Source organism: Ciconia boyciana, chromosome 5 (genome assembly GCF_034638445.1).
Source record: "Ciconia boyciana chromosome 5, ASM3463844v1, whole genome shotgun sequence".
NCBI lineage: Eukaryota > Metazoa > Chordata > Aves > Ciconiiformes > Ciconiidae > Ciconia > Ciconia boyciana.
Window position 1 is genome coordinate 638,187 of NC_132938.1, and position 111,969 is coordinate 750,155.

At 65.8% G+C, this 111,969-nt stretch overlaps 3 protein-coding genes across 8 annotated transcripts; all 3 read left to right on the top strand.

The window, feature by feature from the left end:
• Positions 1–2,866: 2,866 nt before the first annotated feature.
• On the top strand, positions 2,867–46,283 carry SIGLEC1 (sialic acid binding Ig like lectin 1). The gene is made up of 22 exons (XM_072862318.1): positions 2,867–3,338; positions 19,233–19,382; positions 20,141–20,497; positions 20,587–20,883; positions 21,376–21,639; positions 22,428–22,682; positions 23,228–23,527; positions 24,495–24,749; positions 25,507–25,809; positions 26,580–26,834; positions 27,617–27,916; positions 28,670–28,924; positions 30,346–30,648; positions 31,240–31,500; positions 32,649–32,954; positions 33,243–33,439; positions 33,863–34,106; positions 34,263–34,517; positions 34,950–35,358; positions 35,988–36,167; positions 36,255–36,327; positions 46,107–46,283. The coding sequence occupies exons 1-22, from the start codon at positions 2,867–2,869 to the stop codon at positions 46,281–46,283; spliced, it is 5,868 nt and encodes a 1,955-aa protein (XP_072718419.1).
• A 2,469-nt stretch (positions 46,284–48,752) lies between these two features.
• ATP6V1B1 (ATPase H+ transporting V1 subunit B1) lies at positions 48,753–102,447 on the top strand. Of its 6 annotated transcripts, none has more exons than XM_072861833.1 (16): positions 48,792–48,931; positions 49,380–49,649; positions 54,680–54,806; positions 88,111–88,166; positions 90,468–90,566; positions 92,005–92,098; positions 94,175–94,252; positions 94,360–94,499; positions 95,395–95,496; positions 95,733–95,830; positions 99,175–99,298; positions 100,149–100,299; positions 100,829–100,911; positions 101,145–101,249; positions 101,847–101,976; positions 102,100–102,411. In XM_072861833.1, the coding sequence occupies exons 2-16, from the start codon at positions 49,389–49,391 to the stop codon at positions 102,264–102,266; spliced, it is 1,815 nt and encodes a 604-aa protein (XP_072717934.1). In that variant the 5' UTR covers positions 48,792–48,931; positions 49,380–49,388; the 3' UTR covers positions 102,267–102,411. The 6 variants fall into 6 exon arrangements, with proteins under 6 accessions (XP_072717937.1, XP_072717934.1, XP_072717936.1 ...); XM_072861834.1 differs by lacking the exon at positions 48,792–48,931 and adding an exon at positions 49,106–49,189; XM_072861836.1 differs by lacking the exon at positions 49,380–49,649 and having other exon boundaries at positions 48,753–48,931.
• Positions 102,448–103,392: 945 nt separating this feature from the next.
• Positions 103,393–111,142, top strand: LOC140652043 (shootin-1-like). Its single transcript, XM_072862319.1, has 16 exons — positions 103,393–103,429; positions 104,917–104,987; positions 105,680–105,743; positions 106,027–106,121; positions 106,217–106,325; positions 107,040–107,137; positions 107,416–107,477; positions 107,722–107,866; positions 108,162–108,308; positions 108,721–108,874; positions 109,023–109,149; positions 109,521–109,570; positions 110,021–110,130; positions 110,295–110,354; positions 110,548–110,737; positions 111,000–111,142. Exons 1-16 carry the CDS (start codon positions 103,393–103,395, stop codon positions 111,140–111,142), a joined length of 1,662 nt encoding a protein of 553 aa, XP_072718420.1.
• The last annotated feature ends 827 nt before the right edge of the window (positions 111,143–111,969 follow it).

Genomic DNA, 111,969 nt, shown 5'->3' on the forward strand with positions numbered 1-111,969 from the left:
GGGGCTTCTGCTCCAGCCACCCCGGCAGAGGAGGCGGCGAGGGGCTGAGCAAGGAGGAGCTGTGGCCGATGCAGTCCGAGGGTCAAACCGCAGCAGGGAACGTGGTGCTGGTGGTCCCGGGAGGGCCACGGGGTGGTGGTGGGGGGGGATATCTGGCAGGTTGAGGCTGTCAGAGGGGCTTCTCCACCAAAACTGGGCTTTCCATGAGGTTGTGAGAGTGCCCTGCAAGGACGTGCTCAGGGGATCGCCCCTCCGGCGCTGGGAATTTGCGTCTCCTCCGGCAGGAACTCTGCCCAGGGCTTAGTTTGCATTTTTGGTGTCCGTTTGTCCCGTCTGCAGGTCAGACACCCCCCTCCGTGCTGCTCCGGGGCCAGGTGGGGGGGTAACCCCGGGTCTGCCACCCCGGAGCCCAGCCTGGCGGGGCCGTGCAGGGACGTCCCCTGCGTCCCCGTCCCCGGGGTCTGAGCTGCTGGGGTGGCCGCCCGCATCCCGCTGATGCACGGAGCTGTCGGCCTGAGCAGGAGGGAGCAGCGAGGCCCCGGGCTCTGGTGACTCGAGGGTTTCGTTCCCTGCCCCTTCGTGGCCGTGGGGTGGTCCGGGCAGTCGGTCCGGAGCCTGCGCAGACCCTCAGGCTCCGCGTGGCTGAAATCCTCCGTCTCAGCAAACCAAACGGACCGCAGATCTCACCGGGGGGGGTTGGCTGATGGCTGCCTTCATCCCCAAGCCATCAAGCCCCTGCCTGGGGTCCCGGCGAGGAAGGCGAGTGGGCTCAGCCCTCCCTGGCAGCCGGTAGCAGCACACCAAGGGGCAAGGTGTCCTCCAGCCCCCCGAGGGGTTTTCGTCCGGCCGTGCCTCTCCTCGTGCAGCGCTGAGACCCGGTCTCTGCACCCTGTGCCGGCCGGGCGCTGGCGAGGTTTTGGGGTACCCAGCGAGCCCGGCACCCTCACAATCCCGGCCGGTGGACGCAAGTGGATCCCTCCCTTCCCATGCACACGCGTGTGAGCAGGGCACGAGCCCGTGTCGAGCACAGCCGTGCAGAGCCCTTGTGTCCTCCAGCGCTGTCCCCATGCAGAGCCCGGGCAGGGATTGCTCTGCCTGCGCACGAAGCTGCCTGCGCACGAAGCTGCCTGCACCCGCAGCCCCTCCCAGGGACATGGGCTGAAGCCCCCGGCTCCGGGGGGCCCTGCCGCGCTGCCGGGCAGAGGGTCCCGGCAGCTCCCGGCACTCGCTCTGGCAGCTTGTGCAGGAGCAGCGTTTTTGAGGACTTTCCACCATTTCCGCCTCTGCAGGGGCTCACGGAAACGAGGAAAGGAAACAAGGTTGGGACGGCTTCAGGGCAGCCGAGCCGGGCAGGCGCACAGGCAGGGCACCGGGGCTGCGGCACGGCCTCGCCGAGCGTGGCACGGGGACGTCGGCTTCGCCGGGCACCGTGTCCCTGTGGCTCGGGCTGCCCCAGCTGTGGAGGGGCTCGGGGCAGCTGCGGGGCTGGGCTCCAGATGTGCGGGGAGCGGGAGAAAGCGTTGGTCCCCGCAAGCCTCTTGTGCCGGGAGCGGGCACGTCCGCGGGGCCGGGGATCCCCCGAATCCTGCAGGCAAAGCTGTTGGGTTTCCATGGCTGTTCGTGGGAGTCCTCCCCTTCCCGCTGCCATCGCTCGGCCGCGGCCGGGACACGGGAGCTGGCAGGATGTCCCTGGCACGGCTTGCCCTGGCGCCGGCTGCCGTGGCACTTGCAGCCAATGCGCGGTGCTGGCACGTCACGGCACTATCCCGGGGGTATCCCTGCCGGTCACAGCGGCATCGCCCCGGGACGGGGTGCACGGGGACAATGTCCACGGAGGCACAGGAGGAGCTCAACGCCGCAGTGCCCACTCCCACCCGTGCCTGCAGCCTGCATCCTCGCTGGGGAGAAGCCCCCGGGTCCTGACGCCCCTCACCCCCCACTGCCTGTGTGCTGGGACACCGGTGCCCCCAAACTGGGGAGAGACCCCGATGTGCCGGACGGCTGGGGAGGTGACACCCTCGCCCTGGCCAAGGCGAGAGCCGGGCGATGCTGTGTCCCTGCTGTCCCCGCGCCTCGGGCAGTGCCACGAAGCCCCACGGCCGCTTACCTCTGTGGGGGGGGACAGGTTGGGGACCCCTGGATCCAGCCACCGCCTTCTCGCTCCAGCTGTGCCGGCCGGGTGCTGGCTCCCACCGCCACCGGTGACGTCCTCCTGCCCGCGGCTGCCGGCGATGCCCAGCAGCTCCGGCCCTGGCCTGCCCGCACAGCCGGCCCTGCCGCGCAGCCCCCTGCTCTCGGGCTTCCTCTGGCTTCCCCGAGCGCCTTCCTCCCACTCCCACTCCCGGCCGGCGCCCAGCCCAGCCAGCGCCTCAAATTGCAATTCCAGCTGCAGATGTGGGAGCGGGAGGAGGAGGCAGGGCCAGCGCCGCCGGGAATGAAACCTAAACTCCCCGCTCAGCCCCCGGCTCGCCGCAGCCTCCCCGAGCCGGGGGACCGCGGGCTGCCGAGGGGGGACGGACCCCCGCGGGGGACGAGGCTCCCAAAACTGCCGGGGCTGGGGATGCTGGGGGGAGAGGGGAGAGGCATCGGGAATCCTCCACCTCTGCCAGCACTGTCACCCCGTTAATTTGTCTTTTCTCCGTCCCCACACGCGTTTCTCTCCCAGTTTTTGTCATTCTCTTCATCCTGGCTGACACATCAGATGTAGCCCCATGGCTCTCTGCGCCCGTCTTTACCTACCGCTGGCTCTCTGCCCATCCGTCTGTCCTGCCTGTCTGTCCATCTGTCCAGACATCCAGCCACCTCCTGAATACAGAGCCCCATTTCTCCCAGCCCCGCAGCCCCCCCGAGCCGTGCTGCTCTCCCGATGGGGATCCTGGCTCGGGCTGTGCCAGGGAAGCAATGCCGGGGCGTCCGAGAGCGGGAGGCAGGCGAGGGCTCCGTCCAGCGGCTCCCAAAGGTCTCCATGCCAAGAAGAAACCATCCATGGAGGACTCAAAAGCACAGGCAGATCATTGACATCTCTGAGATCATTGAGATCGTTGGGATAATTGGGATCACTGAGGTCATTAGGATCATTGGGATCGTTGAGATCATTGGGATCGTTGGGTTCGTTGGGATCATTGGGATCATTGAGGTCATTGGGATCATTGGGACTGTTGAGATCGTTGGGATCGTTGGGTTCGTTGAGATTGTTGGGATCATTGAGGTCATTGGGGTCATTGAGATCATTGGGATCATTGGGATCATTTGGCTCATTGAAATCGTTGGGGTCATTGGGATCATGCCTCGAGATCGAGAAGCCCCTGACCTGCAGATCGCTGCAGGCTGGAAGAGCGGTCTCGTTAAAAACCTGCAAAGGTGTATAAAATTAGCGCAGTACCTGTACATCGGATCCCAGAGGGATTATCTAGCAGGTCCCAAACTGTCATGGGGAGCTGCTGGAGTCGTACCGGGAGAAACCTTGGCATCATCGTTAGGACAGTCCCTGGGGGGACGAAGCTGTGGTGGCCCAGCCGAGGCAGGACCGCAAGCTGGATGCGATCGAAGGCTGGGCACGGAAAGCCCCGTGGCTGGGAACGGGCATCGGCCGGAGAGGCGGCAGCCTGGAGCAGGACGTGCCGGATGATCAGGGGACGCACGGGTGGGAGCAGAGGGGCCACCGCGGCAGAACCGTCCTGTGCCAGCGCCTGCCGCGCCGGGGGGGACGTCCAAACACCGAAGAGGGTCCGTCCCCCAGCACACCTATCGATGCAGACACGCGTCTGTCCGTCCCTGTACCCTGTGTCCCTCCTGCCCGCGCACACGCACACATTTATCTGCCCATCTGCTGCCTGCTCCCCCCCCCTCCTCCTCTTGCTGTAGCACTGCCTGAGCCACTGGTCCCAGTTTGGGAACTGGGAAGAGCTTAGAAGGTGTCTGGACGTGTGCTGGGCTGGGAGGGGGTTGCGCAGGCAGCTCCCGCAGGCAGGTCAGGCAGGAGGTGGGTAAAGTGCGGCGTTAGGGCTGGTCGCCGTGGGCTCCTGGGCGGGCTAATGCAGGCACCCGCATGTGTACGGGCACACGCACACACGTGCACGTACGTGCACGCACACGTCGCGCCCTGGTTCCTGCGCCGGCGGGACAGAAAAAGCCGCTTTCCACGGCATGCAGGGCAGCAGGTGCCCGGCTGTACTGGGGCTGTACTGGGACTGCACTGGGGCCGTACTGGGGCTGTACTGGGGCTGTACTGGGACTGCACTGGGGCCGTACTGGGGCTGTACTGGGGCTGTAACGGGGCTGTACTGGGGCCGTACTGGGGCTGTACTGGGGCTGTACTGGGACTGTAACGGGACTGTACTGGGGCCGTACTGGGGCTGTACTGGGGCCGTACTGGGGCTGTACTGGGACTGTAACGGGACTGTACTGGGGCCGTACTGGGGCTGTACTGGGACTGTAATGGGACTGTACTGGGGCCGTACTGGGGCTGTACTGGGGCCGTACTGGGGCTGTACTGGGGCTGTACTGGCACTGCACTGGGGCCGTACTGGGGCTGTACTGGGGCTGCACTGGGGCTGTAACGGGACTGTACTGGGGCTGTACTGGGGCTGTACTGGGGCCGTACTGGGGCCGTACTGGGGCCGTACGGGGGCTGTAACGGGACTGTACTGGGGCTGTACTGGGGCTGTACTGGGACTGTAACGGGACTGTACTGGGGCCGTACTGGGGCTGTAACGGGACTGTACTGGGGCTGTACTGGGGCTGTACTGGGGCTGTACTGGCGCTGCACTGGGGCCGTACTGGGGCTGTACTGGGGCTGTACTGGGGCTGTAACGGGACTGTACTGGGGCTGTACTGGGGCTGTACTGGGGCCGTACTGGGGCTGTACTGGGGCTGTAACGGGACTGTACTGGGGCTGTACTGGGGCTGTACTGGGGCCGTACTGGGGCTGTACTGGGGCTGTAACGGGACTGTACTGGGGCTGTACTGGGGCTGTACTGGGGCTGGTGGGGGGTCGAGGTGATGGAGCAGGGAGGTCTCCGTCCCCCCTGGAGCCCTGCCCTGCATCCCTGCCCCGGAGCCGGGGAAGCTTCTGGAGGGAGGGGAAGAGAGGGGCGGAGGGGGCTACGCCTGTGTTTTCGTCCCTGGCGCCTCGTCAAGCGATGAGGTAGCGCTTTCCGGTAATTGAGGCAAGGCCCATGGAAATGCCTCGGTGAGACAGGAAGCCCGGGAGGAGAACGGAGAACCGGAGCCGGGAAGCCAGCACCGGACCCCGGCCAGGACGCAAAGCCTGTGCTCGGCCAGGGGGGCAAAACAAACCCGGGGCCGGGCCAGGCTGGCGTCCCCCCCCCGCGCCAGCACCCCGTGCTGCTCCCGGCGCCGGTGCCCCCTCCCCGGGAGCCGGGGCGGCCGCCGGCCGGGCACAGCAGCCTGTCCCCCCCTGCCCAGTTCACCCAGTTTGCTCCTCCAAAGGCAGGCAGCGTCTCCCGGGACGAGCAAAGCAGAGAGCTGGTCCTTCCCGCGCCAGGACCTGCAGAGCGAGGAGGGCAATCTTCATCATCACCGTCGCCATCACCATCATCGCCCATCACCAGGCGTCCCGGCGTGGGGCTGGGGGAGCGGGATGGAGGGTCAGGCAGCGGGGCCGGTGCAAACGGGGGACAAAGGAAGGTGCCGCAACCAGACCGAGGTCTTTGCGACCTCGATGCCAAGGGGGTCTCACGGGGAAGGGGTGCTGTCGCCCGTGGCCCCCCTTCTCGCCGCGCCGGCACACGGGGAGCAGGGAGGGAGCACACCCAGCCTGGGAAGGGCCGGCTCGCTTCCTTCTCGCAGCACAGCCCGTGCTCGCAGCGGGCGGGACGGGCTCTGGCCGTGTGCTGCGGTGGCAGAGTGCTGCCCCGGGGGGGGCTTTTTGGGTTGGCGTTCCCCTCTCTGGCTTCCCACAGAAACCACGGGGAGGTGGAAAGCACCGGAGCGCGGGAACCATCTGTGGTCGTTGTGCACGTGGTTTGGGACAGGCTGTCAGCAAACAGCTGTCAGGAAACAGCCGGTGCCTCAGTTTCCCCATGCCGGAGGCTTCGGGGAGGGTTGCACTGGGCAAGGCGTGCAGGAACCTGGCTCTGACCAGCTGAGCCCCACAAAGCTGCCTGCGGCTGCCCCCCAAACGCCCCTCCCTGCTCGCCGGCGGCCACAGGGGCTGCTGAGCGTGGCTTGGGGTGCAGGTGGGGACGAGCCGCCTCGCAGCTCCGGTATTTTGTTGGGTGAGCAGACAGCCGCGTGCTGTCACCGCGTGCCTGGCTGCCGGGGCTGGTCCCGAAGCGGTAACGTCCCATCCGCCCTCCCCGCAAGCCCTGGGCGTTGGGTCTCAAGGAAATGGTGGGGGGCTGTGACCCCCCTGGCCGTGACCCACCTGGGTCCCCAGCACGGGGCCGATACTGGGAGTGGGGCAGCCCCACACGCACTCCCGCACACACACACACGTGCTTTTGCACGCACGCACGCACACACACACACGTGCTTTTGCACACACGCACGCGCTCTTGCACGCACACAAAGCGAACCACAGCCGCGCACGACCACCCTTTCCTGCCAAACATGCCCTGCACACGCGTGTGCGCATACGCACACGCTTGTGCACACGTGCCCCCCGACTTCCCCAGGAAACCGCGGCGGCACACAGCTCCTTCGCGGTGCTCACCGGACCTTTCATCTCCCCGGGCCCGGCATTGTCCCCTGGCCTGTGGCCATGCCAGCTTCCTTCCTGGCCTCTCCCCTTCCCCTGCCCGGCCCCGGCCGCCGGCACAGCCAAACGCCCAGTGGGGTCCCGCCGGCCGACCCAGCCGGACCCCCGGGTCCTCGTCCCAGCCCTGGGGTCCCCGCCATGATGGAGGAGAAGGAGGAGGAGGATGCTCGGGGATGCAGCGGGGCCGCGGGCGTGCGTGCGGTGGTGTGTCACACCCGCACGCCGCCTGTCCCAGCCCCGAGCCCCTCCGCCAGCCAGGTGTCTGGAAAGCATTAGCCGGCCGGGACGGTGCGTTAGCTGCTAAGGAGGAGAAGACGTGAACGCTGCTCCGGGCGCGGAGGCACGCACGCTGCGCTCCCCCCCGCTCCCCACGGCTCCTGCCACCAGTCAGCGAATATTTCCTATACTGGGTCAGCTGGAGTTCTCCGGGAAAGGAGAAATCAACCCGGCGAGAGGGCCCGGATGGGGGGCACAGGGCTGGGGGGAGGACAAGCGCAGCAGCTTTGCCTTGGGGACCTCTGCGCCGTCCCAGCCCGGGAGGGTCAGGACTCCCAGCTGTGCCCAGCTGTGCCCTTGCCTCTGCCTCCATCACTCTCTAGTGACGGTCCCCATCTCGGTGGCCCCCGTTTGCTGGTAAAGCCATCGTGGGGCTGTGCACTTGGGGCTGCCTGGCCCCCAGTCTCTCTGCTGGGCCCCCAGGGACCCCCATCAAGACCCCCCGTGGGCACTGGGAGCTGGTGGCCGCAGGCATGTGGGGACAAAGGAGCCAGGAACGGCTGCTGGACAGGAGGGCTGCAGCAGGGAGCTATTTCCCTGGGATTTTTGCCACCCCTCGGGGCTCTGGGGGCTTAAACCCAGAAAAATCCCATCACACAGTCGTGTGCATGGCAGAAACATTTCTCCCTCCCTGTCTCTGGGACCGGCACAGAGCCCCACCACGGCATCGCCCCACCACGGCATCGCCCCACCATAGCATCGCCCCACCACAGCATCGCCCCACCACGGCATCCCCCCACCACGGCATCGCCCCACCACAGCATCGCCCCACCACAGCATCCCCCCACCACAGCATCCCCCCACCACGGCATCGCCCCACCACGGCATCGCCCCACCACGGCATCGCCCCACCACAGCATCGCCCCACCATGGCATCCCCCCACCACAGCATCGCCCCACCACAGCATCGCCCCACCACGGCATCGCCCCACCACAGCATCGCCCCACCACAGCATCCCCCACCACGGCATCACCCCACCACGGCATCCCCCCACCACGGCATCGCCAGCCGAGCCGCCTGGCTGCACCGAGGTTTCCCTTCTCTCCGACGTCCTGGGGGAGACCCTGACCTCCCCCAGCCCACCCTGCGGATGGGTGCTGTGCTGTGCCCCACGACAGGGCTGGAGACCCAGGCAGAGCTGATGGCCGGTGCCAGGGCTGGCAGATGGGCGGCAGGAGGGTCTGCTCCTACCGCTGCTGCCTTTCCTTGGAGCACCCATGGGTGGTCGCCTGCCTCTTGAGGCCATCCCGGGTGGTCGCCTGCCTCTCCCACCCTCTGCCTGGGGCGGGCAGGGCACAGCAGGGACAGACCAAGGCATCCCGCACATCCCCAGCACTGCTGGGTGAGGCCAAAGGGATTTGGGATGCTCTGAATTCCCCCAGCTCACACCCAGGGCTCACACCCAGAAAACGGAGGATTTGAAACCAAAATGGACCTTTCCACCCTCCGGTGTCCCGGGGGACCCCCTGTCCCGGCCCTGCTTAGCACAGACCCAGCAGCCCTGGCAGCGTGGTGGGAAGGGGGGGGTTCTCGTGGGCCTCCAGCTCCGGAGACTGATGTTTCAGGTCCTGATAACCGTGAGCGGTGAAAAAAGGATGAGCAAAATGCAAAATGATGTAGCAAAGTGGCTGCAGCCAGGAACAAGGGAGCTGAGCGGCGTAGGAAGGATCTTTAGCCTCTTCGCCGCAATCTCGGCCGCTGTTAGTAATGCGATGCAGGCGAGAGCCGTGTCGGGGACATCGTCTTGACAGCGGCCGTCCCTGAGAGCTTTTAAACATGTCCTTCGCTTCAGGCTCGGCGTCCTCCCCCGTGTGCGGAGGGAGGGATGGCCGGGAGTGGGTCGGGAGCATCTCGTACCCCGCACGATGGCCGAGCGTGGCCCTGCCGGTTCGGCTTCAAGCACTGGGGCTGGAAGGGGCTTTGGGTGGGGGGAAAGGTGCCCAGATGGGGGGATCCCCATCTCCCAGCCCTGGGGTGTCCCGGGGCAGCTCCTGGCTGCCCTGGGGATGGGCAGCAGCGGGGCGAGGGCACCGTCACAGAAAACCCGTGTCGTGGGAGGATGCCTTAAAACTGTCCTGTGAAGCTGCTTTTTCTTAACTCCCCCTGCAAGCGTTCGGATTTTCAAGCCGACGTTTTCCTGCCAGCAGCTTTGGCAGAAATTGCTTTTTCCCTGCCAGAAAACTGAAGAGAAACCCCAAATCAGGGTGTTTCCATCCAAAGCTGCTGCTGTTGTTCTTCACAAAACCTCTCGTGAATGGGAAAGCCGTTTCTCGCCCCGTGGCAGCTCTCTTGCCCGGCACCGCTCCGTCCCTCGGCCGCCGGTGTCACCGACAGCAGGATCTCCTGGCAGCGAGGGGCTCATCCCGCAGAGCCCGAGCAGCTCCCGGGGGTCCGGGTGGGTGACGAGGGGACGGGAGGGAGGGACACTGGCACAGCCCCGGGGGAGACGGGTCCTGCTTGCTCGCCGGACAGCCGTGGCACGGCCAGCACGTCGTGGGCTGGCTCCTGAAAAGCGATGGCTAATGTTAAGATGGAAAGCCAACTGTGTTTTTCATCTTAAAAATGGGTGTAACGGGGGGGACTTGTGGAGCACGACCCAAGGAAAGAGAGCTGCGGCCTCGGCCGTCGGGGATTGCTCCCTGCTCCGGGAGAGAGGAGGGCAGGAGCAGAGCTGATGCTCGCTCCGTCGTTCCTGATCCTTCCCGGCTGCTGCCCGCTCGCTGCCCACCTCCCCAGCCCCGTGTCCCCGTGGGACCGGCTCCGTCTGTCCCCCGCTGCGTTACAGCCCTTCGGCGGCGCGGCGGCTCTCGTCCGCGGCAGACGAGAAAGCTTTTAGCCCAGGACATGGGGGCCGCAGGCACATTAGCAGAGCCGTCCCCCCTCCCGTGCCAGGGGCTTCGGCTCGCAGCAGCGAAACCCTGCCTGGGTTTGCAACCGGGAAAATGCTTTCAGCCCATCCCAGCATTGCTGCAGATGGGAGCGAGGGGGCATTTTGTTCATGCCAGGGGTGCCAGGGATCCTCTGGGCATGAGAAGGCAGCCCCGGAGCGTGGGAATGGCTGCCTGTGGCTGGCGGAGCTGTGGACCGAGGGTTTGATCCCTGTCCTCATGGCTGGCTCTGCCTGGCGCTCGTGTCTGCGTCTTTTGTGGAGCTGACCTGGCCCCCACGCCCGGGAAGGCGAAAGCAACCTCAGGATCGTGGCCGGGACGCGGCGAGGGTGGCCGGGCACCTCCGTGGCTTTGCACTGTCCTGGGGGATGCTCGAGCATCCGGGTGCTCTCATCTCATCTCATCTCATCTCCTCATGCTCGAGCATCCGCTCGGTCTGGAAGAGGGAGGTGAGGCGAGAGCTGAGCCGGACCTCGGCCACCCACTGTGGGAGGCTGCAGCAGCCTCGGCACAATCGGATTTCCTCCCCGTGGAGCTGGTGGTCCCCCAGGAGCATCCCCGGGGGGCTTGAAAGGCGGCTTCTGCCTCCACGGAGGAGCTCTGCAATGGGTTCCTCTCCCCGTCGCCAGCCCTGCGTACACAAACCCTGCAGCGCGGGGTAGCCGTGGGCTAGCCAGGCCCTCGGCGTGCCCGAGCCGGGGGAGGGCTGCGGCATTTCCTTTGCATACAGCCAGCACCCCCTGGGTCCCATCCAGCACCCCCGAGCTCGGACGAGACGGGTCCTGCCCGTGGGGCGCAGCGAGGCCGTAGCCGAGCCCGGACCTCAGAGCGCGAAGCTCCCGAGTCCCTTTGTCACAGCACGGCACCCGGTGGGGTGTTTAGAAGCCCCCCCGAATGCCGCTGTGCAGCCCGGGGCTGGCAGGACCCGGCGTGTCCCCAGGAGCGTGCCCGGGCCAGGATGCCATCGGAGCAGCCCGGCACACGCGCTGCCGGCAGGAGCACGGCCCCGAGTCAGGCCGGGGCTGTCACGGCTTCGGACCCGGGGGTCTTCAGTGCCCCAGGGAGAGGGGAGCACATAGGAAAAGCAAACCTTTGGGTTTAGGCTGAGCTGGGCTTTGGGTCCGGTCTCATCAGGACCGCTCGGGTGGGCTATGGCAGCGAGCGGGGTGGGGGTGATGCCACGGATAACCTGCAGTGCCCAGGGCGTCCCTCACCCGGCCTCGGGGCTGCGGCGGCTGGTGGCCCATCTCGCTGGCACGGCCTGGGCTGGCTCCACCGACGGCTGCGGGCGCAGGTCCCGGCAGCGCAGCACGAGCGTTGCCGTGTCATATCACATTACATTGTACTTGATTGCTCATTGTGTCACAGGAATAATTTAAGTCGCTTTTCTCATCTGGGACTGCAGAAAACCCTGTCTGGCTCTTGAACTAATGAAGCGTCTGGGATCAGTGACTCGAAATGCTTAAAACACTTCAGTCCAGCATTTCCTAAATTTCAAAGTCAGATTTGTGCATTTGAAATTGATTTTTCACTTGAAAGCTTACTTTGCTTCTACATATGTGAATGTTAAAATCTCCTGGAGATGTTGAATCCAAGCCAAAACATTTTCTTTGCATCAAGCAACAGCTCAGCCTGAAAATTCTGCTCTCACAAGCCCAGAAACCAGCAGTACCTTGCAGGGCGATCCCAAGCCAGGGCTTTTTGTTTTAGCTGGGTGCTCGTGCACACCCGGACTTCACAGGGGCCAGCCGGCCGGGCGATGCTCTGCCCATAGGCACGAGCAAAGGTTTGAACCGGTGGCACAACCCCGGTCCTCAGCCCCGCAGCATCCCCCCGCCCCGGCAGGTCTCTCCTGCCCTTCCTGCGCTGCCCCTCCGGCTGCTGCCCCCCGCCTCTGCCTGAGCCCCGCGGCCCCTTGTGCCCAGCTCTGCGCCCTGCCAGCAACACCCACCCCACCCCATCCCATCCCATCCCATCCCATCCCATCCCATCCCATCCCATCCCATCCCACCCCATCCCATCCCATCTCATTCCATCCCATCCCCAACCCATCTCATTCCATTGCATCCCATCCCATCTTTTTCCATCCCATCCCATCTTTTTCCATCCCATCCCATCCCATCCCATCCCATCCCATCCCCAACCCATCTCATTCCATTGCATCCCATCCCATCTTTTTCCACCCCATCCCATCCCATCCCATCCCATCCCAGGGGCCCCTAAACCAGCCCCTGAGTGAGGGGGGGCTCATTACCCCCCTGTGCTCTCTCCTGTCTTCCCGCACTGTTGGGGTCAGCACAAACCCCCCCCGATACGGGCTGGGGACACCAGCGGGGCTGGGCACCCCCCGGGACGGGCTGCCACGCCGTGGACCCCCTTACTGGCTTCCCCCCCCATCCCACCACAGTCCCCCATCCCCCCCCGGCTCTGCAGAGCCCAGCCCATGGCCAGAGCCCCGGGGGGAGCCCAGGGGCCGCCCGGGTGCACCGGGGGCCTCGCACCTACCCCGCTGCCAAAGAAAATATTTACCCAGCGCCGAAATGAGCCGGGCCGGGTTCCCAGGGCTGGGTGACCCTTGGCGGCCCACCAGCGCTGGGGACGGGGTGTCGGGGGGGGGTGACGTGGGCGGCCGGCTCTCGCTGTAAGCCCGAACCGGCTCCGTGGGGCCGGAGGGGAAGACGTAAATACCTGCCAGCCCCCCGCCTCGGCATCCCCCAGCACGTTCCCCATAGGGGGGATCCATACGTGCCCGGCTCTGCGGGGTTCCCCGGGCGGCTGCGGGGTGTGCTGCTGCCAGGGGTGTCTGCGCTCGGGGTGGGGGGGCTCGGAGAGGTGAGGGAGGTCCCCAACATCTCTCTGACTCCAAGCAAGGGGACAGGGGTCCCGGGGGCTGCCCCACCGCCCCCAGCGCAGCCCCAGCAGGGACTCAGCCCCCCGGAGTCCCCCCAGCCGGAACGGTGCTGCGCCGGCCCCCCACGCTTCCCCCCCAGGCTCCCCTCCCAAAGAAAAATAGTCTCTGTTGACTCAGGTGCCAGCGCTGAGCGCGGTGACGCCGGGGCTTGGCCGCAGTTTTATAGCCTGTCTCCCAGCGGAGCGGCTATTTATTTTATTTGTCCTTTTCTTTCAGCCTTTCACCCCAGGAAGGTTAAGGTGAGGCTTCGGGGGGGGGGGGGCTGCAGGGAGATTTGGCCCCATCGTCCCGTGCCGCCTCCTCTCCCGTCTGCTTCCTCCAGCGACATCCCGCCGACAGAAAGCCACAAAGCAAATTTTGCAGGGGGAAGCGGGATTTTGCTGCCGTTCCCACAGCGGAGCTGGTTTGGGGTACCCTCAGCCAGCGGGGACTGCGGCGAGAGGGGGGTCCCCGGGCCCCCGGCACATCCCTGATTTATGCTCGCTCTTGCCATGCATATTTTCCTCTCCTCTCCCTCCTGACAGCCCACACCTCAAATTCCTGGGATGCCCCCAGGCAGCCCCTTATCAGCCCGGTATGCTGGCCAGCCCACATTCCTCCTGGGCAAGGAGCAAGCTGCCTCCCACATCTCCCCCTTGGTTTTTGCTGAGTCCTGGCCCCTGTCCCTCCACCAGCCCTGGAAAGCGTAGCCGGACACACGGTGCGCTCGGAGCCACGCCAGCAGATATCACGAGGGGAAACCCCACGGGAGGGCTTTGCCCCCACGAAGACGCTCGTCCCAGGCTGCGGCGACGGCCACCCTTCCCTCCCTGGGCGCGAGGCATGGGTTTCCTTGGCACGTTGCGCACTTTCACTGATTTCCCTGATTTTCTTCATTTGTTTCGGCTTCCCCAGAAGGTTCCCCTTTGCAGATGGCCACTGCCCTGGGGGAACGTGTCTCGGGACCTGGAAAGGGGAACTGGCCGGGGCTCTGCCCTAGACGCTGCCCGCTGCCCGCAGGAAGGCTGGGGGCAGAGGGCCGCAGAGGCAGGCAGCCTCTGCGTGGCTGGCACCCTGCGAGCGGCTGATCCGGCGGGGACAGCGAGCTCTGCTGCTGCCCACGTCACGGATTTGGGGAAGCCCGCGGGTCCCTGCGGCTTGGCTGGCAAGGGGGGGCGCAAGCTGCGAGCGGGTGGGGATGCCGAGCGGGCGCGGGAGCCACCAGCCAACACTTCGCTTGGGACGTGTCTGCCGAGCTCCTGAGCTCCTGCAAGGCTTGGGGAGGTGGGGACAAGGTGGGCTGTTGACCCCGAGGACGTGCCCACAGGGTGGGACGAGGCTCCGCAGGGGCTAACCCAGCCTGGTTGTTCTGGAGGTGGGTGCCGGTTTCCAGGGGCTCTTTGAAAGGGACTTGACAGCACCCATCGTCTCGGGCACTGGCAAGCCTGGGCTGGGTCTGTCCACCACGCTCGAGGAGAGCTCCCAGGCTCTGCTCGCAAGCCCGACCTGACTCCGTCCTTCCCGAGACCCCCGGGGAGAAGCCCACTCCGTCCCGGCAGGAGCAGGCTCCGCTCGGGCAGAGCTCGCTGCGTTGCGGAGCCGGGCCGGCTGCTCTAGCCCGAACCTTGCACCTTTGGGCTCCCGCTGCTGCCCACCACGGGACACGTTTGCACCAGGGCTGCAGAGAGAGTCCCTGGAGAGCGAAGGGTGACATCCAGGCCCTGCAGCACCCAAAATCTCGAGCGGGGACAGCAGCACCCAGCGCTGTGCTGTGCAAGGGCACAGAGGAGATGGCGTCCGCTCCGCAAAAGCGGTGCAGGGGGATCGAAAGGGAAGCAGAGGCTCAGGAAGCTGATGCAGAACAAGGGCTGGACCTGGGTCAAGCTGCCTCCGGCTTTCCTGCCTCGGGGCCAGATGGCCGCTCTGGCTCTTTGCAGACGCCCTGGCACCAGCCAGCCTGGGCCCAGATGCCATATGGCCGCATTTGCTTAAGTCAGGGTTTCTTCGCTCGGTGCTGCGTCAGGAAACGCAGCTCAGCAGCTTCTTGAACCCAGCTGGAGATGCGCGGGGTCCCTGCCGCAGGGCGTGCAGGCTTGGCACAGCATCCCCACACCGGCAACCTGGCTCCCTGCTCACTGGCAGGGTCTGGGACCGGTTTTCCGGCAGCACTGCTTGGTGGCGGGCGGCACAGCCTGAGGGGCTTGCCGGGGCGGCTGTGGGCAACTGCCGCTCCTGCCCTGCTGGCTCAGCACCCGACCCAGCTGAGTCAAGCCTGGCACGGAGCGGCTGGGGAGGGGACGTTGGGGCGCTGCGCAGCAGCACGAGGTCCGGGAGGGCGGTTTCCCATGCTCCCGGTCCATGTACACAAGGTCGAGCGTTGACCCTGAGCCATCAGATTGGAGTGCCAGCTCTACCCAGTGCACAGACGGGCTCGTGCCACGGCACCGGGTCCCTTTCCTTCAGATACAGGCACCCGCAGCAGAGGCCGGATCTCGATCCTGCCCCGACCCAGCCAAAGATCAGCTCAGCCCCTGCCTGACGGTCACGCTGCAGCGCCAGGCCTGGGACAGCCACGCTGCCGGGACGGTTTGCTCCTGGTTGCTCCTCGTGCAGGTCCCCCCTGGCCCCTCCAGAGCCTCCTCCCAAAATCCCAAGCCGATGGTGCCCCATCCTCAGTGCAAACCCTTCGGGCTTGGCCCGGCGGCCCCAGCAGCCTCTGCATCGCCCCGTGCCTTGGCACGGCCTCGGTGCCGGGCTGGGAACCCCTTTTGGGAGGGCTGGCAGAGTCCTCGCCTCGCTCTGGGCACGCCGCAGTGAAAACCCGCAACCTAACGGCGAGAATAAAGTCTCCGGGTGGCCGGTGGCCCCAGGGAGGACTTGGGCAGACGGCACGCCGGCGGCGGCGGCAGCATCCCCACGGGGCATTGCTGTCCCCGCGGGCACCTGCGCCGCCAGCACGGGGTCTCCCCCCTAAACCCAGAGACCCTCTGGGTGTGCTGGGCGGGGGGGTGGCTGCCCGTGGGGTACCACCCTGCCCTGGCTCTGGCACGTGCCCCGAGGGGCTCTGGGGATGCCAGGAGAGCGATGCTGGTTGGGCTGCAGTGGTGCAAAGAAAATGCAGCCGAGGACCCTCATAGCCTGGGGTGCTGCAGAAACCTCCTGTGGGGACCACCACGGCCCCTGTCCCAAAACAGCCCCGAATTAGTAAAAGGCAAGAAATAGCTGACGATGACAGCCACTTCCCAAAAGCAGCGGCAGGCACAAAGCCCTAAACGGGGAAGTGATGCAGTTTTGGGCTCCTCACCCCCCGCACCAGATAAATAGCTCTCCCCACGTGGCGAGGGGCAGGCGCCGTCCACGGACGTTGTGGCTCAGGACCCCGCACGGGCACAGGCACTGCCGGGTAATGCCGCTGCTCCCTGGGGATACTGGTGGAGGTGCTGGGACGGGGACACCCGGGGCAGAGACTGGTCCTGGGGTTCACGCCGCGGGGCTGGGACGAGGCGCCTGCGTGATGCCGTGCGGGGCTGGCAGGGTGGCGCGGGCTGCTCACGGGCACCTCGCCGTGGGGTGGATGGCTGCGGAGATGAAGGCAGCTGGCGGTGAGAGCATCTCCGTGGGGCTGAGCCTCGTCTGTCTTCTGCTGGGGTCAGGGAAGTTGCCCAGACAGCTCTGGGTCCCGGGTCCAGGCTCGGGGCTGGGTTTGGAGCCAGGGATGCACCCGACCTCGGGGGGGGGCTCGGTGCAAGCCCCTGGGCGGCAGAGATTGGCAAAGCCACGACGGCGGCGGCAGCGAGAGGGTGGTGCGGGACCCGTGCGCGGGCTGCTCTCCTGGCCTCTGGGACCGGGTGGGATCAGTGCCAGGGTGAATGCAGAGCCGGCAGTGGCGGAGGCAGGGCTGGGGTACCGGGCTGTCCCCCTCCCTCCCTGCTGCCAGCGCTGCCCTCCTTGGGTCTCGCAGGCAGAGGGACGGGACGGGCAGCAGGGAGGTGGGCTGCTCTGGGGACAAGTGCAGGGAGTTCCCTTCCACCCCTCGTCCCGGGGGGACGCTGCCCGACCGCCCCGCAGTCCCCATCTCTGCTGCTCTCTCTGCCCTGGGACACGGTGGAGGCTGAAGGGACCAACGCCAGAAGTTTCCCCTCTTCGTGCTCAGCCCCGGTTGCCGCATTTCTATGCCGACAGGTGATTTTTACCAAAGCTTGAAGAAGTTAGGCATCTCCCTTGCACTTGCTGGCACACACAGGAGCCCTCGCGGGGATTTTGCTGGCTGTCCCGCAGATGGGCCGGTGGCAGCTGAGGCTGAGCGGGACTGTGGGTGCGGAGGAGACCGTTACAGGCTCCTTCACCGGGTAATTGCATCTTTCCCCCCTGTTTTCCAGTGCATGACATCTAAATGTTCTTGCCTAGTTAGTATTAGGTGATAATGCACAACATGTTCTGCTCTGGCGTGTGCAATGTGGCTGGCCCAGACCACCGCCGCGTTGTGCACGTGCACACACACACACACACAGAGGCTATTACAAATGTTTTTGCCGAGAACTCTTTACAAATGTTTTAATTTTGTTGAGCTAACAAGCACCAGGGCCCCACCATGGGCTGCCACGTTCCCCAGGCGCAGCACGGGGTGGGTGGGTGGCGGGGAGCTGGGGTCCCCATCCTGCGCCGAGGGTCCCCTCGAGGCCACACCACCCAGAAACCGAAACCGGGAGAAGCGCGGCAGAAGAAACGAAACTCGGCGTCGGGGTGAGCGGGGGGGCTGGGGAGCGGACCCCGGCGCTGAGCCGGCGTTTCCTTCCTCCTTCCTCCTTCCTTCGCCCCGAGCCCAGCGGCCCCCGCCGATCCCGCTGCTATTTCTGGCCCCCGCGCAGTCCCCGGCTGCCCCCAGCCCCTGGGCAGCCCTCCAGCCCCGCCGTGCTGGGGGGCCGGGGCGCTGGGACCCCCTCCCAGGGTGCTGGCGGGGCCGGGCCATTTGCTCTTGGTGCTTTGGTTTGGCCAGGGAAAAAAATCCCCGGGGAAACTAAAGCTCTCACGAGTGCTTTGGAGTCTAAAATACCCTCCCTAAACCAAATTAGCAGCAAGGAAATTCAAAGCATGTGGGGGGGGAAAAAAAAGGTGTCAGCAAAGTAGCAAATCACTGAAGGAGGAAGAGGTTGGCTCAGGGAGTAAAGAGCTGCCTCGTTCAATACCGAAAGATCGCTAAAGATCTAAACGGAAATCAAGCAGTTAATTGGTTTCCATGATAACGAAAAAAAACGCAGAAAAAAAAAATCCGGTTTATCACAGAATAATTTTTTTAAAATTAAAAAAATAATTTCATCAGTTTGCTTAGGTCTAGAGCTGCAAAAAGCCATTAAACCGACTAAAACTGATAAATCCCTACTTAAAACCATCCCACCTGAATGTACAACACCAAAAATCAGAGGCAGACCCCAGAGCGGGCACCGGCCGTGCCGGGCTCGGCGCTGTGGCCACGCTCCTCCTCACCGCAACTGCTCTTATTGAAACCAAAACTGCGGAGTCTAAAAATCCTTCGGTCCCACCTCCGGGACCTGATCCCCTGCCCTCTGCAGCCCGCGGTTCGGTTGCTCCCACGGGGCACCGGTACCTTTGTCTCCAGCGTTTCGGCAGCCGGGATGCCGTGCATCCCGCGGAGCTGCGGTATGGGGACAGCTTTAACACAAGCCCGACCATGTCCCTCTGTCCTCCGTCCCCACGTCTGTGCCGCCCCACAGATCCTCAGGTGCTCCGGAGCTTGGCTGGCGGCCGTGAGGAGGTCGCTGGGATTTCTGGCTTAATGGGGATTTCCCCAAGAGTGCTTCTTTAGAAGTATCTCTCCTCTTTATTTCAGGTATCCGCTTGCTTCCTTATGCCCTCATGTTTATTTTCATAAATAATGAAAATTAACATTATTTATGAAAATAAACCCAGACTCCCGTAACCGGCATTTGCACAACCCCATCCCACACCCTACGCACATTTTCCATGTCAGTATCATATTATTCTTCTTCACTTGCTCCCCGCGTTGCACGGATGCAACGGGCACGTGAATAAGCTCCCTAAACCTCGTCACCTCACTGCAAAACCCGGACTAACTCCTTAAACCCCCACGTGAGTTCAGTGGGGCCGGGGGTCCCCCTCACCCCACACCATCCCTCTCCCAACCCGGCCCGTTGGAGACCGTGCTGCTGCCGCCGGCAGCGCCGTGCATCCAGAGCGATGCCGGCGTCGCTGCAAGCAGGATTCCTCCTGCATGGATCAATAATGTGCTTTGCTGGTGGGAGACCGAAGCGAATGAGCTGGGATCGAGGTTTTCCCATTCAGTGCGGAAGGAATTGCCTTTGGCCGGCACCGGGGTGGGCTCCGGCAGCCCAGGGCGGGGGCGTACGGTGGGAAAAGCTGGACCGTGCTGACGCACAACGTGTTTCAAGGCCTTTGGCCGCCTCTTCTTGTCGTCAGGGTCCCCTCTGCTGAACGCCGACCTCGACGACCGGCCACCTCCCACCCTCGCGGCGTCAGCCTCTGCCCCAGGGAGCCCCAGCCGTGCCCGGGGTGCTGCCATGCGCCTGCCCCCGTGCCTCGTCCTCCTGGCCAGCCTTGTCCCGCCAGGTACGGTGCCACCAAGACACCCGCTGCCTCCTGCCCCGCCGCGGCCCCGCCGGCACGGTCCGGCTCCCTGCAGGGGCCGGTTGCCTGGATTTACACCAGGAAGGGTGGGAGCGGGAGCGCTGCATCGAGCCGTGCACTGTGCCCGAGGGACAGGCAGGACAGGCTCTGGGGACGCCGCGGCGGGTCCTGGCTCTCCCGCAGGCCACGGCACAGCAGATGCTCCGGGAAGGTTTGCCGGCACGTGCCGCGTGGCTCTGCGCTCCCGCATGGCCGCTCTGCCCGTGCCCCCTCCTCCCGACGTGGTAGCCGTGGGCAGGGACGGGGCTGGGCTCTGGGACGGGGTGGGATGGGGTGGGCACGAGAGAAAGGACAAGGAGACAGAGAGGCGAGGAAACAAGCTTTTGGAGGGCCAGGAGGGCAAATTTTTCCTTTTTTACTAGTTTTTTAGGTCTTTGCTTTTCAAATCTGGCTGGTGCCTTGGGCTGTCCGAAAGGACCACCCACACCTCCCCTTTTTCTACGTCAAAATCTTCCCCCCGGGCTGTTTTGTCTCACCTCTCCGTTCTCCTCTCCCACCTCCCCCCCACCCCCAGACCCTCCCTGCCTGCCGCGACCCCCCTGCCTGTTCAGGCAGCTCAGGAGATGCGACGCAGCCCCGGTGGGTGCCGGGAGGGGAGCAGGGGGCTGCAGCCCACGGCAGCCCCCAACATGGCTCAACCGCCTGACCCCCCCCTTCCCGCTGCCTCCCCTCCGACACAGCCCTCGGCTCGTGGGGGGTCGCCTACCCCGAGGTCCTGCAGGGCGTCAGGGACTCCTGCGTGGTGGTTCCCTGCACGCTGAGCTACCCCGACGACGTGGAGGCCAGCGACGGCATCGTGGCCATTTGGTACAAGGACTACGACGACCAGAAGAGGCTGGTGTACCACTCGGCAGCCCAGGAGGTGGACGATCACTTCAGGGGCCGTGCTCAGCTCCTGGGGGACCCCGCTGCTCGCAACTGCACCCTGTTGCTGCGGGGGGTGACGCCGGAGGACAGCGGGCCCTACAGGTTCCGCTTTGAGATCATCAACGGCGACCGGTGGTCAGCGGCGCAGGATGTGACGCTGAGGGTTTCGGGTGGGTACAGCGGTGAGACCCCCCCTCACCCCTCGCCAGCTCCCTGCCCGCCCCATGCAGACATCCCACCCTCTGCTCTCCATCCCCAGACGACCTCAAGCACCCGAGCGTTGCCGCCAACGAGGAGCAAATCGAGGGGCAAACGTCCATCTTGAAGTGCTCCACACCCTACGTCTGCCCGCTGGGCGACGTCGCCCTGCACTGGGAGGGCTACAACCCCCAGGTCTCGACCGTGTCCGGCCAGGTCCAGCTGAACACGAGCAAGGTCGGCCACCACCTGACCCTCACCACCTCCTTCTCCTGGAAGGACCACTCCAAGAAGCTGCTCTGCGAAGTTTCTTACGGCTCCAAGAAGGCGACCGGGGAGGTCGTCCTGCGGGTGAGACGTACGTGGGGCGGCTCTGCACGGGGGTGGCTGAGCGGGGCGGGGGGACGGGGTCCCCTCTGCCCTGGCCGCACCGCCCAGGTCCCCCTCCTGCCACCCACCATGCCTCCCCTTCCGCCTCCCTCCTGGTGCCCTTTGCAAAAAGCCGGAGCAGAGTTTGCTTCCTCCTCCCTCTCCGGTTCCCCCACGGCTCTCCATGGCCAGAGCCGGCGTCAGTCCCACAAACGCTGCTGAAATGCCACCTCCAGCTCCGTGGCACGTCCTGGCACCCACCGTCTGCTGCCGGTGTGGGTGCTTTGCCCCCTCTCCCAGCTCTCCTCTGAGCAGAGATGCCCTCCCAGTGCCAGACCCAGCTCCCGTGCTTGGGGGAGAGCTTTGCTCCTTTCCCCACACCAGACCCTCACGTATAAACAGCCGGACGGGCTACGGCAGAGTCCCGCGGGTCCTGCCCAGCCTCACTGCTGCCCGCCGTGTCCGTCTGTCCTCCCCGCAGACTCCCCTAAGGACACCCAAGTGTCGGTCAGACCCTCGGCGCAGAACATCCGCGTGGGCGACACGGTCTCCCTCATCTGCGAGGTGAGCAGCAGCTACCCCCCGGTCTCAGCGTACCGCTGGTACAAGGACAGGGTGGCCATGGGCAGCGAGCAGATCCTGACCCTCCGGGACGTTCGCCGCGAGGACCACGGGCAGTACCACTGTGAAGCCGAGAACGCCGTCGGGGCTGGCGTGGCGCCTGCCATGACGCTCTACATCTTCTGTAAGTGGCAGGGGAGCTCGCTGGTGGCCACGGTGGCCCTCGGGGTGGAGGGGACGTTGCTGGAGGAGGAGCGGGGACGCAGGAGTGGGAGGGAGTTTACCCAGTGAGTCCGGACTGGCACCGAGGTGGCCGGTGCTGGCTGGAGGACCAGGAGCTGGGGAGTTGGTGACGGAGGACTGTGATGCTTCCATCGTGCCATGCCCGCGTCCGCCGTCCTTCGCGGCACAGGGCTGTGGCGAGCCCCAAAGACAGGGCAGGGAGGGATTTCCAGCCAAGCCCGGGCAGCGGAGCCGGCTGCGAGGCTTCTCTGCCGCTGCTGGGAAGGAGATTGTCAGAGCTCGTGGGGAGTCGGAGCCAGGGTGGTCTGTGGGGAGAGGGGAGCCGGGACCCTCCATCAGATCCTGCCGTAGAGACAAGCCCCAGACCGCCGCATCGCCCAGGAGCCTGCCACGGGGAGCATCTCCCCCCGGCCTGGAGCAGATGGGGCCGGGCTGCTCCCCCCAAAGCCCCCCGTGCAAACCGTGCGAGGCGAAGGACGCTGCTGCACCCACCATGAGTTTTACCCCTGGGGTTTTGCATTAAAGCCAGGACTTGGACCCCCAGCTGGCGAGGTGCCGGTGGCGGGGAAGGACCCCAAATGCCTCCCGCCCCCATCGCTGTCCCTGGGGGGCAGAGGGGCTCCCGCCCGTCCCCAGACTCTGTCCCACACCGCAGGGGCAGGGGGTCTGCGGCCGGGGGCTGCTCTCCTGCCTCCAAGGCCATCCTGAACGCGCTCCCGTCTCCGTCAGCTGCACAGATCTCGGTGAGCCCCGCGGCCGAGGTGCAGGAAGGGACGGCCACCACCTTGTCCTGCGACGTCCCTGGCAGGGAGGGCCAGGACCTCAACTACACCTGGTACAAGAACAACGTCTGGCTCAAGGAGGGCACGGCACACACCCTCATCTTCCACCATCTGTCAGCCAGCGACGCCGGCTATTACTCCTGCAAGGTGACAAATGAGTGGGGCAGTGACACGTCCCAGGCCATCAGCCTGACCGTGACATGTGAGTGCCCACGGCTCCTGCCAGGGGACAGGGGGGTCCCGGCCGGACAAGGGTCCCTTTGTGCCAGGGGCTGAGCAAACCCCCCGAGTCAAAACGAAGTCTCTGCCCCAAACATCTTGGGTCCAGTTAAAAGGGGGGTTTCAGCCTTTCTGAGTAGAAGTTGCTATAAATGCAACAATTTCTGGTCACGAGCCGGATTTGAAGGCACCGGGAAGCGGTATTTGCTGCAGCAGGGACCCGTCCGTTCATTGCAGCATCTCCCACTCCTGCACTAATCTGTTACACCCCATAAACTGCTGGGAGGTTACTGACCGAGGAGCCAGCTATGATAATAACAGCTCAGGAGCTTTTGCAAGTCAGGGGAAAAATAAAATAGCCCTGGGTTTGGCTTTGACATTTCTGTGAGTAAATATATCCCGCTTACGTAAGGGGGAAAGCAGCTTGGAGGAACGGCTGTGCGGGTCGGGGCTGGACGTGCCCCACGTGCGGGTAGCGGCCGCACTGCCGGGACCTCCCGAGCTGCAGCATCCTCTCCGCTCCCACAGACCCCCCCCGGACCCCCACCATCACGCTCTTCCAGGAGACGCAGGGCGGCTGGCTGGCCATCATCCACTGCGCCGTGGACAGCCACCCCCCGGCCACCATGGCCCTTTACCGCGACGGCGTCTTGCTGGCGGCCAGCGGGTCGCAGGCAGCCCCGCGCCAGCGGCTCGGCGTCACCGCCTCCCGCAACACCCTGCGGCTGGAGATCCGTGGTGCGGGGCCCCAGGACAGCGGGGAGTACCGCTGCACGGCCAGCAACGCCTACGGCAACGCCAGCGCCGCCAAGCCCTTCCTCGCCCGTGGTGAGTCCCGCCGCTCCCGGTGCAAGGGGGCTGCCGAGCTCCTGGCCCCGGGTCTTGGGTGCCGACGAAGCCCCGGGGCTGTTGGGGCTGTCTCTGCGGGGCTGGGGGGTCCACGCAGCCCTGAGAGCTGGAGGGACCCGCGTGGCACCGTGGGGACATCGGTGTCTCGGGGACCGCGCGGTGCCGGTGCCCTCCCTGCAGCCCTTCCCCGCCTCGGGGGGTGGAAGCTGCTTGCAGAGCTGGAGGTGCTCCTGAGTTTTGTTTTTCAAAATGCTGCAAAATCTGTAGCAGTTTGTCCAAACTCTTTCTTCCCTGTTCCCGCAAGCCCCCAGCGGTGCACAGCATCCGGGCACACAGCGGGGACCGGCTCCTCCTGCTCCATCCCCTCTGCACCCCGCGGCTCCCCCAGCCTTGAGGGTTTGGGGTGACAGAGGCAGCAGCCATGGAAAAGGAGGAGAGGAAAGCCCCCCAAAACCACGTCCAAGAGGAGCCTCCCTTAGCATGCCAAAAGAAACCAAAATAGACCTCAGGGTCCGATTCCAGAGAAAATAAAGCTGAGTTTGGGTGCCACGGTAGGTAGCTGGGGTCCATTTCAAGTTGGCCAAGATGCCTCCAGCCCAGCCCGTCACTACCAGTGGCGGAGGGGACCGGGCCTGCCCTGGGAGCAATTCACCCAGCCCAACACGGGTGCTCGGTGGCCCCGTTTGTCTCCGCTGGTGGCAGAAAGCCGGGGCAAAGAGCTCGGGTGGAGACATCCCAGCTGATGTCCAGTGTCCCCAGGGAATGTCACCCACCCAAGACGCAGCTACCGACGCCACGGGCTCCTGTGAGGGAGGGGCTGCTCAGGTCCTGCCTTAGAGGGAAGCCGAGCGCGGGGCTTCGGCCGGACGGAGCCAGGGGAAGGGCGTAGATTTGCGGCGGAGGTTTCGCCTCCCTCGCTGACGTCCCTCTCCCATCCCTCCTTCAGCTACAGAGGTCCTGATCCAGCCCTCGGCGGAGGTGCGGGAAGGGGCTGCCGTCACCCTGACCTGCCTGGGGGCTCGGGGCGCAGCGGAGGAGACCCTCTACACCTGGTACAGGAACGGCAAGTGGCTGCAGGAGAGCTCGGCCCCGACGCTGCGCTTCCCCTCCGTCCGCGGCGAGGACGCGGGCGCTTTCCAGTGCGGGGTCCGGAGCAGCAACGGCAGCGACGTGTCGGCGGCCGTCCCGCTGCGGGTGCTCTGTAAGTGCTGCCGGGGGTCTCCCCCTGCTAACGCTCAGGCCAGCGAGGGGGGTCCCGGGTCTGGGATGGGTGGCTCTGCTGGGAAGCCCCTCTGCTGTTCCCACCCTGACGTTCCCCCGTCACCGCCGAACACGGCCAAGGAGCTCTTGGGCAGAAATGTGGAGAGGGCGGAAAATTCCCTTTTGCGGGTAAATCTGTGAATTTGGGGGAGGAGAAATTCAGAGCATCCCAAAATTCCCAAGAACCAAAGAGTTTTAAAATGTCCCGTGAAATTAAACTCAACTTCTCAGAACAATAGATGATCCCTGTGAAAAATATATTCCGGTTGGATTTTGCCTTCCAAATATTTTCTGTGCTGTAAAATAAAAATCTTCCCTGATACCAAACCAGGAAAAATTCCATGAGGAAGTTTCAGTCCTGACCCAACGGCATTTGTCCGTAGTCCTGGCAGGAAATGTGCCTCACAACCGGACCCCAGATGCCCGAACCACGGGGGTCTCTGCAGATCTGCCCCAGGGTTTGGGGTAGGGCTGGACCCGGAGCTCAAGCCAGGTGACAACAGGGGTGCCAGCAGAAGTGGCACGTCCCTTGCAGAGAGCCGGCAGATGTGGGACCCTGGGGTCTGGCAGCTGGAGGGTCGCGGGATGCCCAAAAGCTGCTCAGGTGGTACTGGAAAGCAGCAGCCCCTTGGGTTCTCGGGGTTCTCCCGACCTCGGGGATCCATAATATTCTGACCAGAGATGTTTTAACCCTGCAGTCCCGCCGAGGCAGCCGGTGATGAGCTCCTTCCTGGAGACCCAGGGCGGGCGCCTGGGCGTCATCCAGTGCACCGTCGAGAGTGACCCAGAGGCCAGCCTGACCCTATGGAGAGGAGAAGACCTAATAGCCTGCAGAGGGGGCTGCCCCACAGCCCCCAACCCCAGGGTCCGCACCACCTTCTCCTACAACGGCCTGAGGGTGGAGATCCGGGACGTGGTGCTGGAGGACGAGGGGACGTACGTGTGCCGGGCTGGCAACCCGCAGGGCAACGCCAGCGCGGCCATGGACTTCAGGGCTGAGAGTGAGTGCGGTGGAGGAGCGGCGGGCAGGATAGAGCCAGATGCCACGCGTCTGGGAGAATCCTGGGAGAGGGGAGGGTGGGAAGGGAATGCCAGGGAAGGAGACAAGCTCAGGAGATCAAGGGCGATGGTGGCAGAGGGACAGAACGAGCAGAAATGCCCGGGAAATCCAGGGTACGGAACAGCGTCTGTCTCGAAAGAGCTGCCACGTGCACGTCGCCTGGTGCTAGGGAGGAGCGTGAGCGGGGTTAAAGTGGGGGCTGCTACAGGAGGGGGGTGCCGGCCCCTCCGACCCCCCCAGCCCCTCCTGGTGGGTTTGGAGGGTTGGTTCCCCCATGGCCATAGCGAGGGCTCCAGCTCCTGGTGGGGATCCACTGCTGAACCCTGCCTGTGCGGGACTGGGGATGCCGAGCAAAACGCTGCTGAGGGGGTTCCCAGGGGCCCCCTCCTGCCGGCACATCCCCCCTCGGCTGGCGGGGCCGGGGGCGGCCGGTACCCCGCCGCCGGGCTGCCGCAGGGAGCTGCTCCGGCTCAGAGCTGTCCCTGTCGCGGCGTTGCAGGACGAGCCGGCATCGTTGCAGGACGAGCCGGCATCGTTGCAGGATGAGCCGGCATTTGCCTTCTCCTGGAACAGCCGCAAAGTCACTTGCCAGCCGGCTGGCCTCGGCGGGGGGGTCGTTCACCGTAACGGTGCCGAGGCGGTGCTGGCTAGCCGTCCCGGCTGAGTTCATGCCGCAGCCTGTTTGCCCCCTGCCTCTGCCCCTGCCCGTAGCTGCCAGCATCGCTGTGGCTCCGTCCTCCCACGTGCTGGAAGGCCACGCCGCCAACCTGACCTGCCATCTGAGCAGTGACTCCCCGGCTCTGCCCAACTTCACCTGGTACCGAAACGGGCAGTGGCTCGCCGAGGGCTCGGCCGCCTCCCTGCTCTTTCGGCAAGTGGCCAGCACGGACGCGGGTCTCTACCACTGCACGGCCACCACCGAGGGCAGCAGCCGGAGCTCCCCCGCCGTCTCCCTGGACGTGCTGTGTACGTACGGGCTGCCCGGGGACACTCAGTTTATTATTTTATCCGGGTTTGTGGCTTATGTCGGCGCAAGCGTGCCCAGCTCTGCTCACACTTGTAGCTGTGCCCGGGGTCTGGGCAGAGCTGATGTGGGTGCACGCGCGGATCTTTGAGTACATAGACATGGCCCGGGGCTTCTTCCCGTGGGCGTCCGTCCTTCGGTGCCGCCGTCTGCGGCATCTTTACTTTCATGCACTTAACACGTGCACGGGCGTGCGTGGGATCCCGCAGGTCTAAAGCCTGTATGGGTTTGAGGGCCGCTCTGTGGTATAGCACACCCCGGAAAGCCCATGAGGGTGCAGCCGTGCGTGGGGACAGTGTGGTCGCCCTGGGGATGGTGTGGTCCCCTGCGTCCGGCAGAGTCCTGGCTGGCAGAGACCTTCCCTTCCCTTCCCTTCCCTTCCCTTCCCTTCCCTTCCCTTCCCTTCCCTTCCCTTCCCTTCCCTTCCCTTCCCTTCCCTTCCCTTCCCTTCCCTTCCCTTCCCTTCCCTTCCCTTCCCTTCCCTTCCCTTCCCTTCCCTTCCCTTCCCTTCCCTTCCCTTCCCTTCCCTTCCTTCCTTCCCTTCCCTTCCCTTCCCTTCCTCCCTCCCTCCCTCCCTCCCCTCCCCTCCTCCCTTCCCTTCCCTTCCCTTCGGAAGGCGACGCAGCTTTTCCCTCTCTTTCTGGGAGGCCCCGGGCAGTCCCCGCTTTCCGGGAGATCTCGTAGCTGCCATGGCTGCACAACGGCCATTCTCTGCCCTGCGCAGACCCCCCGCGGGACCCTCGGCTGACGGCATTCCTGGAGACGGAGAGAGGCCGCCTGGCCATCTTCCGCTGCTTGGTGGAGAGCAACCCTCCCGCCCGGCTGGCCCTGCACCGGGGCGAGGAGCTGGTGGCCACCAGCGACGCGGGGAGCAGCCCCAGCCCGAGGGTCAGCGTCTCGGCCGCCCCCAACACCCTCAGGGTGGAGATCCGGGAGGTGACACCAGCGGACGAAGGCAGCTACCGCTGCACCGCCACCAACGCGCACGGCGCCGCGGCCCACCGCCTCTACTTCCGCGTGCAGAGTGAGTACCGCGTGCCGTCTGGCTCGTGCCCGTGCCGCGCAGCATCGTGGCAGCGCTGGAGGGGCATCGGGTGGGGGCCGGGAGGGAGGTGACACGAAATGTGACCTTTTCCACGTGGTTGTGCCTGCGTGCCACTGTCTGACGGGACGAGCGCACGTTCCGGTGCTGTCCCGCGGTGACAGCGGGGCAGAGAAATGTCACTGAGCATCGTGGGCTATGGCCGGGCGACCCAAAGCGACTGAGCTGTGGTGGCCGGGTGTGATCCTGCTCCCGGGCCACAGCGAGGACGTCACTTTGTGCTACGCCATGTCGGACAGAAGCCGGCGCAGGGCAGTGGCCGGCACCGGCTGTTTTGCGGTGTGGTTTGTTCAGCCGCTCCTTCACCCGCCTCCCCAGCAGCTCGCCAGCGGGTGGGATGGGGTGGCCCCATCCCTGCTGGGGGGGGTCCCTGTGCAGGGGCTCGGCTGTGACGAGCTGGGACCCGGTGGTCTGCCCTGGGGGGCTTGGCATCGGTGCCTAACCAGCACCCAGCCCCTCTCACCGCTGCACCCAGACCCTGGAGCGAGGCAGCACCCGAGTTACCCAGGGGTTAGCGGGAATCCTGAACTGAATTAATTTGTTGGGTTGGGATCCGGCCCTCGGACTGATAGATCCACGCGTGTCTCCGGGGAGGTGAGGTTGCTCAGGGGCCGGCAGTGCTGGGCTCTGCCGCGGTGCTCTCTAAGCTGCCGGCATCGTCTCGCCGTGCTCCAGCTGCCCGAGTCCTCGTCTCGCCGTCCGCGGAGGTGCGGGAAGGAGACGACGTCTCCCTGACGTGCCAAGTGGCGGGAGAGCCGCAGGACGGCACCGTCTACTCCTGGTACAAGAACAGCGAACGGCTCCAGGAGAGCCCCGACAACTTCCTCGCCCTGCCCGGCATCGCCAGCGCTGCCGCCGGCTCCTACCACTGCCGAGCCCGCGGCCCCTCGGGGACCAGCGTCTCCCCAGCTGTCGCCCTGCGCGTCGCCTGTGAGTGGGACCCTGGAATCGAGGCGAGGGGGAGCAGGGTGCTGGGGATGGGATGGTGCTGGGGGTGGGATGGTGCTGGGGTGGGATGGTGCCATGGGTGGGATGGTGCCATGGGTGGGATGGTGCTGGGTGGGATGTGCCATGAGTGGGATGGTGCCAGATGGTGCTGATGGTGCCGTGGTGCTGGGATGGTGCCGTGTGGATGGTGCTGGGGTGGGATGGTGGTGGGATGGTGCTGGGGTGGGATGGTGCTGGTGATGGTGGATGGTGCCATGGGTGGGATGGTGCCGAGGGTGGGATGGTGCTGGGGTGGGATGGTGCCGAGGGTGGGATGGTGCTGGGTGGGATGGTGATGGTGGGTGGGATGGTGCCGAGGGTGGGATGGTGCCGGGGGTGGGATGGTGCTGGGGTGGGATGGTGCCAGGGGTGGGATGGTGCCATGGGTGGGATGGTGCCATGGGTCGGATGGTGCTGGGGGGTGGGATGGTGCCGTGGGTGGGATGGTGCCGAGGGTGGGATGGTGCCATGGGTGGGATGGTGCTGGGGGGTGGGATGGTGCCGGGGGTGGGATGGTGCCGAGGGTGGGATGGTGCCAGGGGTGGGATGGTGCTGGGGTGGGATGGTGCCTGGGTGGGATGGTGCTGGGGTGGGATGGTGCCTGGGTGGGATGGTGCTGGGGTGGGATGGTGCCAGGGGTGGGATGGTGCTGGGGTGGGATGGTGCCGTGGGTGGGATGGTGCCGTGGGTGGGATGGTGCCTGGGTGGGATGGTGCCAGGGGTGGGATGCTGAGCAAGGCCACTCGGCCGCGCAGGGCTATGGCTGCCACGTAGCGGGCACCTTGCACAGCGCTGGCTGCTGGCGCTGTCCCCAAATGCTGCGTGTCCCACGCACAGGACTTGCATGCTTTGTAAGAAAACATCCTCCACCCTTAGAAAATGCCAAAGTGTTAGAAGTAGAAAGCTTATGGGAGCATATTTCCCCGATAAACACCTAGTCTGAATAAAACCCACCCTGGTCGGTCACGTCCCCTTTCAAGCAGAACTTTCCGATGAGAAGTGGTGTGGCCACCCCACGTCTCACCTGCCTGCCGTGTCGCATAAAAAGGGGGAAAAAAGAAATGCAATAACAAATATTTTGGTTCTGTTAAAACAACATCTTTCAATCGAACATCTGAAATGACCCAAATTTTTCAAGTCTTCAGTTAGGAGAAATGTTGGAAATGGGATGGAGGGGAAAATCTGGGAGGGAGAAAGTCTGGGTTACGCTTTCGCTGCAAGTGTGGGCTGCTGCTGCCGCGGCGCTGGCTGAGAGGTGCCGGAGCCGCTGCAAACACCCTGGGGTGTCGGAGGAGCCCGGGGAGGGCGATGCCACCCAGGACCCCGGGTTTGCTCACCCTGCGTGTAACGCCTGGCCTGGGCAGATCCTCCGCGGGTGCCGGTGCTGACGTCCTTCCTGGAGACCCCCGAGGGACAGCGGGGTGTCCTGCAGTGCACGGTGGACAGCAGCCCGCGGGCAGAGCTGGCTCTCTTCAAGGACCAGGCGCTGGTGGCCTCCACGGCACCGCCGCAGCCCGCCGCCCCGCCGCGGCTCAGCGTCGCCTCGGCCTTCAACACGCTGCGGGTCAGCATCCGCCCCGTGCTGCTGGAGGATGAGGGGGAGTACGTGTGCTCCGCCAGCAACGCCTACGGCAACGCCAGCGCGGCGGTGAACTTCACGGGAGGCAGTGAGTGCGGGGCTGGCGTTGCCGCCGGGGACGGGCAGGGTGCAGGCAGGGGATGGGATGGAGCCGTGCGAGCAGCCGGGGGAGTGACGGAGGTGACGAGGCGGAGGCGAACGCTACTGGAGGACGCTTGTGGGGAAGGGAGGGCAGAGAGAAGCTGGAATAGGATGGACAGCACAGAAACAGAGAAGAAACGGAGGAAGGCGCGTGTTTACGGAGACGGAGGGCTATGCCAGAGGTGTTCCCGCAGAGCTGCGTGTGTCCCCCCGCACACTGCGGCTCCTCTCGGAGGTGATGCAAAGGGCTGGCTTTGCCGTAGCCATCCACGACGCCGTCCTGGCCGTGCTCGCGGAGCCGGCGTCACCCCGGGCTGTCTTACGGCAGCCGCAGGAGCAGAGGGGTTAGCAGGGAGGGGGCTGCGGCATCTTCATCGCTTCTTGTCTGGAATGACGGGAAAAGAGCCCCAAGCTGACGTCCCGGGCGAGACCAGCTCTCCCACCAAGCAGCCCACCGCCCTCCCGCCCAGCCGTCCCTCCGTCGCCTCCTGCCCACCCCGCTCTGCCGGAGCATCACCTCCTTCCCCTTCCACCGCAGCCGCCAGGGTCTGGATCTCCCCTTCCCCGGACGTCCGGGAAGGCGACTTCGTCAACCTGACCTGTGCGGTGGAGAGCGAGAGCGGCGGCGGGGACGTGCTGAGCTACACCTGGTACAAGAACAAGGTCTGGTTCAGCAGCGGCCCGGCCCCGTCCCTCGCCTTCCCCAGCGTCGCTGCCGCCGACGCCGCCTCCTACCGCTGCGCGGTGCGGACCCCGGCGCGGACCCGCAGCTCTGCCCCCGCCACCCTCAACGTCCTCTGTGAGTTCCCATGGGCAGGGGGCTTCACGCCGCAGGGGGAGGTCCCCGGTGCCCGCCCAGGGCAGGGACCCGGCCGCGCTGCAGGGAGGTCCCTCGGGTGTCACTTGGCCCTTGGCCGGTCCCCTTGGCTGGGAACCCTCCTGGGGGCATGTTCTGGAGGGGGTGGGGGGCCTGCCTTAATTTTGGGGTCTCAAAAAAACCTTAGCTTTTGTCCCAGGTCTTAACCAAGCCAAGCTTTACACCCTGGTCCCGGGGCAGACCTGGCCAAACAGCCCCACGTCGTCTGCAGAAGATTTCCCCGAAGTTTGTCCAAGCCCCCCAAGTTGGTCCTTATGCTTTGTACCAAAGTGAAAGAGAAAAATCTTTGGCTTTCAGGAAACGTTGCAGCATTTATTTTTTTTTTTCCCCCTGATTTGGAAAATGAAAACCAGACTTCGTTTAAAAAAAAGACGTGCAAAGAAAAATGTAGTTGCAAGTCAGAATGTAAGATTTTTTTTTTCCTTTTTATTAGAAAAAGGCGGCTTTAAGTTATAAATCTGCTGTGAGGAGGGAGAAGCACTCCTGGAAATGTCCTGCAGAGAGCCTGAGACTCCGGCAACAAATCTGCTGCTTCTCTCCCTCCTCCTGATTTGGGATGGGGAATGCCGGATGGATGCTGCTAAAAATATCCTGGCATTATGGGCCCGAGTTGCACCCACAGTCGTGCTGCCCTCGCACAAGCCTTGCTGTTGAGGTTTGCCATGCCCCGATGTGCGATAGCTGGTTTTTGAGGCCGGGGCGCGAGCGGAGCACCGAGCCGGGACGGGCCACGCGCCGAGCCACGCTCCCACGCCCGGCCGGCACGGCCGGAGCTGCCGCGAGCAACTCGCAAATGAGCTGCAGGTTAGAAATGAGCTCAGCGCATGACCCCGCGCCGTGTTTTAGGGGTCGGTTTGGTTCAAGGAGAGCGCGGATGATGAGGAAAGAGGCGGCGCGGCCCGAGCAGGTGCCGTGTCGCCGGCAGCGGAGCCTGGCAGCAGAGCATCACCGCCCCGGCTCACAGCCCAGCCGAGACCGTGAGAGCAGCCGGCCCGGCTGGGGATGCTCCGACTCTCTGGATGCTGCTTATCCTACAATCCGCCTCTTTCCCCCTCCTTTCCTTCCCGCAGACCCCCCCAGGAACCTGCAGATGAAGGCTTTCGTGGAGAGCGGCGAGGGGACGGCAGTCATCCTCCTCTGCTCCGTGGAGAGCAACCCCCTGTCCGAGATCACCCTGCTCAAGGAGGGGAAGCCGGTGGCCTCCGGCCCCGCCGCGGGACGTGACCACCCCGGGCAGAGCGGCCACATCTCCCCCGCTCCCAACGCGCTGAGGCTGGAGCTCCGGGAGGCCTCCGAGGAAGACGAGGGCGAGTACGAGTGCCGGGCACGCAGCCTTCTGGGCAGCACCCGTGGGTCCCTGTCCCTCCGTGTGCAGGGTGAGTCCGGCTTCGCCGTGGGCGGGGGGACAAGGGGCTAGGGGACCCCTGAGCGGGTTGGGGTGGGCTTCGAGGGGTATGGCCCAAATAAGTGTTGCAGAGCATCGGGGGGGTCAGGAAGGGCTGGTAGGGGGGCAGAGAGGTGCTGCCGCCCGCTCGGGTGGGCACCCACCCCACGCACGCACCCCGCTGAAGGGGGACGGTGGCTTCGGAGCTGGGAATGGCTCGTCCAAGCGAGGAGGGCAAGCCTTGTGCCGACGAAGGCCAGCTCCGCTCCGTTCTCTCTAGCCGTCAGGGTGGTGGTGCGACCCTCGGCCGAGGTGCTGGAGGGGACCGACGTGACGCTGACCTGCCGGGACACGGGCACCCACCCGGGCACCCTCTACGCCTGGTACAAGAACGGGCGGTGGCTGGCGGAGGGGCTCGACGCCTCTCTCGTCCTCCCCGCTGCCCGCCGCACGGACGCGGGGGTCTACGCCTGCCAGGCGGGGAGGGGGCTGCGCGGCCGCCGGGCCCCCCCCGCCGCCCTGCGGGTCCTCTGTGAGTGAGGGGCAGCTGCATGGGGGGGGACACACACGACACAGGGGACACCGGGTCCTACAGGCAAAGGGAGCCCAGGGCCGCCCGGGAGGGATGGCGCGGTGGCAGTGCCGCGGTTGGGAAGACGGTCTGTGTCGCCATCTGGTGACATCCCGCCACCCTGGCCCGGGGGGGGTCCTCAAGTGCTGCCGGGTCTCGCATCGTGCTCCATCCCCTGCTTCAGCCAGCAGCAAAGCTGTCCCCCCCCCCCCCGAACCCCACTGGCCGGTCCCCTGCCACCATCCCGGGGGAACGCCGTCCTTGTCGTCGTAGATGCACCCCGGGAGCCATCCTTTATCTCCCTGGTGGAGCCCCGGGGGGGGCGGCAGGCCATCCTGCTCTGCACCGTCGACAGCTTCCCGCCCTCCGACATCGCCCTGCACCGGGGTCCCGGCCACGCGGCCCTGGCCTCCACGCGGGGCACGGCCGACCCGCGCTTCACCGTCCAGGCGGCCCCCAACTCCCTGCGGGTGGAGATGGGGGGGCTGGAGCCGCAGGACGCCGGGCTCTACGTCTGCTCGGCCAACAACAGCTACGGCACCGCGTCCTCGTCCCTGCGCCTGGATGGGGGAGGTGAGGGTGGCCCCGAGCCACGGCCGCGGCGAGCCCCGTGTCAGGGTCCTCCCGTGGCAGCGTGGCTTTCGGGAGGCTTTCGGGGGGGGGCGTGGGGACGGCGTTGTCCTGTGCAATCCCCCCTCCTGACTTCCCGGCCTTCCTCCTCCTCCTCAGGGGTCACACTCACCGTTGAGCCCTCGCCAGAAGTCCCCGAAGGCACCACAGCCACCATGACCTGCTCGGCCGTCCCTTGGGTGGGGGAAGAGGCCAACTACACCTGGTACAAGAACAGCCGGTGGCTGCAAGAGGGACCGGCCGGCTCCCTCGTCCTCGCCCGCGTCTCCAGTGCCGACACCGGCTCCTACCGCTGCCGGGCGAGCGGGACACGGGGCAGTGCCGCCTCGGCCCCGCTCAGCCTCAGCGTGCTCTGTGAGTGTCCCCCGGCCCCGCGGGGACAGGCCACCGGGCGGTATGGGCATCCAGCCCAGCATCACACGTGTCCCATCCACGCGGTCCTGCTACGGCAAGGGGGCCTTCCTCCTCTTCTTCCTCCTCCTCTCCCGGCCCTGCTCCTCTCCCTTTGGGACCGGGGAAGAAGACATCGGGGTTTTGTCTAGCAGTGGCTGCAGACGCCCCTCGAAAGTCAGATTTGGAGTCAACGCGCTCCGGGCTGGGGGGATGCTCCGGCTTGCGGGGGGAGGAAGCGAAGGGCTGGAGAGGGTGAGAAACCACCAGCCCCGGGCTGGAGCGGGTCCAGACTGGAGGAGGGATGCGTCAAGCAGCCTTTGGCGAGCGTCCGGGCCAGCGTGGGAGGGGGTCCCACGCCACGGTCCCACCACCAGCCCCATCTTCCCCACGCAGACCCCCCCCGGGACGTATCCGTCAGCACCTTCCTGGAGAACCGCAACGGGCGGGTGGGCATCGTGCTGTGCACGGCCGACAGCCACCCGGCTTCCACCATCGCCCTGTACCGCCGCGGCCGGCTCCTGGCCTCCAGCCTGGCCCCAGCCACCGCGCTGGGGGTCCGTGCCTCCCCCTCCCACAACGCCCTCCGGCTGGAGCTCGGGGCCGTGGGGCCGGAGGACTCGGGCCAGTACACCTGCGTGGCCGGCAACTCCCTGGGCAACGCCACGGCCGGCGCCTACTTCGACGTGCGCAGTGAGTGGGGCTGCCCCCCCCGGGGGGCTGTGGGGCTCGGCGGGGAATTGTGCCGGAAAGCTGATGATTTCGGGGCAGTAGGGATGACCGGCAGAAGTGGGTTGAATCGGCTGTGAGTTTTTAGGTGGATGGGAAAAGAGGGAGCGTTTTACTGCGAGAATCGGGTATTTCCTTCCGAGGAGCTTTTCTCCCGAAGCATCCCAGGTTGGTTTTTTTTATGAAAGGGCTAAAAAAAGCCCATGGAAACAGAAAATGGAGTTGAATGTTGCAGAATGATCAAAAAAAAGTGAGGAGGAATTGGCTTGGGTTCGACAAACGGCAAAACAGGATGCTGCTGCTTGTCGCTGTGCCGGGGGACTCCCCCTGCCCTGCCCACTCCCTGCCCAGCCCCGGGTGCTGGCAGGGGACAGGACACCGTCCAGCACAGGGTGACATGGGCAAGGACAGCCACGAGTGTCCCCGCGTGGTCCCACTGGGGACCCAGCGTGGTGTCGTGCCACCCTGTGACCCCCCACAGTGTGTCCTCGACCCACTGACTGGCCGTCCCCAGCCCCAGGGACATGGCAGTTGTGCCGAGGGGTGTCACCTGCCCACAGCCGGCTGTCACAGCCACCTCCTTAGGGTCCCCTTCACCCCTCACGGGGCACCCCAAGGCCTGGGGGGGGTCCCACGTAGACTGACCCACCAGGACCAGGCTGCGGCTGCAGCCACGGAGGTCACCCCCCCCCCCCCCCCCCGGAGCTCCCCGAACCCCTCCGATCTTGCCGAGCCGGCAGCCCCGGCACCGGCGGGGATCTGCCCTGGCCCCCCTCTGCCCACAGCTCTCACCCACCTCCTGGCCTTCACCATCCTGGCCGGGCTGCTCATGGCTGCCATCTGCGTGGCCGCCCTGGCCCTCCTGGCTGTGAAGCTGTGGCCCAGGTAATGTCCCCGGGGCTGGGATGGGGACGGGGGGGACAGGGACCGTGGTGGTGACCGGGGGTGGCAGCTCCCTCTCCTCCCTTCCAGGATGAGGAAGTTTTGGGGCTGGTCCGGTGCCGAGGTCACCTTCGAGCTGAGGAGCAAACAGGAGCAGGCGCAGGTAGGGACCTCGGTGGGGCCAGCTTTGAGGACCCCCCACCCTGAGCTCCCGTGGGGTGTCCATGGGGTGTCCGTGGGGTGTCCGTGGGGTGTCCGTGGGGTGTCTGTGATGTGTCCGTGGGGTGTCCGTGGGGTGTCCGTGGGGTGTCTGTGGTGTGTCCGTGGGGTGTCCGTGGGGTGCGCCGTGCTGAAGACCATCTCAGTGCTGCCCCGGCGTGGGGCTGGGGGATGCGGGTCCAGGCTCACACACCAGCCAGGATCTGGCCCATCCAGGCTGTTACGTGCAGCCACTGCAGCCTTGGCCGTCGTTGCTGGAGCAGGGAAAGGGCAGGAGGGGCAGAGCCTCCCGAGGACCGGAATTACCCCTTGCAGGCTCATCCCAGAGGGGCTTCACAGCACACGCGGGTGCCGACCCCTCTGGGCGATGCTCTGGGTGCTCCCCTGGCCCCGCGGGCTCCACCACGGGCAGGGTTTCTCCAACCTTTTCCAGGTGGATGGAGCTTCTTAAGCCGGTGGCTCTTTGGCCCAGGAGCAACTGTAGCAGCCGATGCTGGAAGCGCACAGCCCCGACTTGGCTGGATCCATCCCCTCCCAGCCTCCTCTCCCCCTCTCCCGCCCTGCCGTGCCCCTCGTCCCTCCCCGCCATGGATGTTGTTCTCACGCCGGGCACGGTCTGTGCTCGCCGCCGCGCGTGGTGCGCCGCGCGTGCCAGGCACCGGCAAGCTGTGACGGCTCAGAGCTGCTCTCTGGCAGCAAAACCCCAGAAGAAAAAAAAAAAATCTCTCCCGGTGGTGGTGCAAGACGGGGGGCAGCCCCTCCATCGCCACCCTCCCTCCTGTCCCCCCACCAAAGCCACCACCCCAGGGGGCTGCCCACCAGGGTGCTACGCAGCCCCCGCGTGCTGGGGCCTCCCCGTGTGCTATTCCCATCTGGAAATAAAACCCGCAGCAACGCACAGCCGGCGTCTGTTGGGATGAGCTGGGAAGGGGGGTTATTGCCCTGCTTTGGGAAGGGTGGGGAGCAAGGAGGGAACCAGGCAGCTCGGGGCTGGGCAGGGTCGGTTCACCCGGGGACTCCCCCACGTTGGCGTGCGATTCCTTCCCTGCTCTCTCCTCCGCTTTTCCACCCAAAGCCGGTCTGTGCCCACTGCGGAGCAATGGCTTGGGCTGCGGACGGGGCGGCGGGGCAGGTGGGAGATCGGGGACGTGATGCTCGGAGACAGCCCACGGTCACAGCACCCCGTTTTCCTGCCATCTGTCTTGTCAGCCCGTCGGACAGGAGGGCAGAGGTGTCCCCGGGCCAAACGTGTCCCCTCGGTGCCCGGGAAGAAGCGGGGGACGAGGAGGAGCCCTGTTCTGTTGGCTCCGTGCTGCCGGAGGGGAGCTGGGGGCCTCGGGAGGGCTTCGCTTGCCGAAGTCACGGCCCGCAGCGAGGAAAGCGGCTGCTGGGCCATGTCCCCTCCGGGACCCGCTGCCGTTAGATGTCACCCTGCGGCCGCCTCGCCGCCGGACAGGGGCTCGGCCGTGGGTGTGCAGCTCTGGAGCACGGAGCTGGAGCTTCCCGAGCACGGCTCAGGGGCTCGGGGACGACGTCCCCCCTCTTATCAGCCTGGCTCGCAGCTCCCGTTCATGCGCCGAAGCAAGGTGCTGCCGTTCCCGCAGGCTGTGGGGACACAGCCAGCACCCGCCCCCCAACACCCTCCTGCTTTTGCCTGTGTCCCACCCCCCCTCCAGCTCTCTGTGCTCAAACTGCCCCATCTACCAGCCATATTTCTAGCTAATTTCCCTCTTTCTCAGCTCTCAGGATCGCACAGACCCTCACCCTCCTCGGATGCATCCTCCCGGTGCTGCGGCTCGCAGTGCCGTGGCTCCCGGTGCCGTGGCTCACAAGGGGTGAGCGGGGCCGGCCGGGCAGGATGGTCCCACGGGTGGGGGGCTGACGGCACAGCAGCACGCCAGGGAGGGACTTTCACCAGCAGACGTGCAATATCCCCCTGTGCCTGTGCCCAGAGTGAGAGCAGGGCCCCACTCAGGCTGTCCCCGTCCCCATCCCTGTCCCCATCCCCGTCCCCATCCCTGTCCCCATCCCATCCCTGTCCCCATCCCCGTCCCCATCCCTGTCCCTGTCCCCATCTCTGTCCCCATCCCATCCCTGTCCCCATTCCCATCCCTGTCCTCATCCCCGTCCCCATGCCCATCCCTGTTCCTGTCCCCATCCCTGTCCCCTTCCCCATCCCTGTCCCCATCCCCGTCCCCATGCCCATCCCTGTCCCTGTCCCCATCCCCGTCCCCATCCCTGTCCCTGTCCCCATCCCTGTCCCCGTCCCCATCCCTGTCCCCATCCCATCCCTGTCCCCATCCCCATCCCTGTCCCCATCCCTGTCCCCATCCCCGTCCCCATCCCCATCCCTGTCCCTGTCCCCATCCCTGTCCCCATCCCCATCCCTGTCCCCATCCCATCCCTGTCCCCATCCCCATCCCTGTCCCCATCCCCGTCCCCATCCCATCCCTGTCCCCGTCCCCATCCCTGTCCCCATCCCATCCCTGTCCCCATCCCCGTCTCCATCCCTGTCCCTGTCCCCATCCCTGTCCCCACCCCATCCCTGTCCCCGTCCCCATCCCTCCCGCAGTCCCCAGGCGGGGCAGCAGGACCAGACCTGGTGGCAGCCGGCCATGGCGTAGCGAGGAGGGGGTCAGGGCCCCCCCTCCAGCAGCCCACCCTCGTGGGTGCTCGCTGGGGCTGTTCAGGGAGGAAGGAGGAGGCTGGGGCGCGGGGCCGGGTGCCCATGTGAGTGCAGGGCAGCGATGCCTCCCCCTGCCCGGCGCTGGGGCCAGCCCCATGGTTCCCTGTCCCACCGGGGGGTCCCAGCCCTTGAGAAATGCCCACAAAGCAGGGCGAGGTGGTGGAGGGGCTGGGAGAGGGGGGATGAGCGGCGATGGGGACAGCTGGGGACCTCGCTGCCACCCGCAGCTCGGGGAAGGTGAGTGAGGGAGGAGATGGAGCCAAACCCTTCCCTTGGGGAGCACAGTGACAGGACCGGGGGGCAAAGGACACAAGGTGCAGAAATCAAAAGGCCGATTTGATATAAGGGAAAATAACCCTTCACTGCGAGCGTGGCTGACGTGGGAAGCGGGGTCTGGAAAGGCTGTGCTGCCTCCATCCCTGGGGTGCCGACACCTGGCAGGACAGGGACCCGAGCAAGCTGGTCCGAGCGGTTTGCCCTCGGAGCAGAGGGCGGCAGCCGAGACCTCGGGAGGTCCCCAGCCCACGTCACGACCTGGGCCGGTGACGGGACTCGGGGCGCAATGCCGCAGCGCTCTCCCGCACTGGGAAGTGCCCAAATCCCCACGCCCAGGCAGCCAAAACCTCCCCGGAGCCAGGCCTGGGGTGAGGGGCAACGCCAACGGTGCGGGGAGCAGAACCGGGGGGGGGCTCGGACCTGGCACCGGGCAGGAGCGACCCCGGCAGAGCTGCTCCTGCTCACGGCACTGGGACGGGGAGCGGAGGGGCTGGTGCTGGCTGGGGACTCGGTGGTGGCTGAGGGGGACGATGCTGGGGACCCAGTCGGTGACCAGATCCCCTGGCTTTGGAGCAGCCATTTGGAAGCATTTGGCACAAGCCTTCCAAAAGCAATTCCCGCCAGCCGGTATCTGCTCCACCGCAGGCGTGTAACACCAACGCCCACCAGCCAGGGGCTCACGCAGCCTATTTTCTGCACGGGGAGATGGAGACACCAGTTTGGGGGGGGGTTAGCCCCATACAGTGACACCCGGGTGCACTCCCCTGAGCACCCCGCAAGGCCCTGTGCCCTCCGAGCGAGGGGCTGGCTTTGCTCCCGCGGCCTCGGATTGTGTCTGTGCATGCTCTGGGGGTGGGATGGGATGGGATGGGATGGGGTGGGATGGGAGCGGAGCTGAGCCCACGGGTGGCAGGCAGGGTGGCAGGCAGGGCGGCAGGCAGGGCGGCAGGCAGGCATCCCCCTCCCCAGCCCATTTGCAGCAGCCGCTGCCTCCTCGCTGAGATCCCTCTGAGCATCTGGCAGCAGCGAGGTTAAACCTCCGTCATCTGCTAAACTGCACGCCCAGACGGATGAGTTCGGACGGAGCTGGGCTGACCTGGGCAGGTCCATCCCTCCGGCTGGAAATCACCTTTTCAAGGTACCTCCATGGCAGAGCCCTCCAACTCCACCACCGCTGAACCCTCCACCACCTGCGCCCACGCTGCTCGCCGCCTCCCGACCGAGCCCCCGGGCTTTGAGAAGGGTCCCCGTGCGCATCTATTCCCTACCTCCCGCATCTCCCCAGCCTGAAGTTAATTAATTCTTGCCCAAACCTCCCCGGGCGGCCGGGTTGCTCCAGCTGGCCCCTCCTGCCCAGCCGCTTGCTGGGGGGGCCAGGGCAGATGTTGCCGGCCAGCTCGCACACGTCAGGCCCCGTGAGCCGCCGCCGGCCGGCCGTGCCAGATGCGGGCTCTTCCCAGCAGAGCAACTGGTGCAGCCTGGTCCTGGGGGTGCGGAGAAGAGGGCGAGGGGAAGGTCCCACCGGTTACAGGACCTACATCCAACCCAGAGCAAGGGCAGCACAGAGACAGGCTGTGGGTAGGATGGGGCAGGCACCGGGCAGCACCGAGGGAGAGCCGAAGGGTTGCTCCTGTAACGCTAAACCTCTGCAAAGCGCCCGCCCTGACCCCCACGGAGGGGCTCGGAGACGTGGGGAGCAGCAAGCGGCAGGGCTTGGGAGAGGACCGGGGTGCACGCCCGCCTTAATCCAGCCCCACGGCTGCAGGAACGCCCCTGCGCCGCGGGCAGGGAGCCAGCGATTACCTCCGGGCCCTCTGAGCTCTTTCTCCTCCTTTCCTTCTGGAGCGACACACGTTAAGCCAAATCCTCCCGTCACATGGTTTAAAGGCAGAGCAAGGGAATAAGGGCAGGTCAGAAGGTGAACTGGAGGCCACGGATTTGCCATCGGGCAGAGGACCTTGCAGAAATGTGCTAGGCATTTCTCCTTGGATAAATTAGTGCGTGCTTTGATTTGCTGTTTGCAGTAATCCTGGGGACGGCTGAAATGCACCCGGTGCTGGCGGCGAGGGTGATCTCGGGGCACGCACAGGGCTGGGCTCGCTGCCCTCGCTTTGTGCTGGCAGAGCTGTCCGCAAGCGGGAGCCCAGCCGGCCTCGGCACGTCAGCGACGCTGACGGCTCTTGTGACGATCAGTGCTGGCCTGCCGGGCTCAAAGGCCCCATTTGGTCCGGAAATGAGCCCATCCGCTCCGTGCGAGCGGTGGCGTGATGTCCCTGTGCAGATGCGGCCCTCACCCCTGCCCTGGGCCCCGGTCCCTCTGCGGTGGGATCGGCTCTCAACAACGCCAGCCCGGAGGGTCGGTCCCGGTGGCGCGGGATGAGGGGGTGCCGCCGTGCTGCCAAGATGAGCGGTGCGGGGCAACGCCGTGCCACCCACCTCGCGATGCCTCTGCACCTCCCAGGATTCACCCCTAAACCCAAACCGCTGGCAGCCAAACCCCCCCGCTCCGAGCCGGCAGCCTCCCCAGCCAGTCCCAAGGGTGTCCCCGGCCAGGGCCACCTCTCCTCCATCCCAGCGCTGGTGCTTCTCCCGTCCTCCCTCCCTGAGATTTAGTGTTCTCCGTAACATCCGCGAAGCCCATCCCGCGTCTTCCTCGCCATCGTCATCGATTATCCGTAGGTCGGCGCTAGCTGCTTGGTGGTGGCAAGGCTCGGCGGCCGTGGTGGGACACCGCACGGGGCCACCCCTGCCCTGACGCTCCCGTTTGGGCCCGAGTCAGCGGTGATGGACACGGGTGGGGCAGCAGGGTGGCCGGACGCCCTTCCCTCTCCTCCCCCCGTCCCCGTGTCACACACGCTACCCGGTTCCCGGCACGTGGCTGCGGTCACGCAGGGGCTGGGCTGGGACGGGTGGGGTGGAGGGGACAGTGCTCACCGGCCCCAGCCTCGCTGAGTCCCACAGACCCTCTCCCACACCACGTGCCGTGGAAACCAGGAGGAAGGGCCGGTCTCTGCCCTCCCATGGCTGTGAGGTTCGGCTGGGTCCTGCCCAGCCCCCCAGGAACCCCTTCCCTTCCTCTCTGCCCGGAGTCTCTTCACCCCGTAAACCCACGGGAGCCTGGCAGTGTCTGTCCCACGGGGGCTGCAGGAGCACCCCCAGCCCCGGCGCAGAGCCCCGGTGCTGCCTGCACGCCATCAGGACCCCGCTGCTCCTCCTGACAGCAGCGGAGGTTTATCGGGGTCCCTTGGGTCCCTCCTTGTCTGCTGGGATCGTCAGCTCGGCCGGGGCCACTGCGGGAACCCGCACCCTGGGAGCGCCCCGGGGCTCCACGGGCGAGGGGCGACAAGGTGCCCGACTGCGTTAATTTGACGCTCATCAACTGGAATTGCCCGTGTGCGGCGGCGAGGGGTGCCTGGGGATGAAACGTGGCTTGGGGCCGATTCCCCCTTCCTGGGAAGAAGCCGGCCCGGGGGGCCGCAGTGGCTGCGGGGGCCCAGGCGAGTGTCCTGGGGGACCCTGGGGGTCTGGGGGGTGGGAGGTTTATAGCAGAGCAGGAGCTGGGGAAACTGGAAAGGTCAAGGTTATCAAAACGCGGTAGCAGCTCCCCGGGGCCGCGTTCACACCCTCCTCCACGCACCTGGTGGCACGCGGCATGCCGACGGCACCCGCACCGTGTCACCCGCGTGTCCCCGCAGCCCCGCCGGCCCTCGCTGTGTGCCTGCCTCAGCCGGACGGGCAAGACCCCGGGCAGGGAGCGATGTGCAGGGCGGCACGCGAACCAGAACCGACGCCAAAATGCTGCGCAGCGTCTTCTGGTGCGGGATAACCTGGCAGCGCGCTTGGGAGAAGCCGAGCCCCGAGGTCTGTTCATCCTCCTCCTCCTCGCCTCCCCTTTCGGGTGCCACCCCAGCGCCCGGCCGGCTTGTGGCCCCGCGTCTCTCGTTGGTCTGGGCTTTGCTGCGGACGTTTCCGGCGAAGCCGCCGGTCTGTGGACACCCGTGTGCCTCCAGCCTTCGCTGCGGGGATGGCACCAGCTGCGCCAGGGTCCCCAGCAGCGGGACACAGCCAGAGCCGGGGGGCAGGGGGGGCCTGCAGCCGCACACCTGGGGAGGGGAAACTGAGGCACCGAGAACGCAGCCTCTGCATGTGGTGGAGCTGGGGGTGCTGGGGGACACAGCCAAGCCATCGCACCCCCCTCTCCCAAGCCATGGTCTGGGGGTCCACCCTGCCCCATGAGGGGCCTGGGGACCCCGGGGACGGGGGTTGGGGGGGGGGTGCAAACACTATTTTTTCAGCTCCGCTTTCTGCCCCGTGTCCCTCTGAGCTCTTCGCTTCCCCCCAGCCCCAGGCATTGTTTTCTCCTGTTCCCAGGAGCTGGCAGGGTGCTCGGGGCTGGGGCAGCGCCGGGCTGCGGGGCTCTGGGGGGCTCTGGGGGGCTCTGCGGGCTCTGCGGGGCCAGGCCTGGTGGGGCCATCGCAGAGTGGGACTGCCCGGAGCAGGGAGCCTGGGGCAGAGACCCCAGGAGCGGGAATCCCTGAAGTGGGGACCCCAGGAGCCGGGATGGCAGAGAGGGGGTGGAAGCGGGGATCCAAGAAACCAGGATGCTGGGGGACAGGATGCCAGGAGCGGGGTTCCAGGAGCGGGGATGCCAGAGGAGGAGATCCCAGGAGGGGGGATGGTAAAGGGGGAGATCCCAGGAGCGGGGTTCCCGGCGCGGGGATGCTAAAGGAGGAGATCCCAGGAGCGGGAATGCCAGAGGAGGAGATCCCAGGAGCGGGGTTCCAGGAAAGGGGGTGCTAAAGGGGGAGATCCCAGGAGTGGGGAAGGATCTGGGGTTCCCGGACCCCGCCGCTCCCCGTGTCGAGGTGGCCCGGCCGCTGCGGACTCGTTCGGGATGGGGACCCCCGGGGGAGGAGGGGCTGCTGGCCGGCCCGGGGCGCTGCGGGGGACCCCGGTGCCGGCGGGCTCGGTCACTGGCGGGGTGTCGAAGGAGCCGTGTCGGGGGGGGCTGCGGTACCGGCCCGCCCGGATTTCGTTTGATTTCCTTTGATTTCGTTTTATCCGAGCGGGCGCGGCGGGGCCGGCCGGGCCGGGCCGTGGGGAGCGCACCCACCCGCGGGGGAGCTCGGCGGGGCGTGGGGCGGCCGCGGCCCTGGGGGGGGTGTCCCCCGCTCCCCCATTCCCGGGGCCGCCCTGGGCTCCCCGGGACAGCGGCCCCGCTAACGAAATCGGCGCTGCCGGGGGCCCGGGGGGGGCCAGGTCGGGGCTGGGCACCCCCGGGAGGGCCCCGGGACGGGGGCGGCGGCTGTGGGACCCCCCGGGACCCCCAGCGCTCCCCCCCCCCATCCTCTGCCCTCGGCGGGGTCCTCCGGAGCAGCCGCCGGAGCCTGGGGCGGGCGAAGCCGCCGAGGCCGCCCGGTCCCCGCTTGTCCCGGTGAGCAGCCCCGGGGCCCGGCCCGGGTCGGCGGGGGTGTCCCCGGGGGTGTCCCCGGGGGTGTCCCCGGGGCAGCGACCCACGCCCGGCCGTGGCAAAATGCAGCGCAGCGCTGCAGAAAGAGGGGTGCAGCCTCAGCTCGGCACCCTGACAGGGCACCCTGCACACCCACGCCATTATCTGCTGGCGGTTGGTGTCCCCGCACGCCCACCCGCGTCCGTGCACGGTTGCTCTGTGTCCGTGCACAGCCACCCGTGTCCGCGCACGGCTACTTGGTATCCACCCACGCGTGCACCGTGCGCAGTTACAGTGTGGCCGTGCACACTCACTCGTGTCTGTGCAGCGTTACGGTGTGTCCACGCACACCCACCCGTGTCCGTGCACGGCTGCGTCGGATAGTCGGACACGCCGTGTGAGGTGGAGCTACCCCGATGGCTTTAAAAACGAACACCCACCCACCCGCCCCACGGGAAGGGAGCGGTGCAGGGCTACACGGTGCCCACGCGCGGCTGCCCCGTGTCCGCGTGTCCCCGCACAGCCACCCCCTGCGCCTGCAGCTCCCCAAGGCCCTGCGGTCCCCCCGAGTCCCTGGAAAGCCGGGCACGTCCACACCGCGTCCGTGCACGGTTACCCGTGTCCGTGCAAGGACCCCCGTGTCCGTGCACGTCTCCCTCGTGTCCATCCACCTTTACCCGTCCCCTTGCACGGTTCTCCCGTCTCCTTGCACGGTTACCCGTGTCCGTGCACAGTCCCCCCGTGTCCGTGCACATCTCCCCCGTGTCCGTCCACGGTTACCCGTGTCCGTGCACAGTCCCCCCGTGTCCGTGCACATCTCCCCCGTGCCCGTCCACGGTTACCCGTGTCCGTGCACATCTCCCCCGTGTCCATGCACGGTTACCCGTGTCCGTGCAGTCCCCCCGTGTCCGTGCAGTCCCCCCGTGTCCGTGCACAGCCCCCCGCGTTTCCCCACGGCTCCCCGTGCCCACGGACGCCCCGCCGCCGTTACCGTGCTCCGCCGCGCTCTCCCGGCCTGGCCCCGGCTCCTCGCCTCCCCCGGCCGCGGCCCCGCCGCCCCGGCCCCGGGACCCTCGGCGGTGCCCGGGGCGCCCCGCAGCCCCCCCCGCCGGGAGCAGCGGGCCGGGGCCGGGGCCCTTCCCGGGGAAGACCGTTCGTTCGCGGGGAGAGGAAGGGGAAGGAGGAGGAGGAGAAGGGTCCCGGTGTCCGCCGGTGCTTGCCCTGAGCCCGGCGGCGGCTTTGGCGTCCGGGGAAGCTCCGGTTCCGCTCCCGGCGGGCATCCCCGCCCGCAGCCCGGGCCCGGGGCCCGCAGGCCGCCGGCGTGGGCCGTGGGCCCGGGGAAAGGCGGCCGAGCCCAGCCCAGCCCAGCCCAGCCGAGCCGAACCGGGCGGGCACCGGCCGGCCCGGCGTCACCTTCATCCCCGGCGAGCCGGGGGTGCCGGGCCCGGGGAGCCCCGGGCGGCGGATCGGGCCCTTCGCCGGGGCGTAAACCGGGGGAACGGAGGAATATTGGGGGGGTTTTTTGCCCTTTCGCCGCCCCCGGAGCAAGGGGGGGGGGGAGCGGGGCGGCGGCTCGGGAGGGCACCGGGAGGGGGGGGCGATAAACCGGCGATAACGGGTAACAACACCGATAACACCGGCGGGAAGGACAACGCCGAGAGATCACCGGGAACGGGAACACCGGGGTGACGAGAACAAGCGGCATCGTTTTGTGTGATGACGGTGATTGCTGTCATCGTCCGTTATCACGACAAGGCAGGCCCGGGCTCTCCGCTCCCGCCTGCGCGGCCCGCGGAGGAGCGCGGATCCCCGGCCCGGGAGCACCGGCGGCACCGGCTGGCACCGGGGTATCCCCTTTCCTCTGCCCCCCCCTCCCCGGGAGCGACTCTCTGATCGTCACCGTTAACGAGAGCAATAGCGAGAACGGGAAAAACAGCCCCGGGGGGACGCGGGGCGCGGCGGGGGCTGACCGGGCTCCGGGGCCGCTTCTCGCCCGGTTGTACCGCGGCCCGAGCCGCCGCCCGGTGCCGGGGCTGGGCGGAGGGACGATATTTCGTTACAGCAGCTCCCGGGCGGCCGCTGCCCTCCGCCATCGCCACCGGAGACCGGCCCGGAGCCCTTCCCCACGCGTGGGCGCCGGGCATCGCCTCCGCAGGGCGGGAGGGCGGGTTTGGGCCGGGCTGCTTCTTCCCGCTTTTCGTTGGGAATCGTTCGCCCATGTCACGACATGAACCACCCTCCACCGGGCCCGGCGGCGGGGGACAGCGGAGCCCGGCTGCCCGGCCCCGGCCCTGCCGCAGCCCCGGGAACCGGGAGCGGGGAACCGGGAGCGGGGAAGCGGTCGCCGCCGCCGCCGCCTACCCGCAACCGGCGGCTCCGTCCCGCCGCTCGGCCCCGCTGCCCCCGGCCCCGCAGAGCCGAGGGTGCGGGCCGGGCACCGGCCCTCCGCGGAGCCGGCTCGGCCCTTCCTCCGCGCCCGCCCGGCCGCGGCCCCGCTCGGCCCCGCTCTGCCCGGGTCGTTTGCTTCCTTTTCTTTTTTTTCCCTGTTATTTTATGTCTTATTTTGTTTTTTTCCTTTTATTTTATTTTTTATTTCATTTTTTCCAGTTTATTTTGTTTTTCCCTTTTATTTTTCCCTTTCATTTTTTTCCCTTTTATTTTTTCCCTTTTATTTTATTTTTTCCTTTTATTTTTCCCCTTTATTTTATTTTCCCCTTTTATTTTCCCTTTTATTTTCCCTTTTAGTTTCCCTTTTATTTTTTCCCTTTTATTTTCCCTTTTATTTTTTCCCTTTTTTTTTCCCTTTTATTTTATTTTTTTCCTTTTTTTTATTGTTTCCCTTATTTTTTTTCCTCTTTATTTTATTTTTTTTCCTTTAATCCAGTTGTATCTGCTCCGCACCTTTCGGTTACTTCAGGGCTGGGCACGGGCTGCCGCAGACACGGACACTCGGGGCCCACCCCAGCCCAAGGGGAAATTCCCGAGGCCTTGAACTCCCCGTCCCTGCCAAAAGCCCCAGCCGGGCGCCTGCTGCCTCGGCCGGGCAACCGGGCCGCACCGAGACCCCTCCGGGACACCCCAGCCCCGGACGGCGCCCGGTGCGGGGCTGCGGGGCTGCGGGGCTGCGGAGCCCGGGTGGGTGCCGGGGGCTCGGAGCCCCGGTGCGCGCTTCGCCGGGTCCCGCTGCCCGGGGACGGAGCTCCCGGGGACGCCGGGCTCCCGGCGGGCGGATAACGGCGAATTTATCGATCTTTAATCCACCGCCCGCCCCAGCCGGGCACGGGGAGCCGCTCGCCTCGGTCCCGGTCCCGGTGCCGGTGCCGGTGCCGGCCCGGGGGGCCGCGGCTGCCGGGAGCGGCTGTGCCGGAGCAGGGGGGTTCGGGGATCCCCCGCTGCCCGATCCCGGCGCGGTAACTCCGGCAGCAGCGGAGACCCTCGGGCTGCCGGGCACCGTGGGGAAGAGGGGCCGGAGCCCCCCGCCCGGCCCGGGGCGGGGCAGAACCGGGCCGGGGCCGGGTTACTTCTTTATTCGTTTCCGTCTCGGCTGGCCCTTCTCCGCCGGGCGGGGGTCCCCGCGGGTGAACGCCCCGCGAGGAGGGCGGCCCCGCCGCGGGAGCGGGACCGGGAGCGGGAGCGGGACCCGGCCCTGCCCGCACTCCCGGGGCCGGGCAGCGGCCGCCGAGGGGCTCTTTGTTTACCAATCGGTGTCACGGACCGGGAGAACAGGAAATTGCGTCTGTGCCCGGCCGTTAATTTAAAATCGCTCCTTTCCTCCCCCCGCCGCCGCGGGGGCTCGGCCGCCCGCTCCCGGCTCCGGCGGCGGCCGGGGGATGCGCGGGGGAGGGCCGGGCCGGAGCAGCGAGGGCTGCGTCTTCTTCCCCGGTGCCGCCCCCGCCCGCTTCCTCCGCATCTCCCTCCCCTCGGCCTCCCCTTCCCCTCCGCCCCCCCAAATCCCCCTCCCCTCCCTTCCCCATCTCCCGGTATTGATTTCCCCGCACGCGAATCCCAGCCCAGCGCGGCGAGCCCGGGCACCGGCGGCTCCCTCGTCCGCTCCCGCCTCCCCACCGGGACCGGGGCCGGCTCTCCATGGAAGGGCAGCGGCGGCGGCCGGAGCGCCTGAAGTTTGCCCGGAGCGAGGTGCCGGGGGTCGGGGGGCTGGGGAGGGCGCGGGGGGTTCTCAGCCGCCCGTGAAAGTTTTTAACTCCTTTTTACCCCCCCCCTCGCACCCTCTCGGGACACCCCGACGGGTGCCGGCACCACCGGGGAGGGGAGGGGGGTGGGAGGGTGCGCTTGAAATGCCACCCCCCCTCCCCGCCTTCCCCCGGGTGGGCGAGGGCCGGCTCCGCCGTGGGGAGGCGGGAGGGCGACGGCCCCCGGCGGTCCCCGGCCATGGGGGTGAGCTGGGGCGCTGAGCCCCGGGGAGGGGGGGGCCGGGGAGGGGCGGGGAGGGGAAGGGGTCGGGGTCTGGGGGAGGTGGGGGGGGCTCCCCTCCCCCCCGCCTAGCCTTGCCGCCTCTCTCCCTCTCTCCCTCTCCCTCTCCCTTCTCTCTCCCTTCCGATGTTTGATCCCGCCGCGGCGCCCGCAGGGATGAGCGATGGCGGGGCCGAGCCTGGCAGGAGCCCCGTGCTGCTGGCCGAGCCCGCGGCCACCGGGCGGCCCCGGGAGAAGGCGCCGGCCCGGGCGGAGCTGGAGAACGCGCTGCGCGGCGGAGGCGGCGGCGGAGGCGGCGGCGGCTTCAAGGACATCCCGGGAACGTCGGCGGTCAGCCCCGGCTCCTCCAAGGAGCGCGCCCCGGACAGCGAGAGCCCGTCGGGAGCCGGCGAGGCGGACTACTGCCGCCGCATCCTGGTGCGAGGTACGGGCAGGGTCCCCGGGCTCTCCTCGTCCCCCACCGGGGCGCTTCCCGGCTGCGCCGCCCCGTTCCCCGGCTCCTCGCCCCGGGGCCGAGCGGCAGCGGGCTGGGACACGCTCCCCGGCCCCGCTTCCAGCGCCTCCCCGCCCGCTCCCGGGCGCTGGCCGGCTCCGAGCTCCGGCCTCCCGGCCCCGCCGCCGCGGCTTCCCCCGGCTCCGCTCCGTGCGGCGGGGACCGGGACCGGGCCCGCTCCGCCGTGCGGCTCCCGGCAGCGGGGCCGGGCTCGCCGTCCGCGCCCGCCCGGGTTCGCGGCCGAGGGGCCGAGCGGGGCTGCGGGGGAGCGGCCGCGGGGCCGCGGACCCCCGGGGCCGGGCGGGGGGGACGCGCCGGCAGCGGGCGAGGGGCGAAAGCCCCAGCCTGGCTCTGACAGCCTTGTCGCAGGAGAAAAGCGTCACGGAGCGGCGGCGAGTGAGGGGCTATTTTTTATTTTTTTTTCCCCCTCTTTCTAACAGCGCTGCCTCGCCCGGGGATGGGGGAGACTCGGCCCGGGCTCGGGGCACGGCGGGACCCGCAGCCGGCGCATCCCGCCCCGCCGCCGGCGCTCAGCCCAACCGGCCGGCCCGGGGCTCGCCGGAACGGCCCCGGGCTTGGGGCGAACCCCGAAAGTTTGGGGTGCCCGGGCGGGGAGGCGGCAGGCGGGCGCGTACCGAGCGCTCCCCGGCTGCCGGGGCGGCTGCGCCGCGCCATCCCGGGGCCGCTCGGCGTTCCCCGCTCCGCCGGAGCCCGGCCAAGCTCCGCGGCCGCTCGGCGAGCGGGGCCGAGGCCGCCCGGCCTTTGCCCCGGCCCCAAGCCCAGCGCCCGTTGTTGCCGCGGGGCTGGCGGGGCCCGAGCCGGGTCCCTCGCTCGTTCGCCGTGAGCGGGGCCCGGCCCGGCTCGCCTCGGCTCGGGCAGCCCGGCCCGCCGGGTTGCAAACAGCCCCGCCGCCCGCCGAAGCCTCTTTCCCGGCTGTCGCGATAGGCGCCTGTCGCCTACAGCCCGGCTGTCGCAGCCCCGGCCCCTCCCCGGGCACCTCGGCGGGGGAGCGGGCAGCGCTCGGGAGCGGGCCCCGGGGTGGCCCCGGGTCCTCGGGGCTCGCCGAGGCCGAGCCCGGCTGCCGCAGCCCCGGCCGGGGTCAGGCCTCTCCTCCGCCCGGCCTCGGCCCTACCGGGGCCGGGCTCGGCCCGCACGGCCGGGGCAGGGTCCCCGCTTCTCCCGGCCCCGGGGACCCTCGCCGGGGAGCGACCGGTCTCACCATCTTACCGCAGCCGTCACGGCGCGGACAAAATGGTGGCGGGGACAAAACGGGCCGCAAAAAATCCGGGAACGGAGCCGAAATAACGCGGGGGGACGCGGTGGGGCCACCCGCTCTGCGGGGCCACGGGCCCGCCCGGCTGCCAGCCCTGCCCCGGCCGCGGACCCGCTCCCGGGGTCGGTGCCAAGCACCGGCCCGTGCTGGGGACGCGCCTCCGGGTTGCTTTGCTGCAAGATGGGGGGGTTTAATTTTTTTTTAAATTTTTTTTCGTATATTTTTGAAATATTTTTAATTTTCCCCGGGGCCCGGGCTGAGCCGGCAGCCGGTGCCGCAGGGACGGCTGCCCTCCCCGCTGCCTGCCCGGCACGGAGCGGCTGCCCCGGGGCTGCCTCCCGCTCCGGCCCATCCCCGGGGCTCGCCCGCCGTGGCTTTGGTGGGGACGGGGCTCTCGGGGGAGCCTCCCCCGGCCCCGGGAGCCGGTCGGGAAGCGGCGGGGTCCCCCGTGCCCTGCGACCACCGGGAGCGGCGGGGGGGTTGCCCGGCCCGCTGCTCTCCCAGTCCGGTCACCGGTACGGGACGGAGCCTCCAGCCGCGGCGACGAGGCGGCTTCGCCCGCGACGGCGGCCCCGGCCATCCCCGTCCCGTCGAGGCGGCAGGGCTGGCGGGTGCCGTCGGAGGCGGGCACGGCCGGGGGGTGCGGGCCGGCGGCGGGTCGGTCCTTAGCGGGGATTAACGGGACGAGGACTCGCCGGGGGAGCCGGGCTGCAGCCCCCGGGGCGGCTGGAAGGGGAGGGGAAGGGAGGGGAGGCCGATCCCGGGGTGCTCACCCCCCTCCTCCCGGTCACCTCCCGGGGGCTGCCCCAGCGCCGTGCCCGGGGGGCGCAGGCGGATGCAGGGGAGCTCTGGGGGGACCCCGCCGCCGTTTGGGGTGCGCCGAGAAGGGCTGCGGGCTCCTGTGCCCCCCAGGTGCGTCCCCGAGGCGTGTGTGCCACCACGGCCGCACCAGCCCCCGGCACGGCGAGGGCTGGGTGTCCGTGTTCGGGGCTGGCGGGGCGGGTGTGCGCCCCAGCGACGTCCTGGCAGCCGCGTTGGTGCAGAAACCTCGTGCGCACGGGTGCGCGTGGGGCGTCCCTCGTGTGTGTGGGGCGTCCCTGGGCGTACGGGGCTATCTGTGTGTGCCTGACTCCGCCGTGCGTGTTGGCGTGCAGGATGTGTCCCTGCTGGGCTGTGCTGCGGTGCGTGCGGGCTGTAAAATCGCTGTTCACCAGCTCGGGGGTCGGTGCCCCAAAAGCTGCTGCCCGCTCGCCTTGCCTTCTGCTTGCCGGCCGTGTCCGCCTGTCCTGCCTCGTCGTATTTAGCTGCTAAGGCAGAGGAGAGATCCATCCCCTCGGCACCAGACCTCTTTTGGGGGATTTTAGTCCCAGACCTTGTCCTGGATGTGCTGCCATCGGGGGTGGCCTGGTCCCCAAGAGCAGAACCGGTCACCACCGCCCCACCGGGGAGGCCAAGGGCTGCTGGAAAACCCCGGGCAGCCACGGCAGGGCCTGGTGGGTGTTGGGGGTCTGGGATCCAGCGGCTGATGGGGGAAGGCTCTCAGGAGGGGGTTCCTCAGGCGGGATGGTGTTGTGCCCTTCCTGGCACGGGGGGATGGCCGTGGGCCCCCCAAAACCCGCACGGACGGGCAGCGGGGAAGCTCTGCGGCGTGCAATAGGGCTGCAACCTGCCTGCGCCGCGGCCGTGGGGCGAGGGGCTTTGCCTCTCCCCTGCCGAGCCGGCACCACGGGCTGTGCCCCCTTCCCAGCCCTCCGGGGCTGTGCCCAGCCCCGCTCCCCCCACCCCGCGCCCCAGCTGCTGGGGGAAAATAACAATAAATAATACCCGTAATAATGCCGGCAGCGCCGTACAGAGCGGCGAGGGCGGAGGGGCAGATACTTGCAGCTGCGGCTGGAAAGCATGGACGTCTCTGTCAGCCGCTCCTTGCTGGCAGCCCCGGCTGTTGTTGTGCGGGGGGACTGCGGCGTGGGCACGGCAGTGCGGACGTGGCCTGGGCATCATCTCTGCAAACGCTTTTTCCCTCACAAAATGGTTCCCAGGCTGGCGTCCCGATCCCGCCGGAGATACCCCCCCACCAGAGAGAGCTCCAATCCTCCTACAACCCCTTTCCTTTCCGACAGCCCCCTGCCCACCCGCGGGACTTGGGGGTGCAGATCGGAGCCCACGCTCCTGGTCCCGCCAGACCCTCTCCCACCCTGGCCCTCCCCAAATCCTCTGCGGCCCCGGTGCCTCTTGCACGGGCTGGCCCTGCCGGGACGGCACCTCTGCCACGGACCATAACGTAGCGGTGGGAAACCGCCTTCGGGATTGGGGTCCCTCTCCCAAGCCTGTGCTTGCTCCCCGCTCTCGCCGTCCCCACGCCAGCTCCGTCACCCCCTCCCAAGCTGCTCCTCGCTATTTCCCCCTTCCTACCCCAGCAATTTTATAATCTTTTCATGCCCGAAAGAGAGAAAGCGACTTTCCTCCAGCCAGGGCTGCTGGGGACCTCGGGCTCAGGAGCAAGCAGCCCTGAAAGCAGAGCCTGGAACCGGGGCCGCTTGCCCCGTGTGGCTTCTGTGGCTGGTTTTTAACCTGCGGGAAAGCCACTGGGCAGAACTGGGGAGCTCTGCGGCCAGGGCTCGCCCAAACTGGGCTCTCCGCTGGCGTTGCTGGTGCTTAAGGAAAGCCCGGACAAGGAGCGTGAGGGGTTTGGGGTCTGGCAGGAACCCGGCGGGCAATTTCCAAGGCTCATTTTTAATACCTGGTGCCGCGTCCAGCGCGCAGAGCCCGTCGGTGGCTGGGGGGGGGTAGGCAGGGGAGTGACCGGGCACATCCTGGCCCACGGAGCGGGGACAGGCTTCCCGGCAGCTCGGGGCTCCGTGGATTTTTCTGGGAGAGCTCGTCCTTTGTCAGCAGAAAGTAATGCCGCGGCTCCTTTGGAGGGGCCACAAGCTGCACCCCACGGCGTGGAAGGGGCTGCGTGGGGCTAACGTGGGAGGTAAACCCTCCTGCTTTTGCTTCCCCACGTCCAGCCGTGGGCAGCGATAGTCCCGGCCTTGTAAAATCCGCTGCCGTGAGCGGCTCGGGGCGTGCGGCACTTCCAAAACTTGTCCTTTAATAGAGAACTGCCCCAAAGTAGGAGCTGTGCTTTTCAAGGAAATATTCCTTCAGTGAGAATAATTCTGGAAAGAAGGGAATTGTAATAGAGAGAAAATTTTCCCAGTATTCCCCAGGAAGGATAGAAACCAAAAATAAAATATATTTTTAATTAAAAATCTGCTTAATTTGAACTCTTCCTTGGTATAGGACTGTTTCCTGCTTCTGGCTTTCAGAAGCTATTATTGCTGTGATTAAATGCTCTGGGTTTTGATTTCTATTTATCTCTTGGGGAAAAAAAAAAAATCCTGTTTTTATGAAGACTTGTTACTGTTCCCTGGAGGTTTATAAACCTGCAGCGTTTGGGGCCGGAGGGGACAACCGAACTTTTAGCCACAGCTTGGGGGCTTTCGTACAGTTACTCCTGCAGCGAGCCCAGACACTCGCACCAGCCCTGACGGGGCAGCCGGGGTTTAATTCACCTTTTCCTCCCCCAGTAACGGCTAGTTTGCCCCAGTTCCCCCAGTCCCTTTCCTCCCCAGCCCAACTTTTTTCTTCCCTGGAGATTTTTTTTTTTTTTTCCTGACGGTCCTTCTCCCCGCTTCCCTCCCAGATGCCAAAGGGACGATCCGGGAGATCGTGCTCCCCAAGGGCCTGGACCTGGACCGACCCAAGCGGACGCGGACGTCCTTCACGGCGGAGCAGCTCTATCGCCTGGAGCTGGAGTTCCAGCGCTGCCAGTACGTGGTGGGCAGGGAGAGGACGGAGCTAGCGCGGCAGCTCAACCTCTCCGAGACCCAGGTAAGGGTCGTGGCGGCTCCGACATCCCCGTGGCCCCGTGGCGTGGCCGCAAGCAGCCCCCTGGGGACAGCCGTGCCGGCCACCAGCGCGGTGAGGGCGGTGGCGGGGAGGCAGGGGCAGGCAGAGCGGGCAGAAAGTGGGGCTGGGGTGGGCGAGAGCTGTTCTGGGGGGGAGCTGGGGCTGAGCCGAGCCCGCGGTCCCAAACCCGGGTGAAGGGGCTCGGTGCTCGCCAGGGTGGAGGGGCGCTGGCCGGTGTTTCGGTCGGGAGCCGAGCGTGGCCGGGGGGAAGCGTGCGTGGTGCTGCGGGCAATCGCTCTCCTCCACCCCTTTCTCTTGAGCTGAAGGAGCAGTCGGTTTAGGGTTAGGGGGGGCGAGGGGAAGCCCCGAGCGGGGTCCGCAGGGACCCCCCGCCCCCGGCCGCCGTGCTGCTCCCCCGTGGGCAGCATCCCCTGGCTCCCCGGGAGGGTCCGGCAAAGCGGGGAAGCGAAAAGAGCAGGAGGGTGTCAGCAGGGAGCCGAGGTCCCTACGGCAGCACCCACGGCGCAGGGTGGGTGAGCGGGGTCGGGGGTTTGGCTGTGTACGAGCTGGACGGATCCTGCACCCCGCCGCTCCCCCCTCTCTGCAGCCCCCGTGGCTTCACTCTCCCGCTCCCGGCAGGCTGGGGATGCCACGGGGGACTGTCCCTGCGTGGGACCCCCGAGCTGCGGCGTAGCCCGGGCGTCTCTTCTCCATCACCCCCCGTGTGCCCGGCCCCGCGCGAAGCTTCGCCGGCGGGGAGGGATTTTCCCGGTTCTCCTCCGCTGAGGTTTTGCCCGGTGCGGAGAGAGCTGGGCTGAGCAGAGGGTGGGAGGGAGGTTGTGCGTTGCTCGGAAGTTGGTGTCGATGTCTGCTAAGCAAAAAGTGCATCTGCGGGGGTTGCGATGGTTTCGGCTTGAAAATTTATACGGGAATAGGAATAATAATAAAATTCGTGAAGACTGCAGGGCAAAACAGCAGAGCTGGGAACTACAGAAAAACCCCGTCGGCCCAGGCTGCCCCTCCTCGGTAAAAGGCACGTTTGGAGGCAGCTGCGTGGTTTCATCGCTTCGGATAGGAAATAATTTCAATTTTTCCAAACCTCTTCTGCAACAAACCTGTCCCCGCTGTCAGCAGCCAGACCCCTGGCTCCAAGCTCCCCCCGTGTGCCGAGGGCGTCTGATTTTGGGGAGACCCCGTTGCTCCGTGGTGCTTCGGCACTTGCTCTGCGGCCGCAGCACCGTCCTGCGAGGGGGAGCAGAGCCTCGGCGCACCAACAAAAATAGTTGTTCTTGGCTTTTTCGGTGGGGGAGCAGGTTTTTTTTCGGTGAGGAGCAGGTTTCTGTCTGCGGGATACGTGCAAGGAGGCGCTGGCTGTGCCGTGGTTAGGAGCAAGGCACCCCGGTGAGCTGGGCGCCGCACGGGGGTCCCTCTTCCCGGGGTCCCAGCCAAAGCCCCGGTCCCAGTGTCACCTCCACGGAGCTGGGAGGGACACGGGTGGGCTTGGCCGTGCCGTGCTGTGGGAAGAGCTTCGGCTCTCTGGCAGGCGTGGGAAGGGACGGGCGGCCGGCGCGGCCGGCGGGAGCACGCGGCAGAGGGCTGTGCCAAGCGGGGTGCCGGCTGCCGCAGCCCGGGGCCGGGAGGGCGCAGCCTCTCCGTAGGGCCTAACATCCGCGTATTTACTGCTTGCTTGGTGCCTCATTGCTGCCTTCATCACTCAGCGAGAAAATTCACACCCTGTAGGCCACGGCTGTCTCTTCTCCTCTTTTCTTCTCCTTCCCACATCCTCTTTTTCCCATCTCTCTCCTTCGTCTCTGTCTTTTTTAATCCCTTTCTGTGCTTTTCACAGCATTTCCTTCCCTGCAGCAAACTCCCAGTTGTACCTTCCCGGCTCCCCGCCGCTGCCCGTCCCTCCCCAGCCACCGCCGTGCCCGGGGATGGCAGTGCCAGGCTCGGAGCCCGGCTTCCCCCTCTCGTTAGCGGGGTGCAGGTCCCCTTGGGTCATGGTTTCAGGCTCTCTGCACACTCAGGCATCACCCCCCGCCCCAGTCCCTCGCCGTTCATGGCTGGGAGGTTTCCTCGGTCGTCGCAAGAGCTGGGTGACCGCAGGGTTTTACAAGACCCCGTAGATCTGCAGGGTGTTGCACAGCTCCATGCAGCGTGCTGGTCCGCCCTGGATGCGGCCTGGAGACTCGATAGTCACCACCAGCCGCTCCTGTCCCGTGGGGCTCTTCTGTGTCCGTCGGCTCAGACAGGGACAAATGCAACATTTGCAACAATCAAGAGTATTTGGGGTATTTTGGGTGGTTTTCCCCCCAGCATTATCCAGGAGCAGCTCCCAGCATCTTTTTGGCTCGTTCTTGGTTGACCTTTGCGTTGTGCTGGTGGTTGGGACATTGGGATGGATCCTTTCCATCCCCTCGCTGAATGATATCCTGGTTTCAGGATTCAGAAGCATCCTCCCCGCCAGCTGCTCCCCGCTTTGCTCTCCGCAGGGACCCCTGGGTGCGATGGGAGCCCAGCACGGGAGGGAGGAACAAAGCGGGGGCTACGGAGGAAGGGGCCAGCGAGGAGGGGTTTTTTGTGCCTGCGAATGTTCGGGGCGGAATGATTCATCTCCGCTCCTCTGTGAAGAGAGAGTGGTGCAAACAGCGTGATGGGATAGGAAGAGACACGATGTCATCGCAGCTGGAGAGCTGCAGCCAAGCGTCTCCATAAGTGGGTCCTGAGAAATCCTGCCGGAGAAAAGGAAAAAAAAAAAAAAAAAAAGGCCTCTTTTAGGCCCTTATTTTACTTTCCTGGCATCTGATCGTGCTTTTTGGCAGACTTCGAGGCGGGAGGCTATCGCTGCTCCATGCAGGGAAGCCAGAATGGCCCAACTCCATGTTGGGGAGTAGGGATCTTCTTGCTTTCTTGTCTCTGGCTGCTGCTCCAGGGGAGGGGGGGGTCCCCCAGGGGAGGGGGGGGTCCCCCAGGAGAGGGGGGGGTCCCCCAGCACAGCGGGGTCTCACCCAGGCTAAGGCAGGGAGAAGCAGGACAGCCTTTCTCCGTGCCGGGGGGAGGCTCAGAGCCGTGCTTGCCACCGGCGCTCCCCGGCCCAGAGCAGCAGAAGCCGGTGGCCACGGGCAGCCGCCGCGGATGAGCTTGCCCTCCCCGCGCTGCTCGCAGAGCCGCCCGCCAGCACCCCGCTGTGCCCCGGGCCACCTCGCCGTCCCTCCGGAGCCAGCCCCGCACCTTGTCCCCGTGCCCGGCTGCAGGGCTGGGCCAGGTCTGCCGGCCTGAAGGGACACGGGGGGAATTTCGGAGCCACCCACGCTCAGGCGAGGGTGAGGAGGGTGCTTCCATCTGCCCCGGCTCTCTCCAGCCCAGGGAATTCGCCTCCTCCCTCCAGGGAGCCATGTGCCTGTTCTGCCTCGCCGGGAGCTGCTCGGGCTCCATCCTAATGCCATTTGTGGGTTTTTTTCTGATTAATCCATGGCCGTGGCCAGTGTTAAACGAGTTTGTTTAACTTGTAGAGTATTCACTTGTCGAGCAGCAGCTTGGAGATGCGGACGTGCCGGCCGGCTGCTGCGTCCCAGGTGAGCTCCCACGTCCCTGGCACGGCTGCCCAAGCCCAGCCAGAATCCGGCCCCGTGCTCCGAGCAGAGCGTAGCCGGTATCCCCGCATCGGGCTTTCTCCAGGCAACGCATCCCAAGGCTTGAGGGGCAAAGTGCCCCTTCTTAGTGTCACTAAGGGATAGACCACGCAAGGCGGAGAGGAGGCCGCGAGGCAGAAGGACCACGGGGGGATGGCGGAGGGAGGATAATGCCCACAAATCCCCCGGCAGGAGGAGAGCCGGGATGGGCTGGCCGAGGGGATTTGCCTGGGCCAGGAGGCTTTGCTTTCTGGGTCAGGAGTTCAATGTCAGGCGCAGGTTCAAGCGACCTGGTGTATTTGCCAGCTCTTCTTGCCCTCATTAGAGCGAGGACAGAGAAGTGACGCGTCGAACAAGGGCCCCTTCTGAGGGCTGGGGTACCCAGGGGGTCAGGACAGGGCTGGTTGGAGCCGATGTTCTCCACACAGCTCCAAGCCTTGTCCCTCTGCCGAGAGGTAGCTTGTCCCCTCCCAAAGGCAGGAGCTTTGGGGGACAGGGGTGTCCTCGGACGAGGAGCCCGTGCCCAGGAGCGCTGCTGGCAGCTCTTGGACCCCTGCACCGCCTGGAAGATATCGGTGAGCTTTTGGGTTCCTTGGCTCCGGTGCAGCATCTGAAGACCTTTTGTAGAGGGATGGTGGGGCACAGAGTGGAGGGAGGTCTTGGCATCGTGCTTCTTGCCTGCCCGGCTGCTGGAAAATCCGTGGGACCCCCCCATGGATGTTCCCCTCGCTGTGATGGGCTCCATCACAGGCAGACCTTCCTTGGGACAAACTCCTGGGCCGTCCTTGGCAGAGGCTGGGCTCCTACAGCACCGTCACCGCTACCGATGGCCCGATACCCCCAGCGTGGGGAGGGTACTCGCAGCAGAGGGCTTTCAGGGCTGCGATCCCCCCGATGTGGAGCAAAAGATGGGAGAAAGCAGCTGAGCCAGAGAAGGGGGGGGGGGAAGGTCTATTTATAGCCTGGCAATTAAGATGATACGGTTAAAAATTAATCGCACCTCAAGTCATTAACAACTATCAGGCAGGGAGAGAACAACGAGACGACGGTCGGTGCCAGCACAAGTTGCCCTCTCAGGGGGAGAAGTGCAGGAAAGCCGTGGGCTGGGGGAGGCGAGGGTCATCCAGAGCTTGGTGATGGGAGCTGTGGGCACAAGAGGCAGGTAGGATGGGGACTCCGGTCCGAGAGTCTCCTCAGAGTCTCTGTAGTCCTCAGGGGGAAGCTTTGTTGGAAATCCCTTTTCTAGACCATGCAGAAAATATAGCTGTCGTAGCCAAGTATGTTCTTTTCTGAGGAGGCTTCCGTCCGTCCGTCCATCCCTCCACCCACCCACCCTGCTCTGCTGTGCACGGGGAAATAGTCCCTAACGTCTGTGGTTCGTGGTGCCTCCGCCCAGCTCCTTCTCTAGCGTTGCTGTGGGTGCCGTGGGTGCTCCCTTGACCGTTCTCCCGTGGGTTGGGGTGCCCCATCCTGACGCAGCCCGGTTTGAGGGGTGCTGCTCCCAGCCGGGTGCTCCTGTCCTCCCCTCCCGGGCCGCTGCTTCTGGCCAGTGGAGCTTCCTCCGGAGAGGCCGAACAAACCAACGCAGCGGAAAGGTGCCCTGTTCTCCTGGAGCACTTCTCTGCCAGAGCGGGTCTGACCCACCTCCTCGAGGGACCTGGAGTGCTCCGGGGCTGGCTCAGGGGACATGGGGACAGCGGGATGGGGGTGTCAGCCTGGGGGAACCCATATTTAATGACTCCCAGGTTGGATCCGGATGCTGAAGGTATCCGGCTCCCACTGGCCTGGAAGGGAGGGGGCTCCTGGGTCCCCTTGCAGGAGGTGGCCCTTGAGATGCCCAGGGTCACCTTGGAAGAAGCCGGCCATCTCCAGTAGCTTCTGGGTCCCCTTCCCACATGCCAGCCCGTGTGGGAGCACGCTCGTGGAGTAAACCTGCTCATGTGGACGAGCTAATCCCGTCCCCTCCCCGCAGCGGGGGCACGTGGTGGGGTTTACCCTGCAGCCGGCGGGGCTGGTGGCAATAAATCTGTGTTATAACCAGGTGCCAAGCAGTGGCAGGACCAGGCTGGCACAGCCCGGCCGCCGCCGCCGCCTGCCCGACCCCAGCCCCTCGGGTTCCTCAAAAATTCCTCTTTTTTTGGCATTTTGTTTCCCAAAGCACGTTGGGGAGCTGGGGAAGCGGGTTTGGGGGATGAGGACCGGCTTCTTGGTGGGGGATTGAACATTTCGAAAGAGCAGCTCTCCGCAGGGGGGGACAAGGGGACCCTCTGAAATAGGGCTCTTCTACAGGACAGCTGCTCCTGCGACGAATGAGGAGATAACCCAAAATACCGGGGTACCTCTGCCGTTCCCAGGCTCAGCTGGCACTAGGCAAAATGGCTGATGTAGGCAAATGAGAAATAGTTAACTGAGATTGTTATCATTACGCATTTTCAATCGAAAATGAAAAACAATTTCAGAACTTGTGGTTGAAAATTTCGATTCTAAATGTCACGAGAGGGCTGGGCGTTTCCAGAGCGATCGCCAAGGCTTTCTCAGCATACTCCAAGTGGATCTAATTTAAGGGAAATTATTTCCTAAAAATGACAGTTTCCGATGGAAATCAGTTTTGGTGACGGTTTTGGACTCGGCTCTGATGCTGGGGCAGGAATCCCAAACGCGATGGCCCAAACCCCGGCCACTGCCCGGGGTCCCACCGCCCGCCCGTGCCCTCCGGCCGGGTGCTCCCACCTCCCCGGTTATATTTTGTTTTCCCCTGGGAGAAAACCACACTGGTTTGCTCCGTGCGTGGAAAACAGGAGGAAACACCACATCCGCGTGGATATTCTCCGCTGGATCCTGGTGTCGTGGGAGGGGACGTGACCGCAGGGACAGCCCTGCTGTCCCACCCGGCCCCGCAGCCGCCCAAACCGGGTGCCAATGGCCGAAAGACCAAGGGGGGCTCTGCCGTGGGTGACGCCACCCCGCACACTCGCACCGCAGCCCGTCCTAGGCAAATCCCCCTGGGTTTCGGACCCCCGGGGCCGGGACGGTGTGGAGAATGTCCCTCCCGGGGAGATACGGCCGGTGTCTCCCGTCCATCCCAGGCAGCACTTTCGGAAACCCCAATAAATGGGGGAAATCACCCGTCAGCCTTCGCCGGCACCTCCGTGGAGATGGGGGGGTTGTCTCTACCCGATTTTGGCGTGTTGGAGGATGCTCCCTCCGGGTTATCTCGCCCTGGGGCCACCAGGCTGGATGGTGGAGGACATTTCACCCCCGCCAGACCTGCCTGCAGAGCCCAGCATCGTCCCTTCCTGCTCCTTCATCTCATTGCCATTTGCAAAGGGCGCGGGAGCACCCGGGAGGTTCCCCTGCTGTGAAGCAGAAAATATCCTGAATTTCAGAGCGGAAGCGGGCTGAGGGCGTGCTTCTGGCTGGAGGTTTGGATCAGCGGTGGGGCAATGGGCTGCTTTGGGGATGGGATCCCGGTCGAGGGCACAGCCGGGTCCCAGCGGGTCGGGGACGGTTCCCTCGGCACGCTGCCTGGCCGTGCGGAGCTCGGTGCGGCTGGAAGCATGGCCCCGAGTGTGTCTGTCCTGGGCTGTGGCAGAGGGTTTGGGGTGGGTGGCCCAGTGGGGTGGCCCAAGGCACTGTCGGGGCGCAGAGGGGCTGGAGGAGAAGCCGAGGGATGAGTCCTGTTCCCGGCTCCCCGGCTTCCCGTTCCCGCCGTGGCCGGGGAGAAGCAGACGGGTTGCGCAGCCGCCGCGCCGTTATGAAACCTCTGGCCGAGGCAGCTTTGGGCAGCGAGCCCACCGCTTACGCAACGCCGGGGGCCCGAGCCTGCGCCGAGCCTCCGCCTGCCCCGGCCTCGATGGCTCCGTGAGCCCACGGCCCCGCTCGGGATGGTGGGAGGAAGAGGAGGAGGAGGAGGAAGGGTGGCTGGGGTCCCACCTTCCCCCCGTGCCGCGGCGGGTGTCAGCTGATGGCGGCGGGGAGCTAATCCTGGGGAGGAAAATGGCCTCGGCCGGCAGCTATGAATAGTCCCGGATGGCTGGCGTGCCGGAGGTGCGCACGGCATGGGACGCGTGACAGCGGCGGGGTCAGCCCCGGGGCAGGGCTGCCAAATAAAATACCACCATTAAAAAAACATAACGTGCCCCCCAGCCGTGCCCGCGCGGGTGCCGGGGTCCGGGGTGATGCTCACGGGGGAGGGCGAGGACCATCCCGTTTGGCTGCCGAGCGCAGGGAAGGCCGAGGGGCTCGGGCGTTTTGGGGGGCAGTGGGGGACGCCGGCGTGCCGGAGCGCGTGCGCCGGCGCGAGCAGGGTTTAACGAACAGGCGTGACGTGCCCGCTGCCTGGGACCAGGGCGGGCAGGGACGGGGGCTTCGGGCTCCCACCGGCAAACAAATATCGCTCGGGAGCGACGCCCCACCGCTGCTGAGCCGCAAGCCGGCAAAACTCATCGGTTGGGCGCCGGATGATATAAAAAATTAGCCGAAGAGAGGGGAGGGCACTGCCCGGTCCCCGGCTGGCTTGCGTGGCCCCATCCTGCTCTGCGGGGACCGGAGCGAGGAGGGGAGCGCTTTGGGCAGCGTGCTGGGATGGAGGAGCGGAGCGGGGCAGTGCGGGGCCGTCGCCGGAGTGAAGCCCTCGGCAGATCCCCGATCACCGAGCGCCGTGGGGCGATGGGCTCCCGGCCTGCGCCTTTCCCTCCCCGGAGCGCGCGGGGAGCTCGGCCTGCCGGCGGGGGGTCTCCGTCACGATTAACCGCTTGGAAATAATTTGTTTTGTAGGTCGGAGGTGGTAGATGGAGGGCAGGGATCGGAGCAGCATCCCCGCTCCCAGCATCTCAGCTGCCGGAGAAGGGGCTGGTGGAGGCGAAGCCCGGGCTCAGGCGCTCCTCAAGTTCGTGGCACAGGGCACCGGGGACCAAACCCCTCGTGCGCTCAGTCCCGGTGCCACCGTGCTGCCGGCAGCCGTGGAAAAGCCACGCTCGCAGCACGCGCTGCCCCACGGCTGCTCCCGACGCTGCCGCGTCGGGGCTCAGCCGGGCTGCCGGGACCCGGAGCAGAGCCGGGAGCTCCCGCTGCGCCGTGGCGCGGGTGCTGCGTGCCACCGGCCGCACCCAGCCTGGCGCTGGGAGCCAGCCCAGAGCTGGTGCCATGGCGGGTGGGGAGATGCCGCGTGGGTTTAGACCACTCGGCGCAGGACGGGGCGCGCTGGCAGAGGTCTCGAGCGGAGGGAGAGGGTGGCTCGGTGTCTGCGTGTCCGTCCTGCTGCTCGGCAGGCAGGCAGACGGACAGACGGTGCCTCGGCAGCGGCGCCCCGAGAAGTTCAGATGCTCGGTGACGTTTTTGCGAGGGGAGCAGGCGACACGGAAGCTCTCCTGCTTTCCTCCCGGGCGGGGAGCGGCCATGGCTCTCCATGGCGTGTGGGGAGGGACGGGGAGAGGCTGGGCTGCAGGGTGGGGGTCTCGGGGGGCTCCTGGAGCCGGTTCCTGGAGGAGGAATCGTTGCTCAGGGGAGGGGAACCACCCGCAGAGGAAACCCCAGGGGATGGAGAAGTCCGTGGGTACGTCTCCGTGACCCTCAGGAGCTCATTCAGTTGCATAGCAGGCACTAGGGGGGTGTGCGCATTTAAAATAAAATAAAACAATATAAAATAAATAAAATTTAAAAAAATAGAAATAAAAATAAATAATAGAATAGGATAGAATAGGATAGGATAGAATAGGATGGGATAGGATAGGATGGGATAGGATAGAATAGGATAGGATAGAATAAAATAAAATAAAAAATTAAAATAAAATAAAATAAAAATAAAATTAAATTAAATTTAAAAAATAAATAAAATAAAATAAAGAAATTAAAATGAAATAAAATAAATTAAAAAATTAAAATAAATAAAATAAAATCAATAAAAGAAAAGAAAAGAAAAGAAGCCCCTGGCTGCCCGAGTCAGACAGACGCAGGACCCGGAGGCGGCTCGGCCGGGGGGGATGCGGGGGCCTCCCACCGGGCTCCGCTTCCCGCTCCCAGGCGTGCGGTTTCCAAGCTGGCCGGTGGCCCTGTGGACACTCTCACTGCAGTGAAAGCTGCTTGGGAGCGGAGGGAATTGCAATATTGCTTTCCCGGCAGCGATCAGCGCTGTTTCTGCACTTTCCTTGCCCTTCTCCTTGGAGGGCTCGCTCGGTGTTTGGGCAGCGTTAGCTTTGGTGCTGCTCTCGTGCGAGGAGCGTGCGGGGACGCGCCGGGGGAAAGCTCTTTTTGGGAAGAAGGGAAAAAGAAATCTATTCAGCCTTTACGTCCCTGCTCCAGAGCTGCTGCACCGCGCTGCCAGCTCCCTTCTCCCGGCAGTTGGGGGTTTGTTTGTTGTGGTTTCTTTTTCCTTTATTCCCTGAAAATGGGAATGTGATGGGAGTCACGTAGCCTGTGATGGATGAACTTACAACCCGAGGTCCTCGGAGGGTCGAGCCCTCTCCTGTGCTGCTGGGTGACAGCAGGACACGCAAGGAGAAGGGGAGAGGAGGACGGGGTGAGAGGCTCCGTAGTGCCATGGGGAAGGTGACTGGGGATGGATACCGGCTGGTTTTCACACCACGCGCTAGGAAGCGTCTCCTGAAATAATCAGGCAGCAGATTTCAACCTTCCAAACTGCTTTTCCGCCCAGTATGCTGTTGAGGTCTCATACTTTTGGTCATTGCTAGTTGGACACCACGTCCAGCCTCTCCACCGGCAAGAAGAGGGTTGACCTTGCTCCAAGGAGTAGGTAGCTTCAGCTTCTGATGGGGTGAAAAGAGTGGGTGGAAAGAAAATCTTGCAGGGGGGACAGGAAAAGGGTATCGGGGACCTGCAGCTATGGGTGGGTCAGGGAGATGGTGGTGGTGGTTCATTGTATGCTGAGGACTGTTGTAGTGAGTCCTGAAGGCTTTGGGTGACTTTGCCAGTCTTGGACAGACTGGACGGGTCTGGGGTTATCTCCTTCCCTTTCTGCTGGTTGTTATTGCAGTTGGGGCTCTGGCAGAACCTACAGGTCCGAGGTGGGGACCCATCATCCTCAATACTCGGGCACCGAAGCAGAAACGTTGCTGTCCCTAAGCAGCACGTTTCCATGCAGGGTTGGGCAGAAAACAGGGGTGAGAGGTGCTGGCATCCCATTTGGTTGGTGTCAGAGGTGGGAACTGCATGCCCGTGTCCCGGCTGGGAGCCTTCAGACCTTGTCTTGTATCTACAACATGAGAGGCTTAGACCTGGATAAGTCTTCTAGGAAGGACGATGCTTTTTTCCCCTCTGGTTAGAGTCTCTGCTGTGGAAACCGTCTCTCCTCCAGAGCGACCATGTTGCTGTGCTTAGCATCAAGCCACCTCACGCTGGCCAAGCACCACCGCTCTCAGGGCTCGATACTTTCGTAGTGTTGTCAGAGGGGGGAACGCATGATGACGTGACCACATCTGTCACGCGTGACCCAAAACCTGCAAGTCAAGGTGGGCGGTTGTGGTGAGAGAGCTGCGGCTCCCTTGTCCCTCCCTGGTGAGGGCACACGTGGCTGGGGGCTATTCCGGTGGAGAGACTGAGATCTCTGCCCTGAATTTTTTATGGAAACATCCAGCCTAGGGCGGAGATTTGGCTTAGGGACGTGGTCTAGTGGTGGTCTTGGCAGTGTTAGGTTTACGGTTGGACTCGATGATCTTCAAGGTCTTTTCCAACCCCTACGATTCTGTGATTCTGTGATTCTCCTGCTTGATCTTCATGCGGCGGGACCTAGAGAAGTCACATGCCTCCACGCTCTAATGGGCTCGAAAGGCAGGTGGACCGTTCTGATCAGCTCGTAGGACTTTCCTCCTCACTCTAGTTGATCCCGGGCATTTCTCTTAGTAAAACCTCCCGCGCTAACCAGGCAGCTCAGTGCGATGGTGAGCACGCTCCTGCCCCGGGAACCGTGCTCCACGGGCAGTCCTCCGCGTGGTCCGCCCAGTGTCTCTGCCATTCGAGCCTGCCTTGCTTCAGCCCAGGGATCACGTCCTACCTCTGCCTGCTCTGGCAAGAAGTCCCCTGCTCTTGCCGGTCTCTCTCCTGCTGCAGAGACCGAGCAAAGCAGAATTTCCAGATCCAGAAACACGAGGGGCTTTATCCTGAGATCCCTCCAGCCAGTCACTTACCTTACGGAAAGGTGGACGCTAGACCTGCTCACAGTAATTGGTGGAATGTCCAGCGCCAGGACTCCTTCTCCAAACACTCAGGGATTTATAAATCTGCAGGTCGTGCTTGTCCTCACGCCTTCAGCGTCATGCTGTTGCTTGCATGCCGTGTCTCCTAGGGCGTTCAGAGACATCTCCTCTATACGGCTTGCCTCCTCCCCGTCCTCTGAGAGTCACCTTCCTTCTCTGGTGAACGCATGACCTGTCACGTCCTGCTCTTCCGTCGCATCCAAATGCATGCTGTTGTCTATTTGTCTGCACCCAGGCTTGACCTAACTGCGTGGTCCTGGATCCCACAGCCCCAGGCGAGGGACTTGCAGCCGCCGGGAGCTGTGGCCTCTTCCTGGGGTTCCTTCGGAGCAGAGGGAGGAATCCCCCCTTGCCCTCCCCAGCCAGATGTCCCCCAGAGTGACACATCCGTGAACTGGCCTTTCTCTCCATTCCTAGGGAAAGGGTGTCCTTGGTCTCGCTTTCTTCTTCCCCCCTCCAGTCTGGCAGGAGAGCTGGAGGTGGCTGGTTTCCTCCCAGAGCCCTTCGGTTATTACCGTAGCTCACCGGGTCGGTAACTGAGAAATAAAACATCACCCACGGGGCTATGTTACCTCCTCCATAGATGCTGGAGATGTGGTGCCCACCAGGGATGTGCCGGCGTGGTCCTCCCTGCCTTTCCTCCAGGCCAGATGGGAAGGGTCTCATCGCCACATCGCAGCCGCGCACCAGTTCACCCAGTAACTTGGCTGAGGAAGAAAGCCGCTTTTTTTAGAGACGGAAATGAAGCCAACCTCATCAAAGCAGACTTTGGCAAAGCGCTCGCTGTGGTGGCTGGTGGGGAGTTGTGAATGAAACCGGAGCGAACGATGAGTAGAGAACTCATCGCAGCGTGGAGGAGAAGCTGTAGTGGAGGGGAGGTGGTGGAGGATATTGCTGAAAGACGAAGGATCAAGGCTGGAGGGAAATTACTCAGGGACTTGTCAAGGGCTGCGTCTGGCTGAGCTTGTTTACATCTCCAGTGATAGGAACTCAGGGCTTGATCATAATGGAGGATGAAAAGGACAGATCTCCTAATTAATGACAAGCTTTATGTGAACTTTAGCCATGAAGGCAAATGCGATCCTGCTCATCTGATATGTCACCAGTGCAGATGGGGAAGAGCTCGTCTCAGTCTACGAGGCATGAGGAAACCTTATTTAGCATAGCACGTTCAGCTTGGGTCACGGTGTTCAAGGGTGATGGGCGCAGAGAGGAACCGCAGAGGTGGGTCGAGGATGGGAGAACCTCCTGCAAGAGGATCCGAAGGCAGGAAGGGCTGCAGAAAGCTTCTCTCTATACCTATAAATGGAGGTGCGATCATCACCGAGGGCATCAGCCAGCCTTAGCGAAGGAGTGAGAGCAGAGGATATCCAGGCTGGGAGCGAGGAGGTGCTGGGACGGGAAGGAGGAACCCAATGGGTCCTCTTCCCCTGAGGACCATGTTGCCACCCTTCCCCAGCTGAACCCCATGTCGGGACATTTGAGACCGGTGTCACCTCCACCCTTTCTCCCTCCTGTCCTTTAGCGTTTCCCCTCACGTCCCCAGTGGTGTGGAACTGGGTTTCAGCACCAGAAATTCATGCGCGTCAATTTATATCGATCTATTTATTGGAGTCGCCCATCGTATTGCTGTTGGTTGTTGGTGTTCAGTGTCACACCCAAGCAGATGACTGCTGCCCCTGGAAAGTTCCTCCCCAGCTGACCAAGAGCTCCCAGGAGAGGCAGGAGCCCGGATCCAGCACAGAACGAAAGCCAAAACACCCGGGAAAAATGAGGTCCCACGGGAAGCCAGAGGTGGAGGGGGAATCGAACAGACTCTGGAGACCCTGGCAAGGGCCCTTTGCTTTTATTGAGCTGTCTTGGTTTTTCAAAACCTGTAGAAGACCACCAGAACGTAAGAGCTGACCTTAGGGGACACCAGGGCTGAGGAACCTGTCTCTACTGGTGGCCAGTGGTGGAGGAGTAGAGAAAAGAGTAGGTGGGGTGTAAAGTGGTCCCGTCCTTGCCGTGTCTTTCCAGCATCTTAGGGAGCGCTCACCACGAGGAGGTACCCCGATCAGCATGTTAAATCTCAATGGCTCTGTTCTCCCGGGGGTTTTTCGAGTCTCTTCTTCAGCCCACTTGCATTTTGGCTTCCAGGGCACCCTGCGGCAGGGACTAACACCGTCTGTGCTGCCCAAAGAGGCTCTGCCTCCTGCCTTGCTCACGTTTCCAGCCGCTACCTGGCGACCACACCTGGTGCCTCCTAGTCCTTGTGTTAGGAAAACCCCCGACTCCCCTTGGCTGCACCGGCTGCGATGCTGGAGCCTCACCCCTTGGGGCTTGGCCCTTCCTTCTGCAGGATGCTCTGACCTCTCTGCTTGCCCTTCTCTGACGCGCGGTGACGGGGCTGTGCCTCCGCTCAGGTTGCTTGCTCCAACGTGAGTAAGAGTGGTAACCGATCGACCGACACCCTGCCCTGGCTAGTGCTGCTCAGCGGGAAGTCAGACTAGATATAAAGAAGAAATTTTTTATGCTGAGGGTGGTGAAACACTGGCCCAGGTTGCCCAGAGAGGCTGTGGATGCCCCATCCCTGGAAACATTCAAGGTGAGGTTGGATGGGGCTCTGAGCAACCTGATTGAGTGGCAGATGTCCCTGGCCATTGCAGGAGGGTTGGGCTGGATGACCTTTAGTGGTCCCTTCCACCCCAAACCATTCTGTGATTCTGTGATTCAATGCCCTGCAGCCTCCTCCTGCCGTGTTAGGAGCTGTGATTCCGAGAGCTTTGCGGTGCAGAGAGCTTTGCAGGGGCTGTCTGTGCCTCAGTTTCCCTTTGCACTGCAATCCGTGTGAGCTGGGAAGCGGGGGGGGAAGCTGGCGGTGGGTTCCCAGCCCCGGAGCGGCGGCGGGCAGCGGGCTCAGACGGGTGCCGGGCTGAAGGAAGCAGGGTTCGGGTTGGGCTCGTGGCAGCGGGGCTCTGGAGCACCCTGGTTTGGGGCTCGGGGACGGAGATGGTCCTCGGCCGAGAGGATGGCCTCCCACACATCCCTCCATCTCCGTCCTCCCCGGCACAGCGAGGCGAGGCCGGGACTGGGCTGCTGCACCCAGGAAGGGCCAGGAGATGCTGGGCCCGATCCGTGGGCGGTGGTGTTGGGTGTGGGAAGGGTGGGTGCTCCCTGCCAAGGAGACGAGGAGCCCACTGCCACCTCCCGCTGAACACCCAGCTGGGCTTGGGCAGTGCGGCTTGTGGGCAGCTCCTGGGCGCTTCATGCCCATCCTCAAGGACAGAACCACGCTGACGGGGTTTTTTTTGAGGTCTTGCCCTTCCGGAGCTGGTTGCTTGAGGGATGCTTTGAGCGGAGAGCGCTGGGGCTGTGCGTTTCTGTATGGACTTACGCCAGACTTTCGTTAAGACGTCGATAACGACGCGGGGTTGCGGGGCTGCGGGAGTCCCATTCGGCCCCGCCGCCGCTGCTGGGGGGGCTCTGTGCTCCCCAGAATTCGGCGGCTGGAGGGGGTCCCCGCCAGAAGAGCTGGTGGGCTGCTAATTCTGTGTCAGGTCGCCGTGCCCCGGGAAGCGGGACCGTGGGAGCACTCAGCCCTGCCCAAACCCGTCCCGCTTGCCGGCACGGAGGGACCGACGGGGACGGTGGGGAGGGGACGTCAGCCCTGGGGACCCGGCTGGGCTGTGACGTGGGCCCAGCAGTCCCGGTGGCAATGAGGGATCCGGGGTCCCTTTGCGGGGCCGAGGCGTGCGTGGGCAGGGACCGTCCTCAAGAGCTTCCACGTGGGACCCTGCGGGTAAGGGGGGGTAGGACGTGGGCTGGCAGCGGCCCGGCGTCCCAGGAGGTTTCGGCTGGGGGATGTTAGCTCAGCCCCGTGGTCCTGGTGTCCCCCCATCCCGCGGGAGCACCTCCCGTCGCTCCTCCCCGAGCATCCCCAGCCTCCGGCCGGCTTCGCCCAGACGTCGGCTCCACTATTATGTCCCTGGAAAGGGGCCGGGGGGCTGAGACCTCCTCCGCCCCCACGCTCCATTAGCTCTGTACTGTGCGTCTATTGTGCCGGAGGACGCGCGAGGGCTGTGTCAGTGAGCGACTGTCCTGGCCCCAGTGAGTTTCTGGGGACTTGGATGAGTTCGAGACCCGCTGGCCCCGGAGCAGACGGGGACGAAGCCTGTGCCGGTGTGCTGGGGTTTACTCCCGGGGTCCCGGCCGGCGCCCGACTCGTCCGTTCCCGTCCGCCACGCTCTAATCCGAGTGTCTTCCCATCCGTCTCCTTCCCTCACCTCCATCTCCGTCCGTCTGTCTGTCCCTCATGCCTCTCTCTGTCTCTCTCTCTGCCTCTCCTACCCCTCTGCTCTGCCAGGGAGGGACAGAAGCGGGGGGCTGCCCTCCCCGGGGAGAGGTTAGGGGGTGCGGGGGCAGCCGCAGGGGGACCGGAGCCGTGGGCTGGGGACCGGGTCCACGTCCCAGCCGGGTGAGTCAGGTGCAGTTTTGGGGCAGGGGGGTCCCACGGGGCCTCAGCCCGGGCTCGCTCCTTACTTCGGCCAGAGGCAGGTGGGGTGGGGACGTCCCCAGCTGGGTTTGGGCACAGAAGCGGGTCTGTGGCCAGCGATCCAGGGCCACCGGAAGCCATCCTGTCCCCTAACGTGGTTCCCCTGCACCGTAGCAAGGCCAGGGACCCTCCACCCTGCCTCGTGTCTTGGTCCGGCGAGGGAAGGGTTTGCAGGTGGGGACACAAACTTGGGTTCGATGACCATGACAGAGGAGAACCCAGCACATCCCGTAGCTCAGCTCCCCCGGGAGAGCCAGGGCAGAGCCGGGCAGCGGCGGGGTGGCTCAGCCCCGGGCTCCGGGCTCCGGGCTCCTGTCCCCAGGCTCCCATCCCCGGGCTCCCAATCCCGGGCTCTCGTCCCCAGGCTCTGGTCCCTGGGCTCCCATCCCCGGGCTCCTGTCCCGCTCCCTCCTGGCACCTGCAGGAATTCGCCATTTCCCTGGAAGCGGCAGGCGGGAGCGACTTCTCCGCAGTCCCTGTGGCGGGGGGTGGATCTCGCTTGGGTGTTTATTTTAATACGTCTCTTTCTCTCTCGTATCTCTCACTCTCTCCTGGTTCTCGCCTCTCTTTCCCCGGCCCCCCCGCGCTCTCTTTCCGTCCGTCCGTGCCTTTCTGTCCCCCTGCCCCGTCCCCCCCGCTCCCTCCCCCAGGTCAAGGTCTGGTTCCAGAACCGACGCACCAAGCAGAAGAAGGACCAGAGCAGGGACTCTGAGAAACGTTCCACCGCCACCTCCGAGTCCTTCGCCACCTGCAACATCCTCCGGCTGCTGGAGCAAGGCCGGCTCCTCTCCGTCCCGGCCCCCCCCAGCCTCCTCTCTCCCACCTCCAACCCCATCGGCAGTCCTACGGGCGACGGATCCAGCTTGGCCACCCCGGGAGCCACCTCCCCCGGGCTCGGCGGTGGAAGCAGCCCCCCGGGGCCGGGAGCCTTCAGCCTGCAGGTCCCTTCTCTCGCCTCCTCCTCCTCCTCTTCCTCCTCGCCCAGGCTGCCGGCCGCCCCGCTGTGTTTTGGGGGGCCGCTCCTGGGCAGCCTGCACGACCTCCCGGGTGCTTACGGACTGGGCACTTCTGCTTTTGAGCCTTACACGCGCCTGGAAAGGAAAGACAATTCTATACCCAGCAAGAAGCCAAGCCCTTAAATCAAAATGAGTGTCAAAAAGTCTCCCTCCTCCCCGTCCCCGCGGTCCCCACGCACCCCGCGCCCCGCACCGGGGTTTGATTTGGCAAGTGGGATGTGGAAGACGGTTTTACCGCCCGTCGGGGTGTGCGTGCGAGTGTGCGCACACGCGTGCGAGCGTGCGCGCCTGGCCCCCGCCCCAGACGCACCGATGCAGCCGTGGATGACACCTTGTGACTGCTCTCCCTAGGGCTGATGCTGAACCCGGTCACGTCTCGGGGGGGTCCCTGCGTCACCGGCGCTGTCCCGTCCCTCGCAGACACCGCTGGATCTGCCAGGGCCACGTCCCCCCTCCAGGTATCGCCCGTTCAGGGTCTGGAAGACGATGCTGTGGTCTCGCTGTGCGGGCTGGGAGAGGAGCAGCTCCAGGGGGGGATGTTGGGGGGTTGCTGATGCCCCGTGGTCTTTCGGTGCCTCTTACGGGTGGGACCGCAGAGCCCCGGTCCCTCTGGACTGTCACCCCGGGGCCCGCGGTGCTGGCGTCACCGCCGAAGCCCCGGGGAGCGGGAGGGCACCCTGAAAGGGAGAGCGCAGGGCAGCGCCGGGCTCTGTCCCTGCCTGGCCATGGTGTCCTCGGGCAAGTGTCGGGCCTCAGTTTCCCCACCTGCAAAGGGCTTTGTGTTCTGGCTGAGGTTGTCTCGGAGCGTCCCGGTGGCCGTGGGGTCCAGGTCCCCTCTGCCGGCGGGGAGCACTGCCTCCATGGGACGCTCGTCCTCCCGGACCCCCGGCCCGGGGCCAGGGGAGGTGGGGAGGTCTGGGGGGCACTGATGGTGCTGGCGATGTCTCCAGCCCCCCGCACCAGTGGTCCCCGTGCTCAGGAGCAAGCGGCCGCCCTGACTCACAAAACATCCCCAGGCTCCTCCGCGCCTGCTCGTGCGGAGCCAAACCACCGTCCCGGACCCCGTTTTGGTGCCGTCCCACCCCGGCAACCCCCCGGGGATGCTGGAGGAGCCTCCGACCTCCCGGGGGGGTTTGTGGTGAGCCGGGGCCAGGCCGGTGTCTGCCCCCCACCAGGGAAACCCCACCCAGGGGGGGATGCGGACGTGTGGGCAGTTGTGACGCTGGGATCGGTCCCTCTGGGTCGGGTCGGGCCACGGGGGCTCTTTGCCATCAGTGGGAGCCCCACGCACCCCCATCCCCATCCTGGGGTGCTGGGTGCTCAGCGCTGGCACTGCAGCGAGCCCCGTCCTGCGCGCTGGCCTAGCAGCACCCCCCGCCTTGCTCCCATCGCCGGGCACAACCAGGGTCCAGCCCTGAGAGGTGCTGAGCACCCGCTGCCTGCGAAGGCAGGGCCATGCCCTGAGCCTCAGCTGCTCTTCCCACCTCGGCACCCTGATCCCGGAGGGTGACGATGGCTTCCCGCGGGGCAGGATTTGGCCTCAGGGGCGCGGTGCCAGGGTTGTTCTTAGGCAGGGCATGGCCTGGGGACGTTGTGGGGGGAACAAGCTCCCTAGGGTTGATGGTGGGCTTGGAGGCAAAAATGAGAGGGGCATTGCATGAGGTGGCCCTTGGGGAAAGGGGCAGCATGGCCGCCCTGGCATCTGCTGAGGGAGGTCTACGCTGGGCAGAGTCTGGCCCTTCTGTGGTGTGAGCACCTCCTTGGCAGGATGCTCTGCGGTGGCATCCCCTTGGCAGGGTGCCCTGCGGTGGCATCGCCTTGGCAAGAAGCTCTGTGGTGGCATCTCCTTGGCAAGATGCTCTGCAGTGGCATTGCCTTGCCAGGATGCTCTGCGGTGGCATCCCCTTGGCAGGGTACCTTGTGGTGGCATCTCCTTGGCAAGATGCTCTGTGGTGGCATCTCCTTGGCAGGGTACCCTGCGGTGGCATCTCCTTGGCAAGATGCTCTGCAGTGGCATCTCCTCAGCAGGGTACCCTGCGGTGGCATCTCCTTGGGAAGATGCTCTGCGGTTGCATCTACTTGCCAGGATGCTCTGTGGTGGCATCTCCTCAGCAGGGTACCCTGCGGTGGCATCACCTTGGCAAGATGTTCTGTGGTGGCATCCCCTTGGCAGGATGCCCTGCGGTGGCATCTCCTCAGCAGGGTACCCTGCGGTGGCATCTCCTTGCCAGGATGCTCTGCAGTTGCATCTCCTTGGCAGGATGCCCTGCGGTGGCATCTCCTTGGCAGGGTACCTTGTGGTGGCATCTCCTTGGGAAGATGCTCTGCAGTTGCATCTCTTTGCCAGGATGCTCTGCGGTGGCATCCCCTTGGCAGGGTGCCCTGTGGTGGCATCGCCTTGGCAAGAAGCTCTGCGGTGGCATCCCCTTGGCAGGGTACCCTGCGGTGGCATCGCCTTGGCAAGATGCTCTGTGGTGGCATCTCCTTGGCAAGATGCTCTGCGGTGGCATCGCCCTGCCAGGATGCTCTGCAGTGGCATCTCCTCAGCAGGGTACCCTGCGGTGGCATCCCCTTGGCAGGATGCTCTGCGGTGGCATCGCCCTGCCAGGATGCTCTGCTGGCACAGCCCTGGCAGGACACCCTGCAGGGACGTCGCTGTGGCAGGAGGAGCTGACACCCTGAGCCCCCTCCCAGCGCCCAGGAGCTGCCGTGGGGCTCGTCGCCCCCGCACACCCCCAAACCGAGAGGCTCCTGCGCCCTCCCGCTGCGGTTTGATGTGTAATAACGATAATTACGACCCAGCCTGGCCCGGGCCGAGCATCGCTGCGTGGGCGGCAGCCCCCCGCCCAGGCCGCTGCTCTGTAGGGCCCGGTCCCTAAGGGGGACACAGCCGCTAGCCCACGTAGTGCCAGGATTTTGCAGGGAAATATTTAAAATAAATGATTTTATGAAAAGGTTTCGGTGATTTTTATTTTTCCTTTAAATCAAGCGTTTCTATGAAATAGTATTTATTGTTCACCTCACGTCTGGAGCACTTTATGGGAGCGAGCCCTTAGGTCTCGCGCTGCTCTGCGGAGCTCAGGAGGGGTCGGCATCCCCCGGCCGCAGGTGGGGAAACTGAGGCAGGGTTTGCCCGGGGATGCAGAAAGCAGGGACAGAGTTTGGTTCACGGGGACGAGCTCCCCTCTCCCGGCCCGGCTCAGACCACAGCTCGCTGCCAACACCTCCGTACCGCTCCCCAAATGTGGGATTTGCCGGATCCCCCTGGGGTGCTCAAACCCCGACCCCCTGATGACGTGTTTGACTGAGGTTTGGGATTTTGGACAGGACAATGACCTTCTCCCTTCCCCTCGTCACTTAATTTATATTTATATTGCCGTTCTTCATCCTTCCCCGGTCTGCAAATGTGGTATTTAAAGACAGCGAGCCGAGGCGGGCAGAGCGGGCAGCGGGGAAGCCGTGCCCACCCGGCTGTGCCGATACGGAGGGGTCCTGCCCGCAGACCTCCCCCGGGACTTGTTTTGCTTTGGTTTTCCCTCTTTTCCCCCGGAGTGGCTGAACTGTGGGAATTTCCCGAGGTTATCGGACCCCCGTTCCTCCCACCCTGGGCTCACTGGGAGGAACCTTGGTCTGGTTTGATGGCGAGGTGACCTCCCCTTGCACCTTCACAGGTGGAGGAGCTTTGGGGGCATTTCAGAGAAAGCAAGGTCCAATTGTGTTTTCAAAAGAGCCCCCAAAGCCTGGGAGTTTCGGGGGGTCCCCGGTGTGTTTGCCCAGCTTGGGGCATCCTTGCGGGGCTCCTGCATCCTCCTCCCGCTGCTCAGAGGGAGAAGTGGAAAGCGAGGCAGGGAGGCCACGGGCTGCCCTGCAATGAAATGGCAAGCCCTTTCCGCAAAATTAAACCCAAATGCTGCTTTCACAAAGGCCCCAAATCTGATCCAAAGCTGCTGCTTCTCCAAAGTTTCTTCTCCCAAAGCAAACATCCCCAGTGAAGCCGTCCCGGGGGGGTTAGGGAGGTCCCGCAGGGAAGCCGGCTCGGCTCTGCTCGCCTCCAGCAGCTCCTCCGGACTCGTACAATTGGGAAGAAAAAAAAAAAAAAAAAAAAAAAAAAGAAAAAAGTACTGGATGTAAAACTTAAACGCATAATGTGGTTTCTAATAGTTAATAAAAGTTACGTCCTGCCTCCTGCCTGCCTCCTCCTCCTCCTCCATCGCCTTCGGGAGCTGCGGCTGAGCCGCTCTCCACCGCGGCTCTCCCCGTAGCAGCAACCTTTAGCAGGTGGCTTTGCAGGGAGGTATTGGGAAGCCCATCGTCGCCTGCTCTTCCCGGCCTCCGTGCATCGTCAGAGCCCCCTCCGTGCATGCACCCTTAGAGATACCTCCACTACACCCCCCGCCCGCACAGCAGCACCCCCTGCCCCCCGTCCGACACCCCCCCGCCCCGGCAGGCACAGGGCCGCCCTGGGCCCAGGCCCCCGTCCCAGGTGCCGTACCACCGCCCATCACACCCGCCACGAGCCCCCGCGCCTGATCCCAGCCCTGCTCTGCCTCTGCACCGGCACCCAGAGCCTGCAGCGGGTGGGGGGTGCAGACCCCGCCCGTACCCGTAACCCCACCCTTACCCCAGCCCCCCCAACATATCCCCACCCTGCCCCTCCACTAACGCTGCCCCAAACGCCACCTTTACCCCAGCCCTGTCCCCACAGCTCCCCAAACTTGTCCCATCCTAATTTCACCCCATCCCTACCCTTATCCCTATCACTATCCCTATCCATCTCTACCCCATCCCTATCCCTATCCCACCCCAATCCAATCCCAATCCCAATCCCTATCCCTTCCCCATCCCATCCCACCCCAATCCCATCCCATCCCCATCCCATCCCATCCCTATCCCTATCCCACCCCAATCTCATCCCAATCCCAATCCCAGTCCCAATCCCTATCCCATCCCCATCCCATCCCCATCCCATCCCATCCCATCCCATCCCCATCCCCATCCCATCCCATCCCTATCCCTATCCCACCCCAATCCCATCCCAATCCCAGTCCCAATCCCTATCCCTTCCCCATCCCATCCCACCCCACCCCACCCCATCCCCATCCCATCCCATCCCATCCCACCCCAATCCCATCCCACCCCAATCCCATCCCTATCCCTATCCCTATCCCTATCCCTACCCCAATCTCATCCCAATCCCAATCCCAATCCCTATCCCAGTCCCAGTCCCAATCCCTATCCCATCCCCATCCCATCCCCATCCCATCCCATCCCATCCCTATCCCTATCCCTATCCCTATCCCTATCCCTATCCCACCCCAATCCCAATCCCAGTCCCAGTCCCAATCCTTATCCCTTCCCCATCCCATCCCATCCCATCCCATCCCCCCCCATCCCATCCCATCCCATCCCATCCCTATGCCTATCCCACCTCAATCCCATCCCAATCCCAATCCCAGTCCCAATCCCTATCCCTTCCCCATCCCCACCCCATCCCACCCCATCCCACCCCACCTTAGCCTCCCCCCCCCGCCCCGCCGAGGGCCCGGGGGCGGCTCCCGCCGCTCCCTCCCGCGGTCACGGCGCACACGGGGCGGCCCCGACGGGCCGGGACCGGCTGGGGCCGGGCCGGGGCTACAAAGCCCGGGGCTGCCGCCCGCGCCCAGCCCCGCCATGGCGGCCGCCCGGGAGCACGGCCTGGCCCTCGGCCGCGACTACAGCAGCAGCCCCCGGCTGAGTGAGTGCGGGCCGGGCGGGGCCGGGGGTGGCACCGGGGCAGGCCGGGGCGGCGGGGCCGGGGGTGGCACCGGGACAGGCCGGGGCGGCGGGGCCGGGGGTGGCACCGGGGCAGGCCGGGGCGGCGGGGCCGGGGGTGGCACCGGGGCAGCAGGGATCGGGGCTCTGGTGGCCCGCCATCCCCCTGGCCCCCCTGCGTGCAGGCCGGGGTTCCCCCTTGGAGGCAGCGCGGGGGCCGTGTGGGTCCCGGGGGGGGCCCAGGGGCTGTCGTGGGGCTGGGGGCCGTCACCCCCTCCTGGGGGCTGCAGCTGCAGGGGCCGGGCAAGGGGTCCCGGCCCCCCGCGGGCCGTGGGGTGCGGCCGACGCCGCGGCGGTGCTGGGGTGTCCCGGGTGCCCCCCCAGGCGATGGGGCCCGCGCAGTGGGGGGCCAAATCGCCTTGACAGCCCCGTCCTCCCTTGAGACGCGCTAAGGAGGCACCCCCCGCCCGTGCCGCTGCTCCGAGTCCTCTCGGGGTGTCCCCCCCCCCAGCGTGACCCTCTCCCCGGGCCCGAAAGGGCGCAGGGCTCCCGCGCCCAGGCGTGGGCCCTTCCACGGAGTCCCTGGGGTCACCGTGCGGGTGGGGGGCTGGGGACGCGGCCTGGGCGCGCAGCCGTGCGGGGAGGCACCGTGTGCTGCGTCCCGGGGGGACGGGGACGGGGACGGGGGACTCGCCGGGGAGGTGTTTGCCGAACGCGGTGTTTCCCGTGGCCTCTCCCGGCACGCTCGTGTGCTGGAGCCTGTGAGGACGGCCGCGTCCATCAGGAGGATGTCTGTGCGTCCGTACTGCCAGGACCGTGTGCTGCGGCGTGCGGGTCACCCCTGTGCTGCACCCATGGGTGCTGGCAGCTCCGTCCGCCCCTGTGCCCCCTGCTCGCAGCAGCCCCTGGGACCTACGGGCAGCACCAGGCTGCCGGCTCCACGCCGGCACCCTCAGCCCCCCCCGCACCCTGGGCTGCACCCCCATCCCACCCCGGCCTCGGGGAGCCTGGCATCACACCAGCCCCACGTCTCGGGGTGGGCTGTGACCCCCCCACCCGCTCCCAGCACCCCGGCTCCGAGACACCAAGGTCGTTTGCTGTGACCTCTGTGCCTTCGCTCCCGCGTCGGGACGGCCCGGAGGGAGCTTTGCTGTCCCCTCCCTCACCCTGAGCCGGGTGGCTTTGGGTTGGCACGGTCCCGGCTGCACCCTCCCGGCGCGGCCGAGCGCGACCAGCTCTGCCCGGCCGCCCGCTTGTGTTTGCTGTCAACACGCAGCAGGGAGCAGCCACCCGTGGGTGACTTCTCCCCGGTTCACGCTGGGTGAGAGCCAGCCCTTGGCCCGAGGAGGGGCCCTGGGTGGCAGCGAGGGGGCCGCAGGGACCCAAGGCTCTTTTTCGGCGCATCGGAGCCAGATCCTGCCCTCCCGGTGGAGCTCGCTGGCTGGATCCTGCCGGCACAGACTCTCGCTCCTCCGTGCACCCATGGGAGACGGTTTGCTGGGCTGGGAGAGCGGCCGCTCCCGTTGCCTGCCCGGAGGACCCGGGTCTCGAGGGGTGCCCCCCGGAGCAGCCCCCCACGAGCCTCTGCGCAGCCTCGCAGCCCCAGCCGGGAGGGGACGAGGCAGGGACCGAGGGCTGGCACCGCAGGCCCCGCTGGCACCCGCAGGGTGGGGGCTTGTCCTCCCCGGGCTCCCTGGGGTCTCGGTGGGCTTTCCCCTCCCTGGAGCTCTCAGCTGGACCCATCCCCACCCACAGCCATCCCGGCGTGTGGCTCCTGCCCTTTTCTTGATTTTTCAAGGCAAAAATGCCCGTTTTCAAGTTTCTTCTATCCGCCAAGTACTCTGCTTTTAGGGGAAGCCGTGTTTTGCGCCTCCCCCCCCCCCCATCGCTTGGCCCCAGGAGCTGTAGGGGCAGTGCCAGCTTTGCCAGGCTGGCTCTGCAAAGCCAAACCCCCAGCAGCCACATCCAGGCTGGGACAAAGTCCTGCCCCGGGTGTCCTGTCACCAGCGTATGTCGGAGAGAGCGGGGAGAGGTGTCTGTACAAGCCGACGCTCTGCAGCCCCGCGCGCTGGGGGGAGCTGGAGGGGTGGGCGAGGTGGGTCCCAGAGCGGGAGGGAGCCCCGAAAATGTGCTGCGTGGTGAAGGTGAGGGTGGGGGCCAGGAAGAGGGACCCCGGCAATGTGGGAGAGCTGGGGAGTGTACCTGGGGGTGACATTTGGAGGGGTCTGCCTCGGGGGGGCGAGGTATATGGAGACCCCCAGGACGGGGGTCTGAGGGCAGCTGGGCGCCGGGACGGTGCCACGCCACGTGGGCGCAGCGTGGCAGGTCTGGGTGGGACGGGCGTCTGCCCGCGGTGGGTATCGCCCGGGACGCCAGGCTGAGCCGGGCACTGCCCCTGCTCCCCACCCCGCCTGCCCCACGGCGATGCCACAGCCTCTCCCCAGCCCCACGGCTGGGTGCCCAGCTGCATGGGGTGCCCGGGGCCCTGGCAGCGTGGGGTCCCAGCGTGGGGTCCCAGCGTGGGGTCCCAGCGTTGCACTGGGCACAGGAGCACCTACATGATCCCCAGCTACAGCCCAGCACCCCGACCCCCAGCCCAGCACCTGGAGCTGGGGGGAAGCGGGGAGCCGAGGAGGGCCGTGGGCAGGCAGGGCTGGCTGGCAGGAGCAGGCAGAGCGCTGCCTGCACCCCTCTGCTGGGGCCGGCTCTCCTGAGAGGCGGGAGAGGAATTAGCAGCTGCTTCCCAGTGCTGCAAATCCATTAGCACAAGCGAGCGGAAGAAGCACTTCTCACCTCCTGGCCTTTGGCTTGACCCGTCTTTAGGAAAAACAACCCGGCGAACAATGCCGCTGCCCGCACGTGGGCTCGGGGCTGCTTGCGCAGAGTGGGGTGCCCCACGCTCTGCCCCACAGCCCGGCACGGCCCCACGGCGTGCTTTGAAATCAGCAGGCACGGCCTGCGGGCGGCTCGAGGGCTGGGCTGCAAGGGGGTGGGTGGGAGGATGGAGGGATGGATGGGATGGATGGGTGGATGGAGGGATGGATGGGTGGCTGGAGGGATGGATGGGTGGATGGAGGGATGGATGGGTGGAGGGATGGAGGGATGGATGGGTGGATGGAGGGATGGATGGAGGGATGGGAGGATGGATAGGAGGATGGATGGAGGGGTGGATGGATGGGTGGATGGATGGAGGGATGGATGGATGAGAGGATGGGAGGATGGATGGAGGATGGAGGGAGGGATGGATGGAGGGATGGATGGATGGAGGGATGGATGGGTAGAGGGATGGATGGAGGGATGGATGGATGAGAGGATGGGAGGATGGATGGGAGGATGGAGGGAGGGATGGATGGAGAAAGCAGGAGATAGCTGTCAGCAAGCCCGGTGACACAACGGTTGTGCCGTGCGATCGCAGCCCGGGAAGGGGATTTTGGTGGGACACGTCTCAGCTTCTCCGCTGCTGCGTCCCGACCAGCCCCATTAGCCGAGACGCTCGTCTCCTTGCCAGGACTCTGGGCTGGCCCCAGGCAGGGGACGGTGCCCGTGGGAGCTGTGGCCGGTGGGGTTTGGGACGTGGCGTCGCCCGCTGGGGACACAGGAAGCAAGGAGGAGAGGAACCAGGGAGATCCCCCAGCCCTGGGCACCCTGACAAGCCTCTCCTTTTGGGGCTGCAGCTGGGTGCTGAGCCTCGGGGGGCTGCATCGGGCTCTGCCCTCAGCCCGGGACCCCGCAGCCTCCGGGGAGGAGCGAGGGGCTCGCGGGGCTCAGCACCGAGTCGCAGGATGGAGGAGCGTTAAATTGTCCGGTCTTTTTGGTTTCTCTGCCCTTAACATTCCCTGCCTTGCCCTGCAACTTGAATTCGGTTTCAGACCTGAGATCGCTCGTCTGAGTCACGGCTCGGCAGAGCCTCGGTGGAGGAGTCCAAATTTAGCTCTCCGAGAGCCTTGTGAAGGGTTCCCAGGAGCCCCGTCGGCCGCGGCAGAGCCCGGGGCTGCACGGCGGGGACCGGGAAAGGAGGGGACGGTGGCGTCACGGAGAGGCACCGCGCAGGGGACATAGCCTGGCCCCGCAGACGGAGGAGCCTGCGGAAGGCGCGAGCCCCTTAAGCCCATTTCCTAAACGAAATGGGATTTTTTTCATGTATATACACACACGGGCCGCCTGTCCCTCGGCAGAGGGAGGTCGCTGGTGATGGAGAGCTTGCTGCTCCCCTGGCCCTTTTCCCATCTCATAACTAACCGGCTCTGCCGGCACCTCGTGCCCTCCCCGGCGTTGCCGCGGTGGCATCCTGGTGCCGCAGACGGGAGGGTCGCGGACGACGTGGAGAAGATGCCGGGAGCCCCTTGCCCTCTGCGATGGAGCTGCCAGACCGCTCGGAAGCAGAGCTGGGCTGTCGTCCTTGCTGTGACTACAGGAGATGGCGGCCACCATGGGCTCGTGGGGCTGGCGAAGGGGCTGCCGGGCTCCTGGGGGCTGCAGCCATTGCACGCCCGGACTTGCGAGCCTGGGCAGGCCGGTTGTGTCTGTTCCCCGTGCCGCAGCCCCCGGCCGCGGGAGCCGTCCGTCCTCCCACCCCGGCAGCAGCATCCCCAGCACCCCACGGTCCATCCCGCCGGGGTGGGACCCTCTGCCCCATGGCGCGGCGGGATGCCCCGGCCCCGCGGCCCCGCTCTCCATCACTTCTTTTTCCTCTTGGGGCCATCTCCTCCCCTCAGCCTCTCAAAAGCCCTCGGCCCAGCCGGTGCCTGCATCACCCGCCCGGGGCCGGGGTCCGGCAGCCCCGCTCCTCGCCGTTCGCCCCCCTCCGGCCCTGTTTTGTCTGATAGAAAATGCGACAGCAAGCCCAGCAATGGGTTTTTTTTTGTTTTTTTGTGGTTTTTTTTTTTTCCTTGGGTTGGCTTGTTTGGTTCACGCTCGGCTGGTTGCTGCCATTCTTTGCCTTTCCTCACATGACGTGCAGGTGTGTATGGGAACCCTCGCCTGCCGGGCCCTAATTAGTGGCATAGAGTGTGACCCCCCGCCGGGCTTTTCACCGGCTGGGACAGGCCGGTGGGTTTGACAGCGCGGCACAAAGTGACACATGGCACAATGGGCAGGTTGCGGAGGGGGAAAGCGGTCACTTAGGGACTGTCGGAAAAGTCCCAGGACGGCCCCGGCTTGGCCGCGCTCGCCGCCCGGTGCGGGATGAAGCCGCCGGGCGATGCTGGCTCTCGGCTCGATGCGTCCGGGTGGATCTTGCCGTGCCCGGAGGATGGGTCACCGCCACGGCTCCGGTGCCGGGGATGGCCGGGGCTGAGTGGGATTTTGAGCTCAAAGTTGCCGTCAGGGCTGGATTCATTACAGACCCCGGGTCTGTAATTTGGGGTAGGGGATGTGCAAAGCCCCTCGGGCGGTGAGCGGGGATGAGCGTCACTTGCTGCACGCCCCGTCCCCGATGCCAAGGTGACCATCACCGGGCAGGCGACCAATTTGTCCAAAATCAGCCTCGATCACTTCTGCAGAGAAGGGAATACCCCTGGCAACGTTTTGTGGCCGGGGCTGGAGGAGGATGGGGCTGGGGCCGCGTCCATCCCCTGGCCGCGGCAGATGGCAGGTCCGGGGACCCACCGGCCCTTCCGGAGGTCGGGAGCGAGCCCCCGGCGCACTTTGGAGCAGAGCCCTAAGGCGTGTGTGGGGCTGGGGGAGCCGGCAGCGATGCCCGGGCAGGGGCAGGGGGCTGGGGAGGGCAGGGGGGGTGAGCGGGAGCAATTAGCGGCGGGTGTAGTTGGGTCGGGTCCTCTTTGTCACCGGGGGCCCTTTCCCCCCGCTCCGGCCGCCGCGATGGTTAGTAGTGCGTGAGCGTCAGGGCTAACGGAGATTGCATCTGACAGGAGCTGTGAATTTGGGGCTGGGGGTGTGGAAAGGCCAGGTTGAAAGACTTTTCTTTTCTCTTGGCCCCTCTCCCCCTGCCTCCCGCACCCCCCGCTCCCCGGCCGTGCCCCCCGGCAGCCTCCCGGCCCGGCCAGCCGCCGCAGCCCACCCACCCCGCCGCTCCTCCCCCCGGCTTGTTCATAACAGCTCAACGTCTTAATTATCTGAATTAGTGCTTTCCGGTAGCAGGGGCTCCCCCTCCTCTGCCCCGTCCCTCCCCGTCCCTCTCCTCCTCTGCCTCCTCCTCCTCCTCAGTCCCCCCCAGCCCTGAGCCCCTTTGGTGGGCTGTCACTTGGCGTTACTGTCGTGATTTCCTTCTCTGTTGCGATAGAGCTCTTTGCGCCGCAGAGGTGGGCACGGGCGAGGGGGCTGGAGCCATGCAACAAGTGCCGGGCAGGGCGGCTCTGGCACCGGCACCGGCTCCGGCTTTGCTGCGGCGGCCGGGGCTGGCCGGGTTTGGGGCAGGCAGGGGCTGGGGGGCGAACCCCTGGGGCTCCCCCCTTTGTGAAGCCAGGAGCTGCAGGTTCCTTTGTAGAAAATGATGTATTTTGCAGAAGAATCCCTTGCGTGAGATTAATTTTTTCCCGGTATCGTCTGGGACGTTGTTTTGCTTCGGCACGGACGGGCAAGCCAAAGCCCAAGGGAATCCCTTGGGATGGCCGGCGAGGTGAGGCCCCTGTGACTTTTGTAACACGCTTTTCACTGGAAACGGTGAAGAACAGGGAATTGTGGAGCAACATTTTTTATTCCCCCCCATTCATTTCTCCATGACCAAGTCTGGCTGTGCATCCATCCATCCATCCATCCATCCATCCATCCATCCATCCACCCACGCATCCTCTGGAGGCCCAATTCCCAAAAAGCCCTTTCTCGCTGGGAAGGTGGCCGAGCGCTGCTGGGGCTGTGGACTCTCCGTCCCTGGAGATCTTCAACCCCCCCGGACGGGGCCCTGGGAGCGGCTCCAGGTGGCCCTGCTTGAGCCGGGCTTGGACCAGAAGATCTCCAGAGGTCCCTGCCCACCTCCACCGTGCTGTGACTCCCGGAGCAAGCCCCAGTCATCGTCACCGGAGTAGGAGGTGACGTTGCAGGGCTGGGTGGCCAAGCCCAGACCCTTGGGTTATATTTCTCCCTCTGTCCTGGGGATGCCAGTGGTGTTGCCACCACCCTACGACTCATCCCCAAAACAAAGTCACGGTGGGGGAGGAAGGGGATCCGGTGACAGCAGAGGGCACCTCCCTTGCAAACAGACCGTCGTGGTCGGAGAGGGGCATGCGGGAAAGCCAGCGCTGAGACCCTGCGCTGCCGGGGAGCCCTGCGAGTCTGGGCTGGGGGAGCCTTCCCTGCCTCAGTTTCCCCCTGAGGAAATGAGAGGAATAGGGCTTCCCTCCCCGAGTGATGGCTGGAGGGTACGTACAAGTGTAGATATATGCTATGGGAAGGCAGGTAGATGAGCGGATGGGTGGGTGCAGAGCTGGGTGAGTGGATGGATGGGAGGATGGATGGGTGGGTAGATGGTGGGTGGATGCGTGGGTGGATGGATGGATGGGTGGATGGATGGATAAATGGGTGGATGAATGGTGGATGGATGGATAAATGGGTGGATAAATGGGTGGATGGGTGGGTGGGAGGATGGATGGGTGGGTAGATGGTGGGTAGATGGTGGATGGATGGGTGGGCGGATGGGTGGATGGGTATATGGATGGGTAGATGGATGGGTGGATGGGTGGGTGGGTGGATGGATGGATGGATGGTGGATGAATGGTGGATGGATGGATGGACGGATAGGCAGAGAGCTTGGCTGATGATCCAGTGTCACAACCATAGGGCACCAAGCAGCGCTGCCAGAGGGTCCGATGCCCTCGGTGGGAGAAGACGTCCCAGTGCGGTGGGAGGGAAGCCAGGAGGGTCCCGAGGGGGGTGGCAGCCATGGGGGCTGGGCCGGAGACCACCGTGCTCGGGGGAGAGGGACGAGCGCCGTGGCCCTGTCCCACGTGGGTGGCTCCCCAACAGGAGATGAAAAGAGCCCAACAAAACCTCCCGGGGAAAGGGAAGCGGTGAGGCGGCGGCGGGTATTTGTGAAGGAGTTGGAAAGGGAAATAAAAGGCAGAATGGTCACTTTGGGAATAAAGGAGACAAAAGGCGGGGAGGCTGGCGGCGGAGAGCCGGCTCCCGGCATGCCAGCCCCCCAGGCTGCTGAATGGGCGACCAGCAGGAACGGGGCGTAATTGGGTAACGGGGAGAAGGCTAATTGCAAAAATGGCAGGGATTACCGGGAAAACGTCCGCACCGGGGCAGGGGCTGAGCAAGGGAAGGGGGGCACTGGGGACCCGGTTGTGTCATGGGGGGGGTGACCCCGTGCTGGGCTGTGGGGTGGCCAGGGATGGGTGCTCCCCGACGTGGGATGTGGCCAGCAAGGAGCAAACAGGACCCGTCCCCCAGAAACGAAGTTCCGGGAGCTGGGCTGGCTGAGCACGCATGCGGGGCCGGCTGCTGCACCCGCCGGGCTGTGCCGATGCCGGCGTCACCAGAAGGGCGGCTGGGATGCTGCGGCGCGGGGACCCGCATCCCGCTGCGTGGTGTGGACCACCCATCCCCGCAGCCGGCGGGAGGGAGGCCGGTGAGCTCGCCAGCTGGCCCGGCCTCTCCAATCCTATTAGGATCATGAGTAAATCAGAGAACCCGGTGTGAGAAGAGAGGGCAGAGGGATGAAAGGGCCCGGCGGGGTCACCAAAGCCAGGCCCTGCCATGGCAGGCGTTACGGCGTTTGACACATCGGTAAAATGATCAAGGAGCGGCTTAGAGCTGGAGGAGTTCTCCTCTCGCTGGGCTCACACACCGCTTCGTCCCCCTTTGTCACCCCTGTGCTTAACGTCCCAGGTGCCCCGCCGTTGTCCCCAGGGTCTTCCTAGTCACTTTGGAGAAATCACATCCAGCACCCTCGTTTCCTCGCCCGAATGCGAATTTCCTCGCCATGCAAGTCCCCGGCACCCCTGAGGTCTCATCCTGAACCGCGGGGTCCCAGGCCAGCACCCCACGGCAGCTCCTGCAGTCCTGGGTGCTCAGACCTCGCCTGGGCGGCGGTGGCCCCGAAAGCTCGTCCTCCTGCTCAGCAGCATCCAGTTTGGGGTTGCCCATCCCGGGGTCTCCCCCGGGGACAAGGGGCGACCTCCCGGGCTGCCGCGGCGCAGGGGCAGCTCTGTCGACGTGCTGCCGGCTGAAGGCAAGCGACGGCAGAAGGGCGGTGGGAGATGGCAGGGCTGCGCCCATCGCGCGGCATCTGGGCTGCTGTCTCTGCCCGTGGCCGTGGTTGTCGGAGGACGAGCTGTCTGTCTGTCCCTGGGCTGCGGGCAGGGCGTGGGGGCTGATCCGCTGGAGCGAGTGGGGCAGAAGCTGCCGTGGAAGTGGGGTGGACGGGGAAGAGCCTGGCGAGATGGGGATGCCCTGCTGGGAAGGGAGCTGGCGCCTGCAGGAGCCCCCGGAGCAGCCGACTGGTCACCGGGCTATGGTGCCACCTCGCTTGGGCAACTGTGCCACCGAGATGGGGTTGCCCACGGCTGGGGAGCTCTCCTGGTACTGCTCGGGCGGGGGGTCCCGCGGTTGGGGAAGGTGGGGGCTGATGGCCAGTTTTTGGGTGGAAACTGCTCCCCTCCATCTGCGCTGCCCGCGGCCCTGAGCCCGTCTCTGCCTGGGCAGGATGTGGCTCTTGCGACTTGTTAATATATTTTTTTTTTCCGCAAGAAGGTTTTTTATTGGATTTTATTAAAGCAAAATCTTGGTGTAATGAAAAACTGTGCTTGGAAAAGGAAAATATTGACTTGCGGAAAGTCTTTCGGTTCGCTGGCCGGGGCAGGCTGCCGCGCTTCTGGCTTTACACGCCCTTCCTTTCTGCCCCTTTATTTCTATTTAAATGTTTTATATGAACTGAAATGAAATTAATTTAGTAAAAAACAACGTTTCCTGCAGGATGGAGGTTCCTGGTCTGCAGTTCAGCAGCTGCCAGTCGCTTGGTCTGTAGGAATGGGATAGCAGGAATGGATGGCGCTGGGGTGGGACCGATCCTGCCCTGCCGAGGCTGCAGCCCCCCGGTGCCGCGGTTTGGGGGTGGCGATGCCGGGAGCGGGGCGGGAGCACCCCCGGCTCCGGGGGCTGACGGCGTGTCCTTCCCCCCCCAGCCTACAAGACGGTGTGCGGTGTCAACGGGCCCTTGGTGGTGCTGGACAACGTGAAGGTAGGAGCCCGTCCGCCGGCCGGTGACGAGGGGACCGCGCGACGGCGTCACCCTGGGCTGTGCGGGGACCACCGTGCTGGGCCTGGCTGCCAGCCCCCCTGCCAGGCGGGGAGGGTGCAATGGGGGAGCGTGTCCCCTCTGTCCCCTGGGCTGTCCCCTCCTCTCTGGGGTCCGTCAGCCACCTCCGAGCTCCCTCCTCTGGACATGGCCGGCAGCAGAGTCCGTGTGCCAGCCCGCACACGCGTGTGGGCCTGCACGTGTGCGCCTGCGTAGGCGTGGGGACGCGCGTGAGCGTACGGGTGGCCCTGTGTGTGCTCTGCCTGGGCACCCTGCGCTCGCCCCGTGTCCCCCTGCACCCAGGCACCTGCTGTCCCCTGTGCCCCTGCCCAAGCTCTGGCTCCTGTCCCTTGTCCCCTTGCCTGAGCTTTGTCCCTTGTCCCCTGTCCCCTGTGCCCCTGCCTGAGCTCCGGCTCCTGTCCCCTGTGCCCCTGCCCAAGCTCTGGCTCCTGTCCCTTGTCCCCTGTCCCCTGTGCCCCTGCCCAAGCTCTGGCTCCTGTCTGTTGTCCCCTTGCCTGAGCTTTGTCCCTTGTCCCCTGTCCCCTGTGCCCCTGCCCGAGCTCCGGCTCCTGACCCCTGTGCCCCTGCCCAAGCTCTGGCTCCTGTCCCTTGTCCCCTGTCCCCTGTCCCCTGTCCCCTGTGCCCCTGCCCAAGCTCTGGCTCCTGTCTCTTGTCCCCTTGCCTGAGCTTTGTCCCTTGTCCCCTGTCCCCTGTGCCCCTGCCCAAGCTCTGGCTCCTGTCTGTTGTCCCCTTGCCTGAGCTTTGTCCCTTGTCCCCTGTCCCCTGTGCCCCTGCCCAAGCTCTGGCTCCTGTCTCTTGTCCCCTGTGCCCCTGCCCGATCTCCAGCTCCTGTCCCCTGTCCCCTGTGCCCCTGCCCGAGCTCTGGCTCCTGTCCCCTGTGCCCCTACCCATGCTTGTCCCCATCCGGCTGCCTGGTCTGAGCGAGACCACGTCACGAACCCCAGCTCAGCCCGTCCCCCCAGCGCTGGGTGGCACCTTGGTGGCACCCCGCCTGTCCCTGCTCCCGGAGCAGGGGCTGGGTTCACTTGGGTGGGCGCTGGGCGTCTCAGCATCCCCGCGTGGCCCGGCCAGCCGGGACCCTCCAAGGGGCTTTGTTGGCCGGTGGCTCGTTTCTATGGCCCCTTTCACGCCGAGCCCGGCAGGATGGAAATTAATAAGCTCAATTAAAGAGCCCAGACGGTGGCGGGTGTTTCCTTCGCTTTGTTGTCCTTTATGCAAAGGTCTTTACAGAAGAATTAAAGTCCAAAGTTCACGATGCCGGAGCCAGCCCCGGTGGCTGGGAGCGAGGAGGAGGAGGAGGAGGAGGAGGAAATGGAAGTGTGTGGGGCTGGTGCGCTCGTGGCGTGAACCCCCTTGGACGTTGTCCCCAGGGCAGGACGTGTCCCTCAGCCAAGGGGCAGCAGAAAAGTCCCCTCCATCCGCCCCGGGGTTCCTGGCTGGGTGGGGGGCCAGGGAGGTCAGTGGGTGTCCCTGGTGGGGGGCTGCGGCCCTTGTCCCCCGTGGGTGCTGGGTCCTGCTCACCCCTCTGGCTGGTGCGAGGTGGTGGCAGGGTGATCCCCGACTTAACCTTCCACGGCTCGGGGGGGATTACGGGGGATCCGGCAGCTCCCTGGGGTCTCAAGCGGCATGGGCAGCCCGGGCTGCTCTGTCCCGCGGGGGCTGGCAATGGGGGGGTCCCCGAGGGGTCCCCGAGAGATGCCACCAGCTCTGGGGGGTTGATCCGGGGCCACGGATGCGCTTTGGCAGGCTCTCGGAGACGCTGCTTTATGCAGGTGATGGGTCTGTCTGCTTCTGGTAGGGAAAGGGGTTTGCATTCCTTAGTTACCGGGCTCGGAGGAGCCCGGTGTGTCCGAAAGCACCCTCAGAGGAAGCGTGGCACCCTGCAATGTCGGGGAAACTGAGGCACGCAGCAGTGCCGCAGCCTGGAGCACGCTCCGGGATGGGGCAGGGGCAGGTAGCACCTCCCCCCCCCCCAGACACCTCCTCCTGCCTGGGCTGGCAACGCTGCCTGTTGGCATCAGTTGCTGAATGCCCCCCCGCAGCGTTCGGTGGCCGCGAGGACCACGAACCCCCTGACCACAGGAGGGGAAACTGAGGCAGAGCTGGCGGACAGGCCCGTGCAGGCAGGGCTGGCAGGCAGGGGCTGCAAGGGGCAGTCGGGGGGGGGGAGTGGGGAGACGAGCCCCCCCGCTCCGCCATCTCACCCTGACCCTGTCCCTCCAGTTCGCCCAGTACGCCGAGATCGTGAACTTCATGCTGCCCAATGGCACCAGCCGCAGCGGGCAGGTCCTGGAGGTGATGGGCTCCAAAGCCATCGTCCAGGTGAGCCCCGCGTGGCGGGGACGCGGCGGGATGTTGGGGACACACGGGCGCTGCGTGGCCTGGGGCTTCGTCCCGGGGTTCTGTCCCCCTCCAGCGGTGGCTGCCGCAGCCGGCAGGACCCTGCCGGACTCTTGTCCCAGCTCTCCTGGCTTGGCAGGCTGCAGGACCGGTGTCCTGGGACCGGTGTCCTGCGGTGCAGCTCCTCGCCGGCCCACGGCCCTTGGCTGGAGCACGGGGAGCTGCCCCTGGGCTGGGGGTGCGGCACCGGCGGGGATGGCGCTGGAGCCTCTGCCAGCCCTCGCGCCAGCAGCTCAGGGCAGGAGCATCTGGGTGCCAAATCCCAAATGACGACATTTGCACAACTTCAGCAGAACTCAGGGGCCAGACGTGGGCATGGCCCCGTGCTGGCTCTCGGTCCTGCTGTGCCCGTCCTCCCCTCGCCCGAGCTGCCCACCCAGGTCCCCCCGCTCCATGTCCCCACCGGGCAGAGCCCGTCTGGGTGAAGCCGCAGCCTCCTCGGGATCCTCCATCCCTCGTCCCCACGGCCTCGCCGTTGGCCTCCCTGGGCTGCTTTCTCTTTCCATCCCAGCAGGAAAATTTGGGACCCTCCTGCCATCACCCCCCGGCCACCAGCCCTCTGCGGGGCCAGGACCGGGGCAGGCAGGGGGTTCCTGGGGTGCCCCCCCCCCAAACTGGGGTATCGAAGCAAGGGGGTTCCACCACAAGCACCGGGGCCCTTTAGGGCTGTCCTGTGCCCAATTAGCCCAGGTCCCCTCCCGCCCCGGGGTCCTCGGGCTGGCGAGCCACCAAACCTCGCTCCTCTAATGCCGCCTGGACCTCTGCAGCACCCTTTTAATCCTATTAGGGAGTCAGCCTCGGGAGGGGAAAAAAAAAACAACCAAAAAAGAAGAAAAAAGGAAAAAAAGGAGCTTTTTGCAGAAGCAGCTTTGTCAGGGGCTGACCTGCGTGCACCCACACGCACCCGGGTGCTGCGGCCATCGCCTGCCCTCGTGCCTGCCGGCATCCCCGCCAGCCGGGTGCCCCCGGCTTTCCCAAGCCGACCCTTCTCCCAGGGGCCACACGGCTCTAATTAAAGCAGCGATCTGGAGGTTAATTAATACAACTGGTGTCAAATATTATACCAATCAAAATGCCTTTGATTTCCCTGCCCTGCCCGCGGCCCTTCTGCTGCGCTCGTTGCGTTTAACGAGAGCGTGGTCCCCCCCTCCCCGAGCCAAAGCCCCTCAGAAGGGAGTTTTCTTAACCCCGGGGTTTCTCCCCCTCTTTTATCACCTCTCCCTGACGGGTTTTTCGGGTGAGCGCGGATCGCATCACCTCCCCGCCGAGAGCCCAGCCGCCCCGAGCCCCCCCGGCCCTCCGCGCCTGCTAATCCCGGCTAATTGCCACCCACCCGCCTCTTGCCCCGGGGTCTCCGCAGGTGTTTGAAGGAACATCGGGGATCGACGCCAAGAAGACCTCCTGCGAATTTACCGGGGACATCCTCCGGACCCCGGTTTCTGAGGACATGCTGGGTAAGCCCAGCCGGCTGCTGAGCCCTGACATATCTCGGTGCATGGATGATGGGGTAACCCGGGGACAGGCAATTTGGGGGTGTTGGAGGCTTGGGGTTCAGCTCTGCTGCTGCCCAGGGGCTGGGCACGCTCTCCGGTCCCGGGAGGGTCGCATCCAGCGTGGTGACGTGGTGACGGTCACCCTCGTACAGGGCTAAAACATGGCCCTGGGCCCACTCTGCCCAGTTATCCCGGGAGAAGAAGCTTGGGCTGGACTGGGAGAAGGTTTCCCGGGTGAGGACAGGCGAACTTCAGCCCGTGGTCGTGCCGTTAGCACTCTCATTACCTCGACCTTAGGGAGCTGGGGGCTGCCCGGCATCTTCCCCGTCCGTGCCGAGCCCTGAGACGCGGCCAGGCGTGAGGACGCACAGGGGGACCGGCCACCCCTGTCCCCGCGGGGCCACCCGCCCCGGCAGAGCTGGGTGCTGGCAGACCCCCGTGGCCCTGAGCAGCCTCCCCCAGGGCTGTCCAAGCTCAGCCCTGGGCCCTTGCCCCCCCCCCCCCCCGAGCCGTGTTAGAGGCTCCCGAGGGTCCTGCAGCCCCCAAAGCAGCCCCAGGGGCTCGCAGGGGTCGCAGCCGGTGACAACGGTCACTCGGGGTCCCGGCAGAGGGACCTCGGCTGACGCACGGTATCGCTTCCCGGTCGGGGACCGAGTGTCTCCTGCAATCTCCTTCCCGTCTCTGCCGGCAGCGTGAAACCCGGCCGGAGCCCTGCCTGCAAAGGGCAGCCGTAAAGGGCAGCCTGGCTGGGAGCGGGCAGGTGTCGAGCGCGGTACGGCAGCGGGCGGTGACGGCCGGACAGGCCCCGGCTCCCCGGCAGCGGCCAAGGAGCCCCCGGTCCCCTTGTCCCCGTGCAGGGTCACCCAAGAGGGGACAGCGGCCGGGCAGGGGTGCGCGGAGTCCATCCCGGGCTGGCCTCGCCGCCTTGGGGTAGATATCCCCTTCCTACCCCCCCAGACTGGGCCGGGGTCCCCCAGGGGCTGGGCTGCATGGCCCCGTCCCTCCCCTCCGCCGCCCTTTGTGCCGCGGCGCTGAATTAAGCCGCTGCGTGCCGGCGAGCCGTGGGTGCCCAGCCAGCGCCAAGGTTACTGACCTTTCATGCTCCGTGCTCCCGCGCCCCGGCTCTGCCGTCAGCTTGATCTGCTGTGACAACGGCGATGCTTCGCTGGCCCCGTTGGGGACCAGGAGACAGTCCCATAGGGGCGGCAGCGGCACGCGGGGGTGCCGGGGGGGGCCAGCGTGGCCGGCACGCCGGCTTTGCCGCTATCGGTCCCGCAGCTCGGAGGCGGTGGATGAGGCTGAGCGTGAACAGCGATGGAGCGGCTCTCTGGGAGCCTTGTACCCCCCCGGGGCTGGGGGGGGGTCTTGGTGTCACCTCACCTACGCTGAGCTGGGAACCCCAAGGGGGAGGTGACGGTGGGTGGCTCGGATGGCATGGGTGGGGCGGGGGTGTCTCTGGGGACCCGGCCCCATGTGTTGGCATCTTCCTACCCTGGGGGCTGGGGTGTCACCCAGCCCTTGGGTGCCTCGTGCAGTGACATGGGGACACCTCATCCCCTGGCATGGGGGGGCTGTGGGACGCAGCGCCAAAGCTGGGGGTGCCTCCAGCCACCCTGGGTGCACAGTCCTCTGCTCCTCACCCGCAGACACCCATCCCCTGTGGGACACCCTGGGCAGCTGGGATGTCCTGTGCCACCCATGGGTGCTCTCCATTTCCCGGGTGGACTCCTGAGGAAGCCGTTGCCCAAGGGGCACGGTAGCCCCCCCGGTGTCCCCCCACGCCATGGGGGGGTCACAGGGAAACCCCAGCAGCGGCGTAGACCTTCGGTCTCGGAAGCACCGCTGCCTGTCCCTGGGCTGCCTGCACCCGCACAGGGGACCGGGAGCAGGATGGGGACACGGGGACCCAATGGGGACCCAATGGGGACCCAATGGGGACTTGGGGACCCACAGCCACGGGACAGGCAGCTGCCTGCTCGCAGGGCTCCGCACCAGGCCGGGGCGTTCAGCAGGCGACCAGCAGCTCTCTCCTTGCAGGTCGGGTCTTCAACGGCTCTGCCAAACCCATCGACAGCGGTCCCCCGGTGATGGCCGAGGACTTCCTGGACATCAATGGTGACAGCTCTGGGCACGGCGATGCTTTGCCGGCTCCTTTTACCAACCGGGGGCGATTCCTCCATTTCGGGGTGCCCCGTAGTGCCTCATTCCCTTTCCTGCTCCAGGCCAGCCCATCAACCCCCACGGCCGCATCTACCCCGAGGAGATGATCCAGACTGGCATCTCGCCCATCGATGTGATGAACAGCATCGCCCGAGGCCAGAAGATCCCCATCTTCTCCGCTGCCGGTCTCCCCCACAATGAGGTGGGTCCCCACGGGGCACCGAGCCCCTGGCACAGCCCCAGCAGCAGGCGGAGGAGGAGGAGGAGGAGGAGGCAGCGTGGGGGGATTTGGGAGGGCTGGAGCCCGTCTCCTGTGTCTCTCCTCCTCTCCCCGCTGTGCTCTGCTCACCGTGACGGGCCAGACCCACCTTTTGGGGTGTCTGTTGTGTTCCCCGACCCCCCCCCTCCCAGCCACTCAGGGTGATGGGCTAGTGCACGGAGGAGAAGGGAAGCTCCTGTTGCCTCGTGCCTCAGTTTCCCCATCTGCACAGTGAGGGGGTAAAACAAACCCCGCTGCACCAAGAGCTGTGCTGGGCAGGGAGAGGTGATCTGGGCTGATGCGGGGTGCCCGAGCCCGTGGAGTGGGGAGCCCCAGACCACCCCGTGGCCCGGCAAGCGCGGTCAAGCCGGGCGCTGGAAATACCAGCCTGATCGCCGGGTGCACCGGCGCGGCGGATGGGCGGCGCAGCCCCAGCCCCCCGCCCCGGCACAGACGGTGATGCGATGGGACGGAAAACCGGCCCTGACAGATCGGGAGCGACAGGGGAGGGTGACCACGGTCAAGTCAAGGCCTGGCACGACGGGCGCTGGGCTACGGCGAGGGGCCACGGCTGGCTGGGGGTGGGGGAGACCCTGCTCCCCCCCGACCCGTCGGGCTGGGTACCCGCCTGCGGGCTGGGTGGGCAGCTGGGGGTGCCGGTGGCCGTGCTGGGATGCTCTCTCCCGTGCCGGTTCCTATTCGTCCTATCTCCATCCCCTGTCCCTCGCTGCCGTGGGGGCCCTATCCTGGTCCCGGGGGGGGGCTGTGGCCCCTCTGGGGGGGGACTCGGCCACGGGCGCCGGCCCCGTGCTGCCCGCCTGTCCCCGTCCCGCTGCAGATCGCCGCGCAGATCTGCCGGCAGGCCGGCCTGGTGAAGAAGTCCAAGGACGTGGTGGACTACCACGAGGACAACTTCGCCATCGTCTTCGCTGCCATGGGGGTGAGTCGGTCCCGGGCCGGGACCGCCCAGCCGACCTCGGTAAAGGGGGGACTTTGGGGAGCCCAAATTGCACAGGATGAGCAGGCAGCCTTGCTGCCGCCTGCCTGCACCGCCTCGTCCCTCGCCTGCCTCAGTTTCCCCATGCCTCAGTTTCCCCATGCAGTTTCCCCATTCCCCATGCAGTTTCCCCATGCCGCCCCGCTCCTGCTGACAGCCCTCTCCTCCCATGCGGGCAGGTGAACATGGAGACAGCTCGCTTCTTCAAGTCGGACTTCGAGGAGAACGGCTCCATGGAGAACGTGTGCCTCTTCCTCAACCTGGCCAACGACCCCACGTGAGTCAGCCCCATGGCTCCGGCAGGTGGCTCTCCTCCTCCTCCTCTTCCTTCTCCTTCTCCTTCTCCTCCTTCCCCTTCTCCTTCTCCTTCTCCTTCTTCTCCTTCTCCTTCTCCTTCTCCTTCTCCTTCTCCTTCTCCTTCTCCTTCTCCTTCTCCTTCTCCTTCTCCTTCTCCTTCTCCTTCTCCTTCTCCTTCTCCTTCTCCTTCTCCTTCTCCTTCTCCTTCTCCTCCTTCCCCTTCTCCCCTTCTCCTTCTCCTTCTCCTCCTTCCCCTTCTCCCCTTCTCCTTCTCCTTCTCCTTCTCCTTCTCCTTCTTCTCCTCCTCCTCCTCCTCTTCTTTCTCCTTCTCCTTCTCCTTCTCCTTCTCCTTCTCCTTCTCCTTCTCCTTCTCCTTCTCCTTCTCCTTCTCCTTCTCCTCCTCCTCCTCCTTCTCCTCCTCCTTCTCCTTCCTTCTCTTCCTCCTCCTCCTCCTCCTCCTCTTCTTCCTTCTCCTTCTCCTCCTTCTCCTCCTCCTCCTCCTCCTCCTCCTCCTTCTCCTTTTCCTTCTCCTTCTCCTTCTCCTTCTCCTTCTCCTCCTTCCCCTTCTCCTTCTCCTCCTTCTTCTCCTTCTTCTCCTTCTCCTTCTTCTCCTCCTCCTCCTCCTCTTCTTTCTCCTTCTCCTTCTCCTTCTCCTTCTCCTTCTCCTTCTCCTTCTCCTTCTCCTTCTCCTTCTCCTTCTCCTTCTCCTTCTCCTTCTCCTTCTCCTTCTCCTTCTCCTTCTCCTCCTTCCCCTTCTCCCCTTCTCCTTCTCCTTCTCCTTCTCCTTCTCCTTCTCCTTCTCCTTCTCCTCCTTCCCCTTCTCCCCTTCTCCTTCTCCTTCTCCTCCTTCCCCTTCTCCCCTTCTCCTTCTCCTTCTCCTTCTCCTTCTTCTCCTCCTCCTCCTCCTCTTCTTTCTCCTTCTCCTTCTCCTTCTCCTTCTCCTTCTCCTTCTCCTTCTCCTTCTCCTTCTCCTTCTCCTTCTCCTTCTCCTTCTCCTTCTCCTTCTCCTTCTCCTCCTCCTCCTCCTTCTCCTCCTCCTTCTCCTTCCTTCTCTTCCTCCTCCTCCTCCTCCTCCTCCTCTTCTTCCTTCTCCTTCTCCTCCTTCTCCTCCTCCTCCTCCTCCTCCTCCTCCTCCTTCTCCTTTCCTTCTCCTTCTCCTTCTCCTTCTCCTTCTCCTTCTCCTCCTTCCCTTCTCCTTCTCCTCCTTCTTCTCCTTCCTCCCCTTCTCCTTCTTCTCCTCCTCCTCCTCCTCTTCTCTTCTCTTCTCCTTCTCCTTCTCCTTCTCCTTCTCCTTCTCCTTCTCCCTTCTCCTTCTCCTTCTCCTTCTCCTTCTCCTTCTCCCTTCTCCCTTCTCCCTTCTCCCTCCTTCTCCTTCTCCTTCTCCTTCTCCTTCTCCTTCTCCTTCTCCTTCTTCTCCTCCCTCCTCCTCCTCTTCTTTCTCCTTCTCCTTCTCCTTCTCCTTCTCCTTCTCCTTCTCCTTCTCCTTCTCCTTCTCCTTCTCCTCTCCTCCTCCTCCTTCTCCTCCTCCTTCTCCTTCCTTCTCTTCCTCCTCCTCCTCCTCCTCCTCCTCTTCTTCCTTCTCCTCCTCCTCCTCCTCCTCCTCCTCCTCCTCCTCCTCCTCCTTCTCCTTTTCCTTCTCCTTCTCCTTCTCCTTCTCCTTCTCCTTCTCCTTCTCCTCCTTCCCCTTCTCCTTCTCCTCCTTCTTCTCCTTCTCCTTCTTCTCCTCCTCCTCCTCCTCTTCTTTCTCCTTCTCCTTCTCCTTCTCCTTCTCCTTCTCCTTCTCCTTCTCCTTCTCCTTCTCCTTCTCCTTCTCCTTCTCTCCTTCTCCTTCTCCTCCTCCTCCTTCCCCTTCTCCTTCTCTCCTTCTCCTTCTCCTTCTCCTTCTCCTTCTCCTTCTCCTTCTTCTCCTCCTCCTCCTCCTCTTCTTCTTTCTCCTTCTCCTTCTCCTTCTCCTTCTTTCTTCTCCTCCTTCTCCTTCCTTCTCCTCCTCCTCCTTCTTCCTTCTTCTCCTTCTCCTCCTTCCTTCTCCTCCTTCTCCTTCCTTCTCCTCCTCCTCCTTCTCCTTCTTCCTTCTCCTCCTCCTCCTCTTCTTCCTTCTCCTTCTCTTCCCCCTCCTCCTCCTTCTCCTCCTCCTCTTCCTTGTCCTTCTCCTCCTCCTCCTCCTCCTCCTCGTCCTCCTCCTCCTCCTCCTCCTCCTCCTTCTCCTCCTCCTTGTCCTCCTCCTCCTCCTTGTCCTCCTCCTCCTCCTTCTCCTCCTTCTCCTTCTCCTTCTCCTCCTCCTTCTCCTCCTCCTTCTCCTTCTCCTTCTCCTTCTCCTTCTCCTTCTCCTTCTCCTTCTCCTTCTCCTTCTCCTTCTCCTTCTCCTTCTCCTTCTCCTTCTCCTTCTCCTTCTCCTCCTTCTCCTTCTCCTTCTCCTTCTCCTTCTCCTTCTCCTTCTCCTTCTCCTTCTCCTCCTCCTCCCCCTCCTCTTCCTCCTCCTCCTTCTCCTTCTCCTTCTCCTTCCTTCTCCTTCTCCTTTCTCCTCTCCCCCCAGTGAGGACCTGATCCATCACAGGTGGATCGAGGCGCAGGGGCTGGTGCTGGGTGCAGCTGGGGGTCATCGGGGTCCTGCTGTGCACGGGAACCCCGAAGGCTGGGGGTCCCTCTGCTCCCCAGGGGCCGGCCCCGCTGCTGGGCACTGCGAGCCCTGCCCTGAGCAGCAAGAGGGGGGGCTGCAGAAGCATGGGGGGCCCCCTCCCATCCTGCACGGTGCTGAGTCCCTGGGGCTCCTCCATGTGCCCTCCTGGCACCCCCCAAATCTGTCCCCGTGCTGGGACGGGGAGCAGCCGCCAGCGCGGCTTAGCGAGGGGCACCTTGGGGGTGCAGGGGGGTGCGCGCGGGCCGGGCTCTGCCAGGCACGCTCGGAACTGTGTGCCCTGCCCCGCATGCTGCTGGGCTGGGGGACCCCCTGGGCAGGGCTGGGGGACCCCCTGGGCAGGGCTGGGGGACCCCCCTTGGCAGGGCTGGGGCAGCCGTCCTGAGCTCTGGGCAGCGGGCAGGGAACGGGCAGGGGAGCTGGCACCGAACCCAGCCAGCTTTGGGGTCCCCATCGCTTCCCGACGGCCTGGGTGGGCGGCGGGTGCCCCCCGCTTCCCCACCGCCCGGTCCCAGCTCAGGGCCCCCAAGAGCTGGGGTCCCGTGGGTGCCCGGTCACCCCTGCCGACAGCCTGGCACGCCGCGGGGAGCCCGCGCGGCTCGGCGCCGGACGAGCGCCCGCAGGGCTCCGGGGCTGCTCTGTGGTGGGGGGGATTGGGATCTGGGGGTGCCCGCCCTGTCCCCCGGCAGGATCGAGCGGATCATAACCCCCCGCCTGGCCCTGACCACGGCCGAGTTCCTCGCCTACCAGTGCGAGAAGCACGTGCTGGTGATCCTGACGGACATGAGCTCCTACGCCGAGGCCCTGCGGGAGGTCAGCGCCTGGCCCCCGGGATCTGCCCCGCACCCCTGCGTCCTCCCCGTGTGGCAGGGGACCCCGTTCGGGTGCCTGGGCTGCCCAGGGTGCCCGGGATGCCTGGGGTTCCCAGGGTGCTTGGGGTGTTTGGGATGCCTAGGGTGCTCGGGGTGCCCAGGATACTTGGGGTGCTCGGGGTGCCTGGGGTGTCCAGGGTGCTGGGGGTGCTTGGCGTGCCCAGGATAGTTGGGGTGCCTGGGGTGCTGGGGGTGCTCAGGGTGCCCAGGATATTTGGGGTGCTCGGGGTGCCTGGGGTGTCCAGGGTGCTGGGGGTGCCCAGGGTGCCCAGGATACTTGGGGTGCCTGGGGTGCCCAGGGTGCTGGGGGTGCTCAGGGTGCCCAGGATACTTGGGGTGCTCGGGGTGCCTGGGGTGCTCGGGGTGCCTGGGGTGCTCAGGGTGCTGGGGGTGCCCAGGGTGCCCAGGATACTTGGGGTGCCTGGGGTGCTCAGGGTGCTGGGGGTGCTCAGGGTGCCCAGGATACTTGGGGTGCTCGGGGTGCCTGGGGTGCTCAGGGTGCTGGGGGTGCTCAGGGTGCCCAGGATACTTGGGGTGCTCAGGGTGCTGAGGGGTACTCAGGGTGCCCAGGGTGCTGGGGGTGCTCAGGGTGCCTGGGGTGCTCAGGGGTGCTCAGGATACTTGGGGTGCCTGGGGTGCTGGGGGTGCCCAGGGTGCTGGGGGTGCTCGAGGTGCCCAGGATACTTGGGGTGCTCGGGGTGCCTGGAGTGCTTGGGGTGCCCAGGGTGCTGAGGGGTGCTTGGGGTGCTTGAGCCCCCTCCCGCACTGACTGCAGCCCCCCCGTCCCGCAGGTGTCGGCAGCCAGGGAGGAGGTGCCCGGGCGCCGCGGCTTCCCCGGCTACATGTACACCGACCTGGCCACCATCTACGAGCGGGCCGGGCGCGTGGAGGGCAGGAACGGCTCCATCACGCAGATCCCCATCCTGACCATGCCCAACGATGGTCAGCGGCCCCGGGGGGGGGGCACGGGGGTCCCCGTGGGGCGCGTGGTGCCACCGCTGTGCCCGCACCGGGAAACCACAGGGCCGGGAAATACTAAATTGTTTTGTTTTAACAAGTTTTGGGGGAGCTCGTGGGATCCATCGGGGTAGCGAAGCTTGCTCTGGGATGCTTTACGGTTATTTTTGCCCCCCATGTCGTCCCTCTGGGCCCCCCCAGCCGGAGCAGAGTGCTGGGTTTCAGCCAAAGGCTGTGGCTGGGGTGGGGGGGGGCTCAGGCTTGGGGTGGCTGGGGGTGCGTGCAGGCGTGGGTGTACCCACGGGTGTGTGCACACACGGGGGCAAGTCTAAAACGGGCATTTCTCGGCCCGGTGCTGGGGGAAACGGGCTCTTGCTCAGAGCTGCAGGCCGGTGCAGCTTCCCCGCGGCCGTGCTGCTCCAGTCACCCCCCGGCACGGGGCACGGCCACGTCCCAGGTGCGGCCGAGCAGCCAGACACGTTTTTGGGGCTCACACCGCCCTGCCTTTCCCCAGACATCACCCACCCCATCCCCGACCTGACGGGCTTCATCACCGAGGGGCAGATCTACGTCGACCGGCAGCTCCACAACAGGCAGGTTCGTTCCCGGGTCCCTTCCCGGCCCCGTGCCACAGCGGAGCGGGGACGGATCCGGCACCGCTGTGCCTGCCGGCATCGCGTGGGGCTGGAAACCAACCGAGGGCGCCGGGGTGGGGGGTGCCGAGGGCAGCGGGGAGCCCCAGGTGAGGGCAGCGGTCCCCTTGCCTGCGCGGGGGTGGCCGGCAGGGCCGGCGGCCGGCAAACATGGGGGGGGTCCCTCTCGCCCTGCAGATCTACCCCCCCATCAATGTGCTGCCGTCCCTCTCCCGCCTGATGAAGTCGGCCATCGGGGAGGGCATGACGAGGAAGGACCACGGGGATGTCTCCAACCAGCTGGTAAGGGCTGGGCAGGAGGGGGACGAGGACGCGGAGCGGGGGGAGCGGGGTCATTTGTCACTTCGAAGCCCTCCTCCCTCTGCTTGGGCTGAGATCTTGCTGCCCTTGGCCCTGAGGGACTCGAGCGCTTATTTTTGGCACCTCTTCGACGTGGGGGGAGTTGGGGTGAGGGGTGGGATGCTTTGCCCTGGGAAGTGGGAAGTCCAGGGGGTGCAAAGCCCCAAAGCGGGGGCAGAGCTGGAGCTTGTCCTGCTGCAAGAATCCCAGGCTGGCAGCAAGCAGGATTTTTTTCCGTGCAGCATATATTATTATATATATAATAGAATTATATATAACTGTGGGTGCTGCAGAGCCCAGAGGGCTTCGAACGGTGCCTGCTCACCCAGGCTGAGCCCGGGCACGCAGACCCTGCTCGGGGTGTCCCCAAGGCACAGGGTGACACAACCGGGCAGCAAACGGCCGAGCGAAGGCTGGCGTTTCCCTGAGCCGCCCCCGAAGCCAGGCAGGGGGGAGCCTGCGCTGCCGCCCCTGCTCTGCCTGCCCGGCGGGTTGTCCGGAGCGTCCGTCTGTCCTGACGGCCGCCCGCCCACCCCGCAGTACGCCTGCTACGCCATCGGGAAGGACGTGCAGGCGATGAAGGCGGTGGTGGGGGAAGAGGCTCTCTCGCCCGACGACCTGCTCTACCTGGAGTTCCTGCAGAAGTTCGAGAAGCAGTTCATCACCCAGGGTGAGGCGGGCGGCCGGACCCCAGCTCCAGAGCCGGTTTGGGGTGGGGGGGGGTGTTTGGGACTGGACCGGACCCCCAGCATCTCCCCGCTCCTGCACCTCCCTTGCCTGCGTCTCTTCCCAGGTCCCTACGAGAACCGGAGCATCTTCGAGTCCCTGGACATCGGCTGGCAGCTGCTGCGCATCTTCCCCAAGCAGCTGCTGAAGCGCATCCCCGAGAGCATCCTGGCCGAGTACTACCCGCGCGAGGGCAAGGTGCCGGGCCAGGGGCCGGCCAGCACGGCCCTCTAACCCCCCCAGCTTTGGGGTCAGCTTTGGGGAACAGCCTTGCCCCCCCCCAAACCTCTACGGCCCATCCAAAGGTCCGGCCGGTGGGGCTGGCCGGGGTTGGCTGCGGGTGGGGTGCAGAGGGCTGCGGGTCCCAAAGCGGTGAGAAACCTCCTCTCCTTGCTCAATAAAACCAGCGTGGTCACCAAAACCCCGCCGTGCTCCAGTGCTTCCCTCCCTGGCTGTTTCCTTCCCACCCCTGGTCCGTTCCCATCCTCCTGCCCGCACCCTGCGGCGGCAGCGCTCCCTGCCCAGGCTGCGGGGTGCAGGCAGGGCTCCTCGCCTGGCAGGGTGGGGGTGCAGGAAGCTGCCTGTGCTGCGGCTGACGCAGCCGGCATCTCCTCAAACCACGGCGTTTTTCAATTTTAAGATGACCTGGGTGGTGTAAAAGCCGTGAAGGGGGGGTGTGTGTGTGTGTGTTTGCTGCAGAGCTGCACGGGGAAGGACCTGGTGGAGTTGGCAGCGGTAGGTTTGCAGTTGGACTCGAAGATCTTAAAGGTCTTTTCCAGCCGAAATGATCCCATGACCTGAGCATCTCCCTGGGTAAAAGCAACTCGCGGCCAGGGCAGAGGGAGTTTCGGTTCCCAGTGTCTTTTGCACCAGCACTTCTCCCCTGCACAGCCCCTGCTGTAAAAGCTGTCCCCCTCGGCTGGGTCTGGCTTTGCGTCCCCACAAGGGCTCGGCCAGGTCTGGCTTTGCGTCCCCACCACGGCTCGGCCAGGTCTGGCTTTGCGTCCCCACAAGGGCTCGGCCAGGTCTGGCTTTGCGTCCCCACCATGGCTCGGCCAGGTCTGGCTTTGCGTCCCCACCACGGCTCGGCCAGGTCTGGCTTTGCGTCCCCACAAGGGCTCGGCCAGGTCTGGCTTTGCGTCCCCACCGAGAGCTCCGTCGCTGCTGCGGATCCCCATCCTGCCCGGGTCGGGGTGCTCAGCCCGCGCTGGAGCCGGTGGCGGCGGTGCAGCCGCCGAGCCTGCACCCAGACTGCGCGGTTTCACTTCCCTGCAGTGGGTGGGGAGAGCGAGGCGAGCGCCAGGGTGGGGGCAGGCACCCTGCCGAGCTCGGGGTGCTGGGTGCCCCCGGCCGCGCCGCCATGGCCTGGGCTGGGGACGGCGCCGAGCAGCTCGCAGGTAAGGTCCCCCGCGCGCCTTCGAGGACGCGGTGGGCTCGCGCGCAGCCGGGCGTCCCTGCACGCCTCAAGGCAGGGTGGCGGGGGTGTCCCCTGTGACCGTCACCGTGGGCTCTGGGCGGAAGGAGATGGTTTACAGGGCGTGAAACCAGCCCAGAACCGGGCCTGGAGAGGGATTATTTTTTTTTCCCCCCGCTCAGCCCTGTGTCGCGGAGGGGCGAATGGCCGGCGGGTTGTATTTAGATGGACTGCCAGCTCCCAGGCGTGATGTCCGTCTGCCCGCCTGTCCATCCGTCCGTCCCTCTGCCGCTGCGGGCTGCGGGAGGTGCCCGCCCCGGCCGCCAGCTGCGGTTTAGGGCTTTTGCTGGTGCTCGCATGCTCCTGCAGCTTCACCTTGCAAAGGCTGAGGCCGTGGAGCAGCAGCACCGTTTGGCTGGCACGGGGGTCCCGGCACGGGGGTCCCGGCACGGGGGTCCTGCCCGTGAAGGGTCCTGGGGCCTTCGCTCGGCAGCACACGCCCGTCCTGTGGGTCCCGCGGGGACCCCCGACCCTTGCAGGGGGTGTAAGGTCGCAGTGGCAGGGGCTGGATTACAAATGGGGCGGGGGGGGATTTAGATTCCAGAGCGCGTTCCCCACCGGGTTAGGTCGGTTATGGGAAGGGGCTGAGATTCCAGCCCTGACGCACCACAGCCCCTCCGGGAGCTGCGCCGGGGGGTGCCGGGTGAGCAGCCACCCCCCCCCAAGCCCCCCACCCCGGAATGACGGGGGGACCCCGGAGCACCTGGGGGCAAGGGAGCCTGGGTGCATCCCCCGCCGAGCTCCCCGGTTCCGACCGCCAGCCCCGCCGGTGACTGTCCCCGGGGACACGCTCCCCGGCACGTGCCCACGTGCACTCCGTGGGGTCTCGCACGTGGGTCCCCCCACGGGGCTGGCTCGACGGGGGAAAGCTCGGTGGTGCCGGGGACTGTCCAGCCCCCCCGTGTCACCCCGGTGTCCCCCACACCCGTGGCCACCAGCCGAGCCCGGCGAGGGCACGGCTCTGCAGTGGCACCTCTCGGGAGAGCTGCGGGCCAGGGCTTGCCGGGGCAGCGGGATGCTCCGGGACGGCTTTTCCCTCGCCCGGAATCGCTCGCTGGGATTTTTCCCGGCTGTGCCCCCACCTCCTCCAAGCAGCCCCTTGACTCCGATGCCCTCCGCTCCTCTGCTGCCGCTGTTAAAGAGGTGGTCGCTACCGGGTCGGATTTTTGCGGGCTGTTCCTCCCGCTCCTGGCTGTCCTGCCGTACGGACTGTCCCGGTTTCCTTAGGAGGACGCGTCTCCGGCGGCCGCAGAGCCATCGCCAGCCCCCCCCGCCCACGGTGCCGGGGGTGCTCGGCCCCCCCTGCTCACGGAGCAGCACGAGACTGAGGAAAGCCAAAAGGGGTTGAAACACGGCCCGGGTTTCCACCTGCACTGGTGACCCTCTGTCGTGCTTTTGGTTCCCCCGCAGCCATCCTGGAGTCAGAAAGCAGCGAGGAGGAGGAGGAAGAGGAGGAGGATGAAGAGGCAGCTATGGCGCAGGTATCGCTCACAGGCTCATATTCGGTTTTGTTTCTTCCTCCTGCCTGTGTAAATCTGAGGTGATGAAGGGCCGGTCCCCCCGTGCCCTCCCCTCCAGCCGCAGCTGCGTGCCGTGGCACCGGGGTGCTGGTCGCTGGGGAGTCGCGGTCACAGCGTCAGTCCCCGTGTGGCTGGCAGCGTCCGGGCGGCTCGGGGCTCACCAAGACAGTGCCAATGCCGTGCCGTGCCGAGGCAATGCCATGCCGAGGCAATGCCGTGCCAAGGCAATGCCACGCCAACGCAATGCCACGCCAAGGCAATGCGGTGCCAAGGCAATGCCACGCCAACGCAATGCCATGCCGACGCAATGCCGTGCCAAGGCAATGCCGTGCCAAGGCAATGCCACGCCAAGGCAATGCCGTGCCAGCGCAATGCCGTGCCAAGGCAATGCCACGCCAACGCAATGCCATGCCGAGGCAATGCCGTGCCGAGGCAATGCCGTGCCAAGGCAATGCCACGCCAAAGCAATGCCGTGCCAGCGCAATGCCGTGCCAACGCAATGCCACGCCAACGCAATGCCACGCCAAGGCAATGCCGTGCCAAGGCAATGCCGTGCCAAGGCAATGCCATGCCAAGGCAATGCCGTGCCAGCGCAATGCCGTGCCAAGGCAATGCCACGCCAAGGCAATGCCACATGCGCGTCTCTTCCCCAGCGACATCCGACCCTCGGCCAGGAGGTGAACGAAGCGGAGGAGCGGCTGGCCGAGCTGGAGCAAGGTGAGCCCCGTCCCACCCCGGTGCCACATCCCGGCACGGTCCCGTGTGGGGACTCGGGGGTGGCTTCGACCCCTCACCGGGCTCAGCGGGATGGTCAAGTGGGAAAACCCCTGTCGTGGTGCAGAGCCGGCTGCCGTCCCCGGCGCTGGGTGACCTGGCAGGGCTCTCCCGGCCGCTCGGCAGCGGTGGCTGTGGGCAGGGAGGAGGGCAGGGCACCAGCCGGGACCCCCACCGGGCACCGAGGGCCGGCCGGGCGCCTGAATCCGGCCTCCGCCCCTGCCAGCATCGCAGGCGCTGCTGGCCGAGCTCTCGGCGCTGGAGACGGAGTTTGAGATCGAGAGGACCTGCCGGCAGCGAGCTGAAGCCTACGCAGCCCAGGTAGCCCTCGAAGGGTGCAAGGGTGCTGGCGCATCCCTCCCCGGTGCCCCCGGCGCGGCGATGCGGTAGAAACCCCGGTCTCCATCCCACCGCAGGTGAAGCAGGAGAACAAGCAACTGAAGCAGCTCGGCCTGGCCCTGCCCGAGAGCGAGCCCCCCGAGGAGGACCCCGACCCTGCCCAGCGCTACGGGCAGCAGCTCGAGGGTGAGCTGGGCTGGGGGGTCCTGGCGAAGCCCCAGCCAGAAATGGCGAAGCCAGAGGCAAAGCACCGGCCCCTGTCCCGCTGTCCCCTAAGCCCGGCTCAGCTTGGCCCCGTGGTTTTCCGTTGCACCTGGGCCTTGTTCCGGGTAAACACCGAGAAAGCGATACTAAAACCAAACGAAGAAAAGGTGAAGTGAAAGCGCTGCTGCTCCTGCTTCCTCCTTTCCCATCCTGTTTTCCCATATCGGCAATTTCGGCTGCGTTTGCAGCCTGGCGCTCCGTCTGCTTGTCAGTACCGGGGGGTGTCCGGGGGCTGCGCCCCTTTGGGGGATGCACCCCTTTGGGGGCTGCACCCCTGGGGAGATGCACCCTTGGGGGACGCCCCACGCCAGCCAAACCCCCCACGTCCGGGTGATGTTGTGACTTTGCCCATGGGCTGACCCTTGGGGGATGCCCGGGGGCAGCTTTGGGCGGGGCGAAGGGTGCTGAGCGCGGCCCCCGGTGTCCTGCGGGTCGCTAGCCCACCCCACCGCCGCGTGTCTGTCCCTCTGCGTCACCTCCCAGAACCGGCTTCCAGCAGGGACACTGGTGACACGGCCAGGACGGGGGTGAGCTGGGGAGGGGGTTGCTGTAGCACCACCCGCCTGATCTCAGGGACCGGCTCCGGGGGGGGCTGCGCTCCCCTTGCCCACCCCTCGCTCCCCCCTTCTCTCCCAGATCTGCAGGAGAAGATCTCCTGGCTGCTGGCGCAGCAGAAGGACCTCACCATCCAGGTCCAGGAGCTGCAGAGGCAGAACCAGGACCTGCAGGACCAGGTACCTCCTGGGACCCCCCCACTGGGACACCCCGGCCGAGCAGGACCCCCCTCCCAGAGCAGGGTCTCCCTTCATCACCCTCCTTGCTCCTCTCCTTCCCTGGCTCCTGCTCATCCTTGTCGCTCCTTGCTGAGCTCAGGACAGGTTTTTTGGGAGGAAAGACCCCGCTCCGCGGCCCCTCGCCGTCTCCCTGACGTCCTGGGAGGGGGGGGGTGGGCTGGGCACGGCGGGACCCCCCGGCCGAGCCCAGGGCTGAGCGGGGGCTCGTCTGGCTGCAGCTGGAGATGGGGCAGGGGGAGCGGCAGCGTCTGCGGGCAGCCCTGGGCACCAGCCAGCGGGCACTGAAGTCCTTCAAGAGAGGTGAGCCGGGTGCTGGGTCCCCGCGGCCACGTCCCCTGTCTCGCCGGCAGCCCCGGCGAGCCGGCGAAGGAGCAGCTGGCAGCTCCCCAGTGCCACCAGTGCCACCCAGTCTGGCGAACCGGTGAAGCCAAAGGTGACGGTGCAGCACTGGGAGCTGCAGCCGGATTGCCGGGGGTCCCTGTCTGCAAGAGGTGGCTAAGCCGAGCCCCCCGGGGTGGCACGCACCCCCTGTCGCGGTGCCGGCCCCCCCCCGAGCCCCCGCTTTCCCCGGCAGTGTCCCAGATTGTCACCCAGGATTACTGCGAGGCGGTGCAGCGGCTGGAGCTGGAGCAGGACCTGCGCCTGCACGCCGAAGCCTTCGCCCACGAGGTGCGGCCAGGCCCCGGGTGCTGGGGGGGACGCAGGCACCCACGGGGGGTGGGAGAGCGGACGGGGGGGCTGTTTGCTCTCAGTGCAAACACCCCGATACTCATCCCACTGCTGAGATCCCGAGAGGATGAGGATGCTCCCAGGCACCCATCACGGTCCCCCAGCACCCCAGGGATGAGGTCGGATGCGTTTTGCTCCCAGCCTCCCTGCAAAGGGTTTTATTTTTTATTTTTTTTCTCTCGCTGGGGCGAGCCTGGGGCCTCGGTCCCTCCCTGACCCCCGTCCCCGTGGGCAGATGCTGGTGCAAAAGAAGGAGGCGAACAGGCAGAGCACGATCCTGCTGCAGGGCGCGGGGCCCAGCGCCCAGCTGCTGGCAGCCCTGCAGGAGGTGGGACGCCTGAGCCGGGCGCTGGAGGAGGCCAGGCAGGAGCAGCAGCAGCGGGTGAGGAGCCGTTGTCCCCGAGGGTGGGTGACATGGCTGGGGGGCAGCAGGGCTGGGGCACGGCACGGCTCCGGGGCCAGCGGTGGCTTCCCCTGCGTGCGGGAGCCAGCCGCGGGCAGGATCAGCCCCCCTCCGTGCCCGTCCCACGCTGCGTGCCCAGCCTGCAGAGGTTGTTCTTCCGTGGATTTCCACTAGCGCGTTTCGGGTGCCAGGGAGAGGGTCCCACGGCTGGGCTACCTCCCGCGCTGGGCTAGCAGCCCTCCAGGCTGCCATCACCCAGCTGAGAATTGCCCTAAAATGAGCAAGCGGCCAATTTGTGGGGCTGGGGAGCATCCCCGTCCCTGGCAGGGATGGCACCGCGGGTCCCAGCTCCTGGGCTGCACCCGATCCCCCCGCGTCCCCGCTCCTGCAGGTGAAGGAGCTGGAGGAGCAGCTGGGGAGGCGGCCGGAGCCGGAGGAGCTGGATCTGGCCCAAGCTGCCCTGGCCGCGGCGGAGGATGAGAAGCTGCAGCTGAAGAAGCGGCTGCAGGAGGCCGAGAGGCGGCTGGCGGGGCTGGAGGAGGAAGGTGGGTGGTTTCACCCCTGCCCCACGCCGGCAGGAGCCCGCAGCCGTGCCGGAGGGACGCCCACGGCGCTGCCCGCCCGTGGCCTGGATGGGCTCACACTTTGGGGGGCACCAGCCCCTCACGCAGCCCCGACCGCACCCCGTTGCAGTGGGGTTGCTGCAGGAGAAGCTGGCCCAGGACCTGCCGCCGCAGAGCCGGACCCCCGAGCCAGCTGCGCCAGAGCCGCCGCCGCCACCGCCACCGCTGCCACCGCCCGCACCCACTGTCCCCGTGGAGTAAGTGACACTGCCGGGCATCCCGGTCACCTGCAGAAGGCAGCTCCGGCAGCCCAGGGGCTTCCATAAGCCGGGCTGGGGGCAAACCCTTCTCCGCCCCCCCAGCGCCACCACTCTCGCCCGCCGTGTGCCAGGCTGTCCCCGAGCCGTGCCCGGGCATCGTCCCCGGCAGGAGATGCAGGGTGGGGGGCAGAGCTGGCCACAGGGGCCAGACGCCAGCATTGGGGAGGGCGAGGTGGGCCTGGAGCCGAGCCGGGGGGTGCAGGCAGCTCCTCGCCGCGGAGGCGGTGGGCGCGGTGGGCATCGCGCCTGGCTTTTTGCGGGCGAGGGGCACAGCTCGGCCGGGCTCTCACCTCCCCTCTCCCTTCCAGCCCGCTCTTGGCCATCAGGCAGAGGAAGGGGCTAGCAAATGCCCGGCGCAGTAAGTCCCCCCACACTGTCCCGCTGGACCCGGGGGGGGGGGGCTCCTGGTGCCACGGGGGGGGTCCCCTGGGACAGGAGAGCCCCTAGGCACGGGGAGGACGGGCTTTCTCCGGGGAGGAGGTTTGCCGACACCGCACCGCTGCCCGTTCAGGCATCTCCCACCCAGCTGAAAGTGTTTGTCCGAGGTCCCATTGTGGGGTGAGGGGCACCCTGCCAGCTCCCCAAAGGAGGGTGCTCGGGCCCCAGCACCCCTGTCCTGCCCGGCACGCGTGGCTGTGCCAGCGATGCTCCCCGGCACGGGTGATACCTGGCTCTGGGTGACAGCCGGGTTTGGCCTCACCGGAGGGACCTGGCATGGGGGGGGGCGGGAGGTGGCTGTTCCCCACCCCAGGGGGGACTGAGCCCTGTCACGAGCGCGTGGGGTCTCAGCGCGGTGCTCCCGGCGCAGCCAAGCCAGATGCTGACGATGCTAAGGCTCGAGCCGTGCAGGAGATGATGGAGCGGATAAAGAACGGGGTGGTCCTGAGGCCGGCGAAGGAGCGGGTGTCCCCGGACCAGGTAGGCAGGGACCTGGGCTCGGCCGCTGCCAGACACCCCCGTCCCCTGGGGGAAAGTCCCCGGGGAGCCCTGGGACTCGGGGCGGATTCGGGGAGCGTCGGCAGCCCCAGGGAGCTGCAGGGCCGGCAGGATGCGGCCGCATCTCCCCCCCGCCGATCCCGCAGGGTCCGGACGTGACGGCCGACAAGCGGAGGAGCGCGGTGCTGGAGCTGCAGGGCATCCTGGTGAGCAGCCCCGTCCCAAATCGGGGGTGACGCCAGGCCATGGTGTGGGGACCCGGGTGCCGTCGTCCCCAGCTGCAGCCGTCCTGGGTGGGGCTGCGTCAGGGCTGCCCTGGCTGGCTGGGAGCACGGCCCCGGGGGTCCCAGCGCCTGGATGCGGCCCCTCAGCATCTCGGCCGTGCGTGGTGTTTCCTAGGGTGCCATGAGGAGGGCGAGCAGGAGGGCCAGCGGGCGGCGAAGCAGCCTGAAGGGCAGGGACGGGCAGCTGGAGTCCATCCTGCAGCGGCGGCGGCGGGCGGTGGATGGCTCCCTGCCCACGCCGCCCGTCCCCGGCCCCCCGCAGCAGGACCGCGAGGATGCTGGGGCTGCGGGGAGGTCGGATCCCGGTACGGAGCGGGGCTCGGTGGGGAGGGGATGCGGGGGGCTCGCACCCCGGAGCGAGAACGTCCCCAGGGACCGATGCAGAGGTGACACCCACACGCGTCCCCTTGCTGCCCCGCTGCGAGCCCGACTGACGCGCTCTGGTCCTCTCCCATCACCGCTCCCAGTGACACGCTGGCGGGCGATGGCGCGGGTCCCCACGGGCTCTGCTCTTGCTCTCACCCTGCTCCACGTCTCCTCTCCGTCCGTCTGTCTGTCTCTCCCCAGGGGACAAGGACGTCGGCACGGCTCCATCCAGGCGCTCACCGGGGAGCGAGGACGGGGTCCTGTTCAGACCCCGGGCAGCCGGCGGCCTCCCCAGGACCCGGCCCCTCGCCCGCCTGGCCAGAGGCAGGGGCGAGCCAGGGTAGAGGCAGCTGCCCCCACGGCCACGGCAGGGCGAGGAGCGGGCACGGCGGCGGGGACGGCAGCGGCAAGCTTTCACCCTCGTTTTCCAGCAGTTTGCATCCTCTCGCGCTTTAATTAAAGCGAGGTGGCACCGGGTTGACAACCCGCACGCTGCGTTGTCACCAGAGCGGCACGTCTGCCGGGCGAGGGTGGCAGCGGGACGGGGCTGGGGGTGGCGTGGGTGGCAGCGGAGCTGCTGCAAACTGGTCCTGGCAAGAGACCTCGCCAGACGGGAGCGGGGCACCCACCCTCCTGCCACCCTAGGGTGCCCGGCAGCTGGGCAGGGACACGCGTGATGTGGCTCTTACCTGCTGCGAGGAGATATTTGTGTCCCCCTTCACCTTTGCAGTCCGAAGTCTCCACGTTTAAGGAGGTAAATGGCACCCAGAGCCCTAAACGAAGGGACTTTGACTTGTGCCAGGGCAGAATAAGCTGCGCTGTCCCGTGTGTCCCCCCCCGCCGTGGTGCCGGCCCTGCTCTGCCGGAGATGCCCCACCATGGCACAGGGGGCTGCTGCATACCGGCGGTGCCGGCCAGGGGCTGCAGGACCCCTCTCGGTGCCAGCGGAGCCCCCGAGAAAGCTCTGAGCCCCGACTGGTGGCGGGGGGGGGGCTGGGACCCCCATGGTGACCCCCCTCTGCAGCTTTTGGCTCTTGCCTGGGACCCGGGGGAGCGAGACCTAAACCTTTCCTGGTGAAAGAAAACCCCCAGACCCCTGAAGGTCTCGGGTTTTCCTTGGGAGGCCGGTTGAGCTGTTACAGCCCCCCAGCTCCCCCCCCCAGAGGGATCC

Coding starts and splice junctions, on each gene's coding strand:
- SIGLEC1 (XM_072862318.1), top strand. CDS start 2,867: ATGGGGATCCTGGCTCGGGCTGTGCCAGGGAAGCAATGCCGGGGCGTC. Junction 26,835..27,616: donor CGTCTCCCTGGACGTGCTGT/GTACGTACGGGC, acceptor TGCCCTGCGCAG/ACCCCCCGCGGGACCCTCGG. Junction 36,168..36,254: donor GCTGTGAAGCTGTGGCCCAG/GTAATGTCCCCG, acceptor CCTCCCTTCCAG/GATGAGGAAGTTTTGGGGCT.
- ATP6V1B1 (XM_072861833.1), top strand. CDS start 49,389: ATGGCGGGGCCGAGCCTGGCAGGAGCCCCGTGCTGCTGGCCGAGCCCG. Junction 88,167..90,467: donor TGGTGCTGGACAACGTGAAG/GTAGGAGCCCGT, acceptor CTGTCCCTCCAG/TTCGCCCAGTACGCCGAGAT. Junction 101,977..102,099: donor GAAGCAGTTCATCACCCAGG/GTGAGGCGGGCG, acceptor GTCTCTTCCCAG/GTCCCTACGAGAACCGGAGC.
- LOC140652043 (XM_072862319.1), top strand. CDS start 103,393: ATGGCCTGGGCTGGGGACGGCGCCGAGCAGCTCGCAG. Junction 108,309..108,720: donor GGCAGGAGCAGCAGCAGCGG/GTGAGGAGCCGT, acceptor CCGCTCCTGCAG/GTGAAGGAGCTGGAGGAGCA. Junction 110,355..110,547: donor TGGAGCTGCAGGGCATCCTG/GTGAGCAGCCCC, acceptor GGTGTTTCCTAG/GGTGCCATGAGGAGGGCGAG.